General features: G+C 50.6%; 17 protein-coding genes, 1 long non-coding RNA gene and 1 other non-coding gene across 45 annotated transcripts; 8 read left to right on the plus strand and 11 right to left on the minus strand.

Annotated features, from left to right (window-relative positions):
- Positions 1-7,203: 7,203 nt before the first annotated feature.
- On the plus strand, positions 7,204-13,623 carry TINF2 (TERF1 interacting nuclear factor 2). 4 transcript variants are annotated; one of them, XM_055536974.1, is made up of 9 exons: positions 7,224-8,266; positions 8,385-8,489; positions 8,609-8,710; positions 8,789-8,896; positions 8,994-9,090; positions 9,259-9,718; positions 9,805-9,857; positions 9,965-10,056; positions 12,612-13,623. In XM_055536974.1, exons 1-9 carry the CDS (start codon positions 8,075-8,077, stop codon positions 12,780-12,782), a joined length of 1,380 nt encoding a protein of 459 aa, XP_055392949.1. In that variant the 5' UTR covers positions 7,224-8,074; the 3' UTR covers positions 12,783-13,623. The 4 variants fall into 4 exon arrangements, with proteins under 4 accessions (XP_055392951.1, XP_055392949.1, XP_055392952.1 ...); XM_055536975.1 differs by lacking the exon at positions 12,612-13,623 and adding an exon at positions 10,182-10,465 and having other exon boundaries at positions 7,372-8,266; XM_055536976.1 differs by lacking the exon at positions 8,385-8,489 and having other exon boundaries at positions 7,204-8,266.
- On the minus strand, positions 10,917-17,468 carry GMPR2 (guanosine monophosphate reductase 2). 2 transcript variants are annotated; one of them, XM_055536978.1, is made up of 10 exons: positions 17,287-17,468; positions 16,787-16,882; positions 16,526-16,645; positions 14,255-14,338; positions 13,935-14,108; positions 13,063-13,144; positions 12,865-12,971; positions 12,637-12,679; positions 11,690-11,849; positions 10,917-11,493 (listed from the first exon to the last, which is right to left on the minus strand). In XM_055536978.1, the coding sequence occupies exons 2-10, from the start codon at positions 16,871-16,873 to the stop codon at positions 11,304-11,306; spliced, it is 1,047 nt and encodes a 348-aa protein (XP_055392953.1). In that variant the 5' UTR covers positions 16,874-16,882; positions 17,287-17,468; the 3' UTR covers positions 10,917-11,303. The 2 variants fall into 2 exon arrangements, with proteins under 2 accessions (XP_055392953.1, XP_055392954.1); XM_055536979.1 differs by having other exon boundaries at positions 16,787-16,900.
- A 271-nt stretch (positions 17,469-17,739) lies between these two features.
- On the plus strand, positions 17,740-26,547 carry NEDD8 (NEDD8 ubiquitin like modifier). Its single transcript, XM_055536986.1, has 4 exons — positions 17,740-17,901; positions 25,314-25,361; positions 25,530-25,612; positions 26,178-26,547. The coding sequence occupies exons 1-4, from the start codon at positions 17,884-17,886 to the stop codon at positions 26,272-26,274; spliced, it is 246 nt and encodes an 81-aa protein (XP_055392961.1). The 5' UTR covers positions 17,740-17,883; the 3' UTR covers positions 26,275-26,547.
- Positions 26,548-27,363: 816 nt separating this feature from the next.
- On the plus strand, positions 27,364-28,944 carry MDP1 (magnesium dependent phosphatase 1). 5 transcript variants are annotated; one of them, XM_055536981.1, is made up of 6 exons: positions 27,391-27,600; positions 27,721-27,781; positions 27,855-27,965; positions 28,292-28,399; positions 28,497-28,592; positions 28,756-28,944. In XM_055536981.1, the coding sequence occupies exons 1-6, from the start codon at positions 27,564-27,566 to the stop codon at positions 28,910-28,912; spliced, it is 570 nt and encodes a 189-aa protein (XP_055392956.1). In that variant the 5' UTR covers positions 27,391-27,563; the 3' UTR covers positions 28,913-28,944. The 5 variants fall into 5 exon arrangements, with proteins under 5 accessions (XP_055392959.1, XP_055392958.1, XP_055392956.1 ...); XM_055536982.1 differs by having other exon boundaries at positions 27,447-27,600; positions 28,497-28,582; XM_055536984.1 differs by lacking the exon at positions 27,855-27,965 and having other exon boundaries at positions 27,364-27,600.
- A 384-nt stretch (positions 28,945-29,328) lies between these two features.
- CHMP4A (charged multivesicular body protein 4A) lies at positions 29,329-33,056 on the plus strand. Its single transcript, XM_055536996.1, has 6 exons — positions 29,329-29,479; positions 30,928-31,077; positions 31,166-31,343; positions 31,911-32,025; positions 32,185-32,323; positions 32,745-33,056. Exons 1-6 carry the CDS (start codon positions 29,449-29,451, stop codon positions 32,801-32,803), a joined length of 672 nt encoding a protein of 223 aa, XP_055392971.1. The 5' UTR covers positions 29,329-29,448; the 3' UTR covers positions 32,804-33,056.
- TRNAG-UCC (transfer RNA glycine (anticodon UCC)) lies at positions 31,600-31,672 on the minus strand. The gene has a single exon. It is a non-coding gene; the product is annotated as a tRNA-Gly (tRNA).
- A 990-nt stretch (positions 33,057-34,046) lies between the features above and the next one.
- TSSK4 (testis specific serine kinase 4) lies at positions 34,047-43,667 on the minus strand. Of its 2 annotated transcripts, XM_055536998.1 has the most exons (4): positions 35,972-36,396; positions 35,436-35,650; positions 34,662-35,061; positions 34,047-34,243 (listed from the first exon to the last, which is right to left on the minus strand). In XM_055536998.1, exons 1-4 carry the CDS (start codon positions 36,188-36,190, stop codon positions 34,061-34,063), a joined length of 1,017 nt encoding a protein of 338 aa, XP_055392973.1. In that variant the 5' UTR covers positions 36,191-36,396; the 3' UTR covers positions 34,047-34,060. The 2 variants fall into 2 exon arrangements, 1 of the variants encoding a protein (XP_055392973.1); XR_008698992.1 differs by lacking the exons at positions 34,662-35,061; positions 35,436-35,650; positions 35,972-36,396 and adding exons at positions 42,257-42,922; positions 43,563-43,667 and having other exon boundaries at positions 34,133-34,243.
- On the plus strand, positions 42,923-48,213 carry TM9SF1 (transmembrane 9 superfamily member 1). Of its 7 annotated transcripts, none has more exons than XM_055536992.1 (6): positions 42,923-43,081; positions 43,616-43,980; positions 44,718-45,339; positions 45,616-45,801; positions 46,705-46,978; positions 47,545-48,213. In XM_055536992.1, the coding sequence occupies exons 2-6, from the start codon at positions 43,633-43,635 to the stop codon at positions 47,936-47,938; spliced, it is 1,824 nt and encodes a 607-aa protein (XP_055392967.1). In that variant the 5' UTR covers positions 42,923-43,081; positions 43,616-43,632; the 3' UTR covers positions 47,939-48,213. The 7 variants fall into 7 exon arrangements, with proteins under 7 accessions (XP_055392967.1, XP_055392966.1, XP_055392970.1 ...); XM_055536991.1 differs by having other exon boundaries at positions 42,928-43,081; positions 43,601-43,980; XM_055536995.1 differs by having other exon boundaries at positions 42,936-43,081; positions 43,825-43,980.
- On the minus strand, positions 45,199-53,569 carry LOC129621037 (uncharacterized). Of its 3 annotated transcripts, none has more exons than XR_008698995.1 (3): positions 53,414-53,569; positions 52,560-52,728; positions 45,199-45,336 (listed from the first exon to the last, which is right to left on the minus strand). It is a non-coding gene; the product is annotated as an uncharacterized LOC129621037 (long non-coding RNA). The 3 variants fall into 3 exon arrangements; XR_008698993.1 differs by lacking the exon at positions 45,199-45,336 and adding an exon at positions 45,358-45,858; XR_008698994.1 differs by lacking the exon at positions 45,199-45,336 and adding an exon at positions 47,965-48,095.
- Positions 48,362-57,066, plus strand: IPO4 (importin 4). Its single transcript, XM_055536987.1, has 30 exons — positions 48,362-48,617; positions 48,698-48,784; positions 48,977-49,056; positions 49,134-49,175; positions 49,586-49,715; positions 49,802-49,981; positions 50,230-50,295; positions 50,405-50,506; positions 50,593-50,676; positions 50,934-51,098; positions 51,200-51,253; positions 51,389-51,498; positions 51,783-51,891; positions 52,071-52,200; positions 52,405-52,518; positions 52,636-52,749; positions 52,981-53,101; positions 53,225-53,336; positions 53,449-53,564; positions 53,672-53,749; positions 53,830-53,887; positions 53,979-54,084; positions 54,174-54,367; positions 54,508-54,555; positions 54,947-55,072; positions 55,164-55,372; positions 55,482-55,614; positions 55,699-55,803; positions 56,516-56,585; positions 56,710-57,066. The coding sequence occupies exons 1-30, from the start codon at positions 48,549-48,551 to the stop codon at positions 56,838-56,840; spliced, it is 3,243 nt and encodes a 1,080-aa protein (XP_055392962.1). The 5' UTR covers positions 48,362-48,548; the 3' UTR covers positions 56,841-57,066.
- A 53-nt stretch (positions 57,067-57,119) lies between these two features.
- Positions 57,120-62,425, minus strand: REC8 (REC8 meiotic recombination protein). The gene is made up of 19 exons (XM_055536997.1): positions 62,231-62,425; positions 62,062-62,130; positions 61,809-61,951; positions 61,649-61,724; positions 61,444-61,564; positions 60,648-60,732; positions 60,247-60,317; positions 59,906-60,023; positions 59,752-59,824; positions 59,583-59,674; positions 59,376-59,428; positions 58,919-59,062; positions 58,549-58,615; positions 58,301-58,461; positions 58,103-58,151; positions 57,780-57,846; positions 57,542-57,673; positions 57,361-57,467; positions 57,120-57,253 (listed from the first exon to the last, which is right to left on the minus strand). The coding sequence occupies exons 1-19, from the start codon at positions 62,284-62,286 to the stop codon at positions 57,162-57,164; spliced, it is 1,776 nt and encodes a 591-aa protein (XP_055392972.1). The 5' UTR covers positions 62,287-62,425; the 3' UTR covers positions 57,120-57,161.
- Positions 62,426-67,381: 4,956 nt separating this feature from the next.
- IRF9 (interferon regulatory factor 9) lies at positions 67,382-72,367 on the minus strand. Of its 2 annotated transcripts, XM_055537003.1 has the most exons (9): positions 72,218-72,367; positions 71,278-71,458; positions 70,820-71,003; positions 70,438-70,568; positions 70,232-70,349; positions 70,057-70,128; positions 68,880-69,221; positions 67,930-68,045; positions 67,382-67,807 (listed from the first exon to the last, which is right to left on the minus strand). In XM_055537003.1, the coding sequence occupies exons 2-9, from the start codon at positions 71,455-71,457 to the stop codon at positions 67,637-67,639; spliced, it is 1,314 nt and encodes a 437-aa protein (XP_055392978.1). In that variant the 5' UTR covers position 71,458; positions 72,218-72,367; the 3' UTR covers positions 67,382-67,636. The 2 variants fall into 2 exon arrangements, with proteins under 2 accessions (XP_055392978.1, XP_055392977.1); XM_055537002.1 differs by lacking the exon at positions 72,218-72,367 and having other exon boundaries at positions 71,278-71,474.
- Positions 72,368-72,861: 494 nt separating this feature from the next.
- Positions 72,862-84,153, minus strand: RNF31 (ring finger protein 31). 2 transcript variants are annotated; one of them, XM_055537000.1, is made up of 21 exons: positions 83,743-84,153; positions 83,510-83,656; positions 83,226-83,381; positions 82,943-83,002; positions 82,764-82,839; positions 82,359-82,530; positions 81,483-81,870; positions 81,018-81,308; positions 80,300-80,548; positions 80,015-80,200; positions 79,697-79,903; positions 76,997-77,170; positions 76,815-76,913; positions 76,632-76,721; positions 75,089-75,203; positions 74,879-74,997; positions 74,499-74,612; positions 74,301-74,358; positions 73,561-73,657; positions 73,118-73,286; positions 72,862-73,005 (listed from the first exon to the last, which is right to left on the minus strand). In XM_055537000.1, the coding sequence occupies exons 1-21, from the start codon at positions 83,932-83,934 to the stop codon at positions 72,952-72,954; spliced, it is 3,213 nt and encodes a 1,070-aa protein (XP_055392975.1). In that variant the 5' UTR covers positions 83,935-84,153; the 3' UTR covers positions 72,862-72,951. The 2 variants fall into 2 exon arrangements, with proteins under 2 accessions (XP_055392975.1, XP_055392976.1); XM_055537001.1 differs by lacking the exons at positions 72,862-73,005; positions 73,118-73,286; positions 73,561-73,657; ... (2 more) ...; positions 74,879-74,997; positions 75,089-75,203 and adding an exon at positions 75,237-75,558.
- Positions 84,154-84,289: 136 nt separating this feature from the next.
- PSME2 (proteasome activator subunit 2) lies at positions 84,290-88,177 on the plus strand. Its single transcript, XM_055537004.1, has 11 exons — positions 84,290-85,019; positions 85,331-85,363; positions 85,800-85,862; positions 86,108-86,194; positions 86,299-86,329; positions 86,416-86,513; positions 87,063-87,131; positions 87,282-87,349; positions 87,521-87,575; positions 87,873-87,959; positions 88,050-88,177. The coding sequence occupies exons 1-11, from the start codon at positions 84,972-84,974 to the stop codon at positions 88,128-88,130; spliced, it is 720 nt and encodes a 239-aa protein (XP_055392979.1). The 5' UTR covers positions 84,290-84,971; the 3' UTR covers positions 88,131-88,177.
- A 2,754-nt stretch (positions 88,178-90,931) lies between these two features.
- Positions 90,932-93,161, plus strand: EMC9 (ER membrane protein complex subunit 9). Its single transcript, XM_055537007.1, has 5 exons — positions 90,932-91,211; positions 91,354-91,430; positions 92,518-92,587; positions 92,678-92,772; positions 92,922-93,161. Exons 1-5 carry the CDS (start codon positions 91,008-91,010, stop codon positions 93,100-93,102), a joined length of 627 nt encoding a protein of 208 aa, XP_055392982.1. The 5' UTR covers positions 90,932-91,007; the 3' UTR covers positions 93,103-93,161.
- PSME1 (proteasome activator subunit 1) lies at positions 93,149-95,912 on the minus strand. Its single transcript, XM_055537005.1, has 11 exons — positions 95,680-95,912; positions 95,104-95,136; positions 94,895-94,957; positions 94,674-94,784; positions 94,540-94,585; positions 94,325-94,422; positions 94,011-94,079; positions 93,858-93,925; positions 93,714-93,768; positions 93,552-93,638; positions 93,149-93,384 (listed from the first exon to the last, which is right to left on the minus strand). Exons 1-11 carry the CDS (start codon positions 95,716-95,718, stop codon positions 93,304-93,306), a joined length of 750 nt encoding a protein of 249 aa, XP_055392980.1. The 5' UTR covers positions 95,719-95,912; the 3' UTR covers positions 93,149-93,303.
- Positions 95,913-97,778: 1,866 nt separating this feature from the next.
- FITM1 (fat storage inducing transmembrane protein 1) lies at positions 97,779-99,097 on the minus strand. The gene is made up of 2 exons (XM_055537014.1): positions 98,817-99,097; positions 97,779-98,442 (listed from the first exon to the last, which is right to left on the minus strand). Exons 1-2 carry the CDS (start codon positions 99,080-99,082, stop codon positions 97,830-97,832), a joined length of 879 nt encoding a protein of 292 aa, XP_055392989.1. The 5' UTR covers positions 99,083-99,097; the 3' UTR covers positions 97,779-97,829.
- A 2,801-nt stretch (positions 99,098-101,898) lies between these two features.
- On the minus strand, positions 101,899-110,091 carry DCAF11 (DDB1 and CUL4 associated factor 11). 6 transcript variants are annotated; one of them, XM_055537013.1, is made up of 16 exons: positions 109,804-110,091; positions 109,448-109,512; positions 108,980-109,159; positions 107,967-108,094; positions 107,607-107,734; positions 107,268-107,332; positions 106,579-106,679; positions 106,196-106,342; positions 105,935-105,989; positions 105,509-105,577; positions 105,109-105,166; positions 104,825-105,010; positions 104,311-104,464; positions 103,746-103,898; positions 102,835-102,941; positions 101,899-102,744 (listed from the first exon to the last, which is right to left on the minus strand). In XM_055537013.1, the coding sequence occupies exons 3-16, from the start codon at positions 109,132-109,134 to the stop codon at positions 102,610-102,612; spliced, it is 1,641 nt and encodes a 546-aa protein (XP_055392988.1). In that variant the 5' UTR covers positions 109,135-109,159; positions 109,448-109,512; positions 109,804-110,091; the 3' UTR covers positions 101,899-102,609. The 6 variants fall into 6 exon arrangements, with proteins under 6 accessions (XP_055392988.1, XP_055392987.1, XP_055392985.1 ...); XM_055537012.1 differs by having other exon boundaries at positions 108,980-109,186; XM_055537010.1 differs by lacking the exon at positions 109,448-109,512.
- Positions 110,092-117,191: 7,100 nt separating this feature from the next.
- On the minus strand, positions 117,192-125,405 carry PCK2 (phosphoenolpyruvate carboxykinase 2, mitochondrial). 3 transcript variants are annotated; one of them, XM_055537016.1, is made up of 10 exons: positions 125,286-125,405; positions 123,016-123,261; positions 122,209-122,393; positions 121,919-122,122; positions 121,385-121,632; positions 120,910-121,072; positions 120,424-120,642; positions 118,424-118,561; positions 118,050-118,145; positions 117,192-117,814 (listed from the first exon to the last, which is right to left on the minus strand). In XM_055537016.1, the coding sequence occupies exons 1-10, from the start codon at positions 125,312-125,314 to the stop codon at positions 117,360-117,362; spliced, it is 1,983 nt and encodes a 660-aa protein (XP_055392991.1). In that variant the 5' UTR covers positions 125,315-125,405; the 3' UTR covers positions 117,192-117,359. The 3 variants fall into 3 exon arrangements, with proteins under 3 accessions (XP_055392991.1, XP_055392992.1, XP_055392993.1); XM_055537017.1 differs by having other exon boundaries at positions 117,193-117,814; positions 121,385-121,572; XM_055537018.1 differs by lacking the exons at positions 122,209-122,393; positions 125,286-125,405 and having other exon boundaries at positions 117,193-117,814; positions 123,016-123,247.
- Between the last annotated feature and the right edge of the window lie 4,097 nt (positions 125,406-129,502).

The raw sequence follows: 129,502 nt of genomic DNA on the forward strand, positions 1-129,502 counted from the left end.
GTCCTTATAGCGCTCTGTGACTCCGCCCCTCTCCCCTCCCCGCCCCAGGCTCAGTCCATCCAGCTCGCTGGCCCCTTCCTACCTGGACAGTGTGAGGCACACTCCTGCTCCATGAGCTCTGTGGGGCTGCACTTTGCCTGCAGACTTCTTTAGACTTCTTTCCCACGTGGCCCCACGGCCCACTCCTTCTCCTTCAAGACTCGCTAAACTGTCACCATCTTCTGGTCTTCTCTTCTATTCTATTTTAAAATTGCAGCACCTTCCATGTTTGCTGTTCCCCCTTGTTCTTTACTTTTCTCCAGAGTGCATGTTACCAAGTGATGTTCTTATATTGAATTTTTGTATCATTTGTTTATTCTCTAATTCTCTCTACTTCTACTGCCCTACTACTACTTCTACTACTAAGTCGCTTCAGTCATGTCTGACTCTGTGAGACCCCAGAGACGGCAGCCCACCAGGCTCCGCCGTCCCTGGGATTCTCCAGGCAAGAACACTGGAGTGGGTTGCCATTTCCTTCTCCAATGCATGAAAGTGAAAAGTGAAAGTGAAGTTGTTCAGTCGTGTCCGACTCTTCCAGACCCCATAGACTGCAGCCTACCAGGCTCCTCTGTCCATGGGATATTCCAGGCAAGAGTACTGGAGTGGGGTGCCATTGCCTACTGCCCCATCCTAGTGCAATCCACCATGCTCCATCACTTGGATCGAAGCTCCAGTTCTCCCGCAAGACTTTGCCCTTCCCTGTCTATTCTCAACTTGGCATCCAAGGGATGCTTTTAAATGTCAATCAGATTATGTTACCAATCTGCTCACACTCCCCAGTGGTTCCTCACCTCTCACAGAATAACAGCTATGGCTACTTCACCTTTCTTGTTTCTCAAAGCCTTGACATCATGGCCTTCCGACTGATGGTTTTCCCTGCCTGGCACATCATTCCCCTGCTATCCAGGTGGCAGGTACCTTCCTTTGAAGTCTGTCCTCGAATATCACTGTCTTAATGGAACCTTTTCTGGCCACCCAATTTTATTTTGTATTTATTTTTCTCTATGCCAGGTCTTCACTGCTGAACGGGCTACTCTCTAGTTGTGATTCAAGGGAGGGCTTCTCATGGCAGTAGCTTCTCATTATGGAGCATAGGCTCTAAGCATGCGAGCTTCAGTAGTTGCGGCTCCCAGGCTCTAGAGCACAGGCTCAGTAGCTGTGGTGCACAGGCTTAGCTGCTCCAAGGCATGTGGGATCTTTCTGGATCAGGGATCGAACCCACAGTCGTCTCAATCGAACTCAATCGTCTCCTGCATTGGCAGGCACATAACTACTGAGCCACCAGGGAAGTCCCTGGCCACACTATTTTAAATTGCAACCCACTCTTCTCACGACTACTTTTCCTTGCTTTATTTGTCTCCATAACACCTATCTACATCCAACATAGTCAATATTTTAACAATGCATTTATTTATTGTGTCTCCCCTGCCCCAACTGTAATATAAAATAGTGACTTTTATATTTATAAACAGTGTAATATAAGCAGTGATTTTTGTCTGATTTGGTCTTTGTTATATGCTCAGAAGTTAGTGCATGGAAATACTCAGTGAATATTTGCTGAGTGAAGAAGAATTGGGTACTAACCTATGGCTTTCCTGGTGGCTCAGACGGTAAAGAGTCTAACTGTAGTGTGGGAGACCCAGGTTTGATCCCTGGGTTGGGAAGATCCCCTGGAGAAGGAAATGGCAACCCACTCCAGTATTCTTGCCTGGAAAATCCCATGGATGGAGGAGCCTGGTAGGTTACAGTCCATGGGGTCACAAAGAGTCGGACATGATCGGGCGACTTTACTTATTTATAAGAATGACTGTCATCTTCACAACAACCGCTTAAGGTAGTTGGATTGTAATTCCCCCTCTACAGATGAAGAAACTGAGGCAAGGGGCTAGGGTACCTGTCAAAAATCATTAAGCAGTCTAGAATAGGATGGGAACCTGGGCAGTCTGGCTCCACAGCCTGCATTTTATCTGAGACTGAAAGTGGCCCCACAGAGTTCTTAATTTCACCCTCAAACTCTTCTTCCCCTAGTTTTTCCCATCTCATTGTTACTATGATCATCTAGTTGTTACAGCCAAAAACCTACAAATCACCCTTGATTCCTCCCTATTCTCTCTCCCAAGGTTCACCCCAGCAGAATTTATCAGTTCTATGTCCAAAATATATCCGAGTCTGTCCTCTCCACTTACACTGTCACTGTGCTCTTTCCCTACAGAACTGCCATAGCCTCCTGATGTTTTTCCACTCTTGTTTCTGAATAATCCAATTTCTACACAGCCAGTGAGCTTTCTAAGCTCTAAATTAAATCCTGGCACTCTCCTGCTTAAAACCAGACAGGGCTGGTACTGAACCCAAGTTCATTTGTTTGCTTCTTGAAAGCCAATACTCAAGAGACACGTGTTGGTGGGAAGGACTAGCTGCATTATTCAGGAGGCCATCAACCTTGGAAGATGGTGGACTAATGTCCCCAAACCATCTCCAAGTTGCCGGTTACAGGACAAAGGGTTTTAAATTGGAGTTTCAGGGGTGTTCGAGATGGGGCTATGTGCAGAAGAGCGAAGTCAGCTCCAATAATAATAATAAATTGGCCATTTGGTGTTCTGGTCAGCACCATCTAGAAGGGTTTATGTGCATTTAGTCTTCTACTCCAGGCTCGGTCTGCTCCCATATTTTTAAGGCCAGTCCCTGGGATTCTTACGCAAGCAAAATTGTCTCCCACTCAACGAGTCATTATCTAAAAGCTCTAAGATAGGCCAGGGTCAGTAGGGAGTGAAGATGCAGGTAAGTTTTAAAATCTGTGCTGCTGGAGCAGCTTATCTTATGGCTACACTTCCAGTGCTTTCCCAACACCCTTAGAACCATGCAAAGTGCTACCCTCATCTATTTGGCCTTGCAGCCGTCTCTAACCTCAACTCCACCACTTGCCCCTGACCCTGCTGCCTCAGCCCCACAGTCCTTCTGCTTCTCAAATTCACCAACCTTCTACCTAAGCCTTGGCATCTGTTCTTCCTTCTGGAAGAACACTCTTCCCCATGGGCATGGCTGCCCCTCATTCTTCAGGTCTCAACTCAGATGTCACCTCCCTCAAAAGAGAGGGGGTATATGTATACCTATGGCTGATTCATGTTGAGGTTTGACAGAAAACAACAAAATTCTGCAAAGCAATTATCCTTCAATTAAAAAATAAATGAATTAAAAAAAAAAAAGATGTCGCCTCCCCATTGAACTCTTCTCTATCCATCAATCTGATTAGTTGGTTACCGCCAGTCTCTTAAGTATATCACCCTATTTTATTTCGTATCCTACTTAGCACTTATTGTTTAACATCAGTGTGCTTATTTGTTCATTAAATTCTGTCTCTTTTCTCTAAAATGTAAGCTCCTTAAGAGCCTGTCTGTTTACACCCAGGACCCAGAACAGGGTCAAGCACAGAGCTGCAGAAGTGTTTGCTACTTACACACTTAAAAGCAACAATTTGCAAGATGTAACTTATCATTGTTCCTTGAATATGTCGAGCAAACTCCAATAGTTGTACTGTTTTTAAATAGAAATGATGTGATTTATTTGATTAATCTCTCATTCCTAGAAATTTAAGTCTTCCCAAAGTTTTACTATTTAATTTTTTTCTCAATTTAAAAAAAATTGGGGACCTCCCTGGTGGGCCAGTGGCTTAGACTGCATTCCTAATGCAGGGGGCCTGGGTTCGATCCCTACTCAGGGAACTAGATCCCGCATGCCACAACTGAGAGTTCTGCATGTCACAACTAAGACCAAGTGCAGCCAGATACATTTAAAAAATAATAATAATAATAATAAATTTAAAACGTTGAAGTATAGTTGATTTACAGTGTTAATTTCTACTGTGCAACAAAGTCAACCATTATACGTGTATATGTACATTCTTTTAAAATATTTTCCATTATAGTTTATCATAGGATATTGAACATATAGTTCCCTGTGCTATACAGTAGGGCTTTGTTGTTTATCTGTTCTATATATACTAGTTTGCATCTGCTGCTGCTGCTGCTAAGTCCCTTCAGTCGTGTTCAACCCTGTGCGACCCCATAGACGGCAGCCCACCAGGCTCCCCTGTCCCTGGGGTTCTCCAGGCAAGAACACTGGAGTGGGTTGCCATTTCCTTCTCCAATGCATGAAAGTGAAAAGTGAAAGTGAAGTTGCTCAGTCATGTCTGACTTATAGCGACCCCATGGACTGCAGTCTACCAGGAGGTAGGTAGGAGGTCCATGGGATTTTCCAGGCAAGAATACTGGAATGGGGTGCCATTGCTAACCCCCAAATCTCAGTCCATCCCTCCTCTCCCCTCCAAAAGTTTTGCTATTCTAAACAGAGCTGTAATAAATATCCTTGTACAAGAAAATAAATCTTTGCGCTCATTTTAAATTATTTCCTTAAGATAACCCCCAGAGTGAGAATTATTATGCAAACAAGACTGAGCACATTTAAGGTGGTTCAATATACTTTATTAGTTTCCAGAAATACATCAGTATCTCTTTTTATTGAACTTGGGGGAAAATGTGAGAGCTTAAGATTTCTAACAACTTTGTAACTTGCTTCACATTTATTCACTTCATCCTGGTCCTCTGCATGTATCAGAACTCAAAAATGCTTGAAATCCTCAAAAAGAAAAAGAAAAACAACAACAAAAAAACGGGAAGGCAATGCTATTCTCCAAACAGCTAGAGGGAAAGAAACGAATATATGTTGAGCTCCTACTATGAGTTAAGTTCAAACTGGGTGCTTTATGGTGATCATCTCCTTTTATTTTCTGGGGGTGAGCATCAGAATCCCTATTGTCCCAGTTTAATTTGTTCTTAGGCCTCTGGCTCCCCTCCTACTAGAATGGAAGGGCAAGGACCTTATCTCTGTTACTCACACTGATTCATAGCCTGTGACATACTAGGTGTTCATCAAATATCTGTGGATATTTGGAAAATCCACAAATCTGTGGATTTGTGGAATGGAAAATGAACTAAATTGGAGGGTGATGGAGAGTCTGGAGGCTTAGGAGTGCAGTGGAGGATTATGTTCTGGAGCATTTGTGGGAAGAATGCATAAGTGATAACTAGTCCAACTCTGGGAAGAGATAATTGGGTACTCAGGGAGAGCTGAGTAATGACCAGTTGAGCAAAACTCTTACTGGGATTGTACCTCAGCAAAAGTACTAGGGAAACCTATTTAATACCATTTACATTTTACATGATTATTTCCTTTACATCCTCCTTTATCTAACAGAATGCCTTCCTTAAAAAATTAAAGATGTATTCTTAGTTTTGTTTTAAGAAATTCACTAGAAGACTTCCTTGGTGGCTCAGTGGTCAAGAATCCACCTGCCAATGCAGGAGACACAGGTTCAATCCCTAATCCGGGAAGATCCCACATGCCTCAGAGCAACTAAGCTCATGCACCACAACTACTGAGCCTGAGCTCTAGAGCCAGTACTCTACAACAAGAAAAGTCACGGCAATGAGAAGCTCAAACACCACAACCAGAGAGCAGCCCCTGTTCGCCACAACTAGAGAAAGTCCACACATAGCAGTGAAGACCCAGTACAGCCCAAAATAAAATTTTTTAAAAAATTTAAAAAGAAATCTGCTAGAGTTGCTGAGGGAGGCTTGGGGAGATAACTATGAGGGGGTTTGTGGAGGTAGTCAACACATGAGCCACAGAAGATGAAAGTCAAGTCCATGAGGCAAGGACAAAGGACTCATCCAGTATGTGCAAAGCACAAAATATGAGACAACTCAGTATATCTTGAAATGCAAGCAGTTTGAAGAGGATTGGCTTATAGGTGCAGGCTAAGTGCAAAGTGGCAAGGAATGTGTTAGAAGAGGTAAATTTATTCAGATCATTAAAAATCCTTTTGCCATATTAATAAGGGGGAGCTTTCAGTTAGGGATGATGTGATCAATTTTGCATTTCACCAGATTTATGATGAAAGCAACATGGAAAAGAAAATAGGAGTTGGGCTGGAGGTAGGGAGACTAGTCTTCTCAATGTGAGAGACAGGGAACCTGATATAAGATACAGACTGTGAGCATGAAAAAAAGAGGGGGTAAGTTTGAAGGTTCCATTAGAAGTAGAATTGATTAGACTTGGTGAGGGATTAGATTTGGAGAACAGAGAGGACAAACTTAAGGGCAATGGTCTTGTTTTCTGAGTCACGGGTAAAGAAACATGTCATGCACACAAATACAGAGGCCAGGAGAAAGAACAGAATTTAAAATAGAAGATAATTTTCAGTTTTCAGTCTGGCATATAAGGAGCTTAGAAGTTCTTCTCACTTCTGTCCTTACAAGTAGGATGAACAGAAAATCAAAAACCAAGAGAAAATCTTGAAGGAAGCCTGAGGAGTAGAAGTGGGTACATCTTATTTATAGAGGAGCAAGGATAAGAATTACATTGGGGGAATTTCCTGGTGGTCCCGTGATTAGGACCGTGTGCTTTCACTGTCAGGGCCAGGTTCAATCCCTGGTTGGGGAACTAAGACCCTGCAACCCATGCGGGGCGGCCAAAATAATAATAATTACATCAGACTTCTTCAGAAACCAAGAAGAGAGCACAGTAAAATATCTAAAGTGTTGAAGGAAAAAAAAGTCCATCAACCTAGACTTCTGTATCCAACAAGATTATCTCTCAAAAGTGAAGGAGTAACACTTTTTCAGGCAAACAAAAATTGAGGGAGTTTGCAGCCAGATCTGACTTGCAAGATATGCTAAAAGAAATTCTTCAGAAAAGAAGGAAAACGACATAGGCCAGAAACTCAGATCTACATAAAGGCAGAACTTTAGGGAAAAAAATAAAGGTAAAATTAAAAAGTCGGGTAACTAGAATTTCATAGATGTCCGATTTGAGTACTGTAGAACTTCCAGCTAGATGTCCCGCGGGCAGTCGAATGCATGGCTCTTCACAGAAGACTGATCTCGGGTGGAGACAGAGAGGAGTATAGGGGCCATTATCTCTAAGGAGATGGCCCATGGAAAGGGTAGTTTCACTAAATCGCTGTAAGGCAGCCAGAGCAGATAATTAATTCAGAAAACAAAGAATACACACTGTGTGTCAAGTTCTGTCCCTGGAAATAAGGAGAGATTCCAGGAAGGGTGACAAGGAGAAAGACAAGTTATACGAGGGGGCTGACTGGAGTAAGCGCACAACAGAATTCGAAAAGGGAAATCTCTGTTGTCATTTTTAGCACTACACGCCTTTAAACAATATATCAACACAGAAAAACACAAAAAATTACCTACAGTCTCACCATCTAGAAAAAAGTTAACAATCTGACGTATTTTTTTCAAACTTTGTATTTTATTTTTTAAGGGCGGGCGCCCTCTCCTGTTCTGTGAAGAGAGCCGAACCCTTACTGGAAGCCGCGCATCGCCCGGGGAAGGCTTTGGAGACGCTGGGATTTAAGGAATCGGATTAGAGAGGCTGAAGACGATGGAGAGGGAAACAGGCCCGAACCTCCCTTTACAGACTAGAAATTCAAAGAACGAAGCGCTTTCTCCACAGGCTCCCCAAAATAATGCACCGGTCGGGGGCGGAGCCCAGATCGGCGGTCCCCTCCACCCCGAAGCTGTCGGAAGTGCGCGGAAGCGAGGGCGGGGACCAGCAGCGGCGCCGGATCTGCCCGGGCGTGCCCTTGTGACGCGACGTCACGTATCCCCTGTCTGGCGGCCCATTGGTTCGCCACTACCACCCTTTTCCCGGGTAGGAGAACTGGTCGCAGAGCCGGAAGCGAGGTAGCCTTCGGGTTTGAGACAGCGGCGGCGTTTCAGGCAGAGCGGTCTAGTGCCAGTGGAGCTGGCCAGCTTCTCCATTCAGGCTCCATCCCGAGTTGGAGAGAAACAGGATTCTGGTGGCCCTTGGGAGGCGCAGAGTCGGATAGCCAAGTATCCGTTGCAGACTGAAATAGCGGAGCCAGTAAGGGCCACCGGAAGCCCCGCCCCTGGGAGGAGTCGGGAAGCAGCGCCGAGGAGGTAGGAACCCAAAGAGACGGCCCCTTGGGTGGGGTCCACCTGCCATGGCCACACCCCCGGGGGCCGGTCCCGCTGCTCTTCGCTTTGTAGCTGCTGCCAGCTGGCAAGTCATTCGCGGACGCTGCGTGGAGCATTTTCCCCGAGTAGTGGAGTTTCTGCGATACCTGCGCGCTGCTGCCCCTGGCTTGGTTCGCTACCGGCATCATGAACGCCTGTGTATGGGCCTAAAGGCCAAGGTATTGGAACAAACAGGACCTGGTAGAAGGGATAGGGATCGACTACCTGGGGGTGGAACCGGTAGGAAAAGGGCAGTTTGCTCCGACGTGGGCTTTCTGAGCTCAGTACCCTCCACAGTTGGTGGTGGAGCTCATCCTGCAGGGCCGGCCTTGGGCCCAGGTTCTAAATGCCCTACATCACCACTTCCCAGAGTCTGGACCTGTAGTGCGGGACCCCAAAATCGTGAGTAACCCTTGAAACGAGCCCTACCCCGGTTAACACCTGATGCAGCAAAGTTGCTCCTCTTCGTGGTCACTGGATCCTAGTGCCCCTAACCTGTTTGCCTTCCTTACCCTCGACAGACAAAGCAGGATCTGAGGAAGATATCGGAGGCTCAGGAAACCTTTTGCCAGCAGGTGAAGCAGCTGGCAGAAGCCCCTGTTGATTTGGCTTCGAAGCTGCAGGTGGGACTGGTTGCTTTGGAAGCAGTGGTGTAGCTGTTGGCTCTACCCCTCTCTGACCTGCTGCTTTTCCTCCTGCAGGAACTTGAACAAGAGTATGGGGAAACTTTTATGGCAGCCATGGAAAAGCTGTTTTTTGAATATTTGTGTCAGCTGGAAAAAGCACTGCCTACGCTGCAGGCACAGCAGGTTTTGTTGGGACAAAACACTTAAGGGCAGAATGCTGGGGTGGCGGGTGGGGTTGTAACAAGGCCTGTGGTCTTCATGCCTCTCTCCCTTCTCACAGCTTCAGGATGTGCTGAGCTGGATGCAGCCTGGAGTTTCTATTACTTCTTCTTTTGTCTTGAGCCAATATGGCGTGGACATGGGGTGGCCACTTCCAGGTACCAGGACCATGTGGGAGAACTAAGAATTTGGGGGGTGGAGTTTTTAGCTTGAGACCTTTTGAGACAGCCCACTGGAAGGGTTACATGGGCCTGAGGTATAAGAAACCAAACTGAGTGGATGTGTTCAAATTTTAGCTTTTTAAGGAGCCTTGTTTTCTTCTTCAGAGTGCTCTGCTACTGATTCAGTGAACACGACAGAGCCCTCAGAGCAGAGTCCTCCTCAGCAACCAAGACCAGCACTCCACGACCCTCTGCCAAAAGCCTCTCCTAGCCCACTGCTTCCTCAGGGACCAGCCTCGAGGAAGCATCCGGAACCTCTGACAGGCCACCATTTCAATCTGGCCCCTCTAGGCCGGCGAAGAATCCAGCCCCAGTGGGCACCCACTAGCAGAGGCCATAAGGAGCGCCCCACAGTCATGCTGCTCCCCTTCAGGGACGTGGGTTCACCAGCCCAGGTCACATCTAAGCCTGGGAAGAGTAAAGATGGCACACATACAGCAGATGCAGCCGGTGCTGTGGGCACCAGAGCACCCTCGACTGGGAAGTCTAGGAGTCCATCCAAGACCCTGGGAGGAAGAGCTCTGAAGGAGACTCCAACTGACTCATCTGCCTCAGAGCAAAAGGAGTGAGTAGAACAGCTGCTTCTCCCTACTAGCGGCACGTGCCTTGCCCGCTTTCCTTTCACCCTGTCTTTGCTTGCTCCCACCTCAGGAACTGCCACATGGAACCACTAAGACTGTCATTATCACCTCCTAGGAAGTCAGGTAGGTATCCTGAGTCAGAACCAGATCAAACAGCCCTTCCTCCTGGGGACTCCTGCGGATCTGTGTTCACTGAGGAGAGTGCCTGGACTCTGCTTTCCTCCCTACAGTGTGTCCTCCGTCTCTGAACAGCTCTGACATCACCATAGGGGACCTGGTTTTGGACTCTGATGAGGAAGAAGATGGCCAGAGGGAAAGAAGGGTGAGTAGGAAAGCTGGGAAGGGGATGGGTGGGCAGAACAAGACAGAAAGTGACAAGCTCTAGGATATGGAGGGCTCAGGGCACGTTTCAATGATGATAGGATCTCCCTGCTCCCTTCTCTGCAGGAATCTCTGGAAAACTATCAGAAGACAAAGTTTGACACCCTGATCCCCACCTTCTGTGAATACCTACCCTCTTCTGGCCCCAGCACTGTGTCTATCCCTTTCCCTGACTCTACAGACAGTTCTAGACTCCTGTGATAAGACTGAAATGCTCACGACATTCTGCCTGTCTCCTTTCTCTCATACAGTTTAGTGGGGATAAAGTGAAAGCCTGGGCTTGGGTTGCCTGACTATAATGCTGAAGTTACTTTGTAATGCTTGATAATTAAATTTTGGATTTGTTAAAACACTGTCTTGATGCAAGGAAGGGGAATGAAGCCTTCTCTAAGGTCAGGGTAGGTCATTCTTGAGAAACACAACCAGCCTCTCTGGGGCTGGAAGCTGATCCTTTTGCCATTTTACTTCCCTTGGAGAGTGTTGTTCAGACATGCCCAATTACCAGGGCTGAGAGCCTGGAAGAAAAATTTCCTTTTGCTATTCTGAAAATACTCTGTGGTCCGATGCCAGAATATACTTTGTAAATTCTCATGCTGCCAGGTTCGTTGCGGGTAGTGGCTCTAGAATGGAGATATTTCACGGGAAGGGTACTCACTGTCCCTGACTCTACTGGGTCAGTGCCGGCTCCACTTGCCCTGGGGTAGCACCCAGATGCCAGCCTTATGCAGAAACCCCCAGAATCTCAAAGTCATTGGGATCTCTCTTTATTGAGGTATTTAAAGTATGTAAATACTTCCACGCTTTGTAGATATTCAAAGGTCTATTTAATGAATTTGATTAACAAAACATGATTCTAAAAGCCTACCTCTACCAGAACAAAGGCCACATAAAACATTTATGTATGAATCAGCCTCTCTTCTTTTCAGTCCTCTTCAGAATGCTGGGTCCCCAGATTCCTACTTGATTCTCTCAACTTCCTTTTCTCAGCCTGCCTGCCTTGCTTCCTCCCCACTAAGTGCCTTCGGCATTTTGCATGTGCAGATAGAGAAGTACAGAATTACTGCAGGAACCGTCAGGAGAGGATAGGAAATGACCAAGTAATAGCCTGAGTAGCTGGGATGAGAGAGGGGCCCACTTGGGAGCCCTGTGGTGGATGCTAGAGCCCTGGGAGGGCAGAACTGCTCAGGTCTAGCTCTCGTCACTGAAGATTGGATTCACCTGCTGGGTGACACGGATGAAGGTAGTTCTCCGGCTCAGCTCCTTCAGCTTAGCTGCTCCCACGTAAGTGCAGGTGGAGCGGATGCCTCCAAGAATGTCTCGGATGGTATGTTCCACATCCCCTTTAAAGGGCACCTCCACTGTCTTTCCTTCTGAGGCCCTTAGAAGAAGAAAAGCTTTCTTACCTTTTCTCGCTGGATTCCTTACCCTGGTCTCTAGCATTTAGTCCTTCCCTGTTCATCACTTTTCTTCCAAGAACTGTACCATCCATCTCCCAGCAACCATGAGTTCTGCCATCACCCTTCTGGGAAAGTCATGCTTTCCAAGAACCCTTGGCCTCTGGCCACCACACCTACCTGTACTCAGCCACACCCCCGGCATACTTCTTCATGGCCATTTCGGAACTCATGCCGTAGAAGAGCTTGTACTTCCTGCCATTCCTCTCGATGAGCTCACCACCTGACTCACTGTGCCCAGCCAGCATGCCGCCCAGCATCACGAAGTCAGCCCCTGCCCCTGCCAGCACCAGCGAGAGGGTAAGAGATGAAACTGGCCCAGGTGCCCAAACTGTCACCCTCAGAAGCAATTCACACCAAGTTTTCAGGCCTCACAATGATTCTGGCATCTTCCTGGTTTTGTTTCCTTAGCTGGCCCATAACCCAAGCACACAGGCCTGCTCTGCCCTGACTCTATTCCTCAGTAGGCCTGACTTTTCCAAGAATTTCAAAAAGAGTCTCTGCCAGGCTTCTGCTCTCTGCTTTTTGTTGCTTTTGCCAGCTGCCTCTTTTTACTGTGCCCAGCCAAACAAGACTCACTTCGAGTGTCTCAAGAGCAAAGGTCTCCAACTTGAGTGTGAGCAAGGATGACCCAGGAAGCTGGGAAAGTACAGATCTGCAGCCCTACTCCCCAGAGCTAGATCCTGTGGATGCGGTGTGGGGCTCAGACCTCTACTCCATCCAGTTGTCCAGGCGATGGTGCAGATGGTCCTGGCCCACATTTGGAGAGTCTGTATTAGAGTTTCAGGATGTCCCCTGCTGGCTGTCCCAGGTGACACCATAGACTTCTGGGTCCCTAGTCATATTATTAAAGAACAGCTTTCTTGGACTTCCCTAGCCTGATCCTCAGCCCGCTTCAGTGTTCTTGCCTGGAGAATCCCAGGGATGGGGGAGCCTGGTGGGCTGCCATCTATGGGGTCGCACAGGGTTGAACACGACTGAGGCAACTCAGCAGCAGCAGCCTGATCCTAGACCCTCAGAGGTGACTCATCCTCTTCTACAGGATCCTCCTTACGTGCCCTCCTTACCGAAAGCCTTGGCCACATCCCCAGGACAGCTGCAGCCTCCATCCTGCAAAGTAAGGAGCACTGTGAAGAGACAGCATGGATGCCCCAAGCCCTCTAGGAGGTCCCAGCGGCCCAGCTCAATGCTGACAGGGACCCAGGAACCCTAATCCAAACTCTACCAGAACCTCCAGACATGGGTGAGAACCCAGATGTTTGGCAGCTTCATATCTATCCTGCCCTTGACCTTACTGAAATGATGTGGCCTTTGAGGCCGTGAGCAGCATCTGCACACTCCATCACTGCACTTAGCTGTGGATACCCCACTCCGGTTTTCTTCCGGGTGGTACACACGGAGCCTGAGAAGAATGTGACAAGAATGAGGATGAAGTTGTTCACAGGTGTCTGCCACTGGAGGGGTGGCCAGCGGCCCCCAGTGAACCAGCTTACCTGGTCCAATTCCCACTTTGATGATGTCAGCCCCAGAAAGGATCAGCTCTTCCACCATTTCTCCTGTTACCACATTCCCTGCCTGGGACAGAACCATCAAAACAGTATTCTCAGGGTCAGAAAGAGAGGAGGCAATGTGCTTCCAACATTATTACAAAGAAGAGTCGCTGGGTTCCCCTTTTAGATGAGTCACTTCAAAGGACCCTGCTTCCCAAGCTGAGCTGGGGGGGGAGTGGCCAGTGTCGCTGCTGTACTAGGGTAAAGTGGGGGTCCATCTGGAATAAGCTCACACCGCATTTACAGTAGATTTCTCTCTCCCTCCCCACCAAGACACCCAAACATATCCTGTCCTTAAACTGTTACGTCATGAGACCTCTCTGGCTTCAGGGGAAGTGGGAGGACATGGTAATGTAGGCTAAGTACCCACCTACCCAGCTGTATTTGCTTTTGATGAACAGGACAGAGAGACCCCACAATGCTGTGAAGAAAACAAGGCCTTGTCATCACTCCCCTGAGCTTGTAAAAAATAAAACTGCGTTTCATGCAACCCCTTTAATGTAAGACCATAGTGTCTGTCCATGTCTTTGGGCAGGTGTGTATGTACCAGGGATAGGTACAATGCATAAGTGTTCCATTGTGGTTTGGTGAGTGACATCGGGTACTGGATTTACAAGACTGTGTATCAAGGGTCAGAGAAAACAGCACTGGCCAGTAACAAACATCTCAAATGGGGAACCATGGATAACCACCCAGTGCCATGATGAAGTGGACTAGGAAATGCAGTAGAGGAGAAAGGAACTTATAACAAATTAGAGTGGCAGGAAGAGTGGGGGAAGGAGAGGAATGGACCCACTAGAGGGCAACAGACATACCATGATGGTGTGTTCAGGGAAGCGCTTCCGCACATCCTTCACAAATTCCACAAAGTGTTCAGAGTAGCCATTGGCCACGTCCAGGCATACATACTTCACCTGGGGAATAGCGTTCAGGATCTGTTCCAGCTGCTCAAAGTCCGAAGAGCCTGTGCCTGAGCTGGCAGCCAGATGCTGTGAGAGAAACAGGGTCATGAGCATGTCAGAGGCAACAACATGGCTGGTTAGCCAAGGGGAGTGGGGAGGTCAGGGTTGGAAGGCAAGCAAAAGGGATTGTCGGAAGACTGGGCTAAGGAAGGGATCGGGAGGACCGGTGTTACCTCAAGACAGTCAGGATTCTGGCTGGCAAACTCTTTCCACTGCTCGAGGCTGTAGTGTTTATGGACAGCGGTGAAGAGGGAGAACTGGGGAGAAGAAAGCATTAAAAAGGAAAGAACTTGTTAGAACCGCTTTCTCTGGAAACAGACCTTTATATTATCCTATCTGAGGAACAAAAGGACTGAAGTCTGGAAAAAGCAACTTGAAGATGTCAGTGGTTGAGCTGAGACCTCAGTTCCACCATTATTCTCCCTACAAATGCAGTCGGGCTTTTCCACATAAGCCAGTACCTGCCCAACACTCCCACCAAAGCACTAAGTCATTTGGATTGGATTTTACCTGCCAGCGTGTGCAGTGCTTCTGACTTAAAAGGTGACAAGGACAAGCTGTTGGTGCAGTGGGATAAGCCCAGACAAGAGAGAACCATGAAAAGGCTGTACAGAGACAGTGTCTGCCTGCATTGACTCAGCTCCTCCTATGATAGCCTAGTACGGAACTAACCTATTTTTGGTGTTTTCTGTTCCATTTATCAGCAGTAATTCAGTGAGCCTAAAGGCTCACAAAGTCAAAAGAGGTAAAGCCTTAAGGTTAACAGCCAATAAGGTACTACCCTTTCTCCATCTCTGCTAAAGTAGTGGACAAAAGGGACTTTGTCGGTGGTCAGTGGTTGAGACTCACTTCCCATGCAGGGGGTGGGTTCGATCCCTGGTCCCACATGCTTCAACACATGGAACCCACCCCCCCCAAAAAAAGTAATGGACAGATTTTCTTAAGTCATGGACCAACCTGAAAAGTCTGTTTCATTCAGCCTGTTTCCGTTAACCAAGTTCAAGGCTAGAATGACTCATCAGACTTATGTTCCCTAGCTCAAAAAATTGCAGACAACATCCCAATACAAAGGCCACTGTGAATGCTGGTGTTTGTGCTTTAAAAGTGCAGACAAGCGAATAAACAAGGCAGCAGTTGAGAAAGCACAAATCTTGCAACTGATAAGAGATCTAAGGGATTAGCCGGCAGTAAGGAAGTGCACATGCTATACTCAGACATCATCAACACTACCCAGCCAAAGCTGCTACTGAATTCTGCTTTCTCAGAACACTCTGCCACTAACAAAGAAAAATCACTCTAGGAAGTCATCACACCTGGGAGATATCTTGGCATAGGGTGGCATGATGAATACATCCAATTACATACCAAGCTAGAGATCTAGAAAAAGGTCCTTGCTTGCACCCAACCTTTTAATTATTACTGAGACTTGCCTGTATCTCTAAAATCTGACTTCTTAAACATTCATCAGCAGAAACAAAAAGCCAGTCTCAACATAAAGCATCAAGAAAGTCCCAGCAATGTCCATACGTTGTAGGACATCTGTTAACAGTGAAGTCAGATTCACCATTGCTGCTTAACTCTACTGGATAGGCCAGGTGGACAATGGGCAACAGTGGGATTGCTAAGCAGACAGTGAATGGCAACAGAAATATGGTACCAAAGCTGCATAACTATGAACCTCAGAGAAATGGCAGCATACATTCCAGAAAGACTTATAGCAATCAGAAACAGAGAAAGGGAGACGAAGTCCTTAAGGATAGCAGAGCCACAAGCAGCAGCAGAATCCATCAACCAGGGCTACATGGATAACCAGAAGAGTGTATACATCCTCAGGATACCCAAAGTAACTATCTACTTTCTCAGCTACAAGTATAGAAGCAAGTAATATAACTGACAGGAGCAGCATCTTCCATTTTGAAAACAAGCAATAACCTGAATAAGAAAAACATTCCATTTTGGGCACATCCCAGAACACCCAGGAACCTAGGACTTAAAAGGAAGATTAAAAAAAAAAATAGCAGGCATGAAAGAAACTAAATTTCTTCTAGGATTTTCTAGTTGGGAATTTTTGAATGCTCAAACTATATTTAGTTTCTGGACTAAAACAGTGAATGCTGAGTATCCTAACAGTAGTGTAAAGAGAGATGCATGTGGTTTGTAGAGGGTAATCTGGGTAGTGGGAAAAATTGGCAGGATGTTTAAAATGCTGGACAGGAGAAGAGGGAAGTTTCGTTAAAATGGGTGCAAAACTTAGCTTTGAATCTCCCTAAGTCAGATGGCCATTTAAAGTTATCAGATAAAGAGGCCTTAGTACTATTGCAGAAAGCAGTAAATCAAGCATCCTGTTAATTGCCAGAGCTGACCTGGGATGGGAGTGGGGATGCAGATACCTCTGCAGTCAGCCCACAAAACACCATGAGGAAGGGGCATGAGGGAAGTCCTACCTTACAGAGGACCTTGGCCATCTCAAAGGTGCCCACAGTATCCATATTGGCAGCAATAATGGGGATCCCAGTGTACATCTGCTTTGAGTTCCGAAAGGCAAAGGATCTTGTGAGATCCACCTGCAGATGCGAACAGGAAACTGAGCGTTTCACTCATCCAAAAACAAGTACTGCAGGAGAGCAAAAGCCAGGAATCTTTCCCAGTTCAGGCCCTCCAAGGAGCTTGTGATCAAGAAAGAGCAACTAGGAAAGCAGGCTCACCTCACTTCGAGACTTAAGGGTACTGCGTTTGGGCCTCAACAGGACATCCTTGAAATCCAGCTTGACGTCGTTGTCGATGTGAGGCATGGCAGGGACCTTAAGATAGCAATGAATCTGAGGGTTGGAAGGTAGGAAAAGTCTGGGAGAGGGTAGCTGAGTCAACTTCCCTTTAGGTCTTAATGCCCTGTTAGGGCTGGGTGGCTTATCTCTCTCCTAGCTGAAATCGTGGAAAGTCTGAGCATTGACTGAGGTACAGTCCCTGAAGAATGTCACTTCAGACCCATGCGGTTTCACTTTCTCTCGGTGTCTTCAACAAATAGTACTATTTGTTGGGGAGAACTGGGAGTTCTCCCAGTGAGTGACCCTAAAATGGTGCATTCTTTACCCCACCACTCTTCTTTCCGCCACCCTTACAAAGACCAATCTAGGGTAAGGGGCAGATTTGGGAGCGAGGAGTGGTGGGTTTCTCATAAACCAGCTTCCGGGATAGGGGTACTCACTTCCTGTCTCCGTGATTCGAGTGGCAGTTGACCAACGCTTCTCTCGCTTAACCACAGCCTCGTGCAGCCCCGCTGAGCCTTGTGGGATAACAGGTTGGGCTAATTTGCCGCAGAGAACTAGCAACCGAGGAATTCCGGCTTCGGGGGCAGCCGTGCAAGGCCTTCTGGGTAACAGAGTTCACACACTGAGGATGCCGTCGGATCCGAGGGACAGGGGACTACAACTCCCAGAGTGAGACGCGCGGAGCTGCCCCCTGGCATGATGGGAGGAGTAGTTCGTTCCGTGCCCTCTTATCACTAGCCCCAACTCACTGGGGACTCTCAGAATTGTCATCTCTGCTGAGACTAAGCTGGCTGCCTTTTTACTTTCTTTTTTTTTCTTTCACTACGCCACCGAAACGAAACGCAGAAATATTCCTGAGCCTTTCCGGAACCCCTTGGAAAGAAGGGAGAGGGGGCGTGCGAGGCAGGGGTGGAGCCTGGCAGTGACCCGGAAGTAGAAGTGATTCCTGCCGGCGGAGTGCTGGGGAGAGGCATCGGCGACCGCAGCGGCAGAAGCAGCAATTTGTCTGTGTGCAGCCCCAAACTGAGAAGAAGATGCTAATTAAAGTGAAGGTGGGAGCACCACCAGCCTTGCCAAGACGGCAGTGGTACTGGGCTGGCCGCTGTGCCTTAAGGGAGAAACCGGGAAGGAAAACCACGCCTTTCCCGAGCCTGGAGGGGGTTGACAGCTTCGGGGCTCCGCGCGAGGGGTGCCGGGAGGTAGGGGGGAGGCCCAAAAGGACTTTAAGAGCAGGGGGCTGGCCCCGTCAGGAGACTCTTCCTTACCTGCTTTTACTTCAGGGCCGCCTTTGTCCGAAGTCTCGCTGTTTGTATGCACCCCCGCGGTCATAGAGAAGGCCTAGCAGCATTTTGGCCTCCTTATCTCTCGGTTTTTTTGGAATGAGCTCTGTTCTCCATCCTTCATCCCCAAGTTACCCGGTTCTCCCAGCGCCTAACGTAGGCTACTCCGAGTACAGCACAGCACAAAAGCGTTAGCCTAGGGAACTGGGGCCTCCCAAAACTAGACTGTAAGCCTTGGCTAGTTGTTGCCAAGATATAGTATCTCAGCCTTCCTTCAGGAACCAAAGGTGGGAGCGTGTTCAGTCAGCGCCTGCCTTTCTGAGCCAGCATCCTGGACTAGCCTCACTTCCTTGACTGAGGCAGGCTATCAGTACCCTAGTACGCGATCTCCATCCCGCCTCCCATGGTTCTTCACTAATTCCCAACCCTCATTAGCCCTACCTGCAGTTTCCTTCTTTGTGCCTTAAGACGGAGGGACAAAAACTACCAATTGGTGCAGTGCAACGTTAAACTTTTTTTTAACTGCTAAGTAAGTCTGTCGTTACTGCGTCTGCTCCTTAGTGTATTTACCACGCATAATAGCCATTAACATCTTTAGCTCTTCTGAACTACCTCTTAGCTAAGGATTGGGGCCAAGCAGCATTTTAAAGGTCATTGTTTTTTAAAATTTGAATAATGACTTACAGCTTATAGCTCAGTCAGTAAAGAATCCGCCTGCAATGCAGGAGACTTGGGTTCGATTCCTGGGTCAGGAAGATAGATCCCCTGGAGAAGGAAAGGGCAACCCACTTCAGTATTCTTGCCTGGAGAATCCCATGGACAGAGGAGCTTGGCAGGCTGCAGTCCATGGGGTCACAAGAGTTGGACACGACTTAGCAACTAAACCACATATTTTCATTTCCTTTGGATAAATACCAAGAAATGGAATTACTAGGTCATGTATAACGTTAAAAGAAACTGCCAAACAATTCTCCAAAATGTGGCACCATTTTACATCCCCACCTGCAATGAGTAAGCATTCTATCTGCTCTGCACCCATCTTTATTTTAGCTGTTATAAGGGAGTGAAATGTTACCTCAGTCAGGTTTAGATTAATCACTGTTGGTCTCCCCCCACCACAGCATTTTGTCACTGCACTTTTGTATTTGGGCAATAATAATCAGTATGGCATTTCCTTGTATGTTGGTTTGTTTTAATAATTGTATGTCTCATTGTCTGTTGATTGTAAATCTACACTTGAAAAAGATTGTTGACAGAGGCTGAGTCACTTAATTTCTTTTGTATCCCCTCCAGTGCTTAGAGCAGAATGTTAAGTTTAGGTTCATCATAGTTCAGTTGAATACCATTGGATGTATTCCTAGGTCACATAATCAGATTTGAGGGAAGAAACCCAGTATGACGTGATCTTTTAAAATTGTTTAGTTTTATTTATTTATTTTTAATTGTTCAGTTTTAAACAGTTTTAATTTATGGACAATTTCAAACATATAAACAGCAAAGAGAAGGAATAATACACCCTATGTTGTTGTTTAGTCACTAAGTCATGTCCAGCTCTTTTGTGATCCCATGGACTGTAGTCCACCAGGCTCCTCTAGGTCCATGGGATTTCCTAGTCAAGAATACTGGAGTGTGTTGCCATTTCCTTCTCCAGGGCATCTTCCCAACCCAAGGATTGGACCCAGGGATCGAACCCACGTCTCCTGCATTGGCAGGCGGATTCTTCACCACTGAGCCACCAGGGAAGCCAAAGCACCCTATACACAGTTTCAAAACTATCATCTCATGGCCAATCCTATTTTATTTATACTGACTACTTTTCTTACTTGATATTTTAAGAAGCAAATCCCAGATAGTGTACCATGTATTATTTGTACATATTTCAGTATTTATCTGTAAAAAATTTTTTCCCTAACATAACCATAATTATTACACCTAAAAAATCAACAATAACTCCTCACTATCATTGTCTTACTTATTTTTTACAATTTGTTTGAATCTGGATCCAATTAAAATTCATACATTGTGCTTGGTTGATAAGTATTTTAGGCCTCTTTAAAATTGTAATTCTACATTTCCCTGATTTTTTCTTGTTTAATAACCTAGATTATTGGCCCCATAGAGTTTCCTGTATTTTGGATTTTGCTGACTACATCCCCATGTAGTCTTTTAATATATCTCTTTCCTCTTTATTTCCTGTCAATTGATAATAAGATCTAGAGGCTCAGTTAGTCCTGTTTGTCTGTTCATGTGAGAATAATTCAGGGGTGGTTTTGTGACATTTACTTCTGTCAGGTGGTTTTGCTTTCTGTGATGTTAGTAGTTGCCTAGATCTATTATTTCATTGGAGTTTACAAAATGGGGATATTCTGATTTTATTGTTGCTTCCTACATAAGCTGGAATGCTGAGCCGTGTCCAGCACAGTGCCCATTAGCCCTCGTGGGCTATCAAGCACTTGAAATGTGGCCAGTGAGACTGAGGAATTGAAGTTTTATTTCAGTTATTTATTTTATTTGTATTTCATTTTAGTTAAATATAAGAACTAAAACTTTATTCAGCCCTTGCTACTGCTGCTGCTAAGTTGTTTCAGTCGTGTCCGACTCTGTGCGACCCCATAGACAGCAGCCCATCAGGCTGCCCCGTCCCTGGGATTCTCCAGGCAAGAACACTGGAGTGGGTTGCCATTTCCTTCTCCAATGCATGAAAGTGAAAAGTAAAAGTGAAGTCGCTCAGTCGTGTCGGACTCTTAGAGACCCCATGGACTGCAGCCTACCAGGCTCCTCTGTCCATGGGATTTTCCAGGCAAGAGTACTGGAGTGGGGTGCCATTGCTGGGAAACCTTTTAACTTGTTTGGAACAAGTTGGGAATGTAAATCTTTTTCAACTGTAAATTATGAAAAAAATTTTAATCTTTTTAATACTTATTTATGTGGCTGCATTGGGTCTTGGTTGCATCACGTGGGATCTTCTGTTGCGGCACATGGACTCCGGCTCAGTAGTTGTGGCACTCCGGCTTAGTTGCTCCTTGGCATGTGGGATCTTAGTTCCCCTACCAGGGATCAAACCCTGATCCCCTGCATTGCAGGATGGATTCTTAACCACTGGACCACCAGGGAAGTCTCATCAACTGTAAATTATGAAATTTAAATACAGATCAAGTATTTGAGATGAAAACTTACCATCTGCATTGAAGTGTGCTATAAGTATGAAATGCACACAGGATTTTGAAGATTTAGTTACAAAAAAGAATGTAAAATATATTAATAATTTGCATATATTGGGTTTCAGAATATTAAAATTGCACCTTTAAAAATGTGGCTACTAGAATATTTAATATTGTATATGTGGGTGTTACTAAGTTTCTATCTCTAGTAGACGGTGCTACTTTACTCTCAGCAAGGACATTATTTTAATTTTTTTTTTTTCATTCCAGAGTGTTCATGGTTTTTAAAAAAGGAAAATACAAAAAAGCACAAAAAAAGTAATTTAAGTCAGCCATAATCTCACAACTCAAAAGCACTGATGTGTATATGCTTTCAAACTTTTTTGAAAGCATATAAATACACATGTTGATTTATTTATTTACAAAATTAGAATTATACTATTAATCTAAATACAATTTGAGGAGTCTGTGATTTTCCCCCTGTGTCTGTACCATAATTTATTTAACCTTCAATTTAACCTTAAATTGCTGTTTCTAGTTTTGCAGTTTGAAAAGGTTGCAGTCCCATTGTCATAGATATATTTTTGGACATATTATTTTCCCAGAAGTGTTGTTGCTGGGATGCCATATGCCAGAATGCTGTCTGGATACATTCATAGGCTTTTGTAGTCAATCTCAGAAACAAGAGAACCAGTCCTAGACTTTTAGAATTTATAAACCAGTAATTTTTTTTCAAACCTTGTAAAGCACAAGCATCCAACTCTTGGGAGGGCAGTTCTAGGCCTCCTGTTAGAGTTTTTTGTACTTTTTAAAAATTGTTATTATTAAATCAGAATGAATATTTATTAATATCCATATGATAAAGGAATATATTTTTATTAGAAATGTAAATAGTACAGATAAAGGGAGAGTTAGGTTTGGTAAACCCTGTGCTCAGTCCTACTCCTCTTCTCAAGGATAATCATTTTAAGAGATAGGTATACTTTTAATCCTTTTTATGTATGTATGTATATATCTACATGTAGAAAGTGATACTAATCGTATATTCTTTTAGATCTTTCCATGTCTGTGTATAAGCTGTTGCATAATAAATATATCATTCTATGGGTGTACCATAGTTTGTTTTCTTATTAATAGGCATTAGGCTATTTCTCGGAGAAGGCAGTGGCGCCCCACTCCAGTACTCTTGCCTGGAAAATCCCATGGACGGAGGAGCCTGGTAGGCTGCAGTCCATGGGGTCGCTAAGAGTCGGACACGACTGAGCGACTTCACTTTCACTTTTCACTTTCATGCATTGGAGAAGGAAATGGCAGCCCACTCCAGTGTTCTTGCCTGGAGAATCCCAGGGACGGGGGAGCCTGGTGGGCTGCTGTCTATGGGGTTGCACAGAGTCGGACACGACTGAAGCGACTTAGCAGCAGCAGCAGCAGCAAGCTATTTCTAGTGTTTTGCTTTTATAAAAGGTGTTACTGCTACTGCTAAGTCACTTCAGTGGTGTCCGACTCTGTGCGACCCCATAGATGGCAGCCCACCAGGCTCCCCTGTCCCTGGGATTCTCCAGGCAAGAACACTGGAGTCGGTTGCCATTTCCTTCTCTAATGCATGTTACAGTATACTTTATATGTTCCTCTTTGAATATGTACTGAAATTTCAAGTTTTTCCTTTAGGTTAGTTACCTAGAAATAGAATTGTCTGGTTAAAGAGTCTTTGCATTAAGAACAATAAAGTGAAATATTTGTGGACAACACAGAATTGTATACTTTTCATTTGGTCAGGAAAGAGCCTTAAAAAAAATACCGTATATTGTCACTGTCATTTCATAAAAGGATATTTTAACAGCTGAATATATTTAGTTTCAGGGCTTCCCAGGTGGCACAGTAGTAAAGAATCTGCCTGCCATTGCAGGAGATGCAAGAGACACAGGTTCAATCCCTGGGTTGGGAAGGTTCTCTGGAGTAGGAAATGGCAACCTGCTCCTATATTTTTGCAGAAAATCAGAGGAGTGTGGCGGGCTACCGTCCATGGGGTCACAAAGAGTCAGACACAATCGAGAATGCATGCACATATTTAGCTTCATGAAAATCTCACTGTTGCTATTCCTTTTCTCATTTTAACATAGACTATTGAATTTTCATATAGACCAGCTTGGGTTGGGGTGGAAACTTAAGAATCACTATTGTAATTTATTATTTTGCATCCAAACAGGTCAATCCAAGGGAGTTACTCCTGCATTTTTTTTTTTTTTTTTTAATATCCTTAGTACTGAGCCATTGTCATGGTTGAGAAATTAGGTCTTATGTCCTTTCTTCATTCTGGTCCCATAAGTGGGAACCATATGTTATTTTGTGATCTGCCACAGGAGTGTACATTGAGTCCCAATACTAGGTCACCTGGACTTCCCAGGTGGCTCAGTGGTAAAGAATCCACCTGCCAAGGAAGGAGTTGGAGATGCAGGTTCGATCCCTGGGTCAGGAAGGTCCCCTGGAGAAGGAAATGGCAACCTAGTCCAGTATTCTTGCCTGGAAAATCCCATGAACAGAGAAGCCTGGCGCACTACAGTCCATGGGGTCATAAAGAGTCAGATGCGACTTGGCAACTGAGCATGCGTGCACTAGATCAGCCAGCCTCAGGCAGTGCTGAACATGGAGCTAAAAGCTCTGGTTCTGGGGCCAGCGAATTTGTGTTTGGATCCACACTCTCCTTTTGACATCATAGGCATGCTTTTTAACCTGTCCAAACCCCATTTTCCTGATCTATAAATGGTTATAGGAATAGTACATATCTCAGGTTACTTGCAAGGATTAAATGTATTGATGCATGTAAGACACTTGGTATAGTTTCTGACTCTTAGAAAGTGTTCAGTAAGTGTTGGCTGTGATCATAACATGATCTTCAGTGTATTTAGTGAGTGAAGTTGCTCAGTTGTGTCCGACTCTTTGTGACCCCATGGACTGTGGGTCCTCCGTCCATGGGATTTTCCGGACAAGAGTACTGTGTGGGTTGCCATTTCCTTCTCCAGGAGATCTTCCTGACCCAGGGATTGAACCCGGGTTTCCCGCGTTGTAGGCAGGCGCTTTACCGTCTGAGCCACCAGTGTATTTAGCCTTTCCATTATTGACTGCTTATATGTCAAACACCGTACTTTGTGCTTAGACTGGGAAGATTGAACAGTCTCTGTCCTTTAAGAAGTTGGAGTATAAATTGGAGAGTTTGACACTTAACTAGCTGTAATATCTATTAAAGTGCATTGGTGACGTCATCAATCTTAAAGGGTCCCTTAAAGGTTTGAGAAGGAGTGGAAGAGGGGATGGCAACAAAGAAAACAGTAGAAGCAAAGAAAATGCCCCTAAATGAGACCATCCATTTGTAGTCTAGATTACTATAGACTGATGCAGGTGGAACTTTAAGAGCAAGGATGGATGGGAGATAAGATTGGATGAAGCACAGCATTTGTAAGTGTACAGTTGTGTTTTGGGTATCAGCAACCCTTAGCCTATGGAAGAAGTCAAGAAGACCAGAGCTGCAATTTTAGGATTTAGGTGAAAATCTGGAGAAGATACAGGAGAATAGAATGTTGAGTTCTAGTATTGCTTAAAAAGCTGGTCAGAGGTGATTGCTAGTGTCCTTGAGAATGCTTTGAATTATCTGAGTGTTAATTTCTAGCATTAGTACATAAAACAAGGTCCTTTTCAAAGGAATACTCTCCTTAGGACAACTCTCATTGCTGTCTTATCCAAAGGAGTTATAGTATTCTCATGGATTCTAATTGGGTGGGGGATGAGATGACCTGTGAGATTAAGAGGTCAAATGGTTTACAGACTCTTCCCCTGTCAAAGTTGTTCACAGCCTAAAAATGTCTGAAATTGGGTATGAGCAAATACTCCTGACACTTCAAATCAACTTTGCGGAGAGTGTGCATTTCTCAGAAGGAAGTCGATCCCCCAAGGCTAGGCCAGGATGTTTTACCTAGGAGACAAATTGTATACTGAACTATAAGACTCATGAAACCCTTGCTATTTCAGACGCTGACCGGAAAGGAGATTGAGATTGACATTGAACCCACGGACAAGGTAATGTATGCCCAGTACCTCTCCAAGCCTATCTCCCTACATGTACCTTTGCCTGGGTATGCTGATGAACTTAGTCCTTTTGCTCTCATGCTATCTGCATAGCTCTTGTTCTTTCCACTTCCATGGTCCCTCCCCCTGAGCAGCCCCTGACTACTTGTACCCCTAAAGGTGGAACGAATTAAGGAGCGTGTGGAGGAGAAAGAGGGAATTCCACCACAGCAGCAGCGGCTCATCTACAGTGGCAAACAGATGTAAGTATGGAATGGAAATGAAGGTATGGTGATGGGTTTTTTTCCTTGGCTATGCTGGGTCTTTGCTGTGCTGGCTTTGCTCTAGTTGAAGTGCGTGGGATTCTCAACGCCGTGATTTCTCTTGTTGCAGAGCACCAGTTATAGGGTGTATGGGCTTCAGTGGTTTCAACTCCCGGGATCTAGAGCAGATGCTCAACAGTTGTGGTACACGGGTTTAGTTGCTTCTTGGCATGTGGGATCTTTCCAGATCAGGGATTGAACCTCTGTCTCCAGCATTGGCAGGTTGATTCTTTACCACTCAGCCACCAGGGAAGTCTGAAAATATCTCTAATTTCTCTTGTTAACAGGTTACCCATATTGCTAATACCCCTGTGGGCTTTTGTCTGTGTTCAAAATTGAAAGAAATATCAAGTTACAGTTGGGGATTAGTAAAAATATAAAAGATGTAATTTTTTTTCTCATATGCATTCATAGATCTCCAGAGATCCGTGAAACCCAGGTTAAGAATGCCACTCTAAAGGGTATTGCTAATAACTTTTTTTTTCTTTTTTGCTTCTTCCTGTAGGAATGATGAGAAGACAGCAGCTGATTACAAGATATTAGGTGGTTCAGTCCTCCATCTGGTGTTGGCTCTGAGAGGAGGAGGTGGTCTTAGGCAGTGATGGACTCTGCTCCATTTTACCTCCCTGCCCTGTCACTCATAATGAGGCATCATATATCCTCTCACTCTGTGGGACACCAGAGCCACTCCCCACTCCCCTGGATGCCCAGTCTTGTGTGTCTGTTGGTGGGAGACTGTGAGGACCCCAGGAGGCAGTGTTCCTGGCCCAAAGGGCCCTTGCTGGCTATTGGGTTTTAGTTTGCAGTCCTGTGTGCTTCCCTCTCTTATGGCGGTGTCCCTGGTTCTCAATAAAATATTTCTTGACCTCCTGGAATCTTTCTTCTATTGCACAAATGTGACTGAAATCAAAGTGGACCCAGGGAATTCCCCAGTGGTTCAGTGGTTACGATTCCCTGTTTTCACTGCTAAGGGCTGGAGTTCAGTCCCTGGTTGGGGAACTAAGATCCCACAAAACGGGTGTGATCTTAGTTTTGAGTTTGGCCAAAAAAACCCAGAATGGACCCAGTGCACACCCAGTTACACCAGGCTGAAGGACTGTGACAATGGAAGGGAACGTACCCTTAGAGGAATTCTCAAACTGTAAGTGTATACTCAGGAGTGTGCTAGAGCCAACTGTTACTTGTGCCAGAGCTAATCATTGGCATCTTTCCCAGACCCATATTAACTGACTTCATGTTGGTAGCTTGAAATTGGCCATGGTCAATAGTATTTACAGAAATTGACAGTACAAATCAGTCCTTCCCCCCAAACTGGTTGTTAAATCTATCTTTCAGCATACTACTGATGTGGGTGGTAGAAACCAGGAGAGTGAGTTCTCCCTCACTGAGATGCTACAGGACATTTGGGCCTGGTTCAAGAAAAGCCCTCAAGAGCTTAATCAACACTGCATTCTTTTATGGCTGGAATACTGCTGAGGGCTCAGGTTTCTATACCATGGAGAGGCTGATACTGAGATAGGATGAGGAGTGATGAGCTATGATGGATCACTTTAGGTCTCGGTGAGAGAAAATGAGAGAGGGGTACTAGAAGAAAGGGCTTCCCTTCCTTGGCTCCTCTAGTTCAGTAGCATATGGTGAACCTGGGTTGGGTGGAGAAACAAGCGAAGATACCTTGCAGAGACCTGAGGGTCATGGGAGCTGTCGGCGATGGTACTTTGCTGAGGTCCTTCCCCTCCTCCACCACCAGAGGGCGCCCTTGGGCGGTCTTGGGACCGACCTTCCCAGCTCGGCTTGGCGACGCTCTAGTCGCCGTTTCTCTGAGGCCCGCCGGCGGCCACTGAGCTGTGAGAGCAAGGCCTGCCTCCGTGCGCACAGCCTGCGGGCACGGGTCATGGCGCGACTCCCCAAACTCGCAGTCTTCGATCTAGGTGAGGGACAGGGTTGGGGAAAGTTTCGTAAGGCACAGTATTTCTCCAAAGCCCAGTAGCTGCTCTCGAGGCCCTGCGCCCTCGGCAGGCTGAGACACCCCCATCTTCTCCCTCTCGCAGACTACACGCTCTGGCCGTTCTGGGTGGACACGCACGTAGACCCCCCTTTCCACAAGAGCAGGTGAGGCAGGGCTGGGGAGGCCTGGGGCCAGGCGGGGCTCCGCGGGAGCTGAGCGCACTCTGGCCCTCTCCAGTGATGAAACTGTACGAGATAGGCGGGGCCAGAGCATCCAACTGTACCCTGAGGTGCCTGAGGTCCTGGAACGATTGCGGGGCCTGGGAGTACCCATCGCGGCCGCTTCACGGTAAGAAGAGGGACTGAGTCGGTCTCATGTTGAGAGATGTGTGCATGAGGAGACTTCCGTGTAACCCTTTGGCTGCAAAAATTTAGGCCGCGCAAATTTGCAGGTATTTGTACATTTTCGAATTGTACCCTCTGCTATGCATTTTGTAACTTTATAAACATTGGCTCAGAGGTACCCGTATCAGGCAAGAAGGATATGGAATTGAAGCTGGACGGAAGATGCTTGCCCATCCCGGACAAACAAGAAGTTGATTTCCCCCTGGTTACACATAACTTCACTTGCAGCCTTGGCCCTCCATTCTCCCCATCTACTACACCTTTTTACAGGACAGGTGAGGTTGAAGGAGCCAACCAGCTGCTGGAGCTCTTTGACCTTGTCAGATACTTTGTTTATCGGGAAATCTATCCAGGCAGCAAAGTCACGCACTTTGAGAGGTACGAAGTGATAAGTGGTGAAGCAGGGAGAGAGAAGACCAGGGAGACTGGAGGGGCTAAGAAGCCAGCGTGGTCACTCCCAGCGTGTCTTGCACAGGTTGCAGCGGAAGACTGGAGTTCCTTTCTCTCAGATGATCTTCTTTGATGATGAGAAGAGGAACATCGTAGATGTCAGCAAACTGGGTACTAAGTGGTGAGGCTAGCCATTTGGGGAATGAGGAGGAAGGCTTCCTAAGAGGGAAAGGGTTGGTAGGTATGTACAGGATAGTTTGCATGCAGGTGATGCCCCAAAAAAGGCGAGAGTCCTAACTGGGAGCCCTCAAGGCCTGATGAAATGTGGCTTCTTTTCTTTCTAGGTGTTACCTGCATTCATGTCCAGCATGGAATGAGCCTTCAAACCCTAACTCAAGGATTAGATGCATTCACAAAGGCCCAAGCTGGACTCTGAGGTCCAGTCATTTGAGGCACAGAACTGAAAGGAAATCAGGAGGGCATTTTCAGGTGCATTTGTAAATTATTAAAGTGTATTTGTGTGCGGCAGAAGAGATCTTACCCTGTGTGGGTTGTTTCTGTTTTGACCTGGGGTGGGCCATCCGGAGGTGCAAAGACCAGAATGTGAGGCACTGGATCCGCCTTATGAACCTGTGGCAAACCGACTGTGATCTCCTTGTGCGCTCCCCATTCCCACTCCTCTCCCGAGCTCTGTCAAGGGCGTAAAAAAACTCTTGCACTGGCCCCAAGTAGTAGGGTGCATTACCCTGCACATTTCCTTCCAGGAAACAAAGAGTTTGCGGGTTGGAGTGGGGCGGCCTTTTTATACAGCGGGAAACGAAGCGGCCGCTTTGAGAGGAGCGCGTGGGTTTGGGGCTGGTGTGTTGGCTCACGTGATAGCAGTGGTCTCACTGGCGCCTGTTGATGATGTCGCCGCGGTGCCCTAAGGAGGGATTGGCCGAGGCCGGTCTCGAAGTGATGCGTATGGCACCTTCTCGGGAGCAAGGCGGAAGCGCACGGGATACCGTGGGGCGGAGGCGGGAGAGGCGAGGGTCGCGATGAGTGGGCTTGGCCGGCTGTTCGGGAGGGGTGAGCCCGGGCGAGACTGGTCCCCGGGAGGTGCTGGCCGCAGGGGGCTGGAGGCGGGGAGAGCAGGAGACGCTGTCTGGAAAACCCCTATAGCCCGGCCTTCTCCCGAGCCAGCACCGCCGCCTTGTCAGCGTGCGCGGTTCCAGCTGCCTTCCTGGGAGGGAAGAGCCTGAGGCCCTGGAGGGGCGCGAGTGGAGGGCGTGGCTCCTGTGCTGGCCCCCACTGTTGAGGCTGTGGGGACGAGTTTCTTGGCATCCAGTCCTTTCCAAAACACTGGTGCTTCCTTCAGGCTGGGCCAGAGGCAATCTGAGGTGACCCAAGAAAGCTAGCCGTCTTGAGCTCCTCTGAGGTGGGGGATACAGGCAAATCTGGCATTTACAGTGTGGTGTGGCAACTCCGTCATGGAAATTTTCCCGAAAGCCAGGGGTACACAGAAGAATCAGGGTGCCAGGTGGTGATCCGGAGTCTAGAAGTATGCCAAGTGGGGGTTGGGGGTGGTGGTGGGAGGGTGGTTGAGGTTCTTTAGGAAAAGGTAACTGTGCAAAACAGAGGCAGGGAGAAGTGTGGTATATTTAGGGAAAAGAAGTTCTGACCTCTGAGTATGGGTGGGTGAGTGTGTGTGTGTGTGTATGTGTGAAGGACCCTGTGTATCTTGTTAAAAAACCTTTTTTGGATTTTATTCTGTAGGCAGTGGAGAGTATGGAAGGATCTTAAGCAGGCTCAGGCCTTCAGCTTTTTTATTTTTAAAAAAATAAGTTTGTTAGAAGTGCAGAAGATAAAGGGAAAAATTGAGATCAGACTTTTTTTCTTTAGCCTCTATGCTCTGTTCAATTTGATGCTGTGAAGTCAGGACCTTGAGTATCTTCTAGGATAACAAGTGGAACAGTGATTATAAAACGTGATTGAACTCTGGTGGTTAACAAGATAATGAGGTTATGCATGTGTGGGTGCCGGCGGCACATGGGAAGTCTTTGTACCTTCCACTTGCTCAGTTTGCTGTAAATCCAAAACTGTTCTAAAAAAAAAAAATAAAAGATTGGAAATGACTTGAAATGTAGCTAGGAATAGCAAAAGGATACTGGCTTTGGAATTCATACTGTCACATTTCAGTTCCCTTGCAGTCTCTTACTACAGTCGTTGTGATTTTAGATCAAAATGTTAACCTCTTTGTGCCTGTTTTCACATTTGTAAACTGGAGTTAGTACATTCATTATAGAAAGTCATTTGGGGATTAACAACAACACTATTAAGTGCCTGGCACATACCATGTACTCCATGCTGCTAAGTCGCTTCAGTCGTGTCCAACTCTATGAGACCCCATAGACGGCAGCCCACCAGGCTCCCCCGTCCCTGGGATTCTCCAGGCAAGAACACTGGAGTGGGTTGCCATTTAATCCTTGGCTAATATTTTTCTTTCACACAATGTGGGCTGCTCCATTGGATTCCAGGAAAGAAGGAGAAGGGGCCAACTCCTGAAGAGGCAATACAGAAACTGAAGGAGACGGAGAAGATATTGATCAAGAAACAGGAATTTCTGGAGCAGAAGATTGAACAGGAGCTACAAACTGCGAAGAAGCATGGGACCAAGAACAAGAGAGGTAATGGGGGAGGGAAAGGTGCCACCAGGGAGGGCCCGGGGGAAGCAAGGGCTTCTGGCTCTGATGTTCAGGGTGTGGGCTGGATCAGCTGCCCTACAGGCTTTGCGGAGGAAGAAAAGGTTGGAACAGCAGCTGGCACAAACCGACGGGACATTATCCACCCTGGAATTTCAGCGTGAGGCCATTGAGAATGCCACCACCAATGCAGAAGTGCTTCGTACCATGGAGCTTGCTGCCCAAGGCTTGAAGAAGGCCTACCAGGACATGTGGGTATGGGGGGAGGGGAGGAGGGGAGGAGGGGACCCAGGCACTGGGGAGAGTAGCTTGGTTTTGTGCTGTGACTCTTAAAACCTCTCCAGATGTGAATTTAGAGTAGAGACGCCTGTGACGGCTAGACCTCTGTCAGCCTTCTTGCTTACTACAAGATGATCTCTGCTGGCTGGGACATTCTAGGGAGGAAATATGATTTCCTGGGTTTTTTTTTTTTCTTTTTGGCTGTGCTGAGCAACTATGGGATCTTAGTTCCCCAACCAGGGATTGAACCTGGGCCCCCAGCAGTGGAAGTGCGGAGTCTTAACCACTGAACCACAGGGAAGTCCCAATTTTTCTCATTTTTTAAGACCCTTCAGAGAGAGCAACCAGTCTTCCCCATTGTGGCTTCATGTCATTTCTCAGCCCATGTTTGCCTCTTTATACTTTTCCAGGGGTCTCTTTTACCTGGTAGCCCTGGATTTGTCAGTCTGAAGCCACAGGCAGGAGGGACGTCATTCATGTGAGATTAAAAAGTGAAGGGGATTGTCACCTGATTTCTGGGCTGTGTATCTTGTTCTCAGGGACATTGACAAGGTGGATGAACTGATGGCTGACATCACAGAACAACAGGAGGTGGCCCAGCAGATCTCAGATGCCATTTCTCGGCCTGTGGGCTTTGGAGATGATGTGGATGAGGTGATTGGGCGAGAGGGGTCAGGGAATGTTGAATGCACGGGACCAGCCAGAAGGAATGCCCAAGAGAATTGTGGGGCAGGTTTGGGGGGAACTCCAAAAGTATGTTTTTGGAAATAGAATTTTCCTTTGTTCTGAGTGGCCTTGTCCTCCCGTATCCAGGATGAACTGTTGGAGGAGCTAGAGGAGCTGGAGCAGGAGGAATTGGCCCGAGAGTTGTTACACGTGGGTGACGAGGAAGAGGAGGAGCCCCCGGTCGCACTGCCCAGTGTACCCTCTACACGTCTGCCTGCAGAGCCAGGTGCCCAGGGCTCTTCTGTCATCACAAGGACTTGAGAGGGTGGGATAGACAGGGGGGAAATTACTCCTCATCCATCCTGCCTCGAAGGATCCAGGCAGAGAGGGTTGCTGCTACAGTTGCATAGGTTGTTAACTGCATAAGGGTATCTGGCCGAAGGGAATGGGGACTGAGATCCAGCCTGTGCTTCACCCCACAAACCATGTATCCTGGTTTAGGGATGCAAGTGCTGGGAGAAATGAGCACCTTCTGATTTGCACAAAGGTGCTATGGGAATTAGCAGCAGCCCAGCAAGCAAGACCATAACCTTAGGTTCTTTGCTGGGAGAGAGCATTCAGCAGGTTCCTAGTGTTACAGAAGGGGATGGTTGGAAGTTGCTGAGACCTTAACACTTGTCTTTCTCTGGGTGTCCTTGTCTCCAAAGCTCCCAAAGCGGATGAAGATGAAGCGGAACTAAAGCAGCTGGCTGAGTGGGTGTCCTGATGAGTCTGGGGTTGTCGGCCTGACGCTGCCTTTGTTGCTCTCTTTTCCTTAAGTGCCAAATGCTGAGCTAAAGGAACATGACCTTGCTGGTAGGTCCTGCTGCGGGTGGTGGTGTGACCCTGCCTGAGAAAAGGGTCTGTGGCCCTCCCTTCCCTGGCTCAACTATGAAGAAGGATTGGTACGGGAAGAGCCCCTGGGCTCCCATGGATAGCATTACAGTGCCCTCATCCCCAATAAAACTGGGCGGACGGAACCCTAGTGCTTATGCTGCCTTGTCTACCACTGAAACTCATCTCCTGGTTCTCGGAGCTTTGTTTCAAGAAATGAGTGACAATGAGAGTGAGAAAGGGGAGCTGTAGTGTAGAACAAATGGAGCTTCCAGTATCTTAACCTGGTGTGTTCCAGGCAGATATTGTTCCATCTCTCAAGCTGGTTTGTCCTAGGGATGCCTAGCGCTGAGGGTAAGGAAACTGCCATCTAGTATTATCCCAGAATCATGTGGGGCCGCCCCTAAGTCTTCCCTCATCCCTTTTTACCCAATTGTGCCATACAAAGAGAGCCGCATGATTTACTACCCATATTCCTTTTACTAAGCCCGTTCACAGATAGGAAAGGAGAAATACACGGATAACGCGGCAAATAGGTTTGCTTTCTCCAGAACGCATAGTGAATAGGCTTGGTTTGAAACTGTTACTTCCACGTGTAGGAACAATAATGAGGGACCCTAACTACTGGGACTGTTTCAGTGGTGGTTAAGGTGGCATTTGGAGGAGGAAGGAGCCAAAATATTGCCCACCTCCTGATACTGGTTTCTAAAAGAATGAACAATGCTGTCCCTTTGGACTATAGACAAACAGAGCAACCAGGGTACAGCAAGTTCTGCCCCACTACTTGAACATTTGGAGTGCATGGAGACACACAGCAGCGAGCATGTCCTCAGCCAGAACAGTGAAGCGTCTCCGAAGCAGGTGTTCCTCCCATCTCGCCCAGCCCACCTTCAGAACCACAGAAGAGCTACATTGTAAATTACAACCTAGACTTAACTGGTGTCAAGATGACCGGTTACAGGCTCTGGGCAGAAATCCACCTCTCACCCTCAGCACTGTTCCCTGCTAAGGGTCCCCTGAGGAAAGAATGTGACTCCAGCTAATGATACTAAAACAGAATTAGATTTATTTATTTTTGGTATAAAAGATTTTTATCCCCAGACCCTCCTGCTTTGCTCCTCTTTCAACCCCCCTCCCCTCTCTGCCACTTTCAGGTACTGATTTCCAAGGACTGGTGACGATTAGTGGTGCTGGGGGGCTGGCACATGGCCTCGAGTAGCCTGATCTCATGGGTGGGTTGCTCAGGCTGGAACTTCAGCACCCAGGGATCCTTGATGATGTCCAGGATGGTGGCACGCTTGGGGGCTTGGTGTAGCATCTGGAGGATCAGGTTCTAGGGCAGGGGAGAGAGAGGTCTTGGCTGAGCTGGCCCCCTACTGTGCCACACAGGCAATGAGCAGCTGGACCTAAGGAAGAAGCAGGATAGCCCATCACACCACTCTGGTGAAAGGGAGTATGGCCCTGACTTTACCCTTAAAAGCCTCCTGTCTGCTCAGAAAGCCAATATCTTGAGGGGAATCCTTGCAGAATCCCCTTCTGGCCTAGAGATAGAGACTAAAACCTGCTTATCACTCATCCCAGGTGCAAGCCCAGGGGTTGGCCCTTTAAGCCCTCCCTGCCATTCTAGGGCAGAGAGTGGGCATGAGATGGCCCTGGTGGCGGGGAGCCTTCCCCTGGATCGGGAGGTCTAGGTTGGGTGTTCCCTCCCTACGGGGCACCCAAGGCTTCAGCCCTCCTAGGGGAGCCAGCACCTTGCACTCCTGGGAGATGGCATAGTTAGGTGGAAAAGTGACCTCCTTCTGAGTCTCTTTCAGCAGCTTCTTGAGATTGGTGTCATCAAAGGGTAGACGGGCGACCACCAGAGTGTAGAGGATGACGCCCATGCTCCAGGTGTCAGACAGGAAGGGGTTGTAGGGCAAGCCTAGCAAGATCTCTGGGCAGGCATAAGCAAAGCTGCCACAGTAGGTCTGGCTGAGGTGGCTGAAGCAGTTCATTTGGCGGTAGGAAGGGCTATTCCGCACAGACTGGTTGGAAGGCACCATCTTGGCGAAGCCAAAGTCCGATATCTTCACGTTCTCCCGCTTGTCCAGCAGCAGGTTCTCCAACTTTAAGTCCCTACCAGCAGCAGAAAGGCTGGGGGTCAGGAGAGGGCTTAGTATTAGACTGGCAGCTGAAGGGCCAGGGGTCAGAGGCTAGAGATGAGGAAAGGCAAAGGGAGAGAGATGCCATTATGAGGACACAGGGCAGAGAGGAAGGAAAGCCAGGAAGTTGTGAGCAGAACCCAAAGGGGAGAGGATGGCAGCTAAGGACTACTGAGAGCTTAACATCACTTTTCATAAAGTGCTGTGCTCACAGGGGGCACTTAATACATGTTCTTGAGCAGACGATTAAAGTGGATGGATGGGCCTAGATACTCAGGAGGGAGATCAAGGAGGGGAGGGTGAGGGAAAGAGAGCAGAAAGTAGGAGATGTGCATAAAACCCCCTGGAGCCCAAAGGCCCCAGTCTGAGTGGCAGCGCCCTCACCGGTGCACGATGCCCTTGCTGTGCAGGTAGGCGATGCCCAGGGTCAGCTGGGAGAACCACTTTCCAGCAAGGGGCTCAGAGCAGGCCCCGTAGCGCTGGATCCACTCAAGAACGTCACCACCCTGAGCCAGCTCCAGAATGATGTAGACCCGGGATGTGGTCTCGATGGCCTGATAGAAGTTGATGAGATACTTGTGCCGCAGGACCTTCATCACCTGGCTCCAGAAGAGGGACCCATCAAACCCAGGCAGGGAGCTGTGCTCCAGCCCTCCTCCTCTCCCACTGCTGCTTTTTTAGAACTCTGCAACAGAATCAAACCCCAGAGGGCTGGTGGCCTGTGGACAAACCCTGTTTTGTACTTTTACTTTTGGAGGGTCTGAAGGTGAGGTGGAAAGAAACTTAAATTTTCCTAGCTGCCTAGTGAGTCATTCAGTCGTGATTTAGTGGTTTCTGGCTCCACCCCCTCCTAACCGTACCCCTTTTGAGAACCATTAAGTATCTTGGTATCAGTTCCCTCTTCTAGACCCCTTTCCAACCTGTATCTCACGGGGCAGGAACTTGTTAAGATAGTCCTCAGAGGCCTTCTTCTTCGAGATGATCTTGACAGCCACCATGACCTTCTGCTTTGTGTAGTAAGCCTCATACACTGTCCCATAGGAGCCATTGCCAATGACTTTGCCCACTTCGTAACCATACTCCTCCATGACAGAGCGGTAGGCCGAGGTGGGTGATGCTTCCACGTCTCCCTTCCCCATGGTGTTGGGCTTGCTGAGTGCAGAGAGCTTTGCTACTTAAAAGCCTCCTGTCTGCCTAGAAAGCCAACACCTTAAGCTGCTGTAGGCTAGGGTACCAAAGTGAAGTTAAAGTCTCCAAAAGCTTGCCTATGCAATCTGGGATGCTGGGCTCAGCTCTCTGCTAGGAACTTGGAGGGGGAAGAAGGGAGAAGCAGTTCTTTTGTCTACACTGGCTGTTGTTACTTCTTCTCTTCTTGGTTACGGAACTCCCCAAGGTCCCATGTTCTGCACACATCATAATTCACCTTCTATCTACCACTGGCCACAAGGCTTGAGAGGAAATGCAGTTTCATTGCTGGAAATTATCCCTTTGTAATCTGGTGAGACTCATTCCATGGATCTGGTCCTTTCAACCAATCATGTTTTTTGAGTACCTGCTATGTGCCAGGCAGTGTGTGGCATCCCGGAAGAAAATTACCAGTAAGACCAATAGAGACCCTATGCTACTAGTGTTTATAATCCAGCATGAGAAACACCTGAGTGTGAGAATATTACAGAGAATGGTAAGGTATTGTAGAAGCATGTTCTAAAATATTCTTTTTGTGGAGGTGGCTTTTTTTTTTTTTTAACAGATTGAGCTGGACTCGCTTGAGTAGTTCATCTGGTGACATCATCTCAGCTAGGCTGGTTTGTTTCTGCATAAGTGAAGTGAAGTGAAAGTTGCTCAGTCGTGCCCTACTCTTTGCGATCCCATGGACTATACAGTCCATGGAAATCTCCAGGCCAGGATACTGGAGTGGGTAGCTTTTCCCTTCTCCAGGGGATCTTCCCAACCCAAACCCAGGTCTCCCACATTGCAGGCGGATTCTTTACCAGCTGAGCCACAAGGGAAGCCCAAGAATACTGGAGTGGGTAGCCTATGCCTTCTCCAGGGATCTCCCCCACCCAGGAATTGAACCGGGGTCTCCTGCATTGCAGGCGGATTCTTTACCAACGAGCTGCATATCATGTCATTATTCAGTAGACTAGCTCAAGTTGCCTTACATAGTTTGCACTGAATTCCAAGTGGGAAAAAAAAAAAAAAAATCGGAAGCTGCATGACCAATTGAGACCTAGGGTCCAAAATCAAAAAACATCACTTCTGTACCTTTATATGAATAAAGACAGGTACAAGGATCACTCGGATGTATGGGGTGGGGCTGGAGATGCCTCTTAACCTTGAAATGCACACTTATCTTGCCTTCCATGACCCTGGACTCGTTTTCCTTACATCCAGCCAGCCATTCCCCAGGATTCACTGGAGCCTGTCCCACCATCCATCCCTGTAACAGAACTTTATTTCTGTTATTTCTCCCTCTGTTCCTAATAGAAATAAGTTTCTGTTACAAGCCTTATTTCCTCTGACCTTTACATCCTTCCTAAGGATCTCATCAAGACCCTTCATTTCTTCACTGATGACTCGAGCAAGCCTTCTGCTCCTCTCCCCTTGGTGTGTTCACCGTGAAATCCAGGAATAAATCTGATTTTGTTCCCACAACAGTTCAGTGCCTCCCCATTCTCCTTAGGATCAACTCGAAATTCTTTTATGTGACTTCAGATTTGACCCAACTTACCTCTCCAATTTTCTGTTGTAACATACATGCAATGCTCCAGCCAAACAACTGCTTTTCCTTCGTTGTTCCCTCTGTTCTGGCAGACTGTGACTCTCTTCAGGGCTTAGCTGATGTACTATTTTAAGGAAGCCTTTGACTGCTCAGGTCCAAATCAAATGTCCCTCCCTCCTGAGTGCTCCCACAGCTCTAATACTTCCTCTAATGTAGTGTCTGTTATTTTTCCTGCTTGCATCTCCTGCTAGGCTGTAAGGAAGGTCAACTGATGAGAGAAGGGGTATGAAGTCAAAGATCTGAGAAGAAAGGCTTGTGGAGAATGGGAGGGAGCTGACTGGGAAAATGAACACTGGGCAGCACTGACGGTCCCACTGAGACTGGAAAACCCAGCTTATGGACACAATCTTAACACAGTGTAAGATTCTTTTAGCATCCTGGATATTGGTGCTTGAACATTAACAGACAAACTGACCCAAGATTAAGATTTCACTTGGCAGCTGCAGTGAAAGGATAATCAAGAACTCAGGCAAGAAGGTGGCTAAAGACCCAAGCTGCGTGGGTTAGGAAGACAAGCGAGAAAAAGGCCAAAGGGCAGGGGGAGGGGTTGCAGGTCTCTGTGAAATGAAACGAGTCTGGTGGGAAAGACGGAGGAAGAGAGGTTATCTGGATTTAAGATGGTGGGGGGGTGGGGATGGCACAAAAGGAATAACAAGGGAAGAATCAAATTTCTTTTATCTTCCATCCTCCAAAACAAAACTTTCAACAGATTTTGCCATAGGCTACTGGTAAATTCTCATTTATTGACAATCCTGCTGGCAGGGTTGCTGAAAGTCCTGTTGGAGTCAGATCTACATCCTCAGTCTATCAAAACGAGCAGCTGTCCAGGACACACCATGGTAAGAAGGCTCACCCAGCCCCGCCTGTCTTCTGCTCCCCTGGATAGGCAGCTTGGTGGCACCTCTGTTCTCATCATGTATAGCAGGTAAATCAGTTCATGCACGGAATGTGTATTAAGCTGCCTCAGTCGCTCAGTCGTGTCCGACTCTTTGCGACCCCATGACTGCAGCACTCCAGGCTTCCCTGTCCATCACCAACTCCCAGAGCTTGCTCAAACTCATGTGCACTGAGTCAGTGATGCCATCCAACCATCTCATCCTCTGTCAGCCCCTTCTCCTCCTGCCTTCAATCTTTTCCAGCATCAGGGTCTTCTCTAATGAGTCAGCTCTTCACATCGGGTGGCCAAAGTATTGGAGCTTCAGCTTCAACATCAGTCCTTCCAAAGAATATTCAGGACTGATTTCCTTTAGGATTCACTGGTTTGATCTCCTTGCAGTCCAAGGGACTCTAAAGAGTCTTCTCCAACACCACAGTTCAAAAGAATCTATTCTTCGGTGCTCAGCTTTCTTTATAGTCTAACTCTCACATCCATACATGACTACTGGAAAACCATAGCTTTGACTAGATGGACCTTTGTTGGCAAAGTAATGTCTCTGCTTTTTAATAGGCTATCTAGGTTTGTCATAGCTTTTCTTCCAAGGAGCAAGCATCTTTTAATTTCATGGCTGCAGTCACCATCTGTAGTGATTTGGGAGCCCAAGATAATAAAGTCTGTCACTGTTTCCATTAAGCTGCCTACTGTATACAAAAACACTGCTAGGTTGTGCTTGCTAAGGATTTATCCTTTGCTAAGGATACCAAAATGGATAAATTATAATCCCCCTGTGAGGAGTTAGCAATTAGCAAGGGAGACCGACACATAAGAAGTTAACAAAATAGTACAGTGAGATAAAGTTCTATAAACAAAGTCCGAAAGGAGACGCAAGGGAAGGCTTTATAGAGAAGGTGGCATTTGTACTGTTCAGAAGAAAGATAGGCAGGGAATGGTGGATTGAACAGTATAGGCAGAAGGAACTATATGAAGCTTGCAGGCCTGAGAAAATATGACATTCAAGATTTCAATTTAAATACAGGATAGGGTTCCAGAGGGGAATGTACCTGGAGAAGTAATTTAGATCCACATCTGAGAGGCCTAATATGCCAAGTTTTTTTTTTTTTTTTTTTTTTTTTTTTTTGCTCTGTCCTATGTACTCATGGTTAAATTTTGGTATGCATCAAAATCAGAGCTTGTTAAAAAATACTGATGCCCAGTAATGTCCTCCCCAAGATCCTGATTTGGGAGGGGACCCAGGTATCTCTGTTTATAATAAGTTTCTAGCTGAACCTGATGCATACTGAGATTTAAGAACCGTTGTTGCAAACTAGTGAATTTAGTTTTTTTTTTGGTCGCACTTCGAGGCATGTGGGATCCTAGTTCCCCAACCACATTCCAGGCATTGGAAGCAAGGAGTCTCAACCACTGGACTGCCAGAGAAGTCCCAAACTAGTGAATTTAACAAAAATAAGCAGACTCACAGATAAAAAAACAAACTAGTGGTTACCAGTGAGGAGGGAGAGAGGGACAATATAGGGGTGGGGGAATGGGAGATACAAATTACTGCGTGTAAGATACGCTCAAGGATGTACAACATGGGGAATACAGACAATATTCTGTAATAACTAAATGGAAATAAACCTTTAAACATCATATTAAACTTTTTTAAAAAAAGAATCATGGGTGCTGGAAATAGGACATCTTTAAGATTAAAAAAAAGAAAAAAAACTTGCAGCAACACTGTGGAAAATAGATACAAGGGGAGAGATGACCAAGGGAGAAGCAAGGTGGCTGTCAACTTAGTTGAGGGGATAGGGCCAGCACCAAGGCAGCATGGAAAGCAATATGGAAGATACTCAAGAGAAAAGCAGAGGAATCCTGGTGGCACTGATCTTATTGTGGGGGGAGGAGGGAGTGACTGTTAACTGTGAAAGAGGCCCAGGTTTAGAGACCAGGGGGTTGTCACATAAAAGATTATTCCAAAGCCACTCTAAGTTATTTTTCTAATCACAAAACTCACTGTCTAAAAATCTCAACCCCTACATCCTGAACCTCACCTCCTCCTGCAGGGAGGGAGGGAGTAAATGAAGGACTTCTCAAGCCAGAAGTTACTTAACACTTTCCACTTTCTTTATTCCAGTAAAAGGAACCTTAAGTTGTTCCCAAGTGACCAAAGTCACCGACCCTAGGTCTGATCTCCATAGGAACTTCCCTAATGACAGATCCCCTTGACAGAATAAACTTTTCCAGAATAATATGCAATACAAAATTAAAAGATGCTCAAACACATACCAAGAACTTCCAGATGTTCAAGCTGAATTTAGAAAAGGCAGAGGAACCAGAGATCAAATTGCCAACATCTGCTGGATCATAGAAAAAGCAAGAGAATTCCAGAAGAACATCTACTTCTTGCTTCATTGACTACTTAAAGCCTCTGACTGTGGATCACAACAAACTGTGGAAAATTCTTCAAGAGATGGGAATACCAGACTACCTTACCTGCCTCCTAAGAAGCCTGTATGTAGGTCAGAAGCAACAGTTAGAACTGGACATGGAACAACAGCCTGGTTCCAAACTGGGAAAGGAGTACATCAAGGCTGTATATTGTCACCCTGCTTATTTACCTTATATGCAGAGTACTTCATGAGAAATGCTGGGCTGGATGAAACACAAGCTGGAATCAAGATTGCCGGGAGAAATATCAATAACCTCAGATATGCAGATGATACCACCCTTATGGGAGAAAGCGAAGAGGAACTAAAGAGCCTCTTGATGAAGGTGAAAGAAGAGAGTGAAAAAGCTGGCTTAAAACTCAACATTCAGAAAACTAAGATCATGACATCTGGTCCCATCACTTCATGGCAAATAGATAGGGAAACAATGGAACAGTGACAGACTTTATTTTCTTGGGCTCCAAAATCACTGCAGATGGTGACTGCAGCCATGAAATTAAAAGATGCTTGCTCCTTGAAAGAAAAGTTAAGACCAACCTAGACAGCATATTCAAAAGCAGAGACATTAGTTTGCCGACAAAGGCCCATCTAGTCAAAGCTATGGTTTTTCCTGTAGTCATGTATGGATGTGAGAGTTGGACTATAAAGAAAGCTGAGCGCCGAAGAATTGATGCTTTTGAACTGTGGTGTTGGAGAAGACTCTTTAGAGTCCTTTGGGCTGCAAGGAGATCAAGCCAGTCAATCCTGAGGGATATCAATCCTGATACTCATTGGAAGGACTGATGCTGAAGCTGAAGCTCCAATACTTTGGCCACCTTATGAGAAGGGCTAACTCATTAGAAAAGACCTTGATGCTGGGAAAGATTGAAGGCAGGAAGAGAAGGGGCCGACAGAGGATGAGATGGTTGGATGGCATCACTGACTCAATGGACATGAGTTCGAGTAAGCTCCGGTAGACGGTGAAGGACAGGGAAGCCTGGAGTGCTGCAGTCCATGGGTTCGCAAAGAGTCATACACGACTGAGCAACTAAACTACAACAAACACAAACACACAGGTAAATAAAAACAGCGATCAAGGCATGTTAAGATGCTTTACCTGCAATTAATAATAAGCATCAGGCTGCCCAACTCACGGGGTAAAAAACCCGATCTCTTTGCCTGCTTCTGCACCAGACCTGGCCCAGGCCTGCCTATCGTCGGACACAGGACGGTCACTATACAGTCAAGGAGGCCTCCAGTACAGCCTCGGGAAGATACTTTTATTTACGTATTTGGTTTTTGGCGAGAGGCCATTTATGACTGTTGGCAGAGCAGCCGTGAGGTGAGATCCGACTCTAGGGCTGTTGTACGGGCTGTGTCCTCGCCGTCCTAGCACAGCAACGCCCAAAGCCTCATCCTCGTCCTCGGTGGGAACCTTGAACCACCTCTCGGGACTCGGCCTGAGCACTCGGCGGCGAGTCCCGTTGGTTCAGCCGGCAAACGCTTCGGGCATCCACTAGGCGTGGGCTAGCCGCCCCCGGGATCCGGACGGTCACTCTGTGTGCGCGGAGGGCACTGCTCTTAGGCGTCCAATCCCAAACTTCCCGAGGAGAGGGGGCGGACTGTCGGCGACTCTTATCCAGAAAAAGGTGTTTGTGTCCTCTTAGCGAGGTCTCAACCGCAACCCCTCCAGTGGAAACAGGACCGCGTAGCAGCGGCTTCAGCCGGGGGGCGTGGCTCCCTCAAAGCCCCAGGAAAGGAGTTTTCCGCGGGGCTGAGGTCCCTGCGGGCGAAGGCGGAAGGGGTAAGATTGACGTGTCCCGAGCTGCCCTTTCGATTGCCGGGAGGGCCCCGCGCCGGGCGACGCACTAGCGGAGAGTCGCTGGGTCTGCAGAGGTGGGCCGAGGCTCCAGCCGTAGAAAGTTCCTCCGGCAGCACTGAGGTGAGCCGAGCGCGATGTTTTGCGGTGCGGCCGCAGCCGCTGTGATCAGGCACCGCGGCGGCCAGCCCCGTGGAGGTCGGTCGTCAAGTCCTCTCCAGGCCCCCCGCTAGCGCGCCGCTCTGGGGGAGACCCCGGCTGGAGCGTAAGAGCGGCTACGGGGCCGCAGAGGCCTCCTCGGCCAGCCCTTCCCGCGCGGAGAGCACCCCGGGGCTACAGCGGGAAGGTGCCGGAGGTGCGGGGCCGCGTGGCGTTGCCATGGAAATGGGCTGGGGCTCGCGGGGAGGTCCCAGGCAGGAGGGCTGCTGAAGGGGGGGAACCCAGGTTCAGAGGACTACAAGAGCAGAGGCGGAACTTAGTGTTCGGGCTAGAGAGACTTGGTGTGGTGTGGCGGTGGGGTCGGGGGGTGGTGGTCTCCCGAGGGATGCGAGGAAAGGCCAAGGGGAGGAATTGAAGCCATCGGCTTCAGTTCGAAGAACCTGACCTGGGGCGTCATTTGATCCCTGGTTCCCATAACTGCAGGACTCCCTCGAACAGGTTCCGCTGCCTTAAGGATGACAGTCCTAGGGCACCCTCGAAGTTGGAGCTGCCGGTGGTGGCCGCTCCTGCTGCTGCTGCTGCTGCTCACAGGCCGTGAGCCGGGGGTGGAAGGTGTGACACACTACAAGGCCGGCGACCCCGTCATTCTGTATGTCAACAAAGTGGGACCTTACCATAATCCTCAGGAGACTTACCACTACTATCAGCTTCCAGTCTGCTGCCCTGAGAAGATACGCCACAAAAGCCTCAGCCTGGGCGAAGTGCTGGATGGGGACCGAATGGCAGAGTCTCTGTACGAGATCCGCTTTCGGGAGAATGTGGAGAAGAGAGTTCTGTGCCACATGCAGCTCAGTTCCGCACAGGTCAGCCTCTCCACAGTGACTGGGACTCAGCCCACCCTCCCAGGACCTTGAGTTTATGGTTTTCAAAGCACCTTTATGGAAATGATCTGATTTGATTCTAACTACAACTTTATGTGACAGGCAGGACAGTTGGTTGATACAGAAACATCCTTGCTCAGAAGTAACTTTTTTCGAGACTACATAGATGGTGGATTGCAGAGTTGATATGAGAGCCCAGGGCTCCTGACTCGAAGCTTCTCTGTTGATCATAAGGTCCCAACTCCTACGTAGTCATTTTTTTCCATTCCTACCTCTCGGCTATGTTAACTGGCTCCTTTACACTCTGTTTTGCCTGTCATGCTGTTTTCTTCAGCGATTCCTATCTTAGGGCATTTTCCCTTGGTCTACTCTAGGCCTTCCTACACCTTCTCTCTCTCCTTCTAGGCCTTCATCCTGACAAATCATACTTGTTCATTTAGGAGAATGACAACATACTAGGGTCTGCTCCAGTGGCTCTCAGCAGAGGGTTTTTGTCTCTCAAGGGACATTTGGCAATATCTGGAGATATTTTTGATTGTCGGGATTGGGGGCTGCTGCTGACGTTTAGTGAGAAGCCAGGGATGGAGCATCTTACAATGCATAGCCCCCCAACAACAAAGAATCATCTAGCCCAAAATGTCATTAGTGCTGAGGCTGAAATCCTGCTCTAATCCATTGCTTGAGGAGGCCTTGTCTGACTCCTGACTTGCTCTCTGTAGGTGGAACAGCTACGCCAGGCCATTGAGGAACTATATTACTTTGAATTTGTGGTGGACGACTTGCCAATCCGTGGCTTTGTGGGCTACATGGAGGAGAGTGGCTTCCTGCCTCACAGCCACAAGATAGGACTCTGGACCCATTTGGACTTCCACCTAGAATTCCATGGAGATCGAATTATATTTGCCAATGTCTCAGTGCGGGACGTCAAGCCCCACAGTTTAGATGGGCTACGACCTGATGAGTTCCTAGGCCTCACCCACACCTACAGCGTGCGCTGGTCTGAGACATCAGTTGAGCGTCGGAGTGACAGGCGCCGTGGTGATGATGGTGGTTTCTTTCCCCGAACACTGGAAATCCATTGGTTGTCCATCATCAATTCCATGGTGCTTGTGTTTTTACTGGTGGGTTTTGTGGCTGTTATTCTCATGCGTGTGCTTCGAAATGACCTGGCTCGGTACAACTTGGATGAAGAGACAACCTCTGCAGGTTCTGGTGATGACTTTGACCAAAGTGACAATGGCTGGAAAATTATCCATACAGATGTCTTCCGCTTCCCTCCATACCGTGGTCTGCTCTGTGCTGTGCTTGGTGTGGGTGCCCAGTTCCTGGCCCTTGGCACTGGTGAGGTGATAACAATTAATCAGGGATTTCTCTCAAGGGGTAGCACTAAGTAGGTGGTTTGTTCAGAAAAAGATCAGATCTTTTCTGTCCAAGTTGAGGGGCAGACCTAAGGGGTGGGATGGCTCTAGCGAGGATGCATACATTCTGTTGTGGGTTTTCTGCACAACAGAACTGGGGGCTATTGGAAGCCCCGGGTCTGGGAGAAAGGGGGCTGGCTGATCCCTCTGAAGTGGGATAAGTGAGATCTAACACAGGCTTTCCACTACCACCCTGCAGGCATTATTGTCATGGCGCTGTTGGGCATGTTCAATGTGCACCGTCACGGGGCTATTAATTCAGCAGCCATCTTGTTGTATGCCCTGACTTGCTGCATCTCTGGCTACGTGTCCAGCCACTTCTACCGGCAGATTGGAGGCGAGCGCTGGGTGTGGAACATCATTCTCACCACCAGTCTCTTCTCTGGTATGACTGCCTGTTTCCTGGTGGGCCAATTTAGGAACTTAGAACACATTGTGGAACCTGAGATAGAGTCCAAGTAAGGCTTTAAGGGAATGAAAATAGGCAAAAGAAACACTAAAAAAACCATTCAAAAGACAAAAATGCATTTTTTTCCATAGTTAAAAATGATTAAGCCCTTAAAATGTCCTAAGCAGCATGATAAACACTTGACATGCCTTCATCTCATTTAATCCTCATTACTGACTTTATGAAGTTGGTACTATTGTTCCCATTTTACAGATGAGGAACTTGAGCTTAAGGCTGGTTGGGTAACTTGCCTGAGATTATACTTCTAAAAAGCAGGTTTCGTAACTAGGCAATCAAATTCTAGAGCTTGTATTCTCAACCATTCCACTGAAATAACATTTTTTAATTTATCTTTTGATACTCCCTTTTTCCCGAAGCTTTTTAAATTTGGAAGTGGGCTACCCCACTCCAGCCTTTCAAGCCAGCTTGTCCTTTCAAAGACAGTAATTTGCATTCTGAACCTTTTGTGTTTCCAAATTAAGTGTCTGATTTCTGTTCCATCACATTTACATTTGAACCAAAGCTTTCTGAAAACAGGGCCTTAATTCAAAGGAATGTCTCATACTAGGAGTCAGCCAGTGCTATGGCAGGACAAGTCCTTGGAGGCAGGTGGATTTGTCATTTGTAGATCATTATGTAACGGGCTTGCCTTGATCCTTAATGATAATGGGTAGTGGAGGGAGTGTTGGTAAGCCAGGGAACGAAGAACAAGACATGAAAAGGGTGGTCAGCCTGGGAGCAGGATGTTTCACTCCTCACCCCTTTAGGTCAAGTCTGATTGGTGCTCCCAGGGAGGTAGCTCCTAGTGCTGACCCTACCTCTGGGGGCCCATCCCTGCAGTGCCTTTCTTCCTGACGTGGAGTGTGGTGAACTCTGTGCATTGGGCCAATGGGTCAACACAGGCTCTGCCAGCCACTACCATCCTTCTGCTTCTAACGGTTTGGCTGCTGGTGGGCTTTCCCCTCACTGTCATTGGAGGCATCTTCGGGAAGAACAACGCCAGCCCCTTTGATGCACCTTGTCGCACCAAGAACATTGCCCGGGAAATCCCGCCCCAGCCCTGGTACAAGTCTACGCTCGTCCACATGACTGTTGGTGGCTTCCTACCTTTCAGGTATCCTCCCTTTATTCTGTGGCCATCACTCTCAGGATCCTGACCTTAACTTTCCCCTTCCCTACTCACCAGTACCCTAACCCAATGTCAGTGATGGTCCCTGGTTCAGCTGTACCAATAAGAGATCACTAAGTGGTTCTTCCTTTCTCCAAGCAGGAGAATCATTTCAAGTATGAGGGTGTCTTAATTTGAAAAGCTCTCCAGAGACATTGCTCCTTTCACTGTCTTCCTAGTTTCTGACCTTAGTGACACCATGTGGGGCTTAAAACCCATTTGATTACTCATTCAATTTGTTGAGTATCTTTTCATGCCAAATACAGTGCAAAACAGAACAGACAAAATCTCTGCTCTCAACCTACCAAAGATGTTCTTGAAAGGAGAGCAGCTAATCATAGGTTAAAAACAATCCCCATCAAGCCAGGAACTCCAGGGCAGGAAGTGGCGAGGGCCCACTTTCCACAGTGACCCGGTAACACGGAGGGGTGGTGGCTGGATTTTGGCCTGGCCGCTGTGCTGGCAATGCACACAGTCCTTTAACTGCTGTCTACCGTCTCTTCTCTTCACAGTGCCATCTCTGTGGAGCTGTACTACATCTTTGCCACAGTATGGGGTCGGGAGCAGTACACTTTGTACGGCATCCTCTTCTTCGTCTTCGCCATCCTGTTGAGTGTGGGGGCTTGCATCTCCATCGCACTCACCTACTTCCAGTTGTCTGGAGAGGATTACCGCTGGTGGTGGCGATCTGTGCTGAGTGTTGGCTCCACTGGGCTCTTCATCTTCCTCTACTCAGTTTTCTATTATGCCCGTCGCTCCAACATGTCTGGGACAGTACAGACAGTAGAGTTCTTTGGCTACTCCTTACTCACTGGATACGTCTTCTTCCTCATGCTGGGCACCATCTCCTTTTTTTCTTCCCTAAAGTTCATCCGTTATATCTATGTTAACCTCAAGATGGACTGAGTTTTGGGTGGCAAAACTATTGCTCTTTCCCTTTCTTCATGCTGCCCCCCCCATTCATTGGTCTCTTACCAACATCTCTTCGATTGAGTGAATGACTTGTGTGGTGGTTTTGTTGCCTTCCCCTTTGCCCTTTGGGTCTCCCTTCACCAGACAGGGCCTGGAAATTATAAATCTCTATTATTATAAGGAGTATATATTTGAATTTTTTAAGTTGCTTTTAGTTTTGGGCCTGATTTTTCTTTTTACAATACCAAAATAAAATTTATTAAGAAAAAGGTTTGGTCTGGCTATAGGAACTCATGCCCTGCCGTTAAGGGCAATGTCCCGTAGGAAGCCGGGTCGTCCGCGAAATGCACGGAACTGGAATTCTCCGCGGTGCTTTGGAAGTGTCCGCTGGGGGAACTTATATTACCAGGGCCCTGTTTCCGCGGCTCAGCCGGCGCTCGGCCCAACGGAAGTGGTGGAGCCCGAACTCCGCTGGAAGCGAGTTGAATCACCCTGGTGACGAGAGGGGCGCGGAGCAACGCCCTTTCCGCCGGAAGCGGGTTTCAGAGCCTCCACGTGCTGTCCCTCCCCCCTCCCGGTCCGCAGCCGCGGCTCCGCTGCTGCCATGGAGCCCGCCGGCCTGGAACAGATCCTGCGGGAGCTGCTGCTGCCGGACACCGAGCGCATCCGTCGGGTACGGGGCAGGCGGGACCGGGCCAGGGCGAGTAGGGGATTGCGGGAACGGCCCGACTCTGACCCTCAGGCTCTTCCCAGGCCACCGAGCAGCTCCAGATCGCTCTTCGGGACCCCGCCTCCCTGTCCGCGCTCTGCGACCTCCTGGCCTCAGCGGGCGACCCTCAGGTGAGGCTTCTGGCCCTTCCCGCTGAGCTATAGTACACCACATATCAAGTCCTAGCTCCTGCCCTCGGCCATCCGCTCAGCATCTTCGTGCCCCGGTCCTCACACGCCCGCTTCCTCGTCCTTCCCCGAACCCCCAAACGCCTGCTTCCTCGTCCCGGCCCGGCCCCTCACGTATCTGCTTCCTTGTCCCAGATCCGCCAGTTCGCGGCCGTGCTGACCCGCAGACGACTGAGCACCCGCTGGCGTCGGCTGGCGGCAGAGCAACGGGAGAGGTGGGTTGGGCCAGGGGCGGGGCGGGGCCAGACTGAGGCGGCTCCTGGGTACCAATCTTCTGCCACCTGTGTTCCAGCATCAAGTCCTTGGTCCTGACGGTCCTCCAGAGAGAGACAGAGTAAGTGCTTACCTGCCCCCTCCCGGGGTTCTAACTGACTCCAGGCTGAGACCTCCGGTTTTGTAACTTCTTTTTCAGCTCTAGGCTGGGTCTTGGGGGGCAGGGACTTTGGTTCTAGATCAAGAGTGGAGGAAGAATTTTTCTCAGGATGTATTAAAGACTAAAGTTCTTGAGAGTGGGCTGTGATGGTCTGGCAAACTCGAGTCGAAGAATGGAACTGAAATTCAATATGAGGTCAACCTCACCACGCTTCTTGTTTCTGAGTTGCCATCTTCTGTGTCCCAACTTGGCGGAGACCATGTGCACACACCTGGAGGTTTCTCTCCTGGCCGTCCTAGGGAGACAGAGCCATTGTGTACAGAAGGGGAGTTGGAGGGTGATATAGGGTGGGGTGTCTCTCCTGTTTGCAGGCATTCTGTGAGTCTTAGCCTGGCCCAGCTCTCAGCTGCCATTTTTCGAAAAGAAGGCCTGGAGGCCTGGCCTCAGCTCCTGCAGCTTCTTCAGCACAGCACACACAGCCCCCACATCCCGGAGAGAGAGGTACTGTCACATGGTTGGTGGGAGGAAGGGACCCAGAGGCTGGATAGACTCTAAGCTTTTCCCTCTCAATCCTTCTTCCTGAGCAGATGGGGCTTTTGCTTCTAAGTGTGGTGGTGACCTCCCGACCCGAGGCCTTCCGACCCCACCACCGGGAGCTTCTTCGACTTCTGAATGAGAACCTTGGTGAGGTGGGCTCTCCTGGGCTCCTCTTCTATTCCCTGCGCACTCTGACCACTATGGCCCCTTACCTCGGCATTGATGATGTGGTGAGATGTGGGCCCTTACCTTCCTTGGTTCCTGTCCTCGGGCTTTCGTGTCCTTCCCCTAGCGGATGCAGATCTACTTGAGATTCTTTCCCTGGTTTTTGTTCTGCCTAACAGTTGAGAGGGGATTCTGTGGGTGGCTGTCCCTGGACTTCTCCTATGTCCAGACTTTGAGGAAGCTGCCAGTTTCTGAGGCTGGAGATTAGGCTGTGTCATGCTGTCTGTGATTCATCTCATCTTGTGTCCTCCAGCCTCTTGCGCGGATGTTGGTGCCCAAGCTCATCGTGGCCGTGCAAACTCTGATCCCCATAGATGAAGTAAGGACATTTGGGTGGGAGCTCTGTTGGAAGGAGGAAAGTTGCAGGAGTGTTCAGCCTGATCCACTAAAGAAGAGCATAATAAGCCTGTGACTTCTCTGTTTGGTAGGCAAAAGCCTGTGAGGCCATGGAGGCCTTGGATGAATTGCTGGAGTCAGAGGTGCCCATCATCACCTCGCACCTCTCAGAGGTCCTCACATTCTGCCTGGAGGTGAGCCTGGGGTCGGCACTGTCCTTGCTGCTTGTTCTGCTGGGAGCTTCCTTGCCTGTTTCTGACTCGAGCTGGTCTCTGGGCAGGTGGCTAAAAACGTGGCCCTGGGAGATGCAATACGTGTGCGTATTCTTTGCTGCCTCACTTTCTTGGTCAAAGTCAAGAGCAAGGTGAGTTGCCTTCTGACACATATCAACCCACGCCCGTCTCCTCCTCTGCCTCACTCCTGGGGCTTGCTGTCCTTCTGGGGATATATAAAATACCATAGCTAAAGTGTTCCAGATTTGGCCTGGACTCAGCCCAGCTCTTGGCTTGGGGACTGGGAATCTCCTGCTGGACCCCTTGTAGCCTGGAAGGCTAGAATTTTAAATGTGAGCTCATCTTGGGAGCAGATTCTCAGGGACACCCTTTCATCCTTCCCCTTCAGGCCTTGCTGAAGAATCGCTTCTTGCCACCCTTGCTGCACACCCTTTTCCCCATCATGGCTGCCGAGCCCGCCCTGGGCCAGCTGGATCCTGAGGACCAGGATGTGGAGGAGGAAGAGCTGGATCCTGGGCTGGTGGGGGAGACCCCCAAGCACTTTGCTGTTCAGGTGGGATGAATGTGGAGGGTCTGGTGGCTGGGGTGTGAGGTGGTTGGAGAAGGTCGCAGAACAGAGATGGAGTCCGGCTGGGTCTTCCTGTCCTGTTCCAGGTCGTGGACATGCTGGCGCTCCATTTGCCTCCGGAGAAGCTCTGTCCCCTGCTGGTAAGTGTGGCTCTGTCCTTCCAGTGCTCCTAAGCCCAGGTTTGCCTAGTCCCTCTGAGGCTGAGGATGTTTGGGCTCTGGTAGGCGTGGCAGGCTCTTGCTGGGGTCTCAGGAGACTGCCATCTGCTCCCCTAGATGCCCATGCTGGAAGAGGCCTTGCGGAGCCAGAGCCCATACCAGCGCAAGGCTGGGCTCCTGGTATTGGCGGTACTCTCCGATGGAGCCGGCGACCACATCAGGCAGAGGTGTTTGTTCCCCTGTCTTGTAGTGAGGGTGGGCCATGGTGAGGAGGACCACACCGCCCACGGCAATCCTGGGCTGCGCTCGTGCTTCAGCCTCATCATCAGTAGCATCTGCCCTTCCTCTCAAACATCCTGATCTGGCAGATCAATGTCTATACCCCGGAGGCTGGTGCTTACTGTCTGGTGACAGAAAGCTTGGTTTTCCCAGGGGAGACAGCAGCCTGGCTCAGCCCAGGGATCTCAGGGCCTGCCCCTCAGACTCCATCCTCTTGTCCTGCCCCATCCAGACTGCTGCCCCCGCTGCTGCAGATCGTGTGCAAGAGCCTGGAGGACCCGTCTCAGGTTGTGCGCAATGCCGCGCTCTTTGCCCTGGGCCAGTTCTCAGAGAACCTACAGGTCAGCAAGGCCGCAGGGGGCAGCCACCATTCCAGAGTTCCCACCGCTCCCCCAACCCCCTGCCCCGTCCCAGGAACCAGCCTCCCCTCAGATCATCCCTCTGCATACCTGCTGCCCTCAGCACTTACACGTGTGCCCTGCAGCTAAGCTGACTCAGACCCCCTTTCTCCTCCCCGCAGCCTCACATCAGCAGCTATTCTGGGGAGGTGATGCCACTGCTCCTCGCCTATCTAAAGTCAGTGCCTCCTGGGCACACACATCACCTGGCCAAGGCCTGCTATGCCCTGGAGAACTTCGTGGAGAACCTAGGTAGTGAGGGCATTTGGGGGTGTGAGGGAGTGGATGGGGCTGTGGTTTTGGCCAAAAGGGCAAGGATGTGCAGCTCCGTAAACCACTGCCTGTGGTGGGGGCAGGTGTGGCAGGGAGACAGGCGCGGTGGGGCCACAAGGCAGGTTGGCCTGGAGGCAGGCATGAGAACCTTGGTTGGTTGCTGGAGGGTGCCCTTTCCCACAGGGCCTAAAGTGCAGCCCTACCTTCCGGAGCTTATGGAGTGTATGTTGCAGCCTCTGAGGACCCCCAGCAGCTCCCGGTCCAAGGAGCTGGCTGTGAGCGCCCTGGGAGCCATTGGTGAGTCGGAGGCAGGAGGTGGGCGCCCGGGGTTCACTCACCGTTCACTCACTCGCCGTGCCTGTGGCAGGTATCCCGGCTCACCCGCCGGCTCTGAGTCTGTCCTTCCATCCATAGCCACGGCTGCCCAGGCCTCCATGCTGCCCTACTTCCCCACCATCATGGCGCACCTGCGGGAGTTCCTGTTGACGAGCCACGAGGACCTGCAGCCTGTTCGGATCCAGAGCCTGGGTGAGTGAGGGGCTCCTGGCAGATTTCCCGGGGCCAGGGAAGAGCCGATGCTCACCTGATATTCACAGAGATGGGCTCTGGGGTAGCACAGGTGTCTTCCTTCCCTCGCACTGTACCCAGGGGTGGGAGGGGTTTCTGAATCCCCCTCAGCTACCTCTAGTTCCCCAAGCCTCGGCCCTGCACATCTCTAGCCTAGAGCTCCTGGTGCTAACCATGCCCTTGCCTCCGCAGAGACGCTTGGGGTGCTGGTGCGGGCAGTAGGAGAGCCCATGAGGCCCCTGGCTGAGGAATGCTGCCAGCTGGGGCTGGGCCTGTGCGACCAGGTAGACGACCCTGACTTGCGGCGCTGCACGTGAGTGAGCCGTCACCCTGCCCCCACCCAGACCTCCCGTTCTGGACCATGGGTTCCCCAGGCTCCCCCATCCAGCCTGGCTACAGCAAGCAGGACTATACAGCTTCCACCTGCCTCTCCCAGGTACAGCCTGTTTGCAGCCTTATCAGGGCTAATGGGCGAGAGCCTGGCTCCCCACCTGCCACAGATCACCACACTCATGCTGCTGTCTCTGCGTTCTACCGAGGGCATTGTGGTGAGTGGAAGGTCGGGGAGGGTGTGGGCCCGTGGGGGAAGGCCACCCCTGGGATGGGAGCTCTCTCCAGGGCCCACCTGAGCTGAAGTCCCTGCTGGGCCTCCCCATCCAGCCTCAGTACGACGGAAGCCGCTCATTTCTTCTTTTTGACGATGAGAGCAGTGGTGAGGAAGAGGAGGAGCTCATGGAGGAGGATGACGAAGAAGAGGATGACTCAGAGATCTCAGGGTGAGGCAGCTGCCCTTCTGGGCCAGGGGTCCTGGCGCAGACAGGGGCCCAGAGCCAGCTCTGCTCTTCCTGGCATTGATTGCCGCTGCTTGCCTGCCTTCCTCTAGATACAGTGTGGGAAACGCCTTCTTTGATGAGAAGGAAGACACCTGTGCTGCCCTGGGGGAGATCTCTGTGAATACCAGGTGGGCATCAGCCCTTCCCCAGCACTGGGAACCCCACCTGGAACCCTCTTCTCCATGGTGTGTCTGTCTGTCTGTCACAGCGTTGCCTTCCTTCCCTACATGGAGACTGTCTTTGAAGAAGTGTTCAAACTGCTGGAGGTGAGTGGGCCAGTGGGCCGGTGAGCAGGGCCAGAGGGCTCAGGTGGGCCCTGCACACAGCGTGCACGACCTGCCCCCCCTCATGCTGCAGTGCCCTCACCTGAGCGTGCGGAAGGCAGCCCACGAGGCCCTGGGTCAGCTCTGCTGTGCACTGCACAAAGCCTGTCAAAGCTGCCCCTCGGAATCCAACACTGCTGGTGAGAAGGGGAGGCCAGGGTCCCTGGAAATGGGGTGGGTGGGGAAAGGGGCAGGGCCTGACCAGGGCTTCAGCCGATCGTGTCCCCAGCTCTGCAGGCCGCCCTGGCCCGGGTGGTGCCATCCTACCTGCAGGCGGTGAACGGGGAGCGGGAGCGCCAGGTGGTGATGGCCGTGCTGGAGGCCCTGACGGCGGTGTTGCGCAGCTGTGGGGGTCTGGCACTGCAGCCCCCCGGGCGGCTTGCTGAGCTTTGCCAGGCGCTCAAAGCTGTGCTGCAAAGGAAGGTGAGGAGGGCAGCAGGCTGCGCGGTGAGGAGGTGGCCCGGCCCCGGGTGGGGCTAGTCAGAGACATCCCCCTCCTTCCACCCCATGGAGCTGGGAAGGGGCTGGAGAGCCCAGACCGAGCTGAGCACCCTTTCCCACAGACAGCCTGTCAGGATGCTGATGAGGAGGAGGAGGAGGAGGAGGACCAGGTGAGAGCTTCGGGTGCACACTGGGACCAGGTCATCTCCACGGGGCAGGGTGGACAGTGCACTTGGCCTTGGCCTGGGGGTACAGGGGCTGCTCAAAGATTGCTAGTGGCTCTGAACAACCAACCCTGCCCCCACCGAGGCAGTGGAGATTCAGGGAAGGCTTCCTGGCGGTGGGGATTTGGGGCAGCTTGGATCAATGGATGGGGATAGGAGAACCAGGAAAGAGGAAAGGCTGGGCTGCAAACCAACCTAGCTTGGGAGGGGCCCCCAGTCCTGTCGACCAAGGGCAGCCCTCAGGGGAGACCACCTGCAGTTGCCGAGGAGCGCGATGGGAGCTGGTCCCAGGCTCAGAGCTGGCCCTGGCACTCCAGCGTCTGACCTGGCCCCATAGGCTGAATACGATGCCATGTTGCTGGAGCATGCTGGCGAGGCCATCCCTGCCCTGGCAGCTGCGGCTGGGGGAGATGCCTTTGCCCCCTTCTTTGCTGGCTTCTTGCCATTACTGCTCTGCAAGACGGTGAGTGCTCTGTTCTCTTCCAACCCTGTTCCTCCCGGGCCCCAGTGCTCTCCTCCCCTATCTGGCTGACTTGCACTCCTCCCCTCACCAGAAGCAGGGCTGCACAGTGGCAGAGAAGTCTTTTGCAGTGGGAACACTGGCGGAGTCCATTCAAGGCCTGGGTGCTGCATCGGCCCAGTTTGTGTCCCGGCTGTTCCCCGTGCTGTTGAGTGCCTCCCGGGAGGCAGACCCCGAGGTACGAAGTAATGCCGTCTTTGGACTGGGCGTGCTGGCAGAGCACGGGGGTCGCCCTGCCCAGGAGTATCCTCAGTTTGCAGGAGGCGGGGGCCTGAATGCGGTTGGGAGTGTGGCCCCGGGGTTCGGGAGGAGAGCGGTCTGCCCCTGTGCCTGTTCCTTGACTTTGGACCAGACACTTCCCCAAACTGCTGGGGCTCCTGCTGCCCCTCCTGGCTCGAGAACGCCATGATCGTGTCCATGACAACATCTGTGGGGCGCTTGCCCGCCTGCTGATAGCCAGTCCCACTAGGAAACCGGAGCCCCAGGTAAGGTTGGGGGGCATCAGGCAAGGCCAGGGACCTTGCTGCAGAGCGTGTGGGGCCAGGGGCCAAAGTCTTCCGTGTGTCCAGGTGCTGGCCCCCCTGCTGCACGCCCTGCCACTGAAGGAAGACCTGGAGGAGTGGGTCACCATGGGGCACCTCTTCAGCTTCCTGTACCAGAGCAGCCCTGACCAGGTAACCCCGATATTGGAGCCTTTGCAAGGGGCTTGATGCTCCAGTCTCATTGATGGGCAGAGTTAGCGTCAGTTGAAGCTGCCCTTCTCAGCTTTCTCATTAGTATGCCAGGATTGGCAGCCAGGACTTTAATACGAGAGAAGGGGCTTCCTCTCACCACGTAGCATTTTCCCTCAGGGAGCCTTTGTTTCTATCCTCTGTTCTGAGCCAGAAATCCCAGCTTTCATAAACTGATTTCCTAGACCAGGGCTCTTTCAGACTGTGCTCCATGAAGCCTGGTTCCTCTGGGCCACCTCGCCTCCCATTCTAATCGGAGCAGCTCTGCTTTCTGAATACAACTTGTCTGAACCAAGTGGCTAGCTCTGGAACCATGCCCCAGTGCTCCCATGTCTATCACCCCTGTCTTGCACGTTCAGAGACTGTGTTAGTGGAGCTCCTGAGTATCGGAGCTCCTGTTGGTCTTGAGGCCAGGATGTCAGTTATCTGTGGTCACAATCGCATCCTCCTGCCACCCCTCCTCCCCCTGCAAAATTACTACTACCCTGTTTCATGGGTCCTTCTCAGGGTTCACAGTTGTTTGGGATGTCTGTTAATCAGTGTCAGGCTCAAACAGCTCAGGTGGGAGGCTGCCTCTCCAGGGCTCCTGCTGCCCAGCCCAGTGCTGGGCCCCAGAGGTTCTCCTTCCCCTTAGTTGGCCCATCTTTTCCCACAGGTTGTAGACGTGGCTCCAGAGCTCCTTCGTATTTACAGCCTCATCCAGGCAGAGAACAAGATCCCATCAGGTGAGGATGGCAGTTGTGGGCAGGGCTGGGGGGAGGCGGGGAGCAGCAGGGCTTGGAGGGCCTGGGGCAGCTAGGGTTGGGGGCCAGTCCTCCCCAGACGTCTCCCTCTTCACTCTCCACTCAGACACCAAGGCGGCGCTGCTGCTTCTCCTCACGTTCTTGGCCAAGCAGCACACCGACAGCTTCCGTTCAGCACTGGGCTCCCTGCCGGGCGATGAGGCCCAGGAGCTCCAGGCCGCCCTGGGCCTCACCTAGACTGGGCTGCAGCTGGGCTGGAGAGAACAAAGCCTGCCCAGGCCCAAGAGCAGCTCTCAGCCCAGTTCCACCTCAAGCCTTACCAAAGATTCTGGGCCTGGGCCTTATACCCACTTGGAGTCCCAGCCTTACTTGCTGCCTTACATGGGTGTCTCCTAGGGCTGGAGCTGTGGGACAATACAGAGTCGTGACACCATTCTGTAATAAAGGCATTTATTTTCTTCTTTAACGGTAGCTCTAGGAGCAGGAAGGACAGAGATACACGTTCAAAAGGACACAGTTTAATGTAGTTGGTTGCCTGGCAGCTTTGTAAATTGGCTCTTAACTGTCGTGGAATCGGGGCCCTGGCTGGATCAGGAGGCGCCCATATGGCTCTTCTTGTTTCACACGAAGGATCTGCTGTGCGGCAAGCACTGGTCAACAGAGGAGGAGGGGGCGGGTCAGAGGAGTCGCTACCACAGCCTCTGGCCTGTGTGTCCGCTCCCCACCCTCCGCGTGGGCGCACACACTCCTCACTCACCCAGGAGCAGGTAGAAGACGCGGGCGGCCATCCTGCGGGGGCTGAGAGGTGGCACCAGGCTGCTGAAGTCGGGCTCCCTGTCGGCCTGCAGCTCCCGCGCCACTGCCCTGTGGTTAAGAACCAAGAACCGTCAGGTGAGGCCGCAGCCCGGCCACCCATGGAGGGACGTCCTTCCTGGTACCTGTGCACAGCCTCCAGCGAGAGCAGCTCGGGCTCTGGGGGCAGCTCCGCGGGCAGCTCCACGGGCACCTCTGGGAGCTCAGGCACCACAGGCAGCGCAGGGGCCTCTGGCTGCTCCGCCTCCACCCAGGCCCTAGAAGAACACACGAGTTGGGCGGAGCAGGGGAGGAGGCAGCGGTGACAGCCCCATCCCACTGCTTGCCCCTCCTGGCCAGGGCTGCGGGCAGGCCGCTGCTCACAACCGCTCTTCTGGGGGCACGAGGCTGATGCGGGACTTCTCCTCCTCAGCTACTTCCAGGGAGATCTCTGTCAGGGAAAGGGGAGTGTCTTGAGCAGGTCTGTGTGCATCTGAGCAGTCAGGATTTGGGGTCACCTGGCTCAGCTGGGTGCCAGAGCAGGCAGTGACTTGTTAACGGCACTTGGCAGGGAGGGGAATGAAGATAATCAGTCTGTGAGTCCTTATGTTAAATGCACTGACAAGAACTGTCAGCAATTGGGGCTCCACTTTCCCAGGACAGTGGTTAGAGTGGTGGTCTCCATTGCCCCTTCTCCAGGTACTTACCAGAAGATACCATGAGGGGCCCACTGGGCTCCTGGGCCTCCCTCAGGAGCTGGGGATGAGAGAAAGAGAACTAAGGCCCCAGGCATCACACCTGGGGCAGGGGTAAGGCAGGCCCGTTGGCTCATGTGGGCAGAAGGCGGCCTGTGGGATTTTAGTCAGAGCAGACGGGGCTCCAGGAAGGACTGAGGGGACCGCTACCTCAATATCGCTTGGAGTCTCAGCCTTTCTCCTTTCCTCCTCAGCCGCTGCCTCCCTCTCAGCCTCTTCTAGCTCCTCAGGCAGCCTTCGCCTTAGTGCCCTTGGAGGTGGCTGGGCACAGTGGGTCCAGAAAGCCAGCAGTTCTGGGGGTAGCCAGCCAGCTGAGGAGAGGGACAGCAGGGAGGGGGTTGAGGTGTGAGGAATAGGGATGTGGAGGATCCCCTACACCAGCTCCCATCACTCCTCACAGTAAGTCGGGTTTCGGAACAGCTCCACAGGGGTCCTGATCATCCTCTCAGGAGGCTGGACCATTGGCTGTGTGCAGAGAAGGCCAGAAAACTGGTTAGGAAGGAGCCATGGCCCTTCACCTGTAATGCCTTGTTCCAAGGCCTCTGGCCTTCCAGCTCTTCCAGGCTCATGCACCTGCCTGCTCTGCTCATTGTTAAAAAGATTTTCAACTGATGCCCTTGGATGTGCTAGGCAGGGTCATGAAGTGGTGCATGGGCAGCTCCCCAACCCATGCGTTTTGGGGACTGTTCTCAAGATTCCCCCAGGAGTTTAGATGGCCCAGCATGCACCTGCCTCCCTCCACCCCTCCAGAGCCTGGGGTGTACTCACACACTCCCTGCAGTGGGCTCTGGTTTGCAGTTGTTCCTGGAATTCTTTCCGGGAGATCTGAGTCTCTTCGTCCCAGAATAATAACTGGCGGCGGCGACGGCGAGCTGGTGGGCCCCTGGGAGGTGGGGGGACTGGGGGCCTCCACTGAATGGGGAGGGGAGGTGGGGGCAAGGCTACCCATTACTCTTTTTCCTGAGGTCCTGGTGGACTGTAAATAGGCCCCACACTCCCAATCCCTAGAGGTGCCCTGGTGAAGGGCTTGGGTGGGGACTCGGAGGGGGTGCAGCCCCCACTGTATGAGGTTCCCATCTGGGAAGTTTAGGCTGGATAAAATGGGGTGTGGACCAGTCTACCTTGTACAAACTTGCACAAAGGCCTGTGGAAGCCAGCAGGGGCCTTGAGGAAACAAAATGGGTGAGGAGCTCTGGCAGAGGCGGTGTGGAGGGGCACCACTCACCTCAGGGCTGACTGGGATGGGTGGCGGACGCAGCTCCGGCGGGGGCGTCACCTCTGCAACAACAGTCTAGGTCCACACCTTTTGCCCTCAAGGCCACCCAGGTGAGAAGCTAGAGGGTCCTCCCTTCAGCAAGTTGGATTACAGGGTGTTGTCTGCAGCAGCTGTGCCAGGACCCCCAGGAAGGACCCTGGTTTAGTGGGTACTCACCGGGAAGTGGGACCTCCGGCTCCCAGCCTACCGGCTTCAGCTCCTCCGGGGCCAGGACCTCGCTGGGAAGTGGCTCTGCTACCTCCTCCACCCTGAGGGGAAATGGGCAAGAGGATGAAAACACCCTCCCAGCGCTGACCCCCACCTGGCCCGGGGCTCCTGCCCTTACCCTACAAGAGCTAAAGGCGAGGGCGGGGGTACTGTGATCTCCCGCTCTGGGGCCCAGGGCTCCTCTTTTAATTCTGTGAAGAGAGGATCAAGCTTAGAACACAGAAGAGATGTGAACATTTCCCGGCCCAGATGGCCAGTGCCTGGGGTCTGACTGTCCACTGCCAGGTGGGTCCTACCTAGCCGACGTTCCTCTAACAAGATGGCTTCCTCCTCCTCAGCAATCAGCAGGTCCAATTCTCGGCGGCTGATTTCTGGGAGGTCCAGTTCACCCTGTCAGGAGAGGTGACAATTTCATTTCTGTCTGAGAGACATGCCACAGGGCCAGGCCAGGCCAGGCTGAGGAAGCCTATGGGTACTCAGGCATCGGGGGAAGGGGTAGAGAAACGGAGGCAAGAAGGCAGGACTCTGGAGGCAGAAGGAGCTGGTACAGGGGGCCTGGGCCATCAGACGCAGGACTCAGGCCTTGGGCTCTGTGTGCAGGGGGACAGCTCACCTCGATCCGCAGCATACGTATGGGCTCCGCCTCCCGGATCGTGATGGCTTCAGGGCTGACCCGAATCCTTTCTGGAGGGGGAGGGAAGTCACACAGCCTCTGTTTTTTTTCAAGTCCCCACACCCATGTATGTAAGGCAAAAACAGACTCGAGAGTCAAGCCAACCTGGGTTCTAGTCAGGCCCTGGCCAGTCACTGGCAGTCTGACCCAAGGCACATTGCTTAACCACTATGGACTTCACTTTCCTCATCTGTAAAATGGGCATAATAATTCCAATCTTGTAAGAATCTTGTAGTGCCCTTCCCAAGGCCTTGCTCCTGAAAGAAGCTCAAAAACAGTTTTATTTCTTCGGCCCTTGGGCGTTCCTCTGCCTCTCACCAGAAAGAAGGGTCTCTGCTCACCTGGCTTCCGAGGCTCTACGGGGACTTCAGGAGGGATCTCTTCAGGAACTTTCTCTGGGGTCACGGCCTCTAGAAGGTGTCGAACCTTTGGAAAGGAATGGGAACAAAAGACCGGATTCAGCTTCAGTGCCCCGCTCCCCCACTTTCACAACCTTATGCAGACAATGGACAGTGACACCCCTTTATGCCTAATCCTGTGGCACTGACAGCAGGCTGAACCCGCTCACCTTCAGCTCCCCTTCCTCACATTCCTGCCTGCGCCCAATCATATAGCCTGGGTCACTTTGTGAAAGAAGTACTGCTTCCTGGGGTCAAGTGTTGTCAGGGACAGGAAACAAAAGATCCTTGATCTTGAGGATATTGTCTAGTGGGGAGATAAGTTTGTGTATGACCCCAGCAAAAGCCAGCACAAAGGATGCTGTGCTGCTGAGACTAGCACAATGCTGTACATCAACTACACTTCAATAAAAGCTTGTCTAAGCTGTAGGGGTGTTAGGAGTGGATGGACAAGGACATGGAAAACCCAGTGCCGAGGGACACTGAGGGCCTGGACTGGGGCCTCGGTTCTAGAATGGTGTGAAGATAAAAACTGCCTCTAGGTTGGTCCTGAATAAGTGCAGCAGGCTTGTCTGGATAGGCCCACCATGACAGCTGCCCTGCACTGAGTCCTGTGGGGCAGAGCTGGAGCAGGCCCCCACCTGCCCCCCAACCCTGGTGCTAGACTGGCACAGAAAGAGCACGCCCCTCTGCACTGTCAGCTCATCAGTCTGAGCTGTCCGAGGGGGAGGAGACCTACCTGAGGGATATCAGAGGGATCAGGCAGCATGGGCTCCACAGACATCATCCCAAAAAAGGGGTCTGGAGCATCTTCCAGAGTCTCCATCCTGGCCAGGTGGTCAGGCAGCAGCAGGCTGGGTCTGAGGGAGACCGTGGGCTGTCAAGGACTGAGGCCAAGTTCCCTTCCAAAGACCGGGTGGTCCCAGCCCCAGGGATGCACTCACAGTTCAGTCTCCACCATATCAATGCGGATCTGCAGCTGTGCCCGGTGCAGGCGCTCCAGGATGTGCTGGATGTCTTCTGTGGTGAGGGAGGGCAAGCTACAGTGCCCGCCCAGGGGAAGACCACTCGGCACTGCTCTACATCCAAGCCTTCCAGCCTTACCTACAAGGTACTGGCATTGTTGAGAGTAGACCCGGATGACGCCAATCTGGAGCTGCGCTGAGAGGTAGAGCGAGAAGCGGGGCCGCGGTGCACCTGGCAGCGGGGGCTCAACTCGCACCAGCACGTAATTGAGGATTTCCTCGCTGGGGGAACAATGCCCCCCATCACCACTGCACCAAAGACCTACAGCCTTGCCCAGCTCAGTCCATCTGCTAACCCACCCCAGCCCTGGGCCACTCTTTATGGACCTTACCAGGTCTTCACCACATTAACGTTCAGGTATTCGCGCTTCACCAACCGGCAGCCCCGCGTCGCTGCCAGCCTGGAAGAAGAATGAGGGGTGTAGAGGGAGGGGGAGCCCTCAGGTTGGGACCCCTGGGTGTCCCTCCCGGAGCACCTACCCTGGCCAGGCCCGCCCTTACCAGATGGTGGCGAAGCAGCCGGTGTGGCGCTGAAGCACATTGGGATAATAGAACATGGTCCCTCCAGGGTTTCACCCTCGTCTACACCACTTCCGTTCAGAGGTCAATCCAAATTCTTCAGGGTACAGAATTTCCCAAACCGTTGGAGAGAAGGATGTGGACAGGTAGCGTGGCAGGTGGACCCAGAATGCCAAATAAAGGAACCGATGAACTATGTATGGGTGGATAAATGATTAAGGGGATAAGTAAATGGAGACACAGACTGGATATACGTCAGCCCTGAGCCAGTCTGCACACCACGTGGGTGCTTCGAACTTAACGGGAGCCTTGCAGGTTGGGTTCCAGGTTGGAGATGCAAAGATTCGCGAAGGAAGAGGGTCCGAGCTACAGCCCAGGCCCGGTCCGAAAGAGAACGGGTGTCCTCTGCAGATAGGCCCGGCAGCTGACTGTTGCGCAGCTTCGGCCACTGCCGGCCTGCTCCTGCAGCCTAGATCCCGCCGCGGGGAGCCCGTGCTCTGGTGCTTTGCACTTTGCTCCTCATTAGATGGCGCGGTCTCCAGAGCAGCCAATGGGGAACAGGGTCAACTTGGGGGCGCTCTGTTCGGGGCGCTAAGTAGCCTAGTCCGAGGCAACAGGGGGCTCCCGAGGCAGGCAGCGAACCAATGGGACGAACCCTGCAGGCGGTGGGGGGAGGGGGGAGGGATTGTGAGGTGTCCGGACCAATGGGCTCTCATCCTCGCCGGGGTAACAGGGGTGCCTCCGAGGTGCTTCCCCATGGACCAATGAGTGGGGAGGAGACTCCAAGCACCGAGCCTGGTAACAAGGGTGCTTCAACTAGCCGAGGAGGTTGCGTCATGACAAGGGCAATCGCCAGGCCCTGTTTAGGGCACCTGACTTGCAGTTAGACCTAAGCCTTTTTCCGAATCCCACGGAGCAGCAAGTGGTTGGTCTACTTTTGTGCCCAGCCCAAGGCCTATGGTGAACGGGTGTGAGGTGGCCTTGGAGCCACCACAGGTCGATGGGGAAGAAAGATCTCAGAAGCAGTGAGGGACTTGCCAAGTCACTTCCTAACTTGAACAGCTTAGGTTGTAGGCATTCCTCTCCTGGCTGTTTCCCAGGTGTGAATGTTCTCCTGGCTGAGACCTTAGTTTTGTTGGATGTAGGGCGTATTTATCAGCATAGCAAAAGCTGTTTGTCTCAAACAACTGTTTGTGTGCTATAAATTGTGTGGCTGTAGTTGCAAATATTTCTTTCCTCATGCCTCCTGCCTGCACAGTCATTTCTTTGGTCTAGAGTGCACTTTTCAGCCTTGACTCCAGGGCGTGCTTCTGTCTCTAAGACTCAGCTTTTCACACCATACACAAAAATAAACTCAAAGTGGCTTAAAGACTTAAATAAGACATGACACCATAAAACTCCTAGAAGAGAAGAGAGGCAAAACATTGTCAGATATAATTTGGAGCAATATTTTCTTAGATCAGTCTTCCAAGGCAAAAGAAATTAAACCCCAAAATAAATGGAACCTAATGGAACTTAGAAGCTTCTGAATAGCAAAGGAAACCATAAACAAAAGGGGAAAAGCCTAAGAATGGGGAAAAATATTTGCAAATGATGTGACCAACCCAGGCATAATTTCCAAAGTATACAACAGCTCATACAATTCAGTATCAGAAAAACAAACAATCCAATCAAAAAAATGGGCAAAAGGGGACTTCCCCGGTGGTCCAGTGGTCAGGGTACACGCGTTCCATGCTTGCTCTGGAAAGATCCCACATGCTGTGGAGCATCTAAGCCCATGCGCCACAACTACTGAGCCCACGCGCCACTACTGAGCCGACGAGCCCTAGAACGCATGCCCCGCAACAAGAGAAGTCACTGCAGCGAGAAGCCCATGCACTGTAAAAAGGAGCTCCTGGCTCACTGCAACTAGAGAAAGCCTACTCGCAGCAATAAGGCCCAGCACAGCCGAAAATAAATACAAATTTAAAAATATTTTTTAAATGGGCAGATCTAAATAGACATTTCTCTAAAGAAGATATATGATGGCTAACAGGCACATGAAAATATGCTCAACATTATTAGAGTAACGCAAATCAAAACCACCGTGAAGTATCACCTTACATCGATCAGAATGGCCATAACTGAAAAGTCTACAAATAATAAGTGCTGGAGAAGGTGTAGAGTGTAGGGAACCCTCCTACACTATTGGTGGGAATGTAAATTGGTGCAGCCATAGTGGAAAACAGTATGGTGATTAAAACTAAAAATAGTTACCATATGATCTAGCAATCCCACTCCTGAGCATATTTCCAAAAAAGTAAAAAAGTTTAATTTGAAAAGACACGTACCTCAATGTTCATAGCATTATTTTCAATAGGCAAGACATGGAAGCAATTTAAGTGTCAATCAACAGATGAAGATGTGGGGTATATATTTATATATATACACATATACAATGGAATATTACTTAGCCATAAAAAAGAATGAAAAATGCCTTTTGCAGCAACATGGATGGACCTAGAAATTATCTAAGTGAAGTAAAAAAAAAATACAATGATATGCTATCACTTATATGTGGAACCTAAAAAAGAATACAAATGAGCTTATTTACAAAACAGGAATAGACTCACAGACATAGAAAACAAACTTATGGTTACCAAAGGGGGAAAGGGAGGAAGGGATGAGTTAGGATTGTGGGATTAACAGATACACACCACTATATATAAAAGAAACAAGGACCTATTGTATAACAGAACTATATTCAGTATCTTGCAATAATCTATAGTGGAAAAAGAATCTGAAAAAAATGTACATAACTTTGTTTAGTACTTTTGAAACTAAAACAATAGTTAATCAACTATAGTTCAATTAAAAAAAAAAAAACCTCAGCTCATTAGAGTCAAACTAACCCTATTTTATTTTGCTCCTTCAATCCAGGAACTCTTAAGATTGGGGTCTTGTTTTTTCCTTTAGTGCCTGAAACTTAGCAAATATTTGTCAAATGAATGTACAATTGCCTTAAATTTACAACCACTGAATATTAAGGCTGAATGGGATTCCAAAATCTAGTCCAAGACTTGCCTTTATGGTGAGAAAACAGAGGCCCATACAGACTGTTTCTGCCAGACCACACAGCTCTGTAGTGGCAGCCTGGTTGGGAACTCAACTCTTTTGAATTCCAGTGTTCTCAATCCTTCCATGGTGCCTGGCTAAACTGGTTTCTACATGATACTTACAAATTGTTTTGATCATATATTGCCAATGTTCCTAAGGGTTCACACTGGGGCACACATATGATAAAGTTGGGGGCATCTGCCTTTAAGGCACTTATAACCTAGTTTAAGAGATAAGGGATACAGTAATTTGTTCATTCATTTAACAAGTATTTATTAAATGCCTACCATGTATCAGGCAGTCCTCCAGGCACTGGGGGTGTAGCAATGAACAAAATAAGTCCCTGTTCTCAAGGAATAGGAAAGGAGTGATGATAATCAAATAGACAAACAGAAATGTATGAGCTCATAATCTGTGCTGTGAAGAAAAATGAGGCAGCATAACAGAATAGAGTAGTGAGGGGTGCTATTTGGGTCAGGTGCTCAGGGAAGCTCTCTGAAGAGAAGGGGGCAAGTCAAAGTGCTTACCTGAAAGAAGAGTGTTTTTGACAAAAAAAAAAAAACAACAAAAAAACGTAATAAGAAGCGATGAGGTCCTGAGGCAGAAATGTGTTTGGCGGGTTCAAGGAGCCTAGAGCAAAGTGACTAAGGAGAAGTATGGCAAGAGGTGAGGTTAGAAAGGTGGATAGGAGTCACATCCCCTTGGAGGCCAAAGAGAGGATTTGGGCTCCTCCCTGAGTGAACAGAAAACTATTGGAGAGCTTTGAGCAGAGGAGAGACATGATGAGATTTATGTCTTAAAAGTATCTCTTCTGTGTTGAGAATGGACTGATGGTGAACAAGAGTAGAAGCAGAAAAGATGTGGAAGGAAGCAGAAAGAAGAAGTGTGGGAGATAACTGGTTGAACAATCAGTAGCGAGGGAAGCAGAGGCCAGATTCTGGAGAGAATTCTGAAAGGGATGCTAGAACCAGCTGATGGGTTGGAGGTGGGGTATGACGGAACAGGAAGTAAAGGGCCTGTGCCCTTGTGCGCACTCAGCACCCGGCTTCCTCACTGCCTATGCAGGGCCTGTCTCGGGAGGGACAAGGAAGGTCCAAGGAGGCAGGAAGGCGCCAAAGCAGCGCTGACGTTTGTCAGGTGAGACAGTAAGGACTTCCTCAAGAAGCCAGACGTCTATCTAGACTTAACGATGTAGCTGAACCACTCAAAGCTTATGTAAGTGGCATCACAGGAAGGAGCTGGTTTGGGAGGTTCCTTCTCTGTCCATCTGGTGTCCTGTATGGGGAGGGGGAGCCGGAGGCTATGGCAGTTTGTAAGTGCTGAACTAGTTTGGTGAAGGTGAACGTCCAGAGAGGTAGGAGGCCCGCTGGCAAGTCGTCCTTGGGAAGAACTTCCAATTTGGGAGCAAGATAAACACGAGGTAAAGGAGAGAAGTGTTGGTGGATTTGGGCCCCTGGGATCCCCACAGAGTGCTGCTGACGGGGCAGTCTAGGCTAGGCTGTCTGTCGTGGGGCTCTGGCAGAGCAAGGAGACCAGCATGGGAACACCCTTCCGTGAGGGTGACAGCGCCCCAGACCCTGGGAGAGAGGCCCCAGGACCTCATCCGCCTCGGGCACGGGAGGCTCAGCCCCTCATTCCTCTGATGTCCTCCCACGCCAGGCCCCAGGGCCTCGAGCTCATGGTTTCAGGTCTGTTCATTGAGGCTTCCAGGTAGGAGTTCAACCCTGGGCTGAATCAGAGGCCTCTAGCCACGGGCTGTGGACACTGGACTTTCCCATGAGAGAAGGTGGCTCGGAGCCCTTCTTGGTGGCTGACCCCAAGCCTCCCTCCAGTCCTGGTTTCCCAGAGGACACAGAGAGCTGGGCCAGAACCTACAGAGCCTGGACAACTCCCTCGCCAGAACCTGTGGGTGGAGGAGGGGAGAGGGGCCCAGAGACACCAGCAGGAAGAGACCCTGGGAACCCTGCTCTCGGGTGACATCTCCATCATCTCCCTGTGATCCCGCTGCCTTCTTCTAATGAATCCGATGCGGAGTCCTTTTTCAGTAACATTTTATTTTAAATCCTTAGTGAAGATCTAAGACAAAAATATAAAGTGCTAGGTTTTAGGGTTGGGGGCAGAGGGAAAGGCCCACTGCGTTCACACCGTTTGGACTTGCCCTGTTCAGTTCCTCGGAGATGAAAGACGGTTTATCTCAAAATTGGAAAAAAAAAGTCATTCTTGAGTTTCCCACCAATAAGTGTCCATGAGGAGTTGAGGGACAAAGTCATCACAGACCACCAATGAGAACGCTCACTGTGGGAGGCAGGTTGACAGCAAGGAGGCTGAGGCTGTCTCAAAGAAGACGGGCGGGATAGAGAGGAGAGGAGGCACCGGGTCCTGCAGGCTCTGCAGCAGAGACAGGGTGGCTGCCTGCTCCTCTGGGGTCTCCTTCAGCATACGTCGGGCAAAGGCCTGCTCCATCTGTGCGGAGAGGTGGGAGAGGGGTCCCTGAGCACCACAGGGCCGGATGCTATACCCCGGGCCTTCTTCCCCAGGACGCCCTTCTCATACCACCCCCGTGCAGGCAGGCTCTGCTGACTCACCTGCACCGCAATCAGACTCTGTGAGGTGTGGCTGGGGTCAGGGTTCTCCTCCCAGAAATTCAGTGTCACTTGAAACTGGGGTGGGGGTCCCAGGCCCTGGAAGTACCTGGCCAAGTCTGAGAGAGAAAAGGCCAGGAGTTGGAAGAAAGAGAAGACAGAAGGCCCCAGGCAGGGAGGGACGAAGGAGGAACCCATAAGGGAGGAAGAGGGGTGGTGATGGGGCCACTCGGAGGCCAAGGCTAGAGCAGGAGCCGGGGGTGGTGAGGCCACTGTCTCGTGCTAGGAACTAAACTGCTACTCACCTGAGGACAACAGGGAAAGGGCCCCCTTTAGGGGTAGCCGATTGTCACACACCCTGAAACCTCTCTGCTGGGGGAGCTCAGGGTCTGCTTGGCAGCAACCCTGGCTGCTGACACAGCCATGCCACACTTTGGTTGCCTGTTCACTCCCTTCCACACTCACGCTCTGCATCCCCTGTATTCCTGGCCCCAGTCCCAAGGTCCCGTTGAGAGCTGAATGGAGGCAGGAAGTGGAATTCTCAGCATGGTTGGGAGAGGGGGAACCTGAGGGCAGCTCGAGCAGTGGGTGAGAACATGTGACATGCACAGCTCTCACAAGTGTGGATGGTCGTTGTGCGAGTGTGTCTGGCAGGGGAGAGGGGTGTGGTGCAAAGCGCACCTTCTTGTAATTACTGTACACTCCCATGTGGTGGCGCTCCTGAGATGCAATATTATGGTGGTGAGCTCCACCTGGGCCTCACCTTCTGTGGCCTTGGCCCAGGAAGGGGGGCTGCCAGGGCTGAGCCCTGGGATGTGCACCACACAAGTGCAGGGGCCAGGCCTGGACTGTGCTGGGGGATTGGCTGGAGGGAGCACAGGGTGACGGCTGGCCCAGAGGCGGGGAGCGGAGGTGGGGGAAGGGGCTCAGGTGCTTGGCTGGAGCAGCCTCACCTCTGCAGAAGTAGCTGGTTCTGAAGAGCTCCACGCACTCGTTGGTGGGCAGCAGGTGCGGACCCGGGCCAGGTGGCATCTGGGGCGCGTTCCAGGAGATGGGAATGGGGCAGAGGCGCTGCACAAAGAGGCCCCGGGAGTTGCTGGCCAGCAGGACCCCTCTCTGGAGCTGGTTCAGCAGACGGTGGGCGGGCTCACGTGGGTCGGGTTTGGGAAAGATCACCTGCTCCATGCTGCACTGGGAGCTTGAGGGCTCAGCCACGAGGCGGCAGTCCAGGCTCTGCACCTGGGCCTCACCCACCACACGCCCGTTGTAGATGAAGGTGAGCAGCAGAGAGTAGTCTGCAGACAGAGAAAGGCCAGCTGCACCAGTGCCCTCCAGGGGGCCCACTGACTGGCAGGAAGTTCTGGAGAAATGAAGAGGGACGCCTTGCAAATCCAACATCCTCATTTTGCTGGTGAGGAAGGTGGGCCTCACAGAGACCAAATGAGGGCTGGTGAGCACCAGGCAGGCTGCGAGGCGGGGGCAGCAGCTGTACCTTCTGAGGACAGAGAAGACCCTTGCCTTTCCTATCCTCATCCCCCAAACCTCAGCAGCCGGGGGTGGGGGGGTGGGGCGGGTCTTCCACTCATGCTTTCCCAGCCCTTATGTATGTGTCTGACTCTCTGCAACTCCATGGACTGTAGCCTTCCAGGCTCCTCTGTCCATGGGATTTTCCAGGCAAGAATACTGGAGTGGGTTGCCATTTTCTTCTCCAGGGCATCTTCCCGATGCAGGGATCAAACCCAGGCCTCCTGCATTCCAGGCAGATTCTTTACCACTACACCATGGGAATTCCCTGGCTCCCAGCACTCAGGAGAGGAGCTAATACATAGGTTTCCACTGAGGCCTTAATGCCCAGGGTCTTACAGTTTACAAGAGGGTCCCTGAGATCAGGCCTCTACTTAACCCACAGAATCAACATCTCAAAGTGGATTTCCAGGTTAGAGAATGTGTAGGGGGTATTTTTGAGAAGTGAGCTGTGTGGAGTCTGGAATCTGGCAGGCATGCTGCCTAGAAACCAGTGCCTCTGGGTCAGGGAGCCTGCTGCAAGCCTTGACAGATTAGATAACACATGCATGGCTTTAGGACGACGAAGGGAGACAGGGACAGGGGTGAGTCAGAAACACCAAGTACCTGAATCTGGAGGGGGCAGAAGCTCCAGGGACAGCAATTCTCCCTGGAAAAGAGCCTCAGCTGTGTCCCTACCTGGAAGGGAGGCAGAGGTACTGGTCATTCAGAGTGGACCGGGGAGTCCAAGGGCCAGAGGGTGTGGTGTGGAGGATGACAAAAAAGGCAGGGCACTCAGTACCTTCCTGAGGCTCAGGGCTGTTGCTGCTGCTGCTGCTGCTTCCGCTGCTGCTGCTACTGCTGCTTCCGGTGCTCCCGAAGTCTAAACGGCCAGCTCCCCCATTGGTCTCCACCATCTCCTGCAGACACAGTTCCTGTGGTTGGCCCACCTCGCCTCCAGTCACTGCTCTGCCCTCAGACCCATCCGGTTCCCTCCCCAGCTCTCACCTTCTGAGGGGGCTCCTGGAGCAACGAGGGGCTGAGTATGCAGTTCTTTGCGGTAACTTCTTCCTCTTTCTTCTCAGAGGATGCAGAACTGTGGGGTCGCTTTGATGGTAATTTCTGGGTCCCTGATTGAGCTGTGGAACGTTGAGAGGGAGGCAAACGTCAGAGCCTTAGGTGGGCACAGAAAGAAGGGGAAAGACAGGAGGCAGTGAAAGGATGGGCAGGACTGGGCAGGGAACCTCCTTCCCAAGGACAGGGCAGATCTCTGAGCGAGGGGCCTGGAGGGAGGCCCACCACCCTCCTGGGAGGCGCAGAACTCCATCCTTCCCCCGCACTCCACCCCCAGCTGCTGATTTTAGGAGTGATGGGGCACAGGGACACCCACCGGGGACAGTTCCTGGTGGCAGCAGCCGGTACACCTTGTAGGGCTCAGCGCCATCCCTGTGGCCGATCTCAGGAACCTCCTCAAATTCACAACTTTTGTTGAGAGCACAGCGCAAACGAGTCTTCCAGATGGCAGGGCCTTCCGAGCTCCCCTCCCTGTACTTCCCCTTGTATATCGCCCAGGCCTAGAAGACAGCAGCAGTAAAGAAGAGATCGCTGGTAATGGACCACTGACGCGGCTGGCTTCATGGATGTAGAGCCTGAGCGCTCGCACAGAAGGGCTCGAGCTAGGTTTATGCTCAGCTGTTGCCACCACGAGATCCATGCTGAGTTTTGCCTTTCCATCTTGCGTGGGGCTGGTCCTACCCTCCAATCGCCCGTTTATCTGTCACCCTACAGGGTGACAGTGCCAGCGTGTGCTCCACCCCTCCCTCCGAGAGGCCAGTTTCCAGGCTTCACCTTGAAGAAGGCGGCATCCTGGTCCTCCCGGAAGTCCTGCTTGCCTGCGTGCTTCCAGGGGATCCGGAACATGGTCTTGGCCGCATCCTCCCAGCACACTCCTGGGAACTGCCCGCTCTCCACTTGCTCCACCACCCAGTTCCGGAGCTTTCGGGTGCAGCGCGTCCTGCCTGATGCCATCCTGGGGATAAGAGCAACAGAAGTGTTAGGGGAACTGACACTTTGGGAAGAGTGAGACCCTGGCCCTTGGGGTTGGCTTCTGGCCAGGGCCCCTGGAGATACCATTTATATTTTGCCTCCAGACATATCTCAAAATTCTAAGGCTGAATTGTTTCATTTCTGCCATCACTAGCAAGTACCAAAAATACTTTCTTTTTAACATCCCAAGCTGTGACGTCTGGAGGGAAATCCTAGGCCTTGGTCTTGATATTTTTCAGGAATCTACTGTTTGGAAGAGAATTCCCCTGGTGTCCTGCTCCAGGTGAGATGTCCTGTCTAGATTCCCAGTGTTTACAGTAGCTGCTTCTGAGGTGTCTCATCAACCCTCTTCACCCACCACCCACAACTCCTTTGATATTTCCCAAACTTCCTCTGTGCTTGTCCCAGGAGCAGGTGGGGCAGGGAGCTGGGGGCTGGGGCAGAGCTGGGGCGGAAGTGGGCAGGGCCAGAAGGCAAGAAAACAATCAGGAGATGGGGGCAATCTTCTTCCCCAAACAGCCTCATAGCAGGTCCGCCTGCCCTTGGCCTGTAGGGCTTGGGACACTGGCCCCAGATCAGTCTTTCACTCAGGCCAAACTTCTAGCTCCCTAGCTCACAGGCCTTCTGCTCTCTATCCCTCAGTCTAGCAGAGGCGTCCCCAGAAGCCCCTACCACCACCTCTAGTCTGGCCGGGCTTTCCAAACCTAGGCCCAAGCTGATACCCATTTTTGGTTAAACTTACCTGAGCTGCTGTGCAGGCAGTCCCAGGGCTCAGCGGACCTCAGCTCAGCCCAGCTCAGCTCAGCTCAGCTCCCAGCTGGGCAGCTTCTGTATCTCTCCGCCCCTTCCTATAGTCCCCACCCTAAGTTTCAGTTCTCCTCCAGGGAGGGCCCTTTCCCTGAAATCACGTGGTCTCCGAGTTGCAGGGCAACTGGTTACCACCAGGGGGAAGCAGCATCTGAGAACCTTATGTTTAGAAGCCTGCTGTTGGAAGGTGGAGGAAGGCCTCTCCTGCTTCAGGCGCCTTCCCTTCCCTCCCTTAAGATTCCTTTTGCTTGGATCTGACGTCTTTATGACACTGCTGCTCCCTTGGGAGGCTGCCGTGTCCTGGAGTCTGGCCTGGGGCCTCTGTATAGCTCTGTACCACTTGCCCATCTATATTCCCCCCGTGGTGCCTGCTTGGTACCTGCTAGGTGACCCTAGATATCAGCTGAATTCAATGAAAGAAACAAAGGAGGCAGAGAAGGAAGAAGCCCAGGCCAGGTGGCTGGATGGGGAGGTTGCCCTTGGCTACCCACAAGTTTTAACAAAGCTGTGTTCACCCCATCCCCCTTTCCCTGGTGCCCCCGGATGGTTAGGTCAGGAAGGAAGAAGGACTACCAAGAAGCCTGGGCAAGGAAATGCCTCTTTATTGGTGCTGGAGTTGTTCCTGCGGGAGTCGAGCCACAGGCCCCTCTTTGGGACCCTCGCCCTCAGCTACTTCCTCCTGCGGGGGATACTCTGTCCCAAGGGCACCTCTTCTATCAGCTTCTGCAGAAAGAGAGAGAAGACGATGATGCTGGAAGGCTGGGACTCAGACACAGGCTGGAAAGGGGACTCCTAGAGAGTGGGGTCAGAGGCAAGGTTGGTGGGGAGGCTTTACCTGTAACAGGCGGGCGTGGTAGGTGGGGGCGTCCTCCCCAGGCAGTGCCTGGGGGCGCACGTGCAGGTAGCGCTCGGCAGCTGTCTCCAGTTCCTCCACTTCATACAGGGTGGCTGGGTCCAGTGAATGGGCGTTGATGAGGCTCACAAGATACTCTTTGTAGTGCGCCCTGGGGAGATGAAAGGGTAGAACATTTGTTCTGTTCGGCTGATTTTAACTGAGTGAGCCGAGAGCCGTGCTGGGCACTAGCGTACTCAGAAGAACCAGATGGACGCCCCTCACCTGTTGCTCTTGTAGGCACTTGCCAACCTGTGTGTGCTGCCTGCCGTGCCCTTGCCTGGAGGGCCCCCTCCCTCCCACTTCTCACAGGACCCACTTCTCTGCCCAGGCACACCCCCAGTTCTCCCCGCAACACCAAGCTCCATGCCCCGCCTGGCACTCACTGGCAGAGGCCAGCATAGCCAGCGGGAGTCTCCTTGCCACAGGCTTCGTCCCGGAACCCGTTGGGAACTTCCTTCTGCTCCATCACTCGACAGCCACCTAGGGGAAAGGGAAGGGACCCTTTGCCTGGTAGAGGCCACTGACCACAAAGGCCCAGGAGAACATGGGAGGCGGCCTCTGGGAAGAGGACTGAGGAGAGGAGTCCCTGCTCTAATGGGGGTGGGGCGGGGGGGGCATTGGGAAACAGATGCCACTATGCAGACCACTTGTGATACAGAAGCAGGGATCCGCTGTCCTTGCGTTTAGCTAAGCTCTTACAAGGCTAGCTTATTCTGTGAAGGTCTCACTCTATGTAGATGGTGAGAAGTGGGATACTTTAGAATCACATGCAACATCTTTTCTGTTGTCCTCACAGAACCTAAAACAGTGCAACTAGTAAGTCTCATTAAATAGGCATTGAGTTAATTAATGAATCACTATCCTTTGGGAATGGGAGAATAAAATTGGCATCAAGGTACCAGGTGCTTGAATGTGGCCTTACATAAAACAGCTGGGCTGTACGTTGGACACGAGCCCGCTTCACAGAGGAAGAAACAAGCCCGGGGAGGCTGACTCACCAAAGGACACAACAAGCAGGCACAGGACGGGCTCTGCATCCTGGTTCAACCCCACACCCAAGCCCCGCTTCATCCATCACATTGCGGAGGCCAGCCCCTCCTCCCAGGCCTGTCCCGACACTCACCTCCGGGCACTGCCCGGGCCCCCACTGGGGGTTCTGTGTTGAACATGACATTATTGTCCTGAGGGCAGAAGGATGGGAGTTAGTTTCCCTGGATGCCAACCTGCTGATTTCTCCACGTCTGACCTTTCCCTTCCTGCCACCCTACACCCTGCCTCCTCTCCTGGGCAGTTGGCAAACCAGCCAAGTTGGCCACCTGACCTGAAGTAGCTTTTGGAGCCGGACAGCAGACCAGTCCCGCAGGTAGAAGAGGCAGTCTCGGGGGTGGTGGCCGTGCAGGGACTTCTTCACCCTGCAGTTAGGGTCTGGACATTTCTGGTGGAAACCCAGATGGAAGAGGGGCAGTTGGAAACTGTTGGGGTCCTGGCCTCTCAGGAACCCCTGCATGAGGGGTATAGGGGTGGGGGACATGGAGACATTGGAGGGTCTGGAGCAAGCAGAAGAGGGGAGGGGACAGAGAGAGGTCCTTGACCTCACCCACCCTGGTCTCCTCTTCCCCTGGGCTGCTCCTCCACTGCCTCCGCCCCTCCTCATGGGAGCCCCACCCTGCTACCCCTTCCATCCCAGTCCTGGGGGCTCACATTCTTGGCGTAAAAGGCACTGTAGCAGCCACTGCAGAACTGGTGGCGGCACTGGGTGCAGTGAAAGTGCATGCAGCCTCCTCGGGCCAGTGCGTACGAGAACTTGCACTTGGGGCAGTCTGCAAGGGTCAGCAGGTCAGGGTCGGGGCTGCTCCTCAGGCCCCAGGAAGAGTGTCATTCTACGCAATGAGAGATTACTGGGCACCTTACCTATACCGTTTTCCTGAAGGTACATCGCCAAGCCCTGGGCTTGGTATTCTGGGTCATTGGTGCGTTTCCAGTTCTGGAAATCTTCACAGCTCCGGCCTCGGTGCTGCTCCTCCCACTGCCAGAAGGAAGCAAGCTTCCCATGAAAGCTCCATGCCAGGCCCTTCTTGCTGGCCACCCCACTCTATCCAGAGGGCCCTGACTCAGTGTACAGCTCTGCCATCCACCCTGTGCTCCAACACCAAACTGCAGGGCCAGCCTTGGTTCTCTCATCTCTTTACACCTGACACATTCACCAGCAAGTCTCATTTCTGTCACTCCAGCCCAGCTCCCCTTTTCTTTATCCCTACTCTGACCACCTTTACTCCAGGCCAGGTCAGGTCTCGCCTTGATTGCTTGCCTTGATGACCAGTCTCTCTGCCTCCACTCCTGCTCCGCTGTGGTTCAGCCTCCACCCGGCAGCCGGTGTGCCTCTGAATGCACACATCAGGCAGCTTCAACTGCACTGGGAGTGTTCTAGCTTGGAAGTTTGGAGGTATGGTGGCAGGTGTTCACTTTATTATTGTGTTTCATAAGACAGACGCAAATTTTTGGTATCAAATATTTAACCTTTTTTATGAAGAATAAACAGCCAATTTTATTGGGCTCACTCTGACTAGGAATCCATTCAAATATTCAACATTTTAAAGGTACATGAGAGCGCATAACCCCTTGTTCAGTCTTAGAATGAAAGGACCTGAGACTTCCCTGGTGGTCCAGTGCTTAAGACTCCACACTTCCACTGCAGAGGGCGCAAGTTCGATCCCTAACTGGGGAACTAAGATCTTACATGACCCATGGCACAGCCAAAACAGAGAATGAAAGGCCAATCCCCTCCTCGCTCGGCCTCATCATGACCTCTCCTGATCTGGCAGCCAGCTCCTCTCGGACCACCTGGCGCTCTCGCCCTTGCTCTTGAGGCCCCTGACATACAACACTTTTTTGGACTTTGGCCTTTCTGTGTTTTGTTCTTTCTCTCTCAAATATTTTGCGTAGTTGACTTTTAAATTGTCAGGCCTGAGCTTAAATTAAGCCATTTCATTTATTTCTAAATATTGATTTACTTTTGGCTTTGATGGGTCTTAGTTGTGGCAAGTTGCTGGGGCGCATAGGCTCAGATGCCTCAAAGCATGTGGGATCTTAGTCCCCCGGCCAGAGACTGAACCCCTGATTGCAGGGTGGATTCTTAACCACTGGACCACCAGGGAAGTTCCTAAATCAAGCCATTTTAGAGAAGACTTATTTAACCTCCCAATCCCATGTACCAGGTAGGTCCACTCTGTTATTCCTGACCTCAGATTCCTATTTGTTTTCTTCATAGAACACATGGTGATGTATATACTTCTGTTCTCGCTCCCTTCCTCAACCTTGCCCCCTCCCTCCCTTGCTAGTCTGTAAGCTCTTTGAGACCAGAGAGCTGGTCTGTTCTGTTCTGTAGCAAACCCCGAGTCTAACACAGCGCCTGCAGTGGCTCAGCAGGTATTCCCAAAGGTTAGACGTGCCTCACCTGGCGCTTACAGCGCACGCAGAAGGTCTGTTGACACTGGGGACATGTTGCTTCCAGCTGCTCACGCTCGTATATGAAGCCAAAGGAACACTGTGGGTGCAAGAGCATAAAGCTATCTAAGGCCTGACCACGTGCTACTCCCCACCCCTCCTTCCGGTCAGCAACTCTGGGCAGCCCACTGACCTGGGCACACCACAAGAACTTGGGGTCCCGCATGAGCACGCCCTCCGTCAGCTTCTTGTGGAACAGTGCATAGGCATCTGGCTCGAGGCTCTCTCGAAGCTGGGGACAGGATGCCAAAGTGGCGGGTGGGCAAGGCTCCTGTTCAAAGCCCAGGGCACCCCAAGTCCGAGGGACTGCCCTACCTGGATGTCGAGGATGGAGAAGTAGCCGAGCAGCTGGGTGTCATCGGTGAGGTCGGGGCGGCCACATCCAGGGCACGCCATATCTGTGATGTGCTTCTCCTTCAAGGCGATGGTGAAGTGCTGGCGGAAGCAGTCGGGGCAGATGGTGCACTCACAGGAGGTCAGGGACTGCATCTGGTGGAGGGGAGAGGATGGAAAGGGAGGGGTCAGAAGCTACAGCTGCCAGCCGGTGGGAGGAGCAGTGGCCTGGTGTCTGCTACAACTGGTCAGGCAACCTAAATGTCTGAAGACCTTCAGATGGAAAAAAAGCAGACAATGGTGAGACCTAATGTAAATGGAAGAAGACCCTCTAAAGGCATCCTCAGTCAATTAAAAGCAAACACATGATAACTGAATCACTCTTCTGTGCTGTACACCTGAAACTAGCACAACATTGTAAAACAACTACACTCCAATAGAAAATAAAATTTAAAAAAACCAAACATTAATTAAAAAGGAAAAAAGGGAGGGGGGGTATTCCCTGGTGGTCCAGTGGTTAGGATTCCACACTTCCACTGCTGAGCACCTGGATTCAATTCCTGGTTGGGGAACTGAGATCCTGTAAGCCATGTGGCATGGCCACAAAAAGCAAACATACAAACATCCTTGAAATGATAAAACTATAGCAATGGAGAACAGACTGCTGCTGCTGCTAAGTTGCTTCAATTGTGTCCGACTCTGTGCGACCCCATAGATGGCAGCCCACCAGGCTCCCTCATCCCTGGGATTCTCCAGGCAAGAACACTGGAGTGGATTGCCATTTCCTTCTCCAATGCATGAAAGGGAAAAGTGAAAGGGAAGTTGCTCAGTTGTGTCCAACTCTTAGCGACCCCATGGACTGCAGCCCACCAGGCTCCTCCATCCATGGGATTTTCCAGGCAAGAATACTGGAGCGGGGTGCCATTGCCTTCTCCGGGAGAACAGACTAGTGTTTGCTATATGACAGGAGGAGGGGAAGAAGGTTACAACTATAAAGCTGTAGCACAAGGGGGTTCTTTTGTGATATCTTGATTGTAGTGGTGGTTACATGAATCTACATGTGAGATAAAATTGCACACAAGTACACACATAAACCAGAAGAAATGTCAACAACCTCAGATATGCAGATGATACCTCTTTAATGGCAGAAAGTGAAGAGGAACTAGAGAGCCTTTTCATGAGTGAAAGAGGGGAGTGAAAAAGCCAGCTTAAAATGCAATATTAAAAAAACTAAGATCATGGCATCCGGTTGCATCACTTCATGGCAAATAGAAGGGGAAAAGGTGGAAGCAGTGACAGATTTCCTCTTCTTGGGTTCTAAAATCACTGTGGATGGTGACCACAGTCATGAAATTAGAAGATGATTGCTTCTCTGTCTATGAAAAACCTAGACAGTGTATTAAAAAGCAAAGACATCACTTTGCCAACAAAGGTCTGTAGAGTCAAAGCTATAGTCTTTCCAGTAGTCGTGTACAGATATGAGCTGGACCATAAGGAAGGCTGAGCACCAAAGACTTGATGTTTTTGAACTGTGGTGCTAGACAAGACTCTTGAGGGTGGGTCCCTTGGACAGCAAGGAGATCAAAGCAGTCAATCTTAAAGGAAATCAATCCTGAATACTCAATGGAAGGACTGATGCTAAAGCTGAAGCTCCAATACTTTGGCCACCTGATGTGAACAGCAGATTCATTGGAAAAGACCTTGATGCTGGGAAAGATTGAAGGCAGAAAGAGAAGAGGATGACAGAGGATGAGATGGTTGAATAGCATCACTGATTCAATGGACATGAACTTGGGCAAACTCTGGGAGATGGGTGAGGGACGGGGAGGCATGGTGTGCCATAGCCCATGGGGTTGCAAAGAGTTGGACACAACTTGGTGACTGAACAACAAACATACACATCCACGAACAAAATGAACAAGGTCTGCAGTCTAGCTAACATTGTACCAATATTTATTTCTTGGTCCTGACACTACACTACAATTATATAAGATATCACCATTGGGAGGTGGGTAGAGCACACAAGACTGTACTATTTTTACAACTTTCTGTGAACCTACAATTATTTTAAAATAAAAAGTAAAAACAAACAAACAAAAACACAGAGCCAGCCTAACTAACCTAGGCTGTATTTGGCCAAAGAACTGCCACTTCTGACCTAGAGTTAAGTTAGAAGGGGCTCAGGAGATAAGAGGGACCTATCCCTACCAAACGGGTATTTGATCATGACATTAAAGAATTACTGGTAATTTTTTTTGGCGTGACAGTGGCATTTGTGCTTGTATTTTCAAAGAGTTTTATCTTTTAGAGATAGATATGAAAATATTACAGGTGAACTATCTGATGTCTGAGATTTGCTTCAAAATAATCCTGTGTAGATAAGTAAAGATTGGCCATACATTAATAATGGTTGAAGCGTGATGATGAATACATAGTGGAGGGAGGGAGGCTGAATTTCTTATACAATTTTCTCTACTATTGCATACTTGAAATTTCCCATAATAGAACATTAAAAAGAAAAAGAGAGAGAGGTGGCCTATTCCTGCTCTCCGCTTCCCAGAAGCCTTCAGGGGCACATGGGCAACTGCAGAGCAAAAGACAACATGAGAGACAGGATCCAGGGTAGAGGGGAGGTCCAAAGGGAACAGAGCGATTCTAAGGCTGGAGGCAGTGGAGACTCACCCGGTTGCGGGGCAGGGCCCAGCCGCACACGGCACACTCCTGGGCAAGCAAGCGGCGCAGGAAGGCCCGGTCCTGGCTCTGCCTCACAGCCTCCACCACGTCCCCCAGCTCATAGTTCCTAGGTGTTTCCTGCAGCAGCGCCAGCGCCAGCTCTGCCCGGCCCCAGCTGGGGAGTGAGTGGACTGCCAAAAGCCGTCTGACCAGGCTCTGCAAGGCGATTCAGGCGGAGAGGGAAGAAGTGGCTGTCAGACCCCAGGGAGCCTACCCTTCAGCCTGCCCTCAGCCCTACTAAGTGGGCTCTTCACCTCCTTCCAGCACCTGCTTATCTGGCCCATCCCAGGAAGGGGTGGGCTCAGGGCCACTGTCCCAGAGGCGCTGATGGAAGGGCTCCAGGCGCTGGCGCTGTAGCTCAGTCAGGGCTCGTGCCACATCACCCCCATGTTGGAATAAGGCTTGAAGAGACCCTTCCTCAGGCTCAAAGCCCAGGGACCGGAGCTCCTGCACCTGTGAGTTGGGAGGGGCGAGCAGCAGTGAATCAGAGCGTGAGAGGCTCTTAGATCCACAGCCCTCAACCCTGCCTCACCTCCAGTACGGCTGCCATACCTTCCTCCGCCGGGTCCTCACACACTCTTCCACAGCTTCATCCAGGTTGCCATGACGATCCAGCCAGGCCTTCCGGGCCTCCTGACAGGAAAAGGCACCCAGCCCCGGGTCCCGCTGTCCAGCCAGCTCAGCCACCATCTCCAGCACGTACGGCAGCTCTGAGCGCAGCCACTGCAGGGGCACTTCGGTGCCCGAGTACTGCAGAGCTGAGAAGACCTCCTCTGGACAGGCGCCTCCAGCTTCCCCTTCCTAAGAAACAGCCCCGCTCAGATAGAGAGCCCATCAGGAAGGGCACACTCCATCCCCGCCTTGAAGAAGTGAAGTTGCTCAGTCGTGTCCTACTCTTTTTGACCCCATGGACTGTAGCCTACCAGGCTCCTCGGTCCATGGGATTTTCCAGGCAAGAGTACTGGAGTGGGTTGCCATTGCCTTCTCCAGGGGATCTTCCCAACCTGGGGATCGAACCTGGATCTCCCACATTGTAGGCAGATGCTTTACCGTCTGAGCCACCAGGGAAGCCCATCCACCCCCCTCCGCCTGAACCACAATGCTGACAGTGCTTGAGACCATGGCTCATGTGAGCAGTGCACAGTCTGATACCTGCCATGGGGGAAGGGTTCAGCAGCTGCTGCTGCCAATGACAGGTTTGGAGAACGCCCATCAATCAACTGCAGCCTTTCCCTTCCCCGACAAGCTCATCCCAGGCCCACGTCCTCACCCGGATCTTGATCACCAGCTGGAGTCCTTCTTCCCTCATCTTGTCTTGGCGCTGCTTCTCAAGGTCCCCGCAGGAACTAGTCACGGGGGCATGGAGGGGTCGTGGAGGCCCTGGTTCAGGGTGTCGCTCTTCCAAAGAGCTGGCATGGGGCTGGGGGGTCTGCTGTACTGGGACGGGGCTGCTGGTCCGATTGCACATAGCACATACCCAGCCAGGGCCTGAGTTGCAGAAGGTACAGTGAAGACAGTACCACACGGGAGTCTGGACAGAGGAAAGCATAGTATCCCCCTGCTGGAAAGACAAAAAGAATTATCCTATCAAAGGGTGGCTAAGGCTCAAAATGGAAATATAGGAAGCTTGGGGGAAGATACCGGGGAACTAAGGGAAAACAGAGGATGAAGAAGTAGAGAATGGCCTGTGGTAATAGATCTAAATAAAGAGATGAGAAGGCCAGGAACAAGATACCTGAAGGGGCTTCAGGCAAATGCCGGAATCCTGAGAATCCACCACCAAGCTGGGAGGCTGAGCCAGCCGAGGTCGCTCACATATGGCACACAGCACGGCCGCAGCCTCGTTCTCAAAGGTGCAGCTCTGGCAGGCCCAGTGACCCCGAGAAAGCTCAGGTTCCAGGCCCCCAGTTCCTTGCAGACCCTCGATTCCCGGACCCAAACCCTTACAGCCTCGGGGCCGATCACAGGCCGCACAAAGTACTGCCCAAGGTTCATTTAATAGGGCACAGGCAGAACAGGGCCAGAGCAGACGGGCACTTGCAGGATCGGGGGGAGAAAAAGAGCTGTCTCCCAGGGTCGGCCCGGAGGCTGGCTGAGGCCGTGGTGGAGCTGAGGCAGGTAGGCTGTAATGGATAAATAGAAATGGCCTGCTGAGGGGGTTGCCTAGGCCTCTTACCCATGGGCCCCCCTCATACCCTGCAGGACAGCACATGGCTCTGGCCTTTGCACATGTTATCCTCTCTGCCTGGAACACTCACACACTCATAGCCTATTCATCAGTGAAATGACAGCTTAAAGTTCAGGTCTGGCTGGTAAATATCTCAGCCTCACCCCTATTAGATGCTTAAAATACTGCCAACTGATTGAGCTGATCCTTCTGACGAGGGTGCATCCTCCCACTACCTATTCGCACACCATGACAATCTATTTTGCTATGACTGGTATGTATATCTTGCTTGGTATGTATGTCTATGATCTCCTGAAGGGCAGGAGCCAGCTGCTTGGCATCTATGAAACAGTCTTTAGCACAAAATCCAGCACACAGTAGACTCAAGGAATATTAAGTTCTCTCACTTTTGCTCCCACTCAGAAAAGAAGATCTCTCTCGCACCTGGGGTGGACGGCCTGAGGGGCTCCATGCAGGGTCTGGCGATGGTGATGTGCACGTTCTGGGTGTCCATGGAAGAGGCGATCACAAGTTAGACACAAGGCCTGTTTACAGGCTGAGCAGTGGAGCGTGCCTGGGGCAGAACCACAGAGGAAGCAGGGAGCAGGAGTGGAGCCTGGAGAACGGGAGACAAAGAAGAACAGAGTATCTTTCTAAAAAAGACCAGGTTACATTTGAATCAGCTGTGGAGGGAAACAAATCACAGACTACTTTTCAACACATCTTTCTACCCAAAGAAACAATCTTAATCTCTTTTTTAAAAGAAAGGGAGATAATCAAGAAGAAAGAGGAAATTTCTATCAACATGATCTACTAGCACTCCTTCCCCCTAATACATAACAATAATACCTGCAGCAGAGGGTATGGTGAGGGGGCCTGGAGCAATCTCTCTCAGTAAGGGGGCAAACTCTGAGAGCTGCAGTAGCTGAGGAAAAAGGACAGGGAATGAGTAAGGGCTTGGGGACACAGGCCCACAACAGGTTTCCTTTCTTCATCAGGCCCCAGAGCCCCATTCCTGCCTTCCTTACATCATCTTCAACCTTGTCTTTCAGCAGCTGCTCCAGTGCTTGCGGTTTTGGATGAGCATTCTGCAAACAAGATGAGAAGAGTTCCCACCTATAGCCTTAGAACAAGACCTTCCCTCAAAGCCGTGGTCCCCCAACATTCAGAGTGAAAAGAACAGAGAGATCCCAAGTTACTGTGGGGACTATGCCTGTGATTCAGCAGTATGAGAGTCCCCAGACTGGCTTTGTTGTTAGGCTAGTCTCCCCAGCCCTGGTGCTTAAGTCCTCAGGACTAGAGATATCTCACCTGTAACAACAGATTGAGCTCTGTCCGAAGCAGCAGTACTTCCAGTGTGACTGTAGCAACTTGCCGCTGATCCGGCTCCTCCTGCCTTTCAGGGAAGCTCAACCCATCTGGCTGCTCCTCTGTGTAGCCATACAATCGCAGAACATCCCGGCCCCCCTACCACACAGGCAAACCAGTCACCGCCCAGCAAGCCCCCTTCCCAATAGGGCTGGGACTTCTAGCCAATCCCCAGCCAAGGCTAAGTCCCATTAGTCCTACTCCCATTAGAGGCTCAGGGGCTTCACCTGCACAGCATCCACCGTAGAACGAAAGACAGGGTTATTAAACTTGACCCCGCGCCAGTACCGAGGCCTCTGAGAGCTTAGGAGGTTGCGGCCATATTTCTCCAGGATATTCAGGGCCGTGGAGAGAGTGTTGAGGTAGTTTCGGGGCTGGGAGCAGTCAGAGAGCAGAGAGCTGTGAGCCCCGGCCCAGCCTCAGGTCCTCTGTCCTCCTCCCGAGCCGGGGCGGGCCTCACCTCCCCATGAGCGTTGCAGCGGACCAGGCGCGCAGCATCCAGCTGCAGGTAACGGGCTTCTGGCGGCAGAGAGGTGCCCAGTAGCGGCCAGAGCTGCTCCTGTGTAAAGGCCTGCCCGGAATCCCTCCTCAGGGCGCTCGCCAGCTCCTCGCGGGCCTCCAGGAAGGCCCGCTTCTCCTCCTCCCCCGGCATCCTGAGAGAGGAGTCAGCCCCAGCCCGCTGCCAAACTGGACCGGGCGCAGGCTGTGCACGGCCCGAGCACCGCCCGGAGCGTCTGGGGTCTGGCTTCCCGGCCCGACCCTGGTCGGTGCGGACGCCCCGGGTCACTCAGGCCACGGTCACTCTTCGGCCCCGGGCCCCATGCCAGGGTTAGCGGGAACAGGAAGTACTAGGAAAGAGGGCGGGATTGAGACCCAAATTCAGGGGAACGGGCGGGGTTTAAACTGCAGATGGGGTGGGGCCAGGAAGTCAGGGGGCGTGACCATGAAGACCCAGCCAATTATAATGGTAAATAGTCCCTGGCTCCTCCCCCAGAGCGCCTAGGCAATAAACCTCGTTCTAGCTCGCTTCCCCTCTTTGGTCCAGGCTGGTTCCACCCTTCTCCGGGTAGCTCCCGGTGCGGGGTTACTTTATTCCCCTCAAAGTCCTCCTCTCTATCCGCACCCCACTGAGGAAATCCCACACAGCTGGGGACTCAACTCTGGCCAGCCTGAGCCCGTCAAGCCCCTCTGTCAGTCTTGAAGATAGAGCGCCCCCTCTCCTTCTTCCATATCCTCTATCCTGTCTCCCTCCTACTACTTCTCCCACTCACTCTGATCCCTCTCTGACCCTTGCCCGCAGTCAAGCCTTCCTGGGGGAGCCACACCACTGAGCACCCCCTTTCCCACTCTCCCACCCTTCTCATCCCTACCCCAACCCTGACTATTCTTGGGCGGTCCTTTCCCTTCCCTCTAAGCTTCTCCCCTTCGAGAGACAGCCCCTGTTCAATCTCCGCCTGTTCCACTTGTCCTAGCCCCTCCCCCGGGCAGCCCCTGGGCTTGTGACCAGTCAGCACCGCCTCTCCTACTCGCACAGGCTGAGAATGGCAGAGGGGCTCCCTGCCTTCCAGGGGGAGGGGGATAAGAAGGAAAGGGGCGGGGCTGAGGGGGGCGGGCCTGGACGTCGGGAGTGAAAGCGAAAGCCCAGGCGGCGAACTGGGGGACCGGAGATCTAGCAGCAACTGGAGCAGCATGGCCAAGCCTTGTGGGGTGCGCCTGAGCGGGGAAGCCCTCAAACAGGTAACGGCGGACCGGGAGGCCAGGAAGGGGCCGAGGAGCCCCTCTGAATGGAGGCCAGACTGGGTGCTCCGGGGGAACGAGGCCGCGCCAGAGAAATCTCCCAACCTCTCTAAGTGCTTTCACTTCTGCCCCGGGGGATTACAGATACCACCTGCTCTCTGGACTATCTGCACTGAGCATAGTTTTCCAGGGAAATCTGGCTTGTGGTGCGAAAGAACTGAGCCAAGTTGGAGGGCATCCCATTGAGGGTGGGATCTTACTCTGGACAACCGAGACCCTTAACCGACATCCGGGTACTGCTCTCTGTGCAGGTGGATGTCTTCAGGCAAAATCTTTTCCAGGAGGTAAGTAAATCTTCAGGATTCAAGCGATTTAACCCAGAATCTAAGGCCAATACTTGAGGGTTGCAACTTCTCAGATTGATCCCCAAACCCACCCTCGCCCCGTGCCCTGCTTTATCAAACCTCCACCCAAGATAAGCTCTTAATTGTTGATCTCTACTTTTACTTTGACCTCTCTTAAAACCGTCCTCAGTTCCGTCACTTCCTCTCCCTTCTTTTGGTGTGGAGGGAAAAGCCATGGCCCCAAAGTAGGAATGAATACCGCAATTCTTGGTTCTGCTGTGTCCCAGCTTGGGCAAGTCCCTTCACTTTTCAGGGCTTCAGTTCCCTCATTTGTAAATGTTACAGTCAATGATTTCCAAGGGCCCTTCCAGTCCCACTTCTCAGACATCTCACTGAATGTCTTCTGTGATTCTGACCGTTGCAATATAACCCACAGGCTGAGGAATTCCTCTACAGATTCTTGCCTCAGAAAATCATATACCTTAATCAGCTCTTGCAAGTAAGTAGTGTGAACTCCTCCTGCCCCATCCCAAGGCCTCTCTCCTCTTCATCCACTCTCTCTAGCTAACAACTGCATTCTGAATGCAGAATACAGTTGTAAGTGGTAGACTGGGAACATTAGAATAACATGAAGCCTGAGCCTAGGTTCCAAGGCAGAGGGCGGGTGTGATGTATGAAGGGAAGTCTGTGACCCAGGTTGAGGGGGAAGAGGCTGGGCAGCCCCTGACAGTGAGCTCTGTGCAGGAGGACTCCTTCAATGTGACTGACCTGAAATCTCTCCGGGCCCCACTGGACATCCCAATTCCAGACCCCCCACCCAAGGATGATGAGGTGAGGCACTCAGGGTGTAGGGCTCTGGCTATAAATGCAGTGTAAATGATGGCCCTCCAACCTCCATGACTTTTCTAAAGCTACTTTTCCCCTTTTTCCCTTAGATGGAAACAGATAAGCAGGAGAAGAAAGAAGGTAAGAGAGGAAGAGGTGGCTAGGGAAAGGGAAATGGCACATTGACTGCTGGATGAGAAAGGGTCTAAATCCCCTCTTTCTCACAGTCCCTAAGTGCGGCTTTCTCCCTGGGAATGAGAAGGTTCTGGCCTTGCTTGCCCTGGTTAAGCCAGAAGTCTGGACTCTCAAAGAAAAATGCATTCTGGTAAGCCTGGGAACTGGGGAACATAGAGAAGACAAGCAAGGCCAGGCCCTAGATACTCAAGTCCTTCATTCAGGAACCTATTCCCCAATTAGGAAGCTTTCTTCTGTGCCTTGTGTTTAGATACCTTTTGTTTATCACAATGGTGATCACATCCCCAAATCAGATGGTGCTGTATCCACCTCCATAACCTCTGAACCTACTGTTGTACCAGGTATGCAGCACAGGTGCTATGATATAGTGAGCTGGTTTAAGAACTTAGGCACTAGAGGGAGACTGCCTTGGTTCAAATCCTGACTCTATCATTACCTAGCTGGTTACTTAAAGTAAGTCACTTAGACATCCTGTGACTCAGTTTTTTCATCTGTTGAGTGGGTACAATAAGAATATTTACCTTGAAAGTTTGTTGTGAAGATTAAGTGAGATATATAATACATAGCACAGTGCCTGGCATATAATAAGTACTCAGTTAAATGTAGGTTTATTAGGAAGTAGCAGTAATAAGAACAGAGAGTTTGTTGAATGATTCCTACATGATATCTTTTAATGTAGGTTATCACATGGATCCAGCACCTGATCCCCAAAATTGAGGATGGAAATGACTTTGGGGTGGCAATCCAGGTAAGAAAGGGTATGTGAGGATGCTGAAAGCAGGGAGAGACTTGGAGAGAAAGGGACAGGAGCTGGACATGAACCAGGAGGAGGTGGGAGATAGTGAGCGAAGGAGGGAGATGAAGTGTTTTTTTTGCCTGTCATCTCTTGTCACCACAGGAAAAGGTGTTGGAGAGGGTAAATGCAGTCAAGACCAAAGTGGAAGCCTTCCAGACAACTATTTCCAAGTGAGAACAGTTGGAGGGCTAGTATGGGGGTCTGCAAGGACATTTATTTGGACATGCCCAAAGCTGAGCATGCCCATTGGGATGAAGCAGGGCTGTGGGAAGTGTCTGAGGGACTATCTCTCTCTCTCTCAGAATAGTCATTCCTGTGGTTATTCCTCTTGCTTCCGGCAGGTACTTCTCAGAACGTGGCGATGCTGTGGCCAAGGCATCTAAGGAGACCCATGTAGTAAGTACATAGTCTACCTGCCCTTTAGCTGAGGCTGGCTGGGGTGGGGGCGGGTGAGGAAGTGGGGATAGAGGTCCTCTTTGTCTTGTTTATGACCTTTCCAATGTGGAGTATATTAAGCCCAGGAAAACTGATTTGGGCTTCACAAACCTTGACCCCTTTCTCTGATCCTGTGTGATCCCATATCTTGGCTGAGAAGGGGCTCATTCTTCAAGTTACCTATTCCCTATATGAGGAAATGAGACTAATATCCCACCCTCCTATGGGACTGACTCAGCTTTGTTTCTCACATCTCAGATGGACTACCGGGCCCTGGTGCACGAACGAGATGAGGCAGTCTATGGGGACCTCAGGGCCATGGTGCTGGACCTGAGAGCCTTCTATGTGAGTCTGGAGTAAGCCCTTAAGGGAGGTGGATGAGGGAGGCAGGGGAAAGGCCAAGAAACCAACTGTTGTCCTCTGGCCTTCTTCCAGGCTGAGCTTTACCATATTATCAGCAGCAACCTGGAGAAAATTGTCAACCCAAAGGGTGAAGAGAAGCCATCTATGTACTGAGCCCAGGGTTAGAAGGGAAATAAATGACCTATACTTTGTGTAGATAACCTCTGGTGTGTGTCTTTCATTCAAAAAACATGTACTGTCACCTGGGCTTCTCTTGTGGCTCAGATGGTAAAGAATCTGCCTGCAATGTAGGAGACCCAGGTTTGATCCCTGGGTCAGGATGATCCCCTGGAGAAGAAAATGGCAATCTACTCCAGTATTCTTACAGTAGCCTCAAGACTTCTCCATCCATATAGCACTGATGATAAAATATCTAGGTTAATGATGAAAAGATTCTCCACAGTGAGGGACACCTAGAGAGGTTCACAGAGTTACATGGAGAAGAGAAGAGGGAGGAGGGAGATAGAGGTGACCAGGAGAAGAGGGAGAATCAAAAGGGGAGAGCACAGTCTAGCCAGTAATCAATTCCCTATTTGCTTTCCACAGTCTGGAACACTCAGAGAGGTTCACGGAGTTACACAGAGAAGAGAGGAGGGAGGAAAGAGATAGAGGTGACCAGGAGAGCAGGGGGAGTCAAAAGGAGAGAGACCAATCTAGCCAGTAATCAGTTCCCTAAGTGTTCTCCATAGCCCGGAACACCCAAAGAGATTCACAGAGTTAAGTAGAGAAGAGAAGGGGGAGGGAGGAGATAGAGGTGACCTGGGGGAGAAAAAGAAGAGTCAAAAGGGGAGAGAGCAATCAAGCCAGTAATCACACTCCTAAGTAAAAATGGGTACTGGAGATTGGATTCTTAAAGGTACAAAATTGATAACAAATACCAAAAAGCAAAGATTAAAAATCTAGAGTAGAGGTTAGACTCTCAAAAATACAATATTAAAAAAAAAAATCGCAAAAATTATAAAAAATATATATACAAAATATGCTTTAAAATAGGGTCTGTTTTTGCAAGCTAATAGGTTTTTTAAATGAAAATTAAAGGAGTAGTAACTTAAATTTTTTAAAAATTAAAAAAAATGATAATAGTAAAATATATCTAGGAATTTCTCTGGAGCTGTTGAGGGCAGTGTGGGGTCAGTTCAGTTTCAGATAGCTCCTTGTTCCAGCTTATACTTCTTCTCAAGGTCTATAGGCCCCTTCTGATGTAGTCAATGCTAACTACTGGGTTTTAATCTGTTGCACCTGTCACTTCCAAACAATTCCCTCTTCTTTATTTTGGCTTCCTCTGTTTGCAAGTCTCTTCAGTGTCTGATTTCCACCCTGACGCAAGGGGATGGTGGTGGACACTTTTTTAGGCTTACTTGTTCAGTCGTGCTGTGGGGAGGGAGGAACACTGCAAACAAATATCACTGGTGTGTGTGGGGAGCGCTCACAGTGTCTGGGCCACACTGGGTTTTCCCCAGCTCACAGCGTGTGTGCTTTCCGGGTCTACACTGCTCAGGCTCCAGGTTGCTCTGCAGGGGAACTGTCTAAAGTGGGCCCTGGGTTGCATGTACTTCCCAGGTCTAAGCCGCTCAGGTTCAGTTTCTCGGGTACTCCACAAAGGTACAGTCTCGGTTGGGCCTGCGATTTGTGCCCTTCCCAGGTTTGAGCAGCTCAGGTGACCAGGTGCTTGGCGACCACAACACTCCAATATTCTTGCCTAGAGAATTACATGGACAGAGGAGACTGGTGGGCTACAGTCCACGGGGTCACAGACAGTTGGACATAACTAAGCAATTACACTTTTACTTTCAAGTGTCACCTGTGTCCAGACACTAAATGTGAATGATGTGGTGATAGGAAAGGGAGCGGTGCCAGGAAGACAAAGATGAATTAGAGATCCATCCTATTCTTAGGAAGTCATCCTAAAGAGCAGGGTGGGGGCTGTTACATGCCATGACAGCCATGAAGATAATCTGTATTTGGGACTTTCGTAAGATCATTTCCATCTGGAGGTCTCTTGAGTGCTTCCTGGGAGAGATGGCATTTGGGCAGAGCCCTTACAAGAATAATCAGGCTTTGGGAGGCTCTGTGGCTGAGGTCAGGGAATGAAGAAAGGTACAACCCTTGTCATCAGCTCAGGGGAAGCCCAGAGGGAGAATGAGGTTTTACTGCGAAAATTAGGGGTAGATGGTTGGGCTTCTTCTCAGGGTTGGGAGGGTAAAAAACACTCCCAAGGCATTAAGGCGAAGGAAATTATACCACAGGACATTATGGGAAGGATAGGTCAATATAATTCTTTTTGACCTTTACCTCCTCCTCTCTGCAATTACTTCCCCGAGGAAACCAAGGGCCATATAACCTGAAGTGCGAAAGTAACACGGCTTAGTAAGTGGCAGAACCACTCTAGAATACAGACCCACTAATTTCATAGTAGGAACCATGGTGTCCGCTATGTACCCAAGTTCGAGACTCCACGGCTCCTATAGACTCCCGACTTGGGTGCGGGATCCACCCAGAGGGCTCAACAGAGCCTGTACGGACGGGAAGCAGAGGTAACAGACGCAGCCATCTTGCAATCAAGAACCGAAGTGGGACAGCTTAGCCAATCAGCCCGCGGGCAACTCTCTTTAGTTTCCAGTCAAAGGCGGGGCAAGGTTGGATACTGCCGGTGATTGGGCAAACGAGACCCTCTAAGCCTATCAAAGAGTACCATGTGGGCGTGACTCCAGAAGCGGCTCGGACGCTGAGCCCGGGTTTTGCGTGTGGGAGGCTGCGCCGCTTGGGGGCGGGAGAGGCGGAGTTCGGTGCTGCAACATGCCGTGTCGGCTGCCTGCATTCCGGGCCAAGTAGGGGCCGGGCGCCGGGCCGAGGTCGGCCTGAGCTGACTGGCTGCCTTCGAGTCGAGTCAGCGTCACCGTCGAACCTAAGTGAGGGGGCACGGGGAAGGGCCCAGGAGGGCTCTGGGGCTCTGGAGGGGGCTTGCGGACGCGAGCTGGGGCTCCGCTCGCCATGGGGGAGGTGGAGATCTCGGCCCGGGCCTACGTGAAGATGAGCCTGCACGCCGCCCGGTATCCGCACGCTGCTGTCAACGGGCTGTTGCTGGCGCCGGCGCCGGCGCCGCGGTCGGGAGAATGCCTGTGCCTCACCGACTGTGTGCCCCTGTTCCACAGCCACCTGGCCCTGTCTGTCATGCTGGAGGTCGCACTCAACCAGGTGCCTCCGCCGGACGCCCATCGACCACCGCGAAATCCCCTAACACCCCTAGCCCAAGCCCATCCCTGGTCTCTTGGCAGTAGTGCGCACCCACAGGGCGGGCGGCACGATTTAGTTACTGATGGCCCCTTTCCCATGGCAGGTGGATGTGTGGGGCGCGCAGGCCGGGCTGGTAGTGGCAGGGTACTACCATGCCAATGCAGCTTTGGACGACCAGAGGTGAGTGGGGTAGCCAGAGGCAGAAGGCTAAGGGTTATGGGGTGGGGGGTGTAAAGAGAACCTCTCTTGGTCATTCCTTCCATCTTCCCTTCATTCAAGCCTTAGGCACTGTAAAGCAGGCACTAGGCTGCGTACGCAGTGAGGAAATTTAAAAGAAACGTATTTTTCTGAAGGAGCTAGGTGGGGGTGGGTAGGACAATATCAGTCTGACACCTGCTGTAACTGAGATACCCCCCGCCCCGTCCCGCCCCAACAAGTGCTGAAAACACAAAGAAAGCTCAACTGGAAACGTTTTTTTTAAAGGAAGTTTCTTTTTATGTATACAGTTCACCATTTAAGGACACAGGCTTAAACTACCTGGGGCCACAAACAGGCAAAAATTTTTCACTAAGTACTGCAATACTACAGGACCCAATGGTTGAATTCCAATGTGGAATCCAGAATAGGGAAGGCCCACTGTAAAGTTATCTGCAGATTTTCAGCTGCTGAAGGCTCTTTGCCCCTAACCCCATCGTTGTTCAAGGGTAAACTATATATAGAAAAAGCTATCTAGTTATAATCAAGTATTCGGATCAAACTATACTGTATTGTAATTTGATTTTCCCACCTTAATAAATATCTGACATCTTTCCATCTCTACACTAATAGCTATCTTACCCTAACAGCTATATAGTATGAATATGGGTGTACCATAATTTATTTAATGCTTTACATTAAACATTGAGGTTGTTTCCATTTTTTTTGTTATTACAGACACTGTCCTATTAACACAGTAAATTATAAGTAGAATTTCTGGGCCAGCATATGTATAGTATACAATATAAGTTTGGATGGGTATGCCAAATTACTCTCCAGAAAGACCATCTTAGATTTCCGCTCTCACCAGCAGTGTCTGAGCACCTGTTTGCCACAGCACTCAAGCATCAGGCAGTCATGCGAGAAGCATCAAGTAGGCCTGGCCCCCCAGGCCAGATACAGGGAAAGGCCATCGCTGCATCCACGTCTTTGAGACCTGGGAGGCCCAGCTCAGATGGATGCGGTCTGCCCACAGTATGCTCCTCACACCTCTGATCTTCCCTCTACACAGCCCTGGGCCCCTGGCCTTGAAAATCGCTGGGCGGATTGCTGAATTCTTCCCTGATGCAGTACTTATTATGGTGAGGCTTGGTTTTCGGAATGGGGAGTTGGAAAGAAAGTAGGAAGGGGGAACCCTTGAAACCCTCACCAGCCCTTCCTTGTCCACACAGTTGGATAATCAGAAACTGGTACCCCAGCCTCACGTGCCCCCAGTTATCGTCCTGGAGAACCATGGTCTCCGCTGGGTCCCCAAGGACAAGAACTTGTGAGTGCCCCTCTCCTTCCACCTCTTCTTGGAAGCCCACAGCTCCTGAGCCTCCTCTGTTGTTGGTTCTGTCCCAAGGGTCCTTCTCTAGACCCTAACCTGGCCCCACTCCCTGCTGAGTTTGACTGCCATGGGGGTTATTATTTCAGAGTGATGTGGAGGGACTGGGAAGAGTCACGGCAGATGGTGGGAGCATTACTAGAGGGCCGGGCCCACCAGCACCTTGTGGACTTTGACTGCCACCTTGACGACATCCGAGAGGATTGGACCAACCAGCAGCTCAACGCCCAAATCACTCAGTGGGTTGGTCCCGCAAATGGAAATACCTGAGCCAGGGCCAGAGGGGAGGCTCAGGATCCAATAAAGAGACTTGGGCTGTTGGGCAATGGTATGACTATATTTATTGTGCCTGGGAGGCAAGGTGAGGGAGAAACCAACAGGCAGAAGGTGGGGGACGTCTGGAGTCCCCTGTTCAGAAGTCAGAAAGTCAGAAGGTCTCTGTTGGAGCCATCACAGAATGAGAGGAGGGTCTCAATAGATCATTCCCTTTGTTTCTCCCCTGGGCTTCTTGAGCTTCTCGAAGTTCTTCAGGATGATGTCATATAACACAGCCTATGGGGCCAGGGAGGAGTAGGAGTCAGCCACCAGCCCCCAGTGGCTCTGTACCCCATTTCTAGCCTTGTGGAGAGGTTGAACTTTGTAACCCTTCACCCCCAGCCTGCAGGGTCAGGGAGTGGGTGGCTTGGGAAAGCTGCCTTGGGCCACCCCCGCCTCCTCACGTAAGCATTGCGGATCTCCATGACCATCAGCCGGATATCCCGGTACTCTGCCTCATCCAGTTCGTGTACCAGTTGCCGATAATCACCCTGCAGGAGACTCGGATCAGGCCTGACTTCAAGGGTGTCCCTCCTCCCTTGCACCCAGACTGAGGCCTCACCTACCACATGGGGCTGCTTGGCTGCTTTGGTTACAGCATCACCGCGCTCAGAGAAATACCTGTGGGAAGTAGAAGGGTATGGAGCAGGAGGAGGAGGGAGCAGAGGCCTCAGTCTCCACCAGAGGCAGAGCAGTGGGCAATGACTCACTTGGAAATTTGAGTGTGGAAGCCTTCCAGCTTGGTGTGAAGAGCAGTCATCAGCTCAAACACCTTCTCCTGGGGAAAGAAAGCAGGAGGGAATGTGGAAAGCAGCAAGGACTGGAGAGATAAGGATGGCAGGGGAGGGGGGCAGTGCTCTCACCTGGACAGCCACTCCAAAATTATTCCCATCCTCAATCCGAGGTATTTGCAGCTGCAGCCAGGTGGTGACCTGGGAGGATGGAATGGCAATGAAGCCCCATCAGTCCCAAACCCAATTCCCAGTTTCCTATCCTGTTTCCTTGTTCACAGTGAATGGGAGTGTGTCAGGTCTGTCCTGAATGCCATGGCCTGAAATTCTGGCTTTACTTGTGCCCTCTCCTGCTAAGACCTGGCAGGTTCCATGCCCAACTGGTAGGGACAAAGGAGGACAAAGGGTTTGACCTGAAGTGTGTGGATGGCAGTGGGAGGGCTCACCAGGTTGAGCTTCTCAATGACATCCTTGATCTCAGGCTTTACCCGCTGCAGGAGGACCACAATCTTCTCATTGCAGCTCACTGGGCCACATGGAGGACCTAGGAGGTGGGCACTGGGTCAGTCACATGACTGGGACTGTGCCAGGCAAGGAAAAGGCATCCTTAGGGAGGAGCTCCTAGGAAGTGAGACACAAGTCCCTTCCACCATAGAGATACCTTTGTCTTCATCTTCCCCTTTCTTCTTTTCATCCTTGTCTTCCTTCTGCAGGGAAAGGGAGGCTCTTTGGAGTCAGGCCTGAGGCTGATTTTTCCCCGGGTTGGGTCCCTCCTCCCAGGAATTCCCATCTTGCCTCCTGCTGTTTCCTCCGCTCCTCCTTCTCTTTCTCCTTGACTGGATCAGGCACTGGGATGTCCAATGGGGCCTTCAGATTGCTCAGGTTGGCTTCATTGAGATCTGGCTCCTGGTGCAGGGTGGGAGAAGGGCTGGAGGCAGGGGCGAGCTCTCACCTCCTCACTCTCACAGCCCCTGAAGCTCTCCCTTTGGCCTCTACTCCCTGCCCAGCCCCAGTACCTTTAAAAATGCATCCAACTCAGAAATCTTCTTGGGAAAATAGCTTGCGAGCAGGTTCTCTGTCTGTGTGTAGGGTAACGGTAAGGGAGGATGGGGGTCAGAATCAAATTCCCTTCCTAGGCAGTAAAGGAAGGGCTGCCGCTGCCTAGCAAAGGAGGGCTGAGCAGCGGGCTTAGGGAGGGGTGGGGTGATGACCACGCAGGTCTTACCTTAGTACATAGGTCTTCACGGAACACATCCACCTGTGGAACACAAGCAGCCCTTCAGACATCTGGCTTCATGGCCAGTTTATTCGAGAACCCTTAGGGTTGCATGGGGTCTGACTTGGGTTGGGTGGGATTTGGGGAATAACATTCCTGGAAGGGAAGGGCGAAGGATTCAAGAGGGAACAGATCCCTCGGTGGGCAGTGGGAGGAGGGATGTAAGAGAGCTGCTGCGACTGGGGCAGGGTTGGAGGGCCCTGTGGAATGGGCGCGGGGCCTCCCATGGTGGCAGGACAGGGCCCGAACCCCGTCTGTGTGTGGGCCCGGGCCCCGGGCCAGCAGATTTCCCCTCCACGCCAGGGCTCCGCTTCACCTCACCCCGCTGAACCTCGGCCGCCTCGCCTCTCCTCCCGCAGGCAGACCTGGCGGGGCTCCCGGGGCTCAGGTGCTTTGGGCACGGGGCCCATGAGTGTTCGGATGACTGACCCCTACTCGAGGGGCTGGGGGGCGGGTCACGGACTCCTTCAACCTCTCGGAGGCATACCTCCCTGATAGACCCTTCCTAGAACCCGCAGCGCTCACCTTGGCTTGGGCTTCGGGCAGGACCCTGAGCGTGGCCATGGCCGGGGTAGGGGCCTAGCGCCGCACGCGAAGCGAGGAGTGGGCACGGGGAAGGGAAAGTGAAAGCAGCGCTCGCTCCCCGCACGGCCTTCCTGGGTAGTGGGAGTGGAGGTACTAGAGGAGGCGGGGACAGACCAGAGAGAGGCGAGGAGCTGAGGAGTGCCGGGAGGCAGCCCTGCCGGGGCTCCCCCTAGAGTCGGAGAGGCGCCTTTACGCCTCCCCGCATCCCCATAGCTGCCGGTCTTTCGATTCCCCGCCCACATCCCCGCCCACCTGCCCCACCCTCCCCGCCCTGCCCTTGACGCTCCGCCTCCCCGGCCACCAGGCCGGGGCCCGCCTCTGGACTCCCCGCCCCTCCTGCCCCCTGCCCCAGACCTCGGGCTCTATTCCCAGCACCGCCTGGGACAGTGATTAGCCTTACCTGCCTCTCTTCTTTTCTGGGTAGTGAAGCAAGACTTGGCCTCCCTTCCTTTGCCCTGCCAGCGTGGACCCCTGGCTCCAAGGGCATCGTCTGGCCCACGCAGTGACGTTCAGACTCTGGCATCATCCCATCACAGGACCCGGTCAGCTCTCTTAAGACCCTTGTGGACTCCATTCCTCTGTAACCCACTCACCACGCAGCAGCAGGATTCCACCTTGCTCTTGCTTAAAATTTTCTCAACTTCCTGTTGACCTTAGAATCCAAAGGACTTTCCTGGTCCAAAAGGCCTTTCTGGCACCTGTTCCCCTTCAACTTTGCTTTCCAGTTTTCTCCCTCTTTTCGGTTATAAATACCTGGACTTTCCAGTTCTTTCTCAAACCTGCCACCGTTGTTCATTCCTGCCTCAAGGCCTTTGCTCTTGCTAATCCCTTTGCCTGACACAACCTACCCTGCGTCAGGATGTCATTCTGTTCTCAGCTTAGATATCACTTCTTCAGAAAGAACTCTGCCTATAAAGTAACTCCCTCCAAGTCTATTAGAAAGCAGCCTGTTTTAGTACCTTCACAGCACTATCTCCATGAAGTTGGTTTCTTTTTTGAGGATAGTGTGGTTTAGAGCAGGGGTTGGCAAACTTTTTCTGTCAAAAACCATATAGTAAATATTTTAGGCTTTGTAGTACCTGTAGCAACTATTCAACTCTGCCATTGTAGCAGGAAACCAGCTATATACGTAAATGAATTAGTGTGGCTAGTTACCCTAAAATTTTATTTATGGACAGTGGCATTTCAATTTCATGTAATTTTCACCTGTTAAGAAATATTCTTTTTTTTCAACCATTAAAAAATGTAAAATCATTTCTTAGCTCTTAAGCCATATAAACACTGGCCATAGGAGAACTGTTGCTTGCTGATCTATGTTTTAGAGCACAGACAACGGATCCATACTGCCTGGGTTAATAATTCTAGCTCCAAAATTTACTAGTTGTGAAAAACTTAGCTCTGCACCTCCATTTTCACAAATGTACAGTGGGAACACTCCTACCTCATGGTGTTGTGAGGGCTAAATATGTGAATTTATATAAAGAATTTATAGATACTTAGAATGGTGCCTGATACAGAGTAAGCACAATAGTATTATCATTTGTGAGTTTATCATCAGGCAGTAACCCACGGGCCCCCAAACAGCAAGAAACTGTCTTTCTTATTCACGTGACAAAGAACTATGCTTGGCTCAATGAACATCTTTTAAGAAAATGAGCACGTATAGACCCTCTTTGGAAAGAGAGGGTAGAAAGGGTGGCTGAGTAGGGTGCCCAGATAGAAAGGCCCCTGAGGATGGTGAGGGGGGATTCAGTGCTGGAGGCAGGAAAAACAGATCAACCAAGCTGGAGATGGAGCATCTGCTTAGTGGGAATGCTGCCCATCCCTGAGGACAGTTACCTGCCCTGGCAGTGCCAGTCTTTGACATCAGAGCCCCAGATAGCTTGACGTCTGCAGAGACCAGGAGACTGAAAGGACAATGGGAGGGATAGGGGTCAAGCATAAGGACATTCAAGGTCAGTGACAGCAAGGAATGACTGGGGAACCCTGGCAACTATTATACTCTCTTCTTACCCTACCCACCCTTTACAGGTCCTGCTAACCCAGTGATGAGCAGAGCCGGAGCTAGGTCTGATGTGCCTTTATTCCTTTCAGTTATGCTTGTGGATGGAGTGGGGGCGAGGGAAGAGCCCATGGCCGGGGCTCCCTGGAGACCAGGGCTGATGATACCAGCTGCCATAGGTGAGGTACCAGGCAAAGGTACCCACCGCGGCCCCCACCACCTTGTGAGTATACTGGTGGAAATAGATGACGGTGCAGAGCAGCAAGAAGTTCCAGAGGCCCATCAGCAGCACGTTGAGCAGGAAGACAAGGCGCAGTGGTGCGCCGGCAGGCAGCCCATGGGCCAGATACTTGGCGAACACTGCTGCTTCCTCGGCCATGAGCAGGCAGCAGAAGGTGAGCAGGAAGGTGTGGGAGGAGACCGTGTATCCCCGCCACTGGTGGCCAGCCGCCAGGCAGCTGCGGCGATCTGGTAACTCGTGGAGCAGCAGGCCTTGGGGCAGAGGCTCGAAGCAGGAGCCGGTCAGGTCCTCAATGAGCAGGAAGGCCCGGCCGGCCCCCCGCCACACGGCTGCCCCCACCACCAGCCGGCTCAGGTGCCGGGCAGTCACTGCCACGCGCCGTGTAGCCAGGAAGACCACCAGCAGTACAAAGCCCCCCAGGAAGGTGCAGGTCCAGCCCCACGCCGAATTCACAAACTTTCTGTGGGCAGAAAAGAGGAAAAGCTATTGAGGCCCCTCAGCCCCATCACTCTCTGTGTGTTCCCAGCCTGGCTCTGTCTCCAGTTGCACATGTCACCCCTGTTGTTTTCTGTGCCCTCTGCCCCGCTTCTCCCACAGCCACTTGAACTTGGCCATCTCCTTGGAGGTCCATTCAGTCTTCTAGGGTCCATGTTTCCTCTTCGGCCCTGCTCCTGTACCCCCCCACCCCGGCTCTGTTCCCCTCCCCCCTCTGACATTCTCCTCAACCTCCTAGTCTATTTTTAGTGTCTCAAACTGGCAGGAGGACAGAAACCTGGAGGGAGCCGGGATCCCTGAGCCCAAGCAGCCAGCGCCCCCAGCCTTGAGTGGACTCACATGTTGAAGAAGTTGCCGTGGCTGGCGAAGATGGTCCGAGGGTTGACGTGGAACTGCAGAAGGGGCCCGAAGATGACCACTGCTGCCAACCAGGCATGGTAGAGGCGCCGTAAGCAGGGGCTGCCCAGGAGGCGGGCAGCCTGTTCGCTTCCAAAGTATAGCAAGGCAGAGGCCACCCAGAGCAGCACCCTGACCAGGCTGCCCAGCAGGGCCTGGATCCGGGCCCCGGCCCCCCGCCCTGCCCCCACCACCGGCCCCCGCTCCATGTTCCCTCCCCTCCCCGCTAACTGCTTGCTCTGCTGAGCAGCTGAGGAGGGGCTGATGGGGCCCCCCCTGGACAAGGACAGGCAGTGACAGGTGTGGCAGACACAGGGCAGAGCCCTGTTGGCAGCTGGCAGGCGGGGGAGAGGGGCGGGGGGCAGTGAGGGGCCAGGGCTGAGGGTTGCCACGTCAGCAGGGTTCTCACTTTGGGTGTGTTTCCTGACAACGGCCTTGTTCCTTCCCTGTTAGTCCTGTGTCCCTTGACTTTAGGGCCTATGTCTCTAGGTCAAACCATGTTCATGTTTCAGGGCCACTCCTGTGGTTCAGAGCTGTTTTGTCCACAGCTTGCTTGGGTCTGTTTGCCCCTATTTGGTCAGCCAAAGTCACCCCCACCCCACACAGGTTGGACTCTCAGAGCCCCAAAGATCGAGTTCACTCCCACATGATAGGGGGTAGAGGAGACCCTAGGAGGAAAATCCCAGTCTGGAGTCCATCAAATCCTTGGGGTTGTGCTCCTCAATTACCTTGGGGCTTGGCCACACATAGAATGTGGCCTCCGAGCCTGACCACTGAGGCTAGAGCCATAGGGCGGTGAGCAACTTACCCAAGGGAAGTCCCTGTTATTCATTCAGTAACTGTTTTGAGATCCCTATTTGTCTTCTCATTTCTCAAAATGAGATTTGAGAAATGGGATTTCAGGGGCTACCTTTGTGGAGGCTCATGAAGTAGTGACAGGAATGAGCAAGAAAGGGTACCTGGGTTCTGGCCCAACTCTATGACTTTGAGAAAATAAACTAACCCTCCTTGGTCCTCAGTGCCATCATCTGCAAACTGAGCAAGATGAATTAACCAATTAGGATCCTTCCAGATTCCATTGCCCATACCTTGACATAGCACATGCTCAGGGACTCTATACCTGAAGACCTCCAGAAGCACTCACACATGTTTAAGCTGACACAGAATTTTTCATTGTAATTTTAAATAGTTGCAAAGGACAAAATATCTAGTATATTATATATACTTAGTTTTCAAAAATAAAGCTATCTATATAACTCTTTCCCTGGTGGCTCAGATGGTAAAGAATCTGCCTACCACAAACAAGACCAGGGTTTGATCCCTGGGTTGGGATGATCCCCTAGAGAAGGAAATGGCTACCCACTCAGTGTTCTTGCCTAGAGAACCCCACGGACAGAGAAGCCTGGTGGGCTACAGTCCATGGGGTTGCAGAGAGTTGGACACGACCATGTAACTAACACTTTCACAACACTAGTGATTATATACCTCACCATTTTTCATTTTAAAAATGTGACAAGATCTTAACAGAAATTATATTTCCATTCTATTCTCCCTACAGAATTTATCCTAATATGTTTTTATGCCTGAAAATCTTTCATTGATCATACATAAGTCTCTGCCAAAAAAAGAGTAGATTTGAAACAATTTTTACACATTTCCTGTGACCGTTAAGTTGAATTTTTTTATTCTGCATTGAATTTCCATATGCTGCTAAGTCGCGTCAGTCGTGTCCAACTCTGTGCGACCCCAGAGACGGCAGCCTACCAGGCTCCCCCGTCCCTGGGATTCTCCAGGCAAGAACACTGGAGTGGGTTGCCATTTCCTTCTCCAATGCATGAAAGTGAGAAGTGAAAGTGAAGTCGCTCAGTCGTGTCCAACTCTTAGTGACTCCATGGACTGCAGCCTACCAGGCTTCTCCATCCATGGGATTTTCCAGGCAAGAGTACTGGAGTGGGGTGCCATTGCCTTCTCTGGAATTTCCATATAAATTAGTACAAATTTCAAAATTGTTAGTAGCACAAAATATATTATTTGTACAACAAACCTTTCACAGAGTTTGATAATAATACAATAAGATTGTATCGGAAATGCATCTCTTAATGAGAATAGATGGCCCTTGGGGCCTTGATTGAATGAGGATTTGAGAACACTAATCATTTTAGTTGGCATCTCCTTCTAGCATCCTGGAGGTAAAACAGTTCTGGGTGAGATGGGTGGCATCTCTGGGTGTTAGGGGGTAGAGATAGGTATCATTTGTTAACTAAGCTTTGCAACAGGGAGTCCCTCCTTGGAGAAGAGGCAGAGGGGGGAATGAAAGAAGCCAGTAGGCAAGATCCATGTGATGGTTTCATGCAGGCAGATCAATTGGAGGAAAGAGATCACCTGGAGGCCAAGCATCTGGACAATTTATTCTTTTAAAAGTGTTTTGCTGTTGAACAGGTACATCTCTTAACCCCTTGCTGTGTCTCTAAAACCCCTTGGAGGTGTGCATTCTGGTTCCAGAACTGCCTTAGAGATAATGGGGAAGGTCAGGCCAAGCTGCTCCCCTATTGTCCACACCATGGTCTCCCCTGAGGCATGGTGGCTGACCTCTGCCTGCCTCCATTTCCTCACCTGGAAAAAAGGGTGCTGTGAGAATGGGTGAGGTCCTGAGTGTGAAGTGCCCAGATGGGGCCTGCCATCAGTGTCCAGCAGGTGATCTCTGGCTCTGGGCTACTTCTTTCCATAGACTGGACCAGCTCCAGGGCAGAGCTGACGTGGGTGTTCTGGGTTCTCATCTAAAACGTGTTTCCTTCCTATTATCTCAATTTCCATTTGCTGAGAAGTTTCTGAGGTCGGTGAGGGACTCCCTGTTGCAAAGCTCAGTTAACAAATGATTTTGGTATTCCCCTTCATCTTCGGGCATCAAAGCAGTGATTTCTCTAACAGAGGAACATATCTGAAAGCTTTGCTGAAACCATTTTCTTAAAGTGAGAGGATAAAAGATCTTCAATAGGATAAAGAGAGAGAGAGGCGGATGCTGAGCCAGGTTCCCACAGAGTTTATTGAGGGAGCCAAAGCCAGTGATAGGACAAAGGAGTCCTACTTCAACATCCCTCCTTGAAGCTGCTGGCCTCTGGCATGATGGAACATTCTGGGAGGGGGAGGACCTGCCCTGTGTGGGGCCACACACAGCCTCTCACACCATAGCCTGCCCACCCCAAAGACCCAGACGCATGAGAGAGAAGACATAATTCCTGCCGTGGGAGGGTGCTTATCCATCCCCCTCTCCCTGAGGGGCTAGAGCTCTAGCCATTAGGACCTCTGGAACAAAGGCCAGCACTCCTGGCCCTCGGACTGACCAGTCTAATCCTCAATGTGAAGGCCTGGGCAATGGGCCTTGCTGATGGCACAGTTCAGACCTGGCCCCAGGCATCTACTCTAGGAGCTAACACTTAACATCCAAACATGATTAAAAACACTCAGCACAGTTCTCCTGCTGATCAGATAATGGCAGTCCTGCCAGACCCCGGCCAGAGACAGAGGTCCAAGATGATTGGGTGTGAGCATGTGAGAGGACCACACTACCCCAAGGGGAGGATCTCCCAGGGGTCAGCTAGGGGCCCAAAGCCTGGGCTTCTGTTTCTCCCCAGCCAGTGCTAGTGAGTCCCCAAAGATTCCCCCATAGGGGAGAAAGGGAGGAGAAGGTGGAGAGCTGGTGAAGAGGCTCACCCATGAGTGGGCCTGGAGGTCAGATCTACTGGGGCGAGGAAAAGGCTGTAGCGGGGTGGGACATTGGGGCAGGGGTGCTGGGGCGCTCCTCCGACTCTGGCATGTCATCCTGGAAGTACTCAGCCTGGCGGTACTGCCACAGACGCAGATTCCCGTCCCACTGCAGGGTAGAAGGTGGCAAGCAGTCAGGGGACGCTGCCCTCACCCGGTCCCGGACACACACTGGCCACCCTCACTCTAGCATCCTCACCGAACTGCTGACAATCTTCTCCTCAAAGGGGTGCCAGCTGACGTCACGCACACAGGCCTTGTGGGTGGTCAGCTTCTTCACGATGTGGCCACTGAGGAGGTCGTACACTGTCCGGGGAAGGCCAGAGTGGAGAAGGGCAGCCAGAAGACCTTCCAGCCATCCCTCATCTCTGCCTGCCTCTCAGGCAACCTCCCACCTTCCCAGAGGAACAAAGCCCACATCTGGGGATGCTGTTAGTTTCTTTTCCCTACCTCAGGTTGAGAGTATGATCTAGCAGAGCTTGGTTATCTCTGGCCCTTAGCTAACTGTTACAGGGTCAACAGTTAAGAAAATGAAATGTGGCTTTAAAGCAGCAATTTTTTTGAAAGCTCACAAGATATGGGAGACACCACGAAGGTGAACACGGGCCTGTCTCCATAGACTTGTGAACCTGCTGCTCCTCTTCTGGACTCGGGTGCGCCTTCCTCTCTCCCTGGATGGGCCTTCATCTCAGCACCTCCCTAGGTCTATCTTCAGCTCCATCCATCTGTGTCTGTGTTTCTTTTCATGCATTCCTCCTGCTTCAGTGGCTGTGCATCCTTTACGACTTGCTGCTTTTTGTGTCTTTCTGTCTCTGTTCCCTCCTACCTTTCATCTGTAATCTCTTCCCTGACTGATTAAAAAACAGAACCGTGTATATTTTTGGTGATCTAGTATATTTACTGACTAGAATTCTGTGTTCCTTTCTTAATTTAAAATGCTAATGAATAGAATGTTTTCTCTTTCTCTGTTTCAGCCGCCCCGCTTCAGGCTAAATGAACTTTCATTATAGCTCTCACTGGATTTCTTAAGGTGCTCACTGGTGGTTACAGGTAGAATGCCAGGGCAACGTTCCTGCCCTTCCTGAGGCTCCCTGGTCTGACAGTCCTTACCGACCACTTTGCCAGTGGAGCAGCCACTGTAGATGAACTGCTGGCCGGTGCTGTGGGTGGGGGAGAATCGGCAGCGGATGAGGGTGTGCAGCACCCCGTGGCCCCGGTAGGTCATCAAGGAGCTGTCCCCTGGGAGCTTCAGCTTCCGCCAGGCTGGGGAGGGATGCAGGGCAAACCTGGGGTTAGGGAGTCTGGATTCTCCTGTATCACCTGTCCTCAGCAAACACTGATGCTCACAGACAGTCATCTTTCCAGTCCCCAACTGGTGTCTCTTTCCCCACCAAACAGTCAGCGGATATACGCCAGTATGGCTCTGCTGATTGTCAAGATGCTGCAGTACTTTGGTATCCATTGGCTTGGAGTGAGTGATCCCCAGTTCCCACATTGGTAACCCCTGACTTTCCCTTGGTTCAGCAAACAAAGAGTTAATGCCTGGCAAGGGGGAGTCAGGAGAGGGGTCCCAGCTTCATCCACCATGCCCATGCTGGGCCTTACCACAGGTTAAATATTTTAACTACCACTCCTGACTCTTCACTCTCCAGATCTCAGGTTCTACCGCTCTCACCTTTTTTGGGTACCTGCTGCCAGCGGTAGTCCCAGTTTTGCTGTGTGGCAGCCTGGCGAGAGGCTTCCATGCCTTCCCGGCTAGAAAAACGTCGGATATCCCAGAGCTTGATGGTCTGGTCTTTGGAGTTGGAGATGAGATATCGGGCATCACCCTGTGAATCCCAGGATGGATAAGGAGGATCAGAGCCCCCTTCTCTCAGTTGAGGGGTATGAATGCAGGCTGCTCTTTGGTCGCCTCTTTCTTCACCCAGGTGGGCCTCACCATTGGTTTTCTACCACGGGCCACACACCCTGGCTAGGTTTCCCCTTCTTTGTCCAGCACACTGGCTGGCTCCTGTTCTACCTTGGATCAGATTGTCTTCTACTTTTCTTGTACAGAAAGCCCTGCTCCTTGTGGAATGGTGCTGATCTTGCAAACATGGCTAAAGGAGGAGCTTGGCGAGTTGCCACACCTGTTTGCTTTGATACCACAACTCAGTCGCCTGGCTGTGCGGTCCTGCCTCTGCACCCACCTTACTGTCAATGAAAGTGATGCCGTCCTGATGCCCGGCGAGCGCACCCACAGGCTTGGGGTCATCTTCCCTCATGGTGCGTCGATCCCACACTTTGCAGATGGCATCGTCACCCCCGGAGAACAGGATTTGGGAGCTGACATCAGCAAAGGCCACCGCATTCACATCATCCTCATGGGACTCAATCTAGGGGAGAAAGGGGCCAGGATGTTTACAACCTCTTTCTAGGTCTTCCAACAAGCCAAGGACTGGGAGGCAGAGGCTTGAAATCTCGGGGGCAATACCTGAAGGGTCCGCCGGTTCTGTTCTCGATCAAAGACGTACAGGCAGCCATCATTGGCCCTGAAGGGGAAGGGATAAAGAGGGCTTTGGAGCCAGGACCGAGAGGACCCATGCTACGTGTGCTCTGGAGATACTGTGTCTCGAAGTCCCACTAAGGGGCAAGCCCTTGTGTCTTCTTATACAGGAGGTGGGAGAAGAGTTAGCTGTGACCTCCCATCTCGTGCTGGAGAAATGGTGCTTGAGAAGTAAAGCCACTCATAAATCTTGGCCCTGGAGAAGCCCTGGTTGTTCTCCACAGCTGCCTGGGTACGGGTATCTGCTGTAGTCTCTGTAATGGTAGAGCCCGTTTCTGGGAGAATTTCTATCTCATTAAGTTCTGGAGGCATCCCCACAAACACTCACCCTCCTAGCACTTCTCGTCCATCTGAGGAGACAGCGATGGAGAACACAGCAAAGCGACGTTCATCTGGCCTGAAAAGAGATGAGGAGGAGCTGCATTAAGTGAACTCCCCTTTAGCCCTGGTTAATCCACACAGAATGTGACAGGGGCTGTGAGGCACACTGCTGAGGGGAAAAGAAATCCCGCCAGCACACATGCCAGAATGTGGGGCACCTCAGTGAGGAACCAAGAAGAATCCTGCAGCCATCTATTTGCTCCTGGTCCTCTGGCTGACAGGCTGGGTGGTTCCCTCCATAAAGTCCACACAGAGAAACTTGCAAGCAGTGTACTTTCCCCTCTAAGCAGGAGTTCCAGTTCAAGAGGTGTGCTCCTAGAGAGCCTTTCTTGAGTAGTTTCTGATGAGTCTGATCAGGAAGGGAAGCCAGTACCTTAGATCCAGGGCAGTGTGTGTGTCTCCCTCCCCGTAGATGTTGCAGATATGAACTAAGAGAAGGAAGAGAAACAAGAATCTTTCAGGGCTGAGGTAAGGAGGGTAGAGCCAGGAAAGAGACAGAACAAATGGGAAGGAAGTTGGACCCGGGGAGTAATTTGTCCAGGAAAAGGCATGGAGTCATGGCACGGAGGAGATGGGTGTTTGGAGACCTCAGGTCCCCAGCTGGAGAGACCATGGAGGTCTGGGGCACACTCACTGTAATCAGACCAGCTGGAGTAAAGGAAATGATTCCCATCAGGGGTGAAGGCCACATCCAAGACGCTCCAGCCGACATCCCGGGCTTTGATGCTCTTGAATTTACGAAAGCGGCCATACCGGCAGTCATATAGTCGGATTGTCTGGTCTGTGTGAGTGGCGATCAGGCAGAATTAGAAAACAGCCTCCTGGAATCCTCCCTATATCAGACCTCTCTCACTCACCACTGATCTGTGGAATCTTCCCTTGATCATGGGACAAAACATGTGTTCTAGCTAAGCATCCTTAAGCCAGGGTCTGAGCTCCCTGGATCTGGGGCTTTCTAGCATCAGTCAGAGGAACATCTCTTGTTCTAAGGCAGTTGGTAGGACTAGGGTATGGTACCTTGACAGGCAGACATGAAGATTTGACCATCTTTGCTGTAGATGCCACAGAAAGCCTTCTGAGAGTAGGTATCGGTGAAGCCCAGATCATTGGGCAAGAAGCTGGGGAAGCAGAAAGAAAGTGAGGGTAAGAGGAGCTCAGGATGGCTCCTGTCCCAGTTAGCAGCATCCTAACAGAGCTGGATGTGAATACAGGGGCATTCTTCCCGGCTTTGGGTATAAGCCTTTGTCTTTGATTCATTCTATCATCCTCTCAATTGCTATACTTTTCCACTTTGCTCACCCTCAAAGCCTCAACCCCACATAACCTAACTTTAATATCCCTGAGAATCCTTTTTTTTTTAGTTTAAATATTTGCTTGCAGTTTATTTTGGTTTTTCTAAATAGACATTCGCATCTGTAAACAATAGGATTTTGGTTTCAGCCCCAACCCCCAATTCCTTCCAAGTGTTTGTTCTCACACATTGGCTAGAATTGCCATTTGTTTTTTAGTCACTAAGCCATGTCCAGCCCTGTTGTACTCCATGGACAGTTGCACACTAGACTCATGGGATTTCCCAAGCAAGGGTACTGGAGTGGGTTGCCATTTCCTTCTCCACCTGAGAATCCTTTAACACTCATCCTTTCAAAGTTTAAGAAAGTTTAGACTTATCTGGCCCTTGGAATCTCTCCACCAAGCCCCATACTCACTGAGACATCACTCGAGACCGTTCTCCAAGGGAGAAGCTTCCCTGGTGGCAGAGGCCCCGTTCTCTCTAAAGGAAGGGATTGGGGAATATTGCTAGAGGAAACAGAGGGCCACCTCAGCCACACCAAGCCCCGTCCTCCAAAAATATTGCTCTTGCTACAGGAACGAACCCAGCACACAGTAATATGTCCCACCAAATGCCCACTCAGGCTGGTTGAGAGCTCTCCAGCCCCAGCACTTGAGGCTTCCTTGGAAAGTTTACTTCCCTCTTCTCTGGGATTGTGGCTTCTGGCTGCACTGATAGTCCTGCTGCTAGACTGGCTGGATGAGGAGAGGCTTACCTGGTGCAGCATTTGAGGAAAGCTGAGCTCCCGGGCTGCCCGCCTAAGCCCCAGCCGCCCCGTGGCCAATTCCACTTGTGTCTTGATCTCACTGCATTCCAGCTCCCGGGTGTCAGGGGTTGCATCCACTGTGAGCACCGAAGAGAAGTTTCATCCTAGGTCTTTTCCAGCCCCAGCGGACAGTTAGCAAGGCTGTGCTCAGCCTTCTCAATGTGGCTGAATATACTGGGGCTGCAAAGACTCCCTCATTCCCTGAATTATCTCATCTTTTTCTTTCAATTTTTGCCGAAATTAATTTTTTTTAAAGTTTTGTAGTGGAAATCCTTTGATATTAGGGTCTCTGTCTGCCTTTCCTCTTACCCGGTGGATTGTATCTGTCTCCAAGACGACCATCCCAGGCACTGTCATGCTCTTCCTCTGAGTCCGAGAGGGCCTGGATGAGCTGCAAATTTGCTGCACCTCCTCCCTGCACCAACCTCACTTGGCCTCTGTGGAGACAGCCCCACCCCCCATGATAAAGGGGAGGATCCCTTCCCCAGACCAACCAAATTCAGAGTCAATGGTTATGTAGTTCATAGACCACCTTGTCCTCAAACCCCTGTACTGTTCCCATGTTGAGGTTTGAGGCTGACTAGACCGTGGCTGTTATTTTGTCTCCTATAAGACACACCAGGAGGCTAATTTTCACTCTTACAAGAGGAGTAGAAAACCCCAGCATTGCATGGATGTTGACTGATCTACTGAGTTGACTTCCCAGAGAGTTAGAAATTCTGAGAGCATTTCCTTCTGAGTCTCTGCCCAAGGAGTCTAGCATAGGACATGGTTTTCTGAAGGGATTCTCAAGCCTGTCTTCTCCCTCAAGGAGCCATAGCTAAGAACCAAAGCCAGTTGCACCCCCTTTCCAGTCAATTGCTGGTGGTCACTTCCCTCAAAGCATTCTTTCTTCAGGAACATGATTAGAGTTAGGTTAATTTAAACTTGTTTTTCAAGTAAATCCACATGGCCTCATATCATGTGTCAATGACTTCACTTAAATTCAACACCCACATCCCCAACTCTTTTCTTCACCCCTTGTAGCACTTCCTTCCCACCAGGACACCCCTCCCTCTTTTTTCTTTTACTTGGAAAATAGGTTACATGTATGTAGTCATAGCTAGACTCCCTTGAATAGTCCCCTCAACACAAAAGCAAATCATCCTGTTGACCCTGCCTAGGGGGGTGCTGCCAGTGTCCAGCAGAGAAGGCTCTTCTGCTCAAACAGAACAGCTGTCCTGGGCTGATCCCATTCCTTGTTCTCTGTAACTTCCCCGACGGGAGCTGGTATCAAGGGACTGTGGTGGCGCCTGGTGGGGACACACCAAGAGGTAAGTTACCTGCGTAGGAGATAGGCCAGTACCTGGGCCAGATCCACATCTTCATCCTCCTCTTCCTCCTCTTCACTCCTTCGCAGGCCAGCCCCTCTTCGGGGCAAGCCCTCGGAGGGGTCTCCAGACCCAGTTCCTGCGCTGCTACTGTTCCGTGATCCCATCTTCTGGTCACAGCATCCTTAAGTCCTGTGCGGGGACTCCACTTGTCACCTCCTTGGGTTTGGTGAAAGCAAAGCCTGCTCTAGAAACACCAGAGTTTCCTGAGATCGACAGTAGCTATCTCTAGGGGGGCGACCCTTCCTAGGTATTGAGATCCCTTCTCCTCAGCCTGTAACAACTCCCAAGGCTTCGGGAACACAAACCTTTCCCAATCCTGTGAAGCAAAATAAGCAGAGTGAAACCTAGGGCGTGACCCTAGCTCACTAGAGAAAATCCTTTGAACAGGAATTTCTCAGTTTTCCACCTCAAACTCACCTATCAAAGTCCCTGGGGTGGGGGTGGATTCCCAGGTAACCTCTCTGGCGAACCAATCAAAACACCTCGCGGAAGGAAAGGCGCCTCATTAGCTTACCCATCTAGCCAATCAGAAGCCTTAGAACTCAGAGACCCCCTCGACGCCCCCCTTACCGGCCAATTAGAGCACTCCCTTGCGAAAGCCGGTGGCAGCAACAACCAATGAGGTTAAAATTCGGCCTAACACCCCCCCCTCCTTTGCCTCACGCCCACGTGGTGTTCCGGGGGTGTGTACGCTAAGCGGGGGCAGGCAGGGAGGAAGTCGAGAAGCACCTCCCACATAGCTTGCGGTTACCGCCACGCGCGAGACCACCCACCAGCGAGAAGCAGTCGCAGGACCAGCAGCGGCGCGAGGCCTTGTTTACACGGACTGCCGCCGCAGCGTCGGCTAACCGCTTCTCCGTCACGCGCCGCCTTCGTCACGCATCTCCCCGCTCCGCGACCGGCGGATTACGGACGTCACGCGACAGCCCTGACGGCCCAGCCCTCTTGGCCAGCTTACTGGACAGCTGAGCGCGGTGATTGACAGACGGGCGGGAGAAAGTGCGCGAGGGGTTTGAGGGGAGGAGAAAGCGCGCGACCCAGTAGGGGCGACCGCTTCTCGTGGGAGGAGTATGTAGGGAACCGGCTGCTTCCTGAATATGAGACCACGGAACTAGACTAGATGGGCGAGGGGCGGGGCTTACAAAAGACGTTGGCGTGCTTCCGTGAGGTGTCTTAGCAAGGGATACAATTTGCTGTCGGTCCCTTGGGTTAGTTTGGCTTCGCACTTTTCAGACGACCTCTAAGGACCTACTCTTTCCTTCCCTTTTCCTCTTTCGGCTCTAGCCTTTCTCTTTTCGCCGACTGCAGCTACTGCCGTCCCTGCCCTAAGGGGTGCCGGGCACATTTGGGGCGTGTTCACGTCATAGGCCCTCACACCCTCCCTTCCGGACTTAGCTTCCGGAAGCCTTGTTCTTGTAGGGTTTGCCGTTTCTAGACCTGTTAGCAGCTTTGGCAACTTTTTAGGTGAACCCTGTCGGTCTTTGCTGACGTTCCCTAACACGGACGCGGGTCTCCTTTGGCCTTTACTTTTCGTCTGTTCCCCTCAGCCGCCCCCTGGGCCCTCTGGGATTTGCGGACTTTCCTTAGACCTTCTGTCTTTCGGGTGCCTCCGGCGCGCGGCACCTCTTACCCCCGTCCTCCGGGTTTATGAGTAACTCGGCTAAGTCCAAGGCCACGACTTGTGTATTTTGGGATCCTTGCCCTCGCTGGGGTTGGGTGTGTGTGTCTGTGAGGGGAGTGTTGATTGTCCGTGCCCGGCGCGTAGATCCGGGGTCCGAGGTGCACCTCAGCAACCCCAGGCAGCACTCTCTTAGAAGTGTTGTCATCTGTCCCCCTCCCAGTGCCGCCTCGGGGCAGGTAGGGGAGTGGGGACCCTTAGTTTCCCTGGGCAGATTCTCTCTGGGAGGGCGAAGGTGTGGTTAGTCGTTTGGGTGATGCCTCCTGGTTTCTAGACCGCCAGATCGGTGCTTATCACCTGATCACCAGGGCCGGCTTCTTGGGCCCACCCTTGGTTTAATATTCTGCTATCACCCTTTGAAATGTTTAAAAAATTTTTTGAGTAAGTGCCCCACAATTTTCTCTTGCTCTGGGATCTACTAATTAAGTAGCCTGTTCTGCCAGTCAGCCATCTCCTATTGCCAGGTTACTTACTATCTGTCCTATAGTGTTTATTGTCTCAGTAAATATTATATATATATTTATAAATAAATTCTAAAATAATATAAGCGAAAGTGTTACTACCCTCTGTGACCCCATGGACTGTAGCCTGCCAGGCTCCTCTGTCCATGAAATGCCATTCCTTTCTTCACTGTCTTGAGTCATCATCAGAGAATCTTAGGATTCTGTGGTTTCTGGGTTGTCCAGCCTGGAAAATTTGGAATCCTTTTCCAAAATGACCTTTCCCTTCTCTTTGCCCTTTAAATTCAGTTATTCAAGTCCTATGGTTTTTAGAGTCATCACCCAACATCAAATTTTCATTGTTTCACGCCTCTCCCGGTTAGTTGATCTCTGGAAGTATTCTTCTTTAATAGCCTTTAGTTCTTAAGAACCTGCAACTGGTTCATTAGTGTTTGTTTCAAATACAAACTTCCAAGCCTGCTTGGCTTTTTTTTTACACTTAGAAGTGCTGCGATCTGTCCCCCTCTTGTCATTTTTTTTTGTTATTTCTGCCAAGCAAATATGGCCATAAAGTCCTTACTCCTTTCTCCTCTCTGCACCTTCCCTGAATTTCTTGTCTGGGGGAAACTTCGTCTCTACCAATCAGACTCCCTTTCTCATGACCCAGTAGTGTCACTTCTAGGAAGCTAGCCCTAGTCTATACGCCAAGTTTAGCATAAATGTTTATGTTCAGGAGAGCAATTATGGATTGTAGTAAAACACTGGAAACAATATAGATCAAGCACACTGCTACAGGATAGGACTGGTTAAATAAATTATGGTTCATATGGTAGACACAAAAATGCCAGGTAGCCATTAAAATGATGTACTCTTCTATTATTATGCTGTGGGAAATTGTGCAAGTTACATTTTTAGGTTTCAAAAAGGTGGTAGTTCTTCTGGTGACATGTGGTGGATGCAAAAACAATATGTTTAAATTCTGCATTTAAAAAGTATAAAAATACCCAGGCTTATTATTAGACAAATAGTAGAGAAAGCCTTGCATGAACTAATATGACAAAGATACAGTATGAACAAATCATTATGGTTAACACAGTTCAGCCACTTGAGGTCCACAGCAAACAAAAACTTCTGTTAAACTCATCTTCTTAACTCATTTAAAAATGACCTCTTTCCTCTTCTCCTCCTTAGCTTACAAATCTGTTTTAATTTACAAATGCAGTTTAAAGCCGAACAAAATCTATACTCAAATCTTTGAAAGATGGAACTTGTGTGTTATTGAATAAAACATTTTAAAGTCACAGTAAATGTTAAAAAGAAAAATCTGAGGTTTTATGGCCAAAATGAGTCTTGACATCAAATGCTGAAGAGTGTAAGATTTCATCTCGATGCATCGATTGACTTTTGTATGTAGAAGATTTTTAAGCCTATGAACTTGATTATATCACTTGTGACAATAATTAAAAAATGTATATGAGCATTTATATGTTAGGATGTACTGTGTGTTTCATTGAAAGAAAATGCTGTTTCTTTAAAAAATAATTTTAAGTCATTTTGATAAACTTTATTGGCCCTTCCTCTCATGAATTTGAAATTTGGCACGTTGCTTGGTGACAAATTGTAAGTGCTTTTCGTTTGGGCAGTCTCCACTCTCCCCACCTACACTTAAAGCAACAGAGAGGTTTTCTAGTTAGCACCCATTTTAGGACTGGTTCTAGTGATTGCCCTGTAAATGTCAGCTAGTTGACTTCCTGTCTGACCTGCTTTGGGCATTTCCTGCTCATTAGCATGTCCACCAGGGGGCGGGCTGGGCTTGAGAGGAGAGAAGGAAAGCAAATTTTTCTCTGGCTACCTTTGTCCTCCCTCTCCCCAATCCCAGCCTGGTAAAGGCACAGAGTTCCTGGAACACATGTCCAGCTACAAAGGAACACGTGGGCAACACAAAGGAACGTTTTGTCTTCTGAAGTGATGGATGACGTGTGTTTATACATTCTCCTCTTATAGCACACTCAATGTAGAAGGAAAGGGGGAAGTATGCTGGTTTACCCAGGACTTAAAAGTGTGTTGACTATAAAGCAATTGAGTAATTACGGGATTTTTAATACTTTTGTGTCCTTGGGAACCAGAATTTTTTGTGTGGCGGGTAGGAGGTACAAATGTGATATAGAATTTAAAAACCCTTTAGCTCTGAGTTTGAATAGGAACTATCAGTTTGAACTCGAGGTGATTTTCCTATCCTTATCCACTGAAAAGATCTAGAAACAATCTAGTAGCAATAAACACTCCTACCACTTAAATCTTAAAATACCATTTCCCATGAAGGAAACCAGAGCTCGGGGTAGGTCTGGGGTGCATGTGTGCGTGCTCAGTCCTGTCTGACTCTTTGCGACCTTTTACAATGTAGTCTGCCAGCCTCTGTCCGTGGGCTTCTGCAGGCAAGAATACTGGACTGGGTTGCCATGTCTTTCTCCAGGGAATCTTCCCAACCCAGGGATCAAATGTGTGTCTCTTATGTGTCCTGCATTGGCAGGTGGGTTCTTTACCTCTAGCGCCGGGTCTAGGGTAGAAGATGTACAAGGAAAGCATGGAACTTACCATACCAGATAGTAAAGAAGCCAGTAAACATTATCAGGGTAAAGTCAAAAGGACTCAGGAGCCAAGCCTATGGCCAAAGATGGGATAATTTGAGCATTATAAGGATAACTTAATAAACGTTAAGTATGTTTAAATCCTTGAGTTCATAATGGGTGTGTGTGTGTGTAACTAATTGGTCACAAAAAAAAAAACCAACCTGGTCTCCTGTTTGAAGGATGATATGAAACCAAATAATTATTATTATTTTTTAAATAACTAAAACATTTATTTGTGCCAGGTTCTAGTTGTGGACCATGGGGTCTTTGGTTGTGGCATGAGGGATCTAGTTCCTTGACTAGAAATTGGGACTGCGGCATTGGGAGCTCAGAGTCTTAGCCACTCACTGGACCACCAGAATGGAGAAGGAAATGGCAACCCACTCCAGTGTTCTTGCCTGGAGAATCCCAGGGACGGGGGAGCCTGGTGGGCTGCCATCTATGGGGTCGCACAGAGTTGGACACGACTGAAGCGACTTATCAGCAGCAGTAGCAGGACCACCAGAAAAGTCCCAAAAACATTATATTGAAGATGGTAAATTAAGGAAAAGAATCAAGCAGTTATCTTGCTGTACCTGTATAAACTGTGCCTCAGGGTAATGAAAACAGAAAATAAAAGGAATGTCCCTTTGTAACGGAATTCCAAAGATTATGACAGAGTTTGAGGAGAGCTTTTCTGAAATCTGTAACAAATGAATGAATCTAGGCGATGAACATCTAGGCCTGGATTCTTAAATGGTTAAATTGAAGAAAAGAGTAGAGGGGTAACCTGTAGATTGAAAGAGAGATAAAAGGTATACAGGTTTTTGTTTTGTTTTGTTTTGTTTTAATGGATTAGGTTAGGCTATAATGTCTAGGGTTCTGGATTTAGGTAATACAGGAAAAAAAAGCAAGGATGTGATTATCACGAACCATGGTGTCAATTTACACCAGGAAGGAGGGACTGTGAAGATGAGGAACATGGTGGTGATGGTGGCAAAGTTTTAGTGTTTGGCAAAGTTCTATTTTTCTGGGTAATGACTTCAAGGTTCGATTTAGTTTATTAAGCTATACTTTTATTTTGTACGGTTTTCTAAATCTGTGTTTTAGTTTAAAATAAAAAGTTTAATAAAATGTGTTAACTATATTTTATCATTTATCTGGAGCTGCAGGGCATGCAATTTTGTTCTAATTGGCAAAATCTTTTTTTTTTAAATGGGGGCTTGTTCAGGCTGTTTATTTTTTTAAATTTAAAAAATTGAGGTATAGTTGTGTTCGTTTCAGGTGTACAGCACAGTGATTCAGATACATATGTGTGTGTGTGTATATGTATTCTTTTTCAGATTAGTTTCTTTTATAGGTTATTACAAAATATAGTTCCCTGTGCTATACAGTAGGTCCTTGTTTGCTATCTATATTTTATATATAGTAGTGTGTATATGTTAATTCCATTCTCCTAACGTATCCCTCCCTCCTACCCTCTGCTATGGTAACCATAAGTTTGTTTTCTCTGTGTGGGTCTATTTCTGTTTTGTGAATAAGCTCACTTGTACCTTTTCAGACTTAATATGTAAGTGATATATATTTGTCTTCTCTGTCTGGCTTACTTCACTTAATATGATAATCTCCCAAGTTCATCTGTGTTTCTGCAAATGGCATTATTTTATTCTTTTCTGTGGTTAATATTCCACTGTGTATATATACCACATCTTTATCCATTCATCTGTTGATGGACATTTAGGTTCTGTCCACGTTTTGGCTATTGTAAATAGTGCTGCAGTGAACACCAGGGTGCGTGTATCTTCAAATTCTAGTTTTCTCTGGATATGTGCCCAGGAGTGGGATTGCTGGATCATATGGCAACTCTGACTTTAGTTTTTTAAGGACCTTCCATGGTGTTCTCCATAGTGGCTGCACCAGTTTACATTCTCACCGACAGTGTAGGAGAGTTCCCTTTTCTCCACACCCTCTCCAGCATTTATTTGTAGACTTTGATGATGGCCATTCTGACCAGTATGAGGCAATATCTCATTGCATTTCTCTAATAGAGAAGCTGAGATTTTTTCATGTTCCTGTTGGCCAGCTGTATGTCTTCTTTGGAGAAACAAACAAAAAAAAAACGTTTTTTTGACCTTGCCATGCAGCATGTGGGATCTTAGTTCTCTGACAGCCACTGGATTTCCAGGGAAATCTCTAGAGTAATTTTTAAGGCTAACACCTTCCTATTCCTGTGCATTTAGGTATGGTATCAGAAAGGTGCCTGGAATCCCAGTTCCCTGCCTCTTTCCAGGAAGGACTTTATTTCCAACCTATTTTCTTTCTCCTCTAAATTGTATTTACATTGCTCACTTGCCTCTTAAACTGTCAGGTCAGCAGAGTATAACATGCCTACGGGGCCCACTCTAATCCATATAGAGTGAAAAGGTGAGGACAGCTAACATATAGTCAATGGTTATTCCTTGTCAGGCATAGTTATGAGTGCCTGGCTTCACTGACTCTTAACCCAAACAACACTGTCAGATGTAGGCACATACCCATTTTATAGCTGAAGAAACTGAGAGGCACCCCTGGCCTGAGTCTACTGTGTGCCTAACATCTCTACTATGCTACCTCTGATCATATTGTTTCAGTTATCACATGCTGTTTATGAAGTTTTAATATCTGTTAGTGCAGTTTAAAATCTATTTTAGTGCCATGGACTCCATTGCTGTGTTTTAGCATGTAATCCACTCTGACTTTAGATTCCTTTTTGCTCTTTACACATTATAACTCGTTATTGGCTGTTTTCTATTAAAAAAATTTGGTGTTTCCTCCTCCAAGGTTTTCTTCTGAGGAATTTTCAGTTATTTTGTGAATATTTGTCCTCATTTTGTGGGTACAACTTCCATCGTACCCATTCAGTTTATACATTCACTCAGGTGGATCCAGATCACGGGTGAAGTTACTCTCAGCCGTCACCCCTGAACAGTGCCTATCACACAGAAGTGTCATACGGAAGTGTTAGCTGCCTCAATATTGGATCAGCTCTCATGAATACTTTGTGAGTCAAAACTTCAGGGTAATGCAGGAGGAAGAACAGGTCTGAGAACTGACAGTGGAGCTGCTTCACTGGAGTGGGGTCATAGAGGCTTCTGCTTCTCTGATGGGAGATTGGGAATTTTAGGCCTGGAGGCTATACTGAGCAGCTCACAGAGGTCCCTCCTTTTTAATTCCTCAGGACACCAGTAGATACTGTCTTCTCCCAGCAATTTCTACTTATCTGGCTTGGTGGTTGAGCTGCCTGTGAGAGAGATCCTTATACCACTGGGCCATGCCAGGGCAGGCTGCACTGGGACACCAGCTGCTTGGAAGAAGATTGTGAAATTAGTGTTAAAGGGAAGCCTGTGAAGACAGGCAGGAAATGAAAACAGCACAAATGTTATATAAATGAACATTTCATTATTAGGCAGCATGTGGGGAAAGCTCTGGGGCCTGATCTCACAGCACCCAGAGGATGAGTGTTGTTAAGTCGCTCATAGTTTCTGCAAGCCTAGTGGCTTATTTCAGGGGAGTTGGAGGAGGGGTAGGGGGTGCTGTGCCCCCTCGCTAGCTGAAGGCTCAGGTCACATTCTGCGCACACGTCCCTCCAGGGCCTCCAGCTCAGCCAGCACTTCCTTGGGCAGATCCTGGTTGACCTGCTCTGTCAGATAGCTCCGAATGTCATGAACCTCCTGTTGCCAAAAGTCCTTGGGGAGGGAGAACAACTGGGTGGTGTCTATGGCTCCCAGGCTGCTGAGATCCAAGGCGCCTTCCTTAGGCACCAGCCCGATGGGTGTCTCTCGGGCACTGTCCTCCCCGTCAAGCCGTCGGCAGATCCAGTCTAGCACCCGGGCATTCTCTCCAAAGCCTGGCCACAGGAAGCGGCCTGCCTCGTCACGCCGGAACCAGTTGACATGGAAGATGCGGGGCAGCCGGACCCCCTTGCGCCCGTCCATGCTCAGCCAGTGTTCAAGGTAGCGCCCAAAGTTGTAGCCGAAAAACGGCCGCATGGCAAATGGGTCATGCATGATGACCTTCCCTGGGGAGGGGAGCAGGATGGTAAGGAATCTCCTTTCTTACTGGAGAAAAGTATCCTGCCTCCAGCTGGAGGAAGCTGTGGAATGTTGGTGGTACTAGAATATCCTTAAGGCAGGGCTAGGGGAAGGGAGTGGGGAAAAGATACACCTGGAAGGGGTGGGCAGGAGGAAGGTCTGGTTCAGGGAGGGAGAGAAGAGGCAAGGTGGGCACAGGAGTAAAGCAGGGAGGGCACTCACCTTTGTGTTCAGCTGCTGCAGTGGCCTCGGAGCGCATGGCACTGCCCACAAACACCCCGTGGCGCCAGTTGAAGGCCTCATATACCAGGGGGACTCCTGGGACACCAGGGCACACGGTCACAGGCAGCCCTTATCTTTGCACCATCACTCTATCCCTTCTGGTGATCTCAGCTCCTACTGTCTCCTAGGACCTCCACTGTGGATTTTCAAACCCCATGCCGCCCCCCTCCACCTTGATTCTCCAGGTGGGGGTGCTCTACAGGCAGACAGCTGTAGTTAGCAATCCAGGTTGAGGCCCTCTGAGCTTTAAATACAAGAGGGAGGTGTGCCCTGATAGAGAGCCTGACTCTTAACCCAGAAGGCATGATGTTTACCTTTGGGTCTACGGCCTCCAAAGATGATGGCGTCAATGGGGACTCCCTCTGGGGCCTCCCAGGCGGGGTCTATGATGGGGCACTGGCGAGCCGGGGCACAAAAGCGAGAGTTGGGATGCGCACAGGGCTCCTTGTCACCTGGCAGAGCAAATACAAATACTATCACTTCCAAGGGCATGTCCACTCCCAACACACATACCTTTGCAGGCACTCTTGCACAATTTCTTTTTGCCTCATCAGCTCCCTGCAACCTTGAGTTGGAGGTTGGTAGGGAGAAGGGAGCCAGAACATCTCCCCTGAAGATCAAGTTATTTATCCATGATGGTGCTGCCAACTGAGTTATGGGAGAAAAGAATGGGAGAGGAACTGGGGTTTAGCAGGATACTAACGTTTATGCTAAGTTACAGAACTTGGCCAGTGCTCAAGGGAATGGGGTTAAATACTGTCGTAGAATTATAATAGAAATTTTGCCCCAGAAACTCTTCTTTTATGAGATTATTATTTAAATAAACACTCAAACCTAAAGCAAAAACTGAGACTGTCAGGTCAGTATTTCAGATAACTGACTTTCCATCAGCAAATGGCAGAAGACAGAATTTCCTGAGTTATCAAAATGCAAACAGGAACTAATTTTAAAGCTAGCAGTATTTTGGTAATTTCCCTGGGTCTGCTTAGACCCTGCTGGAGTGACAGGGCTTGAAGAACTCAGTTGAGGACGTAACCTGGACAGTTGTAACCTGAGGAGACCATTTTAGGCCCCTTCAGATGCCTGGAGAGGAGTTGGGACCAAGTCAGTGGCATATGTATAAAGCCCCATCATGGGGGCCCTGAATGGGCACAGTGCTTTCTCTGCTAGAAGTTGCTGCTCAGACCTGGGGGGCAAGGGAGTCACAGACCCAGTGTACCCTGCCCTGCTCCAGCCCCAGCTCCTGCCTCCACTCTCATATAAGCACCATCCCTTACGCTTCTCTCTGGCACTTTCATCCCCAGTTCAGGACCTAGCTCAGGGTATTATTCTGAGAATTGAAGCTGGTACAACACACCCTAGTAATACCCCTGAATCCAGAGATGATGAAAGGGTTGGGCAACTAGCCTGTGGGGAAATATGAAAGTTTCTTGGATTTCTCAGTTGGGTGGGAAGGCTGAGGAGGGCTTAATGATGGTGTTAGAGAAAATGAAGGATGATTAGATGAAGAGGGTGACTGCTAAGCCAGCCTGGAAAACTTGAATGTAAGCTTCAGTGACCGCAGGCCACCCTCCCCTGCTAAGCTCTTCTTTGCTCCCAACCCTAGATCTCGGCTCTCTAAATGCCAAAGGCCACTAAAAGCTGAAGGTCCAGAGTGCAGGGCTGGGGGAAGGGGAGGGCGGCAGGGCACTGGAGAGTAATGACAGGGTTGAGAAACTAGCTTCCAGGAGAGGCTAAAGAGCTGGTCTAACTTCGTTTGGAAGGACTGGGGTGAATATGTTGGAAGAGCAGGGGAAAGTTAACAATACTGACTTTAGACAATGGTTATTTTAGGGGGGTGGCGGTGGGGACCCAGGGGAGGGGAGGGGCAGGCTTCCTCCTTCCTAATGGGTCAACTTTATGGATTGTGCTTTGAGTCCCAATTCTTTCTGTAATAATTTCCAAGACAGCCCTTCCCCTTTAAAAACATTCAGCTTATATTAATTGAGAATTTACTATGTGTTCAGCACTATGTTGAACCTTTTACATGTATTATTTAATTTAATCCTCCAACACCTTATGAGCTAGGTACTGTAATAACTACCCCCATTCAAGTGATGGGGACCCTGAAGCTCAGGAGGTTTTAGCAACTCAGTCAGGCCACAGAGCCAATGCTTGGTGGAGCTGGGATGTGACTTGAGATCTTGCTTAGGGTTAGAAAACAGAACATTCATAACTCCCTGTGCCTCCCAGAGTTCCTGGGAGGTGGCTGCAGGTTGAGGAAAACTTTACATCAACAAGGTGCTGAGCCCCGGGTCTGACTAACCCCTCATACCAGGTTTCCAGGGTTTGCCTAGCCAGGAGGTCACGGTGACGCCAGGTGGAAGAGGCTGATCAATGCCCTCCCAGTACACGCCGCCATCGCTGGTCTCAGCCACGTTGGTGAAAATGGTGTTACTCTGGATTGTGGCCATAGCATTGGGATTGGTGGTGGCAGAGGTGCCAGGGGCCACCCCAAAGAAGCCATTCTCAGGGTTGATGGCCCGGAGTCGACCTGTTGGGAGGAGAAGTGAAAAAAAAGAAGGACTAACCAGGAAGAGTTGAGAGGCTCCGTCTTGGAAGGTCTTGCTCAGCTCCTCCCTGCCCTGAGCTAGACCCTAGATCTGAGGGGAAAGGCTCTGCATCTCCAGGGTAGGGGGCTGCCAGGAGGCAGGGGGGGTGGGGCGGTCGTTCAGGAAAATGTTCTCACTGACAAAGTTCACCCTGAGCAGTGAGGGGAGCGTCGAACCAGAACCCAGAGTATGATCTGAGGGCCTCTCACCATCACTGTCAAACCTCATCCAGGCAATGTCATCCCCCACACATTCCACTTTCCAGCCTGGCAGTGCTGGCCGCATCATGGCCAGGTTTGTCTTGCCACAAGCACTGGGGAAGGCGGCTGCCACATAGCGCTTCTTCCCTGCTGGATTGGTGATACCCAGGATCTGCGAGTTGGGGAGAGAGAGGACAAGGAAGAGAGCACCAGACAGAGGTCAGGAATGGTCTGCTTGGGAAGGACAGCTAGGGGTTGACAGGGAGGACCAAGGTTTATTCACTAATTGGGTACACCGCCTGGCCATGGGGCCTGGGGTGGCAGCAAGGGGAAGCCCCCCAACAGTCAGCAGCCTCAGGCCAAAACTTCGGGCATTTGGGCTGAGTCCTTGGCCTCCAGTCTGGCAGTGGAGAGGCGAGGCTGAGGCTGACTGGTCAGGCCCTGCCCCTGGCCTGTTCCCCTCAGATCCTCACCAGGCCCTCACCAGCATGTGCTCCGCCAGCCAGCCCTCATCCCGGGCCAGCCGAGAGGCGATGCGAAGGGCAAAGCACTTCTTGCCCAGCAGGGAGTTGCCACCATAGCCGCTGCCGAAGGAGATGATCTCCCGCTGGTCAGGCACGTGGCCAATCAGGGTTTTCTCTGGATTGCATGGCCACTGGCTCACCGGCTCCCCTGGGGACAATGGATTCATGGGGCTGCTGGCAGGGGCATCAGGCATCAGGGTGTCAGGGGCTGGAGGGATTGGGGTTGGCAGGAAAGACATTGGGAGCAGTGGTGGTGTCAATGGGTGGCTAAAACCTCCTACCTCATGACACCTGTCAGCTCCTGTGCCCCTATTCTTGGATAATTCTTCTCAATCTTGTGCAAACGACTTTGTCAACACAGACTCACTCCCAGCCCACTCCTGCTCTAGAACATGGGACTTCACTATCTCACTAATCAGGATAGCTAGGATGTGGGGTTCCCTCTGAGTACAAGCCGGCCTCTGTGTCCTCCCCTGGGCAGAGCAGGTGCTCACCTTGCCCAGTCAAGGGTTGGCCCACAGAGTGAAGACACTTGACAAAGTCGCCATCTCCCAGGGCCTGGAGCACAGGTGTCCCCAGCCGAGTCATAATCCGCATGCTTGCCACCACGTAAGCAGAGTCCGTGAGCTGCACTCCGATGCGGGACAGTGGGGAGCCCACGGGACCCATGCTGAACGGAATCACGTACATGGTTCGGCCTATGGAGGAAAACGCCCCCTGGATGAAGGGTTCCAACCTGTTGATACCTTCAGTGCCCCTGCCTCTGTGTCCCTGCCCTGATTACCCTGCATGCAGCCTGGAAACCTCTCATCCACAGCTTGCTGGAACTCAGCTGGGGACATCCAGTTGCCCAGCTGCCCACGGGCCCCACCAGCCGGGAGGGGCACCGTGTCCCGTTGAGAAGGAGTTACAATCACCGTCTTGCTCTCTACTCGTGCCACATCCTTGGGGTCTGTGCGGGCCAGCCAGCTGGGGGAGAGCGGATATCAAGAAGATAGTGGCCAGCAGACCGCCCTCACCCCAGACCCACTCTTTCATGTCCAGCTTTGTCTCCAGGTCTTCTGATGGCCTTATTTTTTCCCATCCATTTGCATCTCAGTTCTTGCCCCAGATTTTTTTTTTAATGTTTGGATCTTAGTTTGCGGCATGCCAAGCACATGGGCTCAGTAGTTGCAGTGTGTGGGCTTAGTTGCTCTGCACCATGTGGGATCTTAGTTCCTGGATCAGGGATCAAACTCGCGTCCTCTGCTTTGCAAGGCAGATTCTTAACCACCGGACCACCAGGGAAGTTCTCTCCCCAAGATTTTGTTCCAATGTAAGGGGTAGTTCCCTTGGCCCCCGGCCCTCTAATGGCCTCTGCCCTGGCAGAAACTCCCTGAATTTGTTAAGTAAAAAAAAAAAAGTAAAGGCTTTTATTTGTATCAACTTAACATAAAAACCCGCAATAATTTCTGATGGTTTCCCTCAAAGCTCCATTCTGCTTATTCCATTGGCATGGTCTATTTAAAGTTGGATTTTGTCTCGGTAAACCCAAAGTGGCCTCGTCCACGGAGCTGCCCCCATTTCGCAGGTTGCTGGGCTCAGGACTTACCAATTGTTGTACTTCGGGAGTTTTCGGATGAGTCCCTGCTGTTCCAGCAGGGCCAGTGTGGCAGTGTTCTCCGCCTCAGTCCCATCACAGATGTGGATGCCCTCTGGTTGGCACAGGCGGGCACTGTGCTCCACAAAGTCTCGAACCTTAGCAGGCAGTTGGCCCAGATCTCCGCTGAGGACTCGCAGCGTCTGGATGCTACACCGTGACGACCAACCCCAGGGGCTCAGCCTGTGCCAGCTAAGCCTGCAAGAGAAGAAACAGAGAGGTAATGGGCCAGGTGTACTCATGGAAGATGGGTAAGTCAAGGGTACAGAGGGCTGGGCTTCTAAAGATGAGCTAAAGTCCGTCTGGGTACAGGCACCACAAAGAGGTTGGACTAGGTGAAGGAGATGGGTTCAGGCCATGTGTATTTTGTGGCCTTTATGAGGCTTAGTGAGGGTGTCTCCTGATTGGCAAGGGACAGGTATCACCAAATGAGCATAAAGGCACATGTCTGGCAATATGGAAGTATATGTTTAGGCATGCTGATGTTATTGTAGGCTTGGCTCATGCCCATGATTTACTATGTCTGGTCAATGTCTGGAAATGAGCAGGTGTCCTGTGGCCCAAATGTCAATAAATTGTGCCCAGGTGACAGCTTCATGTGTCTGGTGTTCTTTTTATTCTCAAATATAGTTTTGCATGCTGTAAGACTGTGAAAGCTTCAAGCAGAGGACCAGGTCTGTGACATGGTTAAGTCCCAGTTTTCTCAATTTGGGCCCTTGCACAAAGAGTGGGTGATTGGATCTCAGGGTTCCAGGCATTGTTTCTGTGGCTGCCCAGCGGCCCAACAAGGATTGCATAAAGTGTTGCCACTGGGTAGGTAGGTATTTTCAAACTGTGTGGAAGGCTGACTGTCAGGGAATATCACTGGCTGGGCTGCATGCCCCAATTCTTAGAACAGAGCCCCCTGGAATCTGTCCCTTCACACCCCTAGGAGAGGGAAAAGTAGGTTCTGCTCTGATTGGCCTGGACCCAAGGTGGAGTGATCCAGAGAGAGCAAAGGCCAAGAAAGGGAAGTTACCCTCCTCCTATGCCCGGGCCTTGCCCACCAGAAACTGTACCCCACACGCCCAGCACTGCATGACCCTGTCCCTCCCTTGGCTCTCTTTCCTAGAGCACAAATGCCTAGAGCTTTGGCGGTAGGGTGGAGCATTAGACTCCAGGGTGCTCAGACTCACAGGGAAGAAGCCTGGGGAAGAGAGGACACTCAGGCCGTGCCTGGGAGCTGGGTGGCTTCACTGGGCAGGGCAGGGTGGAGACCTAGTGTGGCCCTAGGGGCAGAGAAGGAAGCCTCCTGGGACCTGTTCTGTTCTGCCTCTGAGAGTTTTCCCCAAGCATTAATTTTAAAGGCATTCAGCCTTGGGGAGAACCTCTCTCTGTGGGGAGGCTGCCTCCGGGAGTCTCCTGTGAAGCTCCCCCTGCTCTTCTCCAGTCTCTGGAGTGGGACCTTCTCCTTTTTCTCTGCTCCAGAGACCACCCACAATGGCTGGCCTAGTGGAACCAGCTGTGGGACAGACAGCGGGTCGGCTCAGACTCTGAGACAAAAGCTGAGAAGGGAGACTACAGAGGGAAGACAGAAAGCTGATAGACAGGCAGGGCCTGGGGATTCGTCCTGGACAGGGGATGAAGCCAGCTAGGTAAGAATGAAGGCAACTTAGTCCCTACCTCTACCATGCCTCCCTCCGTCTTGAGACCCCAGACCCCTCTAGCTGTGCAGGGCTCCCCGCCAGGTTCCCATCCGGGGGAGGCCGGGGAATGGCTGTTTACCTTCTACCTTCTTTAGGGAGCTCTGAGCTCAGTCCCCAGGGGGTTCGTGCATCCTTGACCCCAGGGCCCTACTTCTCCTCACTGCAACCTGTGGAACCACTTACATCTGTACCAAGCAAAGGAGGAGATATGGAGACAGGGCCCCGCGAGGGCGAGAGAGGAGGGGAAAGGAAGTTCTGAGAGTGGCAGAAACAGACGGTGTGGTCAGGGACCAGCAAAGCAGGGAGAGGGAGGAGGGGACGGAAACCGAGACACCCGGAGCGGCTGAGGCCGCCCCGATCTCCGGCGTGACGCACGACCCGAGAGGACGAGATCCAGACACACTCGCCACCTGCCCGCCTCCTCCTCTCGGATGCAAAACCAGGCCGAGGGGGGCGAGCAGGACAACGCATATGGCAGCCCTGAGGGGGCGAGCGCGGCGGAAAGTGAGGGTCGGCCCCGGTCTGGGGATCACTCACCGCAGGCCGGGGCGGTACATAGCGGCCATGGCACCTGCGCTGGGGCTGCGGGGTGGCCACGAGAACCGAGCGGAGCCGGGGAGATAAGGAAGGCGGGGAACGAGGGAGCAGCGCCGAGAGCGGGAGCTCAGGCTAGGCGGGAGGCGCTTAAAAAGGAGGCGGGCCGGCGCAGGGGCGGGACCCAGCAGCGCCGGCGAGACCCTCTCTCCGCCCCCGGGCTACCCGCGGGTCCGCCCAGCCGCGGCCCCACCCGCTGCATCCTAGCCCCCAAACCCTTGTCTCCCATTGGAGGATTGGTTCCTCTCCTCGGCTCCCCTCCCCGAAGCCCCTCCCCACCGGTCCGCCTCGCCTCCTGCACATGATGTAATTTTGAGGACTCTTGCTCCTGGGAAAGAGCGACTGGCAGGCACTGGGTGGCAAACAAGCCAAGAACTAGGGGCGAGGCCAGGGGCTGAACCCACGGGAAGCTGAAGGTTTAGAAGCTGGGGGCTGGGCTTTGCCTTTCCCTTTCCTCCCGGGGCTTGGGCACTCTGGGCCCAGGCTCTTCTGTTGTCCAGATATTAGATATCTGGACATGATTAGAGTTAATACATGGTTCCCTCAGTCCCCAGCTCCCAAACCCCTGTTTCTTCTCCCGGAGATGAGGATTCTTCTCTGCCCTACCATGGTGGTAATGTCTCTCCACCCCAGAATCTCTTCTTTGGGGCTCTGGACTGATCATTCCCTCCACATTCCCCTGAAGAACGTATCTGCCCCAACCAACCATAAAGTCCTCTGGTAATTTCTCAAGTTATATCTCCATCCAGACATCTGTCTTCAACTTGAGGCCCTGGGTATTATCCCAAATGCTATAGCACCTCAAACTCAACATGGCTATGGTAAGCCAGCATCCATTCCTTATTTCTGTTAATAGCACCCTGATGTTCCTTTGGGGAACCACCTCCTCAAACTCTGTGGTCCTGCAGGCCTCTTGGGGGTGGGCTCTGAGCTTGGCCAAATTGTGTGTTCTTTACTTGGGCCATAGCCAGTGGAAATGTTCAGGAATGGGGGTGATGTCTCTCTCTCTCAGGCTTATTCTGTCAGCTTTCAAAATGGGCTCCCTGTCTGCTGGGGTTGCTGGGCTGGAGGAACCTAAGCCTGATGCTGCTGGGTGTCAGCTTGGCCCTGCAAAGGAGAAACCTGCCTGAGATGGAAGCCAGTCTAGAGGAAGCAGGCCGACAGATGGAGAGCAACAGATTCCTGATTCGAGGGTTCAGTTCAGTTCATTTCAGTTGCTCAGTCCTATCCGACTCTTTGCGACCCCATGAATCGCAGCATGCCAGGCCTCCCTGTCCATCACCAACTCCCGGAGTTCACTCAGACTCACGTCCATCGAGTCAGTGATGCCATCCAGTCATCTCATCCTCTGTTGTCTCCTTCTCCTCCTGCCCCCAATCCCTCCCAGCATCAGAGTCTTTTCCAATGAGTCAACTCTTCGCATGAGGTGGCCAAAGTACTGGAGTTTCAGCTTCAGCATCATTCCTTCCAAAGAAATCCCAGGGCTGATGTCCTTCAGAATGGACTGGTTGGATCTCCTTGCAGTCCAAGGGACTCTCAAGAGTCTTCTCCAACACCACAGTTCAAAAGCATCAATTCTTCGGTGCTCAGCTTTCTTCACAGTCCAACTCTAACATCCATACATGACCACAGGAAAAACCATAGCCTTGACTAGACGGACCTTTGTTGGCAAAGTAATGTCTCTGCTTTTCAATATGCTATCTAGGTTGGTCATAACTTTTCTTCCAAGGAGTAAGTGTCTTTTAATTTCATGAATCAAGGCAAATTGGAAGTGGTCAAACAGGAGATGGCAAGAGTGAACGTTGACACTCTAGGAATCAGCAAACTAAAATGGACTGGAATGGGTGAATTTAACTCAGATGACCATTATATCTACTACTGTGGGCAGGAATCCCTTAGAAGAAATGGAGTAGCCATCATGGTCAACAAAAGAGTCCAAAATGAAGTACTTGGATGCAATCTCAAAAGCGACAGAATGATCTCTGTTCGTTTCCAAGGCAAACCATTCAATATCACAGTAATCCAAGTCTATGCTCCAACCAGTAATGCTGAAGAAGCTGAACTTGAATGGTTCTGTGAAGACCTACAAGACCTTTTAGAACTAACACCCAAAAAAGATGTCCTTTTCATTATAGGGGACTGGAATGCAAAAGTAGGAAGTCAAGAAACACCTGGAGTAACAGGCAAATTTGGCCTTGGAATACGGAATGAAGCAGGGCAAAGACTAATAGAGTTTTGCCAAGAAAACGCACTGGTTATAGCAAACACCCTCTTCCAAGAACACAAGAGAAGACTCTACACATGGACATCACCAGATGGTCAACACCAAAATCAGATTGATTATACTCTTTGCAGCCAAAGATGGAGAAGCTCTATATAGTCAACAAAAACAAGACCAGGAGCTGACTGTGGCTCAGATCATGAACTCCTTATTGCCAAAGTCAGACTTAAATTGAAGAAAGTAGGGAAATCCCCTAGACCATTCAGGTATGACCTAAATCAAATCCCTTATAATTATACAGTGGAAGTGAGAAATAGATTTAAGGGACTAGATCTGATTTGAGGGTTAGGAATCAATAAATGTTTTCTCTTGCTCAAGCTAATTGTAAGAGGATTTCTGCTATTTGTAACAGAGACAATCCTGATTCTCAGATTTCCCAGAGTTCTATGCTGGAATATCATGGGACAAGGGGAGCTGGTCTCCAGCCTCGGGCTTGCTACTGACCTTCACCTCTTCCACCCAGGCTGCATCCTGGACTCAACCTCATGTGTATGTGTTTGGGACAATTTCTTCCAGTCCCTACATCCAAACTCTGTCTATAGCCACTCCACTGCAAGCATCTGCCTCTTTGTGCCTGCTCTCTGGCCTAAAGATGTGCACACTGGTGGTGTCACAACCAGCCTTTCAAAGTGATGCTGAAAGCCCAGGTTGTCTGTACACTGGTGCCGAATCTAATCTTGGCAACAGAGTTTTGGGTGAAGTAGAAAAGAATTAACTTTATTACTTTGCCAGGCAAAGGAGGCTACAGTGGGTTAATGCCCTTAAAACTGTCTGTCCCAACTTGGAGAAGATAGTGAGAAATTTTATAATAATTGTTCAAAGAGAGCATGATCAATTTGTGGATGTTCTTCTGATGGGTTGGTGGTGAGGTAAGTAGGAGTCAGCATCATCAATGTTCATCATCAACTGGTACATGCTTGTGGATAGCATACCATCATTTGATAACTTCTCCCACCTGGAAAAGTTTTCAGAATTTGCAAAATAACTCAATGATATTATTATGTCTATCAGTTGCTAGGGAAACAGGACCTTGCCCCATAGTTGCCCTTAACTGTGTCTCCCTGATCTTGCATCCCTTCCCTTCCCTAGTTAACAACTGCTTGAATCTGTCCACTGGAACTCAGGGAAGGTCATGGAGGCTGAATGAGGGCTGTTTCCTATAATCAATGAAATGGGGGACACAGAAAGTCTTTGCACCTAGGAGCCCCACAGAGCCTAGCTTGATATCAATAGGTCATCATCTCTTTTGCTCTCATGGTTCCCTATCAGCAAATGGAACCACTATCTAGCCAGTTGCCCCAGAGGAACCTGAACCAGTCTGGACTCTTCCTTCCTTATCTTCCACAGCCAATCAGACACCAGGACCTTTGGATTTGTACTTCACAATTAGCTCTCAAATCAGTGTCTGTCCACTTGACCCTTGCCTTAGTTCAAGGTTTATCTCTCACTTGGCTTCAGACAATAGCTTCCAAGCACCTGCTTGGCCTCCCACATCTCCAAATGCTACTCCCTCTCCCTCCCACTAAGTTCTTCTCCGAACTTTGCACATAAGTTCACTTTGGAAAATTAAGAGAGAAGGATAATGTTTATTGTATGGCCACTAGGTGCCAGGCTCTGAACCAGCAGTTTTACACGCATGTGTGTGCGTGTTCAGTCGTGTCTGACTCTTTGCGACCCCAGGGACTGTAGCCCGCCAGGCTCCTCTGTCGGTGGGATTTCCCAGGTGAGAATACAAGAGTGGGTTGCCATCTCCTCCTCCAGGGGAATCTTCCCGGCCCAGGGATGGAACCTGCATCTTCTGGGTCTCCCACACTGGCAGGCAGATTCTTCACTGATGAACCACTGGGGAAGCTCTTTACATGCACAGCCTCATTCCATT

Source organism: Bubalus kerabau, chromosome 10 (genome assembly GCF_029407905.1).
Source record: "Bubalus kerabau isolate K-KA32 ecotype Philippines breed swamp buffalo chromosome 10, PCC_UOA_SB_1v2, whole genome shotgun sequence".
In the NCBI taxonomy this organism is placed as follows: domain Eukaryota; kingdom Metazoa; phylum Chordata; class Mammalia; order Artiodactyla; family Bovidae; genus Bubalus; species Bubalus kerabau.

Bases quoted from the DNA above. Each gene is read 5' to 3' on its own strand.
- TINF2 (XM_055536974.1), top strand. From the start codon at position 8,075: ATGGCCACACCCCCGGGGGCCGGTCCCGCTGCTCTTCGCTTTGTAGCT. The intron at 8,490-8,608 runs GTGAGTAACCCT...TACCCTCGACAG, and splicing joins TAGTGCGGGACCCCAAAATC to ACAAAGCAGGATCTGAGGAA. The intron at 9,719-9,804 runs GTGAGTAGAACA...CTCCCACCTCAG, and splicing joins TCTGCCTCAGAGCAAAAGGA to GAACTGCCACATGGAACCAC.
- GMPR2 (XM_055536978.1), bottom strand. From the start codon at position 16,873: ATGCCTCACATCGACAACGACGTCAAGCTGGATTTCAAGGATGTCCTG. The intron at 13,145-13,934 runs GTATGTCTGTTG...GTTCTGTCCCAG, and splicing joins TCCCTGAACACACCATCATG to GCAGGGAATGTGGTAACAGG. The intron at 12,680-12,864 runs GTAAGGTCAAGG...CTTACTTTGCAG, and splicing joins TCAAAGGCCACATCATTTCA to GATGGAGGCTGCAGCTGTCC.
- NEDD8 (XM_055536986.1), top strand. The intron at 25,362-25,529 runs GTAATGTATGCC...GTACCCCTAAAG, and splicing joins ACATTGAACCCACGGACAAG to GTGGAACGAATTAAGGAGCG. The intron at 25,613-26,177 runs GTAAGTATGGAA...TTCTTCCTGTAG, and splicing joins ATCTACAGTGGCAAACAGAT to GAATGATGAGAAGACAGCAG.
- MDP1 (XM_055536981.1), top strand. From the start codon at position 27,564: ATGGCGCGACTCCCCAAACTCGCAGTCTTCGATCTAG. The intron at 27,601-27,720 runs GTGAGGGACAGG...TCCCTCTCGCAG, and splicing joins ACTCGCAGTCTTCGATCTAG to ACTACACGCTCTGGCCGTTC. The intron at 27,782-27,854 runs GTGAGGCAGGGC...GGCCCTCTCCAG, and splicing joins CCCCCTTTCCACAAGAGCAG to TGATGAAACTGTACGAGATA.
- CHMP4A (XM_055536996.1), top strand. From the start codon at position 29,449: ATGAGTGGGCTTGGCCGGCTGTTCGGGAGGG. The intron at 31,078-31,165 runs GTAATGGGGGAG...GGGCTGGATCAG, and splicing joins TGGGACCAAGAACAAGAGAG to CTGCCCTACAGGCTTTGCGG. The intron at 31,344-31,910 runs GTGGGTATGGGG...TCTTGTTCTCAG, and splicing joins AAGAAGGCCTACCAGGACAT to GGACATTGACAAGGTGGATG.
- TSSK4 (XM_055536998.1), bottom strand. From the start codon at position 36,190: ATGGGGAAGGGAGACGTGGAAGCATCACCCACCTCGGCCTACCGCTCT. The intron at 35,651-35,971 runs GTTGGAAAGGGG...TTCTGGAGCCAG, and splicing joins TCCTGCCCCGTGAGATACAG to GTGATGAAGGTCCTGCGGCA. The intron at 34,244-34,661 runs GTGCTGGCTCCC...CCCCTGCCCTAG, and splicing joins CCATCTCCCAGGAGTGCAAG to AACCTGATCCTCCAGATGCT.
- TM9SF1 (XM_055536992.1), top strand. From the start codon at position 43,633: ATGACAGTCCTAGGGCACCCTCGAAGTTGGAGCTGCCGGTGGTGGCCG. The intron at 43,981-44,717 runs GTCAGCCTCTCC...TGCTCTCTGTAG, and splicing joins TGCAGCTCAGTTCCGCACAG to GTGGAACAGCTACGCCAGGC. The intron at 45,802-46,704 runs GTATGACTGCCT...CCATCCCTGCAG, and splicing joins CACCACCAGTCTCTTCTCTG to TGCCTTTCTTCCTGACGTGG.
- IPO4 (XM_055536987.1), top strand. From the start codon at position 48,549: ATGGAGCCCGCCGGCCTGGAACAGATCCTGCGGGAGCTGCTGCTGCCG. The intron at 51,254-51,388 runs GTAAGTGTGGCT...CTGCTCCCCTAG, and splicing joins AGAAGCTCTGTCCCCTGCTG to ATGCCCATGCTGGAAGAGGC. The intron at 55,373-55,481 runs GTATCCTCAGTT...ACTTTGGACCAG, and splicing joins GGGGGTCGCCCTGCCCAGGA to ACACTTCCCCAAACTGCTGG.
- REC8 (XM_055536997.1), bottom strand. From the start codon at position 62,286: ATGTTCTATTATCCCAATGTGCTTCAGCGCCACACCGGCTGCTTCGCC. The intron at 60,318-60,647 runs GTGAGCAGAGAC...CTCCCCCTCCAG, and splicing joins CGTAGAGCCTCGGAAGCCAG to AAAGGATTCGGGTCAGCCCT. The intron at 57,674-57,779 runs GTGAGCAGCGGC...GTGTTCTTCTAG, and splicing joins GTGCCCCCAGAAGAGCGGTT to GGCCTGGGTGGAGGCGGAGC.
- IRF9 (XM_055537003.1), bottom strand. From the start codon at position 71,457: ATGGCATCAGGCAGGACGCGCTGCACCCGAAAGCTCCGGAACTGGGTG. The intron at 70,569-70,819 runs GTGGGTGTCCCT...AACGTTCCACAG, and splicing joins GCCACCAGGAACTGTCCCCG to CTCAATCAGGGACCCAGAAA. The intron at 69,222-70,056 runs GTACTTGGTGTT...CTCTGTCTGCAG, and splicing joins TCTGCCCCCTCCAGATTCAG to ACTACTCTCTGCTGCTCACC.
- RNF31 (XM_055537000.1), bottom strand. From the start codon at position 83,934: ATGCCGGGGGAGGAGGAGAAGCGGGCCTTCCTGGAGGCCCGCGAGGAG. The intron at 83,657-83,742 runs GTGAGGCCCGCC...GACTGCTCCCAG, and splicing joins GCTGCAACGCTCATGGGGAG to CCCCGAAACTACCTCAACAC. The intron at 82,531-82,763 runs GTATTATTGTTA...CCCGTTCTCCAG, and splicing joins CACCATACCCTCTGCTGCAG to GCTCCACTCCTGCTCCCTGC.
- PSME2 (XM_055537004.1), top strand. From the start codon at position 84,972: ATGGCCAAGCCTTGTGGGGTGCGCCTGAGCGGGGAAGCCCTCAAACAG. The intron at 86,195-86,298 runs GTGAGGCACTCA...TTTTTCCCTTAG, and splicing joins CCCCACCCAAGGATGATGAG to ATGGAAACAGATAAGCAGGA. The intron at 87,350-87,520 runs GTGAGAACAGTT...TGCTTCCGGCAG, and splicing joins TTCCAGACAACTATTTCCAA to GTACTTCTCAGAACGTGGCG.
- EMC9 (XM_055537007.1), top strand. From the start codon at position 91,008: ATGGGGGAGGTGGAGATCTCGGCCCGGGCCTACGTGAAGATGAGCCTG. The intron at 91,212-91,353 runs GTGCCTCCGCCG...TTCCCATGGCAG, and splicing joins TGGAGGTCGCACTCAACCAG to GTGGATGTGTGGGGCGCGCA. The intron at 92,773-92,921 runs GTGAGTGCCCCT...TTATTATTTCAG, and splicing joins GTCCCCAAGGACAAGAACTT to AGTGATGTGGAGGGACTGGG.
- PSME1 (XM_055537005.1), bottom strand. From the start codon at position 95,718: ATGGCCACGCTCAGGGTCCTGCCCGAAGCCCAAGCCAAG. The intron at 94,785-94,894 runs GTACTGGGGCTG...ACCCTGCACCAG, and splicing joins AGTTGGATGCATTTTTAAAG to GAGCCAGATCTCAATGAAGC. The intron at 94,586-94,673 runs GCAAGATGGGAA...CTTTCCCTGCAG, and splicing joins AGCGGAGGAAACAGCAGGAG to AAGGAAGACAAGGATGAAAA.
- FITM1 (XM_055537014.1), bottom strand. From the start codon at position 99,082: ATGGAGCGGGGGCCGGTGGTGGGGGCAGGGCGGGGGGCCGGGGCCCGG. The intron at 98,443-98,816 runs GTGAGTCCACTC...TTCTGCCCACAG, and splicing joins CACGGCAACTTCTTCAACAT to AAAGTTTGTGAATTCGGCGT.
- DCAF11 (XM_055537010.1), bottom strand. From the start codon at position 109,134: ATGGGATCACGGAACAGTAGCAGCGCAGGAACTGGGTCTGGAGACCCC. The intron at 106,343-106,578 runs GTACCATACCCT...CCACTCACACAG, and splicing joins CTTCATGTCTGCCTGTCAAG to ACCAGACAATCCGACTATAT. The intron at 105,011-105,108 runs GTATTGCCCCCG...TTTCTCCCCTAG, and splicing joins AGAACCGGCGGACCCTTCAG to ATTGAGTCCCATGAGGATGA.
- PCK2 (XM_055537016.1), bottom strand. From the start codon at position 125,314: ATGGCCGCTATGTACCGCCCCGGCCTGCG. The intron at 121,633-121,918 runs GTGAGCACCTGC...CAATCCCTCCAG, and splicing joins CCAACCCTTGACTGGGCAAG to CCCCTGACACCCTGATGCCT. The intron at 117,815-118,049 runs GTGAGTGCCCTC...TCCCCTCCCCAG, and splicing joins TGCAGCAGCTGAACACAAAG to GGAAGGTCATCATGCATGAC.